The 102,459-nt window shown below is 42.9% G+C and overlaps 1 protein-coding gene across 9 annotated transcripts; it reads left to right on the forward strand.

The window, feature by feature from the left end:
• The first annotated feature begins 22,376 nt into the window (after nucleotides 1-22,376).
• satb1b (SATB homeobox 1b) lies at nucleotides 22,377-88,932 on the forward strand. 9 transcript variants are annotated; one of them, XM_078790708.1, is made up of 14 exons: nucleotides 22,377-22,655; nucleotides 28,626-28,721; nucleotides 36,227-36,465; nucleotides 41,024-41,200; nucleotides 41,482-41,608; nucleotides 45,708-45,831; nucleotides 52,699-52,810; nucleotides 55,168-55,245; nucleotides 59,162-59,661; nucleotides 61,053-61,265; nucleotides 65,173-65,286; nucleotides 66,031-66,189; nucleotides 85,095-85,301; nucleotides 86,831-88,932. In XM_078790708.1, the coding sequence occupies exons 3-14, from the start codon at nucleotides 36,252-36,254 to the stop codon at nucleotides 87,422-87,424; spliced, it is 2,619 nt and encodes an 872-aa protein (XP_078646834.1). In that variant the 5' UTR covers nucleotides 22,377-22,655; nucleotides 28,626-28,721; nucleotides 36,227-36,251; the 3' UTR covers nucleotides 87,425-88,932. The 9 variants fall into 9 exon arrangements, with proteins under 9 accessions (XP_078646834.1, XP_078646831.1, XP_078646833.1 ...); XM_078790705.1 differs by lacking the exon at nucleotides 28,626-28,721; XM_078790707.1 differs by lacking the exons at nucleotides 22,377-22,655; nucleotides 28,626-28,721 and adding an exon at nucleotides 31,824-32,086.
• Nucleotides 88,933-102,459: the final 13,527 nt, after the last annotated feature.

Genomic DNA, 102,459 nt, shown 5'->3' on the forward strand with positions numbered 1-102,459 from the left:
GTCTCAAACACATCTACACAAGACATCACAGAGAGGCGGCACTTCCTGTCTCTGCGAGCGTACGCCAGGAGATGAGAAATGTCAAGGCGTGCACCTGAGACAACGTATGCGTTCTTAACTCGACATCAAACACGCAAACTTTCACTAAAGTCTCTCAGAAGCTCGTACGACACGTCGACTCAGTAATTAACCTCCATCAGTCTGCAACAAGGTGCTGATTCCTTGATTTATTTTTTAACGCACCACAAACATTACGCATGAGAGCGGCGAGGAGTCCCTCTCCCTGGAAATTCTATAAATGTCTGCTCTCCTTTCATGGATTACTGTCACCATTGTGAAGCCTGCCAGGCCCGCTTGCCTTTTCTGGGCCTGTCTCTGCAACCTTGATATATTTGCCAAATGAATATTTGAAGCCGTAATTAAATTTATCCCACCTCTGCACCTTCTGTATGGACGCCACCTTGCACATGTCTCATATGACACCTTCAACACACACACACACACACATACACCCACATATATTTGTCAGTAGCATGAACAGTTCATTTTTGCAAAAGATTTGTTTGGTATCATTTACCATGGTTCTGTATCAACTGAGAAATGATACAATTTGATTCAAGGGCAGTGGATTCATCTGATATTTTTGATACCGAATAAAAACAATAATTATATCAACTATTGCTAACCACTGCAACCAAAACCAAATGTATTATTATTATTATTTAATTCCACTTTTAGTAAAAATTATTTTTATGCCATTATGTAATTTTACTTTTCTATTATTTAATTCTATTTAAACATTGTCATTATGCCATTTGATTTTTTTGTATGATTTTAGTAATAGTAAACATCCCTATGATGCCATTATTTAATGAGTTTTTGCATTATCTAATTATTAAACATCCTTTTTATCCTATTATTTCATTTGAATTTTAGTATGATTTAATTATGATTTTAGTGGTGTCCTTACCAGTGTAACTTTTTACCACGTAACTTTTTGTATGATTTAATTATTATTAAACATCTCTATCATGCCATTATTTAGATTTTTCACTCTTGCTGAGTACACACAAAAATAAAAGGAATAAAAGTGTTACATTGGTGTTAACATTTTTAAATCTTTTTTTTTCAAACCCAAAATGTATTTGCCTCAATTTTGACAGTAGATTTTGACTTTATGGAAATGTGGAAACCACTAGGATTGCAGGAGATGATAAACATGTGGTATCATAGGAGTCTATGGGACCAAAATGGTCTCCAGGGTAAAGACTGTCGGGATATATGAATTTTCCTATTCTGTACATATTGCAATAAAAGTGAATTTTCAAAATAATAATCAGGACGTGGATAAATAAATGTCTTTAACCTGACTGATAAATTGAAAGTCAAAAGAATCAAAGAATAAACACGTTCGGTTCTCCTGGATGAAAAGTCAAAAGCAGACAAGATCGATTAAACCTAATTTCACACTAAGAAATATGCACTTAATGTTTTTGTTTGATGAAAATATCAGTCCGATGTCACACACATCACACGTGTTTGTACGTTATCAGCTATCAATCAGGTTGTCATGTTGACCGTTGCTGCACTCTCACAGACTCCAGATCAGCGTGAAGGCAGCCCGGTAAATTAGCATACACGCGCATTCATCACTTTGTTTGCCTTTTGTCTTCCTCCTTTTTTTTAAGGCCAGCACAGGAATTATTAGCGGCTTAGCGCCGAGAGGCCCCAAAGAAGCTCTCGGGGTGTAAGCCCCTCTCCCCAGTCGCGTCCAACATGATGCTGAGCCCCTGGCCCATTCACCGAGGCCGTGTACGTGTCAGCGGGGACACGCCATGATCCCTTGCCACACCACACTCAATCAGCGCTCCCATTCTTGCACCCGAACAAATCCACTCCCGGAAAAAAGGAGTCCCGGAAAATATTAACACATCGCTGAACAATAGTTCCTGCCGAAGCATGACTCAGCAGATGATTCCAAATTCCATGCACACAACAGGGGATTGTACTCAGTGTGTGTGCTGGGGCGGGAGGGGGTTCTGTCAGCACCAGCTCTTCCGGTCCAACAAAATTCCAAACCCCCAGCATCAGCACCAAGCTTATGATCTGTGGGAAAGCCGTGGCAATTTTTTTTTTTTTTTTTGCAAGAGCGCCGGAGCACCTCGCCCGCATCTCCAGACGGCCCGATTTGGGAACGCCGTGAAATCCATGGCACCTTTCCTGGCTGAACGGCTGCCATATCTTGTGATGGACTGAGGCGGGAGAGAGCGCGGCAGCCGGGGATTGAATACAGCTTAATCTTCACCCGGGCCACATGTGTGTGCATGATAACATGCTCGCTTTCTTCCCGCGCACCGTCGCTCGGCGCCAGCTGCCAGGTTAGCTGCTTCGCACAGCCGTGTTCCCGTGCGATATTTGCCCGCTGCAAAAAGAACTATCGCACCTAAGGTGGGGGCTAATGCATGTTTTTGGAAATGACGGTAATTCCTAACACATTTGGAGAGACAGATAGTGTGTCTTACAGCGAATGACAATATGTGTAAAGACACCTTAGCTTAGCTGCTAATATTTGATTGGTGAGGAGCCTCCCCACGCGGCACATTGACGCTATTTTTGGTTTGTAAACGGCGGCAAAAATACCTGAACTCGCACACACGTGTCGAGCTATTCTTACACTGCATCTTGCAGTTTCTTAGAGACAATGACAACACGGCGGTGCTAAATTGATGCTAATTTCACAGATGTTGATTGTGCTGAAGGATATCCTAATAAATGTGTGTAAATATGCAACATTACTTACTAATTAACTCATAGAGTTATACCTGAATCTTCATTCGACATATGCACAAGACATTTTGTCAGCACTCGAGCAGCTGCATTTTTGGAGGACTCAAAATTAAATATAAAGACTGTATGAATGTGAATGTGAATGGTGGTTTGTCTATATGTGCCCTGTGATTGGCTGGCGACCAGTCCTGGGTGTACCCCGCCTCTCGCCCAAAGACAGCTGGGATAGGCTCCAGCACCCCCTGTGACCCTCGTGAGGAAAAAGCGGTAGAAAATGAATGAATGAATGACTTTGGACTAAGGCTCCAGCATAACCCCACGACTCTACCTAATGAGGATAAGTGGTAGTGGAAAACCGATGGATGGATGGACTTTGGACTAGAGTCCTTAGTTGTTCATGAATCTTCAATCTTTATCTCAGTCAGATGTTTTGGACAAGGTCTAGTCAGCACTTAAGCAACAGCAATCTGGGGCAGCTACTCATCAGTCTAGAGTGGACTAGAGTTCTTAATTTGTATTCATTCTTCATCATAGCCAGACAGGAAAGTACCAGTCAGCACTTGCACTTGAGCAGCAGCATTTAGCTCATCAGTTCGTCGGATACGTTTTTTGCAAAAATGTGCAAAAATATGCAAAAATGTGCAAAAAGTCCTCTCTCTGGTTTCACATCCAACACCCAGATGTTGGACAAGAATTCTTACTTGTTCAAGAGTCTTCATCTGAGTCAGATGTCTTGGACATTCTAGTCAGCACTTGAGCAGCAGCATTCCATAACAGCCGCTCATCAGTTAGTAAGGTGGATTATATTCATTCATTCATTCATTCATTCATTCATTTTCTACCGCTTTTCCTCACGCTGGAGCCTATCCCAGCTGTCTTCGGACGAGAGGCGGGGTACACCCTCTACTGGTCGCCAGCCAATCACAGGGCACATATAGACAAACAACCATTCACACTCACATTCATACCTATGGACAATTTGGAGTCGCCAATTAACCTAGCATGTTTTTGGAATGTGGGAGGAAACCGGAATACCCGGAGAAAACCCACGGAATGCAAGGGGAGAACATGCAAACTCCACACCGAGATGGCCGAGGGTGGAATTGAACCCGGGTCTCCTCGCTGTGAGGTCTGCGCTCTAACCACTAGTCCGCCGTGCTGCCCGGTGGATTATATATATTTTTTAATTAGAATGAAGTTCTGTCCACGAATGCATCCACTAATTTGATCCAGCATGGCAATAGATGGAAGAGCAGAGCCAGCAGGTCCTCTTTCAGGTCCAACATTAGTGACCACTGACCTCACAAAACTTCAAAATGTTGTAGAAAGTCTTCCGAGAAGAAAGGAAGATGTTCTAGATGCAAATGCTTTACGTGTGTCTCGTGTCCAAATAGATAAAGAATGCAATCAGTGCAGAAACTTGTTCTGCATCAACTTTGCGGTGCATCCGTCCTCACAAACAAAGCGTTTATTATGATTACATTAGCATAAATGATTTCATAACATCTGCTTGTCAATAATTACACCCACGGATTCTCGTGCCCTCTGACCCGTGCCGGCGATGAACCCCAGGTGTATGGCGCCATCAGGCTAATCAGCGGCGCGTCATCCCCACATCAGTAAACACCCTCCATCCGTTCCTCGCTTCAATTAGCGCTTAATATTAGCTCTAAAATTCAGCAATTGTGCTTAATTGACGAGATTGCATTCAAGGAGAAATGCTTTGGGATTTGATCTTTGTAACAAAACGGCGAGCAGATTCTCAACAAAGTTTTGGTTTGTTTTGACGCCATATTGAAAAACTCTCTTTGGAGATGGCTGGCAGTTTCTCTTTCAACAACGCTGAGGTGTCAGTGTAGGTCTAATTGAAAAGTTAATTAACTTTTTTTAAGTCATCAGCTTCCCAGGTCCCCTCCAGGGAAAACCTTTGCAGCATTCGTCATAAACATAGACCACCAGCTTGGCTACATGCTAACATTAGGTCACTGAACGCACCATCCTTTCGCAGAGTACAGTGGTCCCTCGAGTTATGTACAAGTTCTGTGATGTAAGTCTAAATTATAGATAGATGAACTCCCAAGTCACTCACGCTGTACACAGAACACATGAAGGGCATAATAATACTAAAAAATAAACCTTTCCATGACAATGAGACCACGACACTCACTTTCAGAGGATTGTTTGGATTGACTGCAATTGGCTGGCAAGTCGTCCAGGGTGTACGCCACCTTACGCCCGAAGTCAGCCAGGATAGGCTCCAGCATACCTCGGTGCCCTTCGTGAGGTTAAACCACATAGAAATGGATGGATGTTCAGATCAGCCCTTAATCGTAATCCATCCACATTCTTTTTGGTTGTGTTGGTCTGATCTGGTTTCATCCAATCCTTGGCTAGGAGCTGGGCCCCTCAGCCAGAAGACAAGAAGGGTAACTCATAATCAAACGTTGTGTGTGTAAGATTATTGATAAAGAACAGGGTGTCTTTTGTTCATATTATGCAATTATAAACCAGCACAAATATGCCGCATTACTTATCCAAAACACAATGGAAAATATTCCATTCCTAACAGTATGTGCAACTTTTAAGTTACGGGTAATGTTCTGTGATTTCTGAGTGTCAGTGAACATGATGTGTGTGGAGAGAAAGTAGTAGTCCATCACGGCCAATACTTTGTAATGTTCTATGTTATTCCTTGCAGTCGGAACAGGGCTTTGATGTGTTGAAACCACTGGTGTGTGTTACCAAAAGGTGGGCATACATAGCACCGCCATTATCTGCCTCATTAGCACTGAGCCGCACCGGTACCGGTCGTCGTTATCGGTCATGATACCATGCTTTTTCACAGAAATTGACTGATGCTGATCGGTGGCGGATCAATTGGAGCACCCCTCGTCAACTGCATTAAGTAACTGTATTTGAGTAACTGACTTCTGGATCAGATAGGTCAGGGGAGTCAAACACCACAGCTTGAAATGTGTGCATAACTGGACTGTTCAGATTGTTTTAGAAGACGTTTTGCCTCTCATTTAAGCAGGCTTCATCAGTTCATACTTACAGACCAAATAAGACAGCTAGAATATGAGGGGATGATGCACGATCCAAGCATTTATTCTCTCAGGTTGAGGCATGCCCATTCCAAGATTTATGTATGTGTGGTGCAAATCACCTCTGACTGTTAGGCTTTCGCAGGCCACAAAAAAACTATGTGAAGGGTCCAAATCAACAATCTATGAGATATGAGGCAAGGTCCGTTTGGAGGATAGCAGATCCAAGCACACAGACAACTGAAAGCAACTGTTGGTACGTGTTTCCTGGGACAGAAAAGCAGAGGTTCTATGGCCACTTCCTATAGGATTGACAAAAGGGAACCTTGACCTGTGTATCGCTTTCATTTATTTACCCATTTCCTAAGCTGACAGGCGACAGATGCGCCCATTTGTTTGTGAGGGTCAACGCAGGTTTAATTGATTCTTCCTTCCAATGCTGATGATGGAGAACACTGCGACTAATTGGTTCTCCCCCATGACCACTCACACAAGCAGGCAGGCGTGTTCTTCGAGTCATTTTTTTTTTTTTTACTTTACCTTTTACTACTAACACTGCTTCACTTCTTTTTACACTTGTATGAGAGTTAGGAGTTTTAATCATGGCCACGGTGTCCTGTAAAGCAGCTATTCAAAGAGTCTCAAGGACAGCACGTCATAGATTGTTGCATCGTCAAAATGAAAAGCAAGAACATTATTTTAGGGGCGGGGGGATTTGTCGCTCGGGTGAGTGAGCACACTCACTGCTGATTCGATAACAACCTATCGGAGGAAATTGTTTTTCTAAAGCACTTACAAGATGTTAAAGTGGGCTTTGGTGATGGCAAGGTGAATGGACGAGTGCTGTGTTGCCATGTTTCATCTCGAAATGAAGAACACAATAGAGCACTGAAGAAGCGTTGACTATCTCAGCCTGACAACCATCAAGAATCATTTAGGAAACTTCCACTTCCTGAATGCAGAGATTCTAACTGCATCTAGAAAAAGGTGGGCCTTGAAGGCCTCTTAAGTATGAACTACATGACAAAACTCCAAGCGAGTGACAGTAAACAAAGATGAAGGCCAAACAAAGCGCTTCTTTATGTTATTTAACTGTGTTGTACAAAACATTTCATAATAAGGATGGAAACAGGACATTTGTTCGTGAGACGTGTGATATTAAACTTCTGCGCTTATGTTTCCTTTTCGGCTTTCGTTAGTAGTAATAGACAGCCTACAGTTCAAACTGAAAAACTCAGGTGGTCATCTCTTATCCTGAAGGTTGCTGGTTCTATCCTCAGTTCCCCTGTGACCATGTTCCTTGGACAAGATAATATGGACCAGTGGTGTTAGAAAGCCCATAATTTACATTGCATTGTATGTTCAGCTTAGAGTGCAGTGTTAGTTCTCAGGCAGTATTCAAGATTACATTCTGTTACTTAGTATACAGAAAACGCATTGATATTAATTCATAAACATTGTGACTGTTAGAAAGCCCATAATTTACTTTGCATTGTATGTTCGGCTTAGAGTGTTGTTTGTCCTACGGTGTTCAGCGGTCAGTAAACGCACCACAGTGCGGGACGTTTTTTCGGTTGAACAATATATAGATCTCTGAGCCTTATTGCGCCTCATACATCATATCACCAGGTTGATGCTCTGCGTGAATGCATAAAGGTGAGTTTTTTGGCTTATTGTGGGAGCTGTGGGGTAATTTGGGCACCCTTTTCACAAAGTTAGGCTCCCTTTTCATTGGTGCTAATATCAGTATTTAAGCTAACTATGACTAACGGTTATTCTAGTGAGTGTCATGTTTGCTTGGTTTCTTTGTTGAATTTCTGTGTGTAGCGTGCCTTTAGCTCATCATTATACTTGTGTAATATGAGTTACATTACGTTACTTATCATTTATTGTGTATTTGTCTTTGTATGTATGTCTCATCAGTACCACATCATAACCTAAATAAAATCACCAAAAGAGGACAACCTTCCGTGTTCTTTGATTTGAACACACCCCCTATACCTTTGACCGCTCCAAACTAGTGCATCCTGGGAGACGATCTCACAACCCGAGAAGCCTCTCCGCTACAAGTGGTCCATTAGCGCTGGTAGCGGGTTTATTGTTCATATTAGAGTTTTTCTCATAGGGCTGAAACCTCCTTACTGTAATAATTCCCTGACACGCTGTGACTCAAAACGCACCATGGCTAAAACCGGTGCCTTTCGCTTTCCTTTTTGAGTCCTATTTTTAATAAATGGCCTTGAATTTACCTGAAGCATCACCACAGTTTCACTTTTCATGCCTCATCAGTGCTGATAGAGCTTATTCTTTTTTGAAGGTAATTTTCTTGTGGTTCGAGCATGAGAGAGAAAGCTGGACGAGGACATAGTATGCAACACATTGAAGACACACACACAAAAAAAAGACATCAAAATATGCGGGTGTGAAACCACAGTGAAGTTACAAGCGAGCAGGAAGTGGCGAATCGAGTGCGCGTCATGCGTGAAGTTTCTCAGCGTGGGTACAGAGAAATCACAGTGAGAGCCTGCGAGTCAGGATTAGCGTTTGAAGGCTAAACGGTGTTATCGCTTCTGATTAAGGAGCGTCTTCGCGGCACTCGCTCCACCTCGGAGGCAGCCACAGATGTCAATAGGGCTAATTGGCTCATTAGAGCAGGTATTTAACGCTGCTGTAATCACTCTGTGTCATCACTTAAGCCCAGGCGGAGCACGTGGCGCACTGGCGATTGAATAGCCTCCTCACCTTGCACCTTGCCCGTAATTGGACATGAAGAGGCTTGTTTGACAGGGAAGACCAGCACTGTAGGTCAGGATAGACTTGCAAAGTCTCGTGTAATGCTCTCGGGTTACAACATACGCTACACAATCTCATGGGATCCAATGCAAAAAGTCTGCTTTTACAACAATAGTAATACTCAGGTGTACAGAGCTGGTTCTAAAATTCTAATTTCACAGTGTCTATCAAAATTGGGCATTATCTTTGTTGGTCCCATGGTTCTTTGTCGTGTTCTACAAACAATGTTTAAACACATCAAATTAATCTTTGCTAGTGTTATGATGATGATATCCAAGGTGGCGGAGGGATCTGTGGTCAATTAAATCTGACCCTCAATTTTCAGTCACATCACTCGCTACGAATGTGGCTGCAGACAGTCTCGTTCATTTTCTCCCGCGCTTGTCCTGAGTAGGGTCACGGGTGAACTGGAGTCTAGTCCAGCTGAAATGTACAAGAGGCGGGTTACACCCTGGACTGGTAACCAGCCAGTCATCCATTCATTCATTTTCTATACCACTTATCCTCACGAGGGTTTGGGGCATGCTGGAGCCTATGGTACACGGTGCAGCAGAATAAAGTCATAATTATAAAAATAACAATAAAGTTGCAATTTTACAAGACTAAACTCGTACTATTATGAGGAAAAATAATGTCATGAAGACAGCTGGGATAGGCACCAGCACCCCCACGACCCTCATGAGGATAAGCGGCAGAAAATGAATGAATGAATGAATGAATGAATCATGTCATTTTAGTAGCATAGCCTTGAAATATTGAAGAAAAAAGATATTTTAGCATTACGAGAAACAAACAAAACAGGGCCCACAGTTTGCCCATCTTTCTGTATTTTTCAATGTCCATCATTTTTATGTTTTTTTAAACCTGTCCAAACTCGGTAAACATCAGCGTATCACACATCTTGCAGCGGGTAAAAAGTTAGGGCACCTGTATAAAGGAACGCCAATAAAATGAGGTTGTACAATGCCACTTTCATTACACCACTGCAGGTGATGATGGTGACGTGGGGGCGGGGCTTGTGACAGGTCTGCCGGGCCGCATCTCTTTCAATGTAAAAGAGACGCTGCAGGGCTCTACATTAAAAACCAAAATGACTTGCCCATAGGGAATCCTTAAGGTGAGAACTACTTGCCCGAACTTGCCCCATGTAAAATGAAAAGACTGCCATAATGATATCATGTCATTTTTTGTGGCATCACATGAGAATCTCAAATAAATAAAATAATAAAATAAATAATACCTTAAACATCGTAGTCGTAGTAAGCAGTGATATTTATAAGTTGTGCACCACAATAAAACATTATTGAATAGACACATTTGTGTACTAGTAAAGTGTTTTTAATCCAGAAAAAAATGCTCAATGGTCAAACAATAATTTGTGAAGCAAAGGTGAGAAAAATCCACAGAGAAATGGAAGCGCTAGATTTTGTAGCTTGTGCAAAATCAGCACTTGGTATTGGATCTAATCGGTGGTGTTTCATTGTGACCACTTCAAATTGTCACAGCAATGTGATTCACTCACCTGTGCCATCATTTGATTTGCTGCCGCTAATAAAATACTTGTTTAGGAGGCACTGGTTCATCACTTTTTGCTGTTTTCCTTCAGAATTAGACGATGTTGGCAGCGACGCCATGATGGATGTTTTCTAGTCAAACGATCGCTGATTGGTTGATCGCGAACAACGGGTGTGGGTAAAACGCGGACTGTGGATTACGGACCGCGGTCTAAATAAACGATTCTGATTGGTCCATTTCAAGATTTGCAAGGATTGCTTTGCAAATTACCACCGGACTTACGCAGTCCGTGTTTTACCAACACCCAACAAGAACCGCTTTAAAAAAAAACTCTTGACAGGATGGCATGCCAAAGTGCACTTGCCCGACGGGAATATCACTGATTAGATTTACTTGCCCCAATTTTGTTTTAACTTGCCCCGGGCCATCGGTACATCGTTATTGTCGAGCCCTGCGCTGCCGTTTCCTTATTGTTTTCCCCCAATTTTCAAATATCTTCTTCTTTCTCTTTCTTTTGCTTTTCCCTTCATGGGTCGCCACAGCAAATCAATCGCCTCCATCTGTCTCTCTCACACCAACTACCCTCATGTCCTCCTTCACTACATCCATAAACCTCCCCTTTGGTCTTCCTCTACGCCTCCTACCTGGCAGCATCCTTCTACCAATACATTCACTGTCTCTCCTCTGGACATGTCCCAACCATCTCAGTCTGGCCTCTCTGACTTTATCTCCAAGGCCTCTAACATGTAATGTCCCTCTGATGTACTTCTTCCTGATCCTATCCATCCTGGTCACTCCCAATGAGAACCTCAGCATCCTCATCTCTTCTACCTCCACTTCTGCTTCCAGTCTTTTCCTCAGTGGTCTGTAGACCAAACAACATGGTTGGTCTCACCACAGTTTTGTATATGAAAGTGGGCCAAACAGTAGTGGGCATTCATTCAGTGGATTTGGGGGAGGGATGTCAGGACATTTATGTTATAAAAAGATGATAAGTGGTGGTGCAAAGCTCTTCTGTTTAATAAGATTGCATATTTGATTGGATCACTTAACTCAAACCTTGTAAGCTCTAAGTACTCCACGATTTCCCACTAGAATGCAGCAAAAATAATGTCTTAATAAATTCTGAAAAGTGTATTTGATAGTACTGACAGAAGACCAAATCATGAATCAGTAAAGTGACAGTGAAATGTTTGTGTTTTTAAATGGAAGGGATAAGGGAAAAAAATGTCTAATGGAGATTCAAGCTCAGTGATGATGATAAATAAAACGTCTGATCTCGACTAAAGAAAAAAGAACTCAAAAGAGCACAAATTAAATTGAAAAGTTCAAACCAAAACAGCTTTTATTTGTTTTCCTGCACATTCACTGGAATCTTACGCCGTGGCTGCCAGCTCTGTGCTCAAAGGAAGGAGGACTGGAAGAGTGGGGATTGGGGATGGCGGGGGTGTCCTGAGGGCTTGTGCAAGCTGGCATGATGCTGACCACGGTGCTGCCGTTTGCTCTGAAAGGAATGTCTAATGTGGCATCAGTCACTGCTGGCATTCTGGAGGTGGTCTGCCAGGCCCTCCACACTATGCCACACAAACACACACACACACACGATGTGCATTGCAGTGATAGGCAGAGGACGGCGAGCGCACATCCTTATCGACGCTTATCCAGATGAACCTAGAGACACGCTTTCCCAGCACACTGCACAGTTGGCCACCATTAGCCTTCTTTTAGCTAAAGGCTAAAGGGACGGGAGGAGAATGTAGAGGATGGGGATGCGGATGGGGGAGGTGTCCTCTACTGCCAAGGTGCCTCCCAAATTCGCTACATGTCTGGAGGCAACGGGACCTCCGGGCTTGCTGGCCTGTGGAGACGTAAGCCTTGGCCTCCCTGGAGGCTCTCGGCCGAGCTTGGGCGCTTGGCACGGACAGGAGCACCCGGCGGGAGCCGTCCAAGAGTGGTGGATGGCTATGATAGCTTCCCACCGAGGGCCATTTTGATCACGCAGAATGTCGACGGATGAATGGAATGTTTCTCTGGGGGTGGACTCGGCTTTAACGGCTGCTTTCATGAGTCTCAGAGCAGATTGAAAGAGGCCAAAGGGAAAAACAATTTTAAGCTGGAAATAAGGTAAAATAATGGAGTCTTTAGCCAAATGGCATAAAACACCCTATCGACTGTTATTCCAGGTATTTCCTGGTGGATTCTACTCTATGTAGTCCTTCGCTAAGGCCTCAACTATGAACAAAAAGCTCAAGGATGACATAAGATGTCACAAATTCTGTAAGTCTGCTTTTTTCCCGTGTTACGACACTAACACAACCACTATGTTTACATGCACACACTTAAGATTCATATTCTCTTTATAACAAGGGCAGTAACTATATTCCAGTTTGTTCACCATCATATTTCTGATATTGTTGGTAACCAAATCATGACGTCAATATTTAGGGCTTAATTTAGTGTGCTGTGAGTGAACAATGGCAATTGAAGAGAGAAAGGGAGGGTTCTAACAGTCACAGTCACTTTCTGTTGGTTCGTCGTAGAATGCCGACATCAAGCTAGCGTTAGGGTTTGGGGTGGGGTGTTAAAAATAGACATTTTTATCATGGGCTTATCAATTACTTACTTTGTAATTCATAATTCTATGTCTGTTTTATGATCAAATAAACCACGTCCACACACATAATACATTTTTTCCACTTTTCTGACCTATAAATGTAGCTAGAATGTTGTATTCTCGTGTTAAACCATGACAAAGTTTCAGATAATGAGGTTTGTGCATTTGGAAGTGAGCCTTAAAAGAAGTTTGGGATGGCTCAAAATGCTTGGTTTCAAAAGGCGGGGTAAAACTGCCCCTTTTGTGATGTCACAGAGGAGCGGACTTCCTTATATGGGCGTGGCTGTAAGCCAAATAAACTCACTGCCCTCCCCCAAGTACTGCTCCTGTTTGCATGGCGAATAATGCCTCGTACGGAAACGTAACCATTCATTCATTCATTCATTTTCTACTGCTTATCCTCAAGAAGGTCGTGGGGGGAGGAGCCTATCCAGCACCCCCGTCAAAAACACGATATTTTGGCTCACCATGGTACAGAAGTCTTTAAGGATATCATTTGTTTTTTCCTCACCCCATGAATGTCAATCTTTACTGGCTCCATTTGACGAGTCCCACAATCCTTTGCAAACTGATAGGAAGCATGTGCAATAATGCCTCAATACTCCTTTGTGTGAGTTAAGAATGGTGATGTAAACTATATACAGTTGTCCCTCGTTTATCACTGAATTGGTTCCACACTCGGCCGTAGTAAGTGAATTTCTGTGAAATAGAATTCAGCATTAATAAATCGAATATTTTCGTAGTTAGTAGGGATGAGCGAGTACACCACTATCTATATCTGTTCACCCATCTAATTTATTAGCATGAACCGGAAGTGGGTGTGGTTTGATTGGAAATGGGCGGGGCTTAAAGCTGTACATTATTTTATTATATTGATTGATTCATAAGTGATCCTTGAGACTTTATTCTTTAATTGTTTATAGATATGTTAATGACACCTTAATGGAAGTTTCCTTTAACAGCGGCTTAACTCCTCCTGTTTGACCCACACTGTAATTTGGTTGAAGCAACTCTGTAGTTAGTCTGTTGCCACAAGCTGGAACAAATATTGATGGGAAATGGAGAAAGAAAAGACTATTTTGATTGGTTAAGTTAGCTTCAAATCCCTGGCAGATGGCTCTTGCAGCAAGACCAAAGTTATTTGTATCTACTGTCGCTGTGTTTGACTTATCACAGATTACATTGTCTGCCAGAGACTGTAGCAGTGCAGGTATTGTTTTTGTCATATACAGTTCGACATATTCAGTGGGTTAGATAGTCCATTCAACTTATGGTGTGTAACTCGCCCAGCGCTTCCTCCCGTGTTCACGTCAATTTAGCCATCAAAGGATGCTAGCAACCTATCAATTCACGTCGCTTGGGTCTCACAGGATAGATAGGAGCAGTGTTGTTGGAACGCCCTGTGTGAAAGAGTGTCACACAGAGTCACGCCATAGTGACTCAAACTGCGAGGATCTTCACAAAAGGTTCATTGGTGCTTCCTAAGCCCAAGTGCCCCCGCTGTTGAGGGACCGATGCTTGTGTATCGTCTGGCTCAACAGCGACAAAAGGTGTGACAAAAGTGAAACTAAATTCCTGTAATCGTATTGTCCACAACCAGACCTTCACAAAATATATCTTGGTTCTCCGTTGGTATATGTGACTTCTTGCTAACATACCAACAAATGGCCATCACAACAATGCTGTGGCGTTAAATGTTAGCAATAAATATCACTTAGAACAGTGATTTTCAACCACTGTGCCACGGCACACTAGTGTACCTTGAGAAACTGTCAGGTGTGCCGTGAGGAATTATCCAATATCACTTTTTATATCATCATTTGCAAATATTATGTCAATAGCCATTATGTCAATAGTATACATGGACCCAAATATTCCAATTGCATTTGGTTTATTTGCTCAAACGGAAAGAATTGAACGGGAATGGAATATTCCTTTAACCAATCCAATTCAGGTATCTTGTACCCGCACAAACGGAAAGTTGTCAGTCTGTGTTCTTCTTCTTTGTGGTGTTTTTCTTCTTCTGTTGTTTATTGGCGGTTGGCAAGGAGCTTTCGTGTGCATTAGCGCCATCTGTGGAACAGAATCTAAATCCTTCTATACGCCATTCACAAGTCCAGTTCTATTAAAAAAGAAAATATATATAAAACATGTCCTGAGTTTAATGATAAAATATTAGCAAGATTGAATTTGATCTTTTCCTGTTTAAATTGATCCCGGGTGCGTTCTTTCAGCGCATGCTCAGATATGACGTAACACGCAGATCCAGACGTTCTTCACTTTTAAAAATGGAGGCCAGCAATCGGCACTGGACTAAGCAAAGTTTGTTTTTGATTCAAACTAAATTTCAAGACTGGACAGACGAAAAACTGGCAATACGGAGTTATTCCAACAAGTGAAAGAAAAACTTTGGGAAGCCGGTATCACGTGATGTTGATGTTTACGTTTTGACTATTCTGTTGGATTTTCACGGCGCATGTCGACAAGAGATTGGAATATTCCTTTCTATGGATACCATTGTTTCCCGAAAGGTCATTCGGAAAGAGAAAAAGTGGTGATGTAAAAACGTGGCTACTGTGGAGTGTCTGTGGTGTAAAGACTGGCAGAGCAATGTAATATTGGTCCGTGTGGCAACACCTACCTTGTTCCTCCCATAGACTTATTGATGCACGTGTGAGGTCGTGGTGACATTTTGAAACATTTTTGGTTAGTGGTGTGCCACAAGATTTTTACCATGTAAAAAACATGCCGTGGCTCAAAAAAGGTTGAAAAACACTGACTTAGAAATCACACCGTCAACAGCAGTGATAGGATCTGACAGACACACACAGTCAGTAGACTGAAGATGAGGGATTGCAGTCATTTTTAATGTAGACATGTTGTTTTCTTAATTGTCTCTGACTGGTATGCCTTCATGTGTTTGATTAATACTTCCAGGATATGTATGTGAGTGAGACATACACTGCCATTCATCTGCAAAATAATCCAATCATTACCCGCTAATGACAGGGGCGGGGGAGAAAAATGATGCGGAGGCTCCCCAAAGTGAATCGGGGGGCCCCCCCTTCGACACTGAGCGTGGCGGGGGCTCCACCTGTCACAGCGCGACAATAATTGCATTGTGGGCCGCCTCCTCCTCGACTTGCGCTTCTCTTCTCTCTCTGTCGCCGTCGCCGTTCAGCTGCGCACACAATACTCGTCTTAATGAAGCCGTCTGACGAGGTGGCAATTACGCTGCTGCCTCCGTCACCGGGGGCAACTGCGGGGAGCCAGTCGAGGACCCCCCCCATCCCCCCCAGGGTTTCTCCACACCCACTGTGTTGCGCTGGAGTGGTTAAGCTGCCGTCAAAAGAAAACTTGAGTGTGTGCGTTGGATTAGATATGAGCTGTGTGAGTGATGACTTTCACCGCAGATGATTGATGAATGAGACACTGATACAAAAAAAGCACTGAATGCATCAGCGCTAAATCTTTTTCAACCCTCGTCATCTGAACTCCACATGTGTCAAGCGAATATGAACAAGGACGCCAGAGCTTGTAATTGTTAGAATGCAATAAGACTGCAACCTCTTGACACCTACATTATCCAATGACATCAGGTCGTTACTGTATGTCACTCTTATTCAAACTCCAGCGTGGAAGTCCTGCATATTCCTTCCGGAATCCCACAGAAGATAAAAACAAAATGAAGTCACAATCAATAAAATCTCTAATAGACAATCAGTGTTCAGGGGCGGGACAATCACTCATCCACTATTTTTGCAGACTGCTAGTTGCTTACTCAAGTTAACAGATGATCTTTGACTATTGTATATGATTCAAGTTTGGCCCGTGTTTTAAGGGGGGTTTAATTGGGTGCAGCAATGGTCAGCAATCACTCCAGGGCGTCGGGTCAGGACAGCAATTCTGTTCAGGTGAGTGCAGTAGCAATGAGGGACGTCCACATCCAGATTGATGGCTGCTTTATTTAATTGTAACACGTCGCATCACAAGTAGGTGGGTGCGCATGGGAACTTGTGAGTGTAGTGTGGGCGTGTGTGTGTGGCATGCGAGGCGCGTGTATGTGTGTGGTTTCTGTGTGGGAACAAGCACACAAAACAATACTAGTTAGCAATGCGTTCACATCTGAATCGCAACACAGTAGCGATGCTAACAAGGCTAACTAACAGGCAGTTAGCAACCAGCCAGGTGGCTGGACATAATGGCACAAAAACACTACAATAGGGAACTAGATCGGCGGCGTCTAACATTAAATGAGTGATAATAAACGTTACTCACGGTTATAGACGCACACAGCTATATATAGCATCCACCACGACGTCCGTGTGGGCACATCAACACCCGGGGCTAAAACAGTTCGAGTGACATCAACTCCCGAAGCTAGCGGCTACCGCGGCGCGTTCAGGTACCCGACCAACGTAGTACTTCCGAGTCACGCTCGCACACATGTCAGCCTAATTAAACCAGAACAGAACAGGGTATAACAAGGAGTCTTTTGTACAGCCCGTGTTCCTTGGATTTCTGAAAATGTGGCCCAATGTACAAGTTGATTGAACAGCCTTAATTGGTGTCTAAAAAACAATATGTAGCAGGTATAAAACCTGCAACCAGAGACAAACAAGTCATCGTTGTAGGATAAGTTTGAGAATCTTGCAGCTTTTCTTTCCAATCATCCTTGTCTTCATATGCCTTCAGTTGTCATGAGGGAGAAAATAGTTGCTAAATTAGTTGTTGATCCAGTCTCCAAACTTAATGAACCGCTATCTGACCTTCTTAAAGCCATTACAAGTCTCAGTCGTTATACTTGGTCTTGACCCAGTAACGTACCTGCAGCGACTCATCAGAGCCCATCAGCTAGCTGAGACATAGACAGTCTGTTGTTTTAAACGACGTTGGTCCTGATTGATTAACAAGCACTCCATTACATTTGGCCTTGTGGAGGAGGCAGACAAAGTTCAGACTTAAACTGAGTTTTTGAGGTTCAGCGGGTTTCTTCTGTTCCCCCCCTTGACAAACAGTACTAGGTTGTTGCTGACACTTGGAAGAATTGAAATGACTCAGTGTTAAAATCCCTTCAACTTCAGCACGCAGAGTTTGGTTTTCCCTCTCATCTCCCATTTGGCTGTCAGTGATTCATCTTGGACAAGTTAGTGAACGTTTCCCCGTGGCGCTCCACCTGGTTGCGACTGACAGCTGTATCGCCGCTAAGTTCCACCCACACAGCTCATGCTAATTAACTTTAATCAACTTCTTATTAGCAAGCATCTCCTTGCTTGTTGACAGTCAGCACTAAGCAGTGTTTGTCAAACTTAGAAGTTGGCCTGAAATGTTGTAGGAGTCCACCAAGGTGCGGAACTATGAACTATTAATGAAGTTGTGCTTGGATCGGTCTAATCATTTTGGTTTGATTACGCAAAGCTCATAAATTCTCCAAGAGACTGCATTGTGATGCACATTCGACAGACCAGATCGCTTCACCGAATGTCCAACACTGGTATTCCCAGGAAAGAGCAGCAGGCTGAATGTCCATGTCCAAGAAGCTTCCCAGTAAGCAAAGTTTCAACACTCCTATTTGAGATCCAGCGATCCAGAGTGAAGAATTTCAGGTAGTCTGTTTGACTTGGTGCAATTCCCAACGTCTCAGGCCATGTGATTGACACCCGATCCGCGTGGTCAGAGCCAGTCGTCCAGGGTGTACTACTTCTGAATCTTGAAGTTGCCACATACACAGTGAGACGCCAAGTCAAACCCTCCTGAGGTTGTTCAACTTGGAATTGAACCAAAATGCCATATGGCCTCTGCTATCATACATGACATCAGCATAATCCACAAGATCCCAGGTCATTGAAATTCAACATATTGGTACTGGACTTTTTTTTCAAAACCTCTTCCAACAGGAGGATGAGTGTCAACCAGGGGTGTGATGAGAAGTAGGTGAACATAGATAAGAATTTTCACAACAAAAGTGAACTCATATTCTTAGGAGTAAGAATCCAGTGTCACCGTATGTGTACTCACTTTTTAGTTAACTGTTTTTATTATTAACATGGCTTCACTATCACTAGTTTCCTCTATGGGGTGGCTGGGCTTGCCCTTAAAGATAAGGTGAGAAGCAATGTCATCCAGGAGAAACTCGAAGAGCCCAGCTGACGTGGCTTGGGTATCTGGTCATGATGCGTCCCGGAGTTTGGTATGAATGTGAGTGTGTTGTCTATATGTGCTCTGTGATTGACTGGTGACCAGTCTAGTACCCAGTACCAGCTGGGATAGACTCCAGCATACCAGCATATAAGTGGAAAATGATTGATTGGACTTTTTATTTTACCTTTATTTACCCAGGCAAGCAATTTAAGAACAAATTCTTATTTACAAATGTAGCCTGAACAAAGAAAAAAAGCACTTTGATGGGAGTGCTGAGAATAAGAACAACGTTATATAAAATTACAAATATCAATAGAGTAAATATGTTATACAAAAGCATCAAACAACAACATTAAAACAATGGGATATGACAATAGGCCTAATCAGCAAGTGCATGAGTCAGATGTAATTAGTTGCAAGTTTTGTTTAACGACAGAGAGAGATGTGAAGGCTAAAAGTTTTAGAGAGTTTTGTAGGTTGTTCCAGTCATTAGCTGCAGCAAACCGGAAAGCGCTGCGTTCAATGACGGTACGAACTTTGGGGATGGAGAGTTTGCTGATTGGCCTCTGTCACACTGTATGTTCCTTCATTTTCTACCGCTTATCCTCACAAGGGTCACGGGGGTGCTGGAGCCGATCCCAGCTGTCTTGGGGCGAGAGGTGGGGTACACCCTGGACTGGTCGCCAGCCAATCACAGGGCACATATAGACAAACAACCATTCACACTCACATTTATACCTATGGACAATTTGGAGTCACCAATTAACCTAGCATGTTTTTGGAATGTGGGAGGAAACCGGAGTAAACGGAGAAAACCCACACATGCACAGGGAGAACATGCTAATTTCATATCAGCATTATTTTTGCAAGGTAATATGAAGTGACTGAGGTTATAGGGAGAAGAGATACAGAAGGCGAAGCATTTTAAGTACTTGGGGCCCACAGTTCAGAACAATGGAGAGATTGTGAAAAGGAGGTGAAGAAGCGTGTGCAGGCAGGATGGAACGGGTGGAGAAAAGTGTCAGGGGTGATGTGTGATAGAGGAGTTTCAACTAAAATGAAAGGAAAGCTATACTGTACAAAACTGTGGTGAGACCAGCCATGTTGTTTGGTCTAGAGACCACTGAGGAAAAGACAGGAAGCAGAACTGGAGGTAGCAGAGATGAGGATGCTGAGGTTCTCATTGGGAGTGACCAGGATGGATAGGATCAGGAACGAGTACATAAGAGGGACATTACATGGTAGAGACCTTGGAGATAAAGTCAGACAGAGATTGGGAGATTGGTTGAGATTGAGATTGGTTGGGACATGTCCAGAGGAGAGACAGTGAATGTATTGGTAGAAGGATGCTGTGTTTAGAGCAGCTATGAATGTAGTGAAGGAGAACATGAGGGTAGTTGGTGTGAGGATGGAGGATGGATGGAGAAAATTTGATTTGCTTTTCCTGAAGGGAAAAGCCCAAAGAGAAAGAAGAAGAAGAATAGGAAGCAAACCCTGAGAGCAGGATGAGACAATACTGGCATCCTTTATCCCCGTCTGGGATCCATGTTCATCTTTAAAAGGCCAGCAATTAAAAGGAGAAGGAAATTCCAGGGAAAGTTAGCTAACCACAAAAACCTGAGCAGAAAAATGTCTGAGCATTCCAGATTGAGTCGAGGCGTCTGTAGTTTGACTCTCAGGCATCTCTCTCCGGGACAAATGACTTAGAGCAGTCAATAGCCTGTTATTAAGATATAAAATACACCCCCTTGATGAAGAGGCCCGTGGTATCTGTGTGTTTAGTTACGGGTTGGAAAGATTAATTCAGGGGTGCGTCACCCTTGTAATTTTCCAAGTGCTTTTTATTGTTATCTCGGAAAAGTGCAGACGACTGGAGTGTCTGCACTCAAGGTTCGCTTTGATTTGTTTGCACGCCTTCACTTTCTCTCCTCTGTGCGTGTGCCCTCTTTATGCATTGCCCACATAAACACACATTAACATATTGCATTAACGTCTTGGAAGTGGTCCACGGCGCTCACATGTTGCTCCAAAATGTGTGTGCGTGCGTGAGTGTGAGCAGGGGTCAGGGTTTGTTGTCGTCCTTCAGTGCAATCGAATTAGCACAAGCAGCTGCAATGCCTCAAAGCGAAAAACCCCAAAGTTTTCAAGCTCCTAATGGAGAGGTCATCATTACGTATACTCCTGCTCACTCACAGCACGCTCGCTAGGGCCCCCTTGTGGACACACAGGAGCGCACAGCTAAGAAGCTCCTCCAACTTGTGTGTGAATTGTTGGGGTTTAAAAAAAAACACACAAAAAAACCCAACAAAAGACACACATTGAAATCACCAGCTGTTGTCCGTAATGATGAAAACACTTCCCAGCATTGCAAGAATTTATAATGATGCGCAAAGCAAATTGGAATCTCTTTCCTATTCTCATTCTGTCTCCCTGGAGGACTGATGGTGGAAAACACGCACTGCCTGTGAGGACTTGTTTCTTCTTCTTTATTTAAATAAATGCAGATCTCACATGTTTCATAATGAAAGTTTTGTCGAGTTCCAAAACACACATGAACTTTTCTGAGATGCATGCAACTGACAATTATTTGCATTTTTTTAAACAAGGAAAAAAATAAAATAAATAAAAAAAAAAGAGTTTTGCTGCATATTGATTTCTTTTCCCGTCTGTGCATGTAAATAAACGCCGATGTTATTCAAGCTCAACCTGGCAGTGGAACCACATTGCTGCTATAACTGCACAATCTGCACGCTATGTACATCTGCAAAGTGTCAATCATTCAGCAACAGAAGATGAACACCAGTAATTAAATAGAAATGCTCTCAATATTTCTGATTTTAAGCCAATTATAGTTACATCACTGCGCAGGTTAGCTTGCAGAGGTATGACAATAACCATAATTACAATATCACATAACCGGTATTGATGTTGCATGAGCATTTTTTTAAATTATTTTTGTTAATTAGTTGCCACATGTATTCACCTTGTTAGATTTTCTTTGCGTTCCTACCAGACCTCCCAGAATGTAGAATTATCATTTGCATTATTAGAGAAAGTGCTTTTTTTTTTACTTCATTCCAATTGAATTGATTATTCCAAACCTGAGCGGGCCCTTTATGTCAAAACAAATCCTTATATGAAGTGGAAAAACGTGTCAGTGAAACAACACACATAAAAGATTTTATTTTATTCTACGAAAAATCAGCCAGTATTATAGAAAAGTGCGTTATTTATCTGAGCAAACTTCTTTCTTAACGAGCTGACGTGCACGCGCATCCTCGAGTCCCCGGGGAGGAAGCGCGCACACACCCAGACACGCGCACACGTATTAAAAAAAAAAAAAAAAAACTCAAAGTGGGGCAAGCTGCGGCACAGCTGGCAAATGATCGATTTGAGCATACGAGCAGCGGGGAGGGGCGGTGCTTGCGTTACCTGCCGCCCTCTCAAAGTGCTCCTCTCACATGCCGCCACTCGACTCTCATCTTCCTCCTCGCCCGCATCCCTCAGCTCCATCCTCCCGCTGCGCGCAGCCCAAACTTCAGCCTCCGAAGCGAGCGACCACGGCCCCCCTCCCCATCCCCGCTCCCCCAACTTCACCCGCAAACAACTGCTCAACCGTAGGGAAGATACATCTTTAAAACCACATTTGAATTTTTTTTGGCTCTATTTTCGGATTGGTCGCGGTGTTTGCAGCAGTGAGTGGAGGTTGTTCAACTTTGATGGAAAACACGCGGTCGAGCCGCTGCTGACTTACTTCACAGGTACGTCCATCATACACTTTTATTTTCTTTTTATCTTCCCCGTCTTGGCATCACTTCAACGAGGTTCCACTCGCATAAAGCTAAAGAGTGCGTCTCGTTGGAATTTCAAGGATGTAATATTTAAAAACAAGCAAAGTGTCGTCTAAATAAATGAAAGGCAATGTGCAGACCTTCCGAATCACTTAAAACCCACACGGACCCAAAGTGGCTGCTGGAGGGATTTAATATTTCATAAAGACAGAGACAAATAGGAATTAAAAACTTAAGAGCAAGCTATGCATGGTATGCTTAATGGTAAATATAAATGATGGCATTCAGAAAATTCATCTCTTTTTAAAATGGCCTCAAACACACACACACACACACACACACACACACACAAAAGCACTTCTGCAAGATGATGTTGTTGCATTCTTGTTCATTTCAATACTTTTCACATACAAACTGACTTTCCAACTCATTTTTAGGACGTAGCAGAACCAGATGTTATATTTCACCACTGTGTGATGTATGAATGTGAAACAATATTAAAGATATGATAGAGCTGTTTATGATTCTAATATTTTGGGACTATTAAGGTTGTCAAAATGTAAAGATGCAGTGCATTTATACAGGTAACTTATCAGGTAAGAAATGCAAAATGAATGAATGGATGTAGAGGCAGCGAGGTTGCAGGTGTACCTAATACTGTGACAAACGTAAAGGCCTATCAGCCTCGACAAGTATGTCGCTGAGCTGGTTGGCCAACTGCGGGAAGCGTCTCACTCATTCATGAAATAAGAACGAGATAATTAAAAGGCATCCTGACAATATGTGTGTGTTTGTGTGTGTGTGTGTGTATTGACGTGCCATCTAAAAGGTCAAGTGCATGGTAGAGAAACAGGTTGCACCGCTTCATCTTAGCAAAAAGTGCATCGCTCGAAGGCGTTGCGGTTTCTCTGGTCAGCGAGTCTCTCGCGCGTCAACATGTCGTGTGCTACTTTTCTTCAACAACAACAATCAGAGCAAGTTCCTTACAAAAAAAAAAACAGGCAGGCAAAACAGTCGTGTAGGAGTGATATTAATCAGTGAGCGTTTGGCGGCAGAATCCAGAGGTTGAGTCCAAACATCTGTCGCTCTTGTCTTACACTACGGTGATTGAACTCTCAGAAAGAAAAATCATTGCTTCTTAGTTTCTCCATTCACCGTAAATGTCATCTACGGTGAATTCCTAAAATAACGGCACTTAATCCCAAACTAATTTGGGCATGTTAGTCAAGGAATCACACTCGACCAGGGCAAGTTGGTTCCGCTGCCCTGAGATGGCCGACGTCTGTCTATTAAGAGTTGCACCTAATGATTATTTTCTTCGATTAATCGCTCATTAGTTAGGCCCGAAACGAACCAAATCAGTAAGTGGAATCAGAAAAGAGGCATCACTGTTTTCTAAAGTCAAAGTTGATGTGCGTGTGGATATCTTGTTTGGCTTAAAACACATAATAGGATAATAAGTCTGCCTATTGACTAAAAAAAATTAAAACATATTCACATTTGTGCGGCTAATAAATCATTACTCAAATCCCAAAATAGGAGCAGCGGTGGCATCAATCAACTTGCCTTTTCTTTTGGCTTGTCTTTATTGCATGCATGAATGTACTGTGGAGTGAGTGAGTTGATGGATTATTTTCAGTCTTTCTATGAAGAAAGCCCCCCCCCCATGAAGAAAGACAGAACAAGACAATGAGGAGTCTACTAAAAATAATCAAAAAGAAATGTGGCAAATGATTGTACAAAAAAAGAGAATCTAAATTCTAGGTGATGTTGCAGCCCTAATTCTTGTTAGCAGACTTTTTAGTGTAGTTTTTCACTTTCACTCAGAGGCTTCAGGAAGTCACAGTTAGTTTTTTTCTTTTTTTTTTTTTTCGAGAAAACCATTGTGCGGTCATTCATTTTTGTGCGACGCCCGCCCACGAGAGCTGCAGCCCGCTCTCCTTCTCCTGCAGTATACTGCGGAGCTTGAAGACGCGAGGAGGGTCTGACCCCCAGAGACCAATTAGTGGCAAGGTGGGGTTTTTTTTTTGTTTTTTTGCGTTGTTGTTTGTTTGTCTTCTCTGATAAAATGATGCTTTCAGTCAAATGAATGAATCAAAATCTTCAAAAAGTATCCTGGGAGAGCTGTTGAACACAGGAGTTAACATACAGTCTCAGCACTGCATTCCATGAAGATTATTAACCCCCTCCCACACACACACACACACACACAAACACACACACACAACTGGCTGCTTTATAGCCCCACTTTGCTGAGAAGGATATCTCGCCTAAAACCATTAATTGCCGTCTTTTACCAGCTTGATAATTATGGCAGTGCGTGGCAAAGAGTGAAATTATACCTGCGGTAGGCAGGGAGGTAAATACCTGTTTAGATGCCTTTATGAGACTGTCGCCAGTAAATAAGAGGCCTGTCTCCCGTCTTCTTCTTCTCTTTTTTTTTTTTTTTTGTCTTTAAAGTTGCAGCTCTTTTGGGGAATCCACCTCTGCTCGGAGTGAATTTTATGATTTGTATTAACGAGGGATGATAACACTGATCGACTGAGTCTTTTTGATGGCGTGTTGCAGCGAGTTTAAGGTGGCGTATTAAGAAGGGATGCTGCATTCCTGCCCCCCCCCCCCCCCCCCCCCCCCCCCCCCCCACACACACCCCGTTTCCATCCATCCTAACACCCTGACATACCACCCTGCTTAGCATGCACTTAAAGCTCATTTCAAGTTTCTTTCAGTGGTCCGTTGAAAGAGTGTATGATTTTCATACTGTTGATCCACATTTCTCAGCTTGGCGATAATAAAAGCGTGGTATTGTTTTGGAGTCCTTTGCTGGGTAGATAAAAAAAACAAAAGCAAAGTCCGTCATGTTGGTTTTGTCACGCTTGTAGAGAATGACATCGTCTTCTATATGCGCTCTTCTTCTCTTGTTATTTAGCGCGCTTCATGCTACCGTGGCGAATACAATTTAATAAGGCAGATCGAAGTTTCACGATTCAAATCACATTAGCTCAAGGCTTGATGGTTTTTTCTAAAAAGTCATTGTCTTTCATTTTGGTACTTGTCTTTATCCGATCTGTGTAGGTTTTTGGGAATCCTTTTGTCGTTGTTTTTTTTTCTTATGGGGGGATGGCGATTTGTAGGAAAGCGCATCCGTCTGAGATCAGGTTGTTAATACCCACCCACATACTGCGTCCTCACACACTCGCCTTATCGTCTGTTTTGTTCCCGGCCAGATGAATGACGCGTCCTTTGACGAGGGATTAAACCTGCAAAGAAAAATATGTGGATAAAAGACACGCATCTTTAAGTCTGCACCCGCTTTCTTTATTTACTGACTTCTTTTTCGCAAAACATTCTCATAATGGTGCCGTCCCATCACCTCCACACTCCCAACTGAGGCAGGAGTGCCCTTCATCACCTTCCCCTCCGCTTCCAGGGACTCCCAGCAGGTCTTAACAACCAAACAGCCCCCCCACCTCCTATCTGTCCTTTCTCAGTGTCCCAGTGTGGTTAACACGCTTTTTCCTCATCTCCTATCATGAATGCCCATCTTTCTCATACAGTGGAAACTCTCCTTTACTGTCATACAAGTGTAAAAAGAAGTCAGCAAACTTTGTTAAAGAACGCACTAAATACAGCAGGGTGTTTACAAAAAGCTGTGGGTTCATTGTCATTGTCACAATTTCATCTTCTATAACTACTGTTACGCGGCCAAAGAAGATGCCATTCTTTAAATCAGGGTTGCATAGAGAAAAAATGACAACTGTCCAGTAAATATGTTCATAGAAATGTAATGTAGAACAAAACAAAACATGGTCATCTTTGTGTTACAAGTGAATGTGGATATCCCGTGCGAGATCTAATCCAGTGTAGTGGACTTTTTTTTGTCCCATGGCGTCCTATTTAGCAGTTGCACAAAAAAAAAAAAGGATGGCGAGTCAGCAAGGTGTGGGAACCAACAATGATACAGTACATGGCAATCGGACTAGTTTGCTACTTGGTATATTGTACAAAAACAGCAATTTTAGCATAAATTGACTATGGAAACTGGGGTGTACAAAAAGCGAGGTAGTAGTCAGTGTAATATCTAATAATACAGTAAATGTTCTGCCCCCAGGGTGTCACTTTGAATGGTGCCGCTGTAAAGAATCGAGACGCAGGTTCTACTGTAGTTTGGTTTATTCGTGGCGACCGACGGTGTAAAAATGGTTAAGTGGCACGCTTGGAGACAGTCAGCACATGTGAAAAAAGTGCGGGGGCGTTTGACAAGGTAGGGGGGTTTTGGGTTAAATATGTCCGACCTTTAGATGACACTAAGAATTCCCACAAGTGATGACTGTGTGGGCTTACACTGATGAAAGTGTGTGTGTGTGTGTGTATTGGGCATGGGTGGGGGTGGGGGTGCCAGTTGACCCCCGGTTTGCTCGTCGTCTATTTCTGTCGACTTCACGCGATTAGAAAACAATTAAAGCACTTAGGAGATGACTCTCTGTTCATTACAACAGCCCCCCCACCCAACCACCCACTGTAAGGCGGTCATATGAGAAAGGTAGAAATCACCTTATTTCAACGCTAATTGAAAGCCACGCTCGCCATACGGGAAGCTCACGGAAAAGGCATCAACTAATTGGATTTGTAGGAGATGTTATGGAATATTTAGTCTATCTGTGCTCAGAACAACTGATTAAATTGCCTTTCGTGCTCGTCAGATGTGGTTGTTAATAAAACGTCCACTACGCACAAAGTGTGTGTGTGTGTGTGTGTGTTTTAATGACTGACATTGTGAAATCCTGAATAGTGAGAGCGAGATGTCAAATGATGTCAATTGTCGTAACTGTCTCAGATTTCCTGTATCTTTGTTTTTCACTTTGTGTGCTGTTGTTACACATTATGAAACCTGTCCACCCACAGACTCATAACAACATTTGTTCATGGAATTGTTGGGATTTTTTTTTACTTTCTTTTAAATTGGGAATTCATTCATACCTCGCCTGGCCGCTTAATCAGGTATACATTACAATATATTGTAGCGCTGCAACAATGAATTGCAGAATAGATGATTAATCGAGATGATTAATTAATTATTTGACAACTATTTTGGTATTTGATTAATTTTTATTAAAAAATGTAATCATCTGATTTCACCCTCTCAAATGTGAATATTTTTTCATTTCATCCATGAAAGCAGACCTATAGCAGGTTTGACTTTGGAAGACGGTGATTGACATGCTGTTTTCCGATATGCAGCGGCCCAAACCACCTTTTGTGTTTGGGTCATATTGATTTGGTCCATGTAGGGCTTAACCCATTACTATTAGTTGCAGCCGGAGTGGATATATTTCAACAGCACTCTTATATCGGTGCGTGCTCGTGTTCTTAATACTGCGGCATGTGATTGTAAATAATACATTTGCATCAACAGATTTACACAATCAATTAAGTACAGGATGGTTTTGTGTTGCCACAAGCACCTACACTGATAGAGCCATGGTTTGACGACACGTTATTAAATCCTTCGCCGCCTCTAATAACACTATTGTGTGTGTGTGTTTTTGTATTGCGGGAGACACTTACAGACAAAGTCGAGCCGAGACGGCGCTGAAACCCCCACCAGCCGCCTAGCTCAGACTAATTTGTATTAGTAATTCCAAATAATGGTATTAATGCCCATTAGAATTGTGGCAAGGGGCGAGCATGAAGACATTAGAACACCTACGCACTAAATAAAGACGCTTCAGCGTGCTGAGCCAACCAGTCTACATTTCCGTAAATATCCCAGTCGCCTTTCCCGTTAGTATTTTTTGAAATAGACATAATATTCTTGTCCTGCTGAGCGGCTTAGGTGTGATAGTGGACATAAATGTCCCGTACCAAGTGTCTTCTGTTGCAATGTGGCCTTTGCTCTCATGTTATTTTCCTGTTTTCCTTATAAATGTGGCCAACCAGCACCAAATCCCACCTGAACAATCCCGCCTGTGTGTGCGGTGTGTATCCGGCCAAGGCGGAGCCACAATGGCGCTGAGAAACGCACCTTGAGCCGAGGTAATTCTGCATTCAGCGTGCGATTAGAACACCGCACAGCTAGTATTTTTGTTTTCTGTCTCCAAAGCCATTTTCCTTCTTTTCTGCCCCACACAAAACGCTATATGTTAATTGATAATCAGCAGTGTTGATTCAGTGGTGCATTCAGTGCAAATCTGCGCCCTTCTGGATGTCAGAGGGTTTTCGCAGCCACGCCGCTGCCAAGCTTGCTGGCAGCGCCGGCACCTGTTGGCGGTGCCAAGGCCTGGCAGGGGTTATCGATGCTCTCTGATGGCGCCCGACAATCGCGGTGGAAATGACTGCGGCTGCTTGCGTCAAGCCAAATAGAAAAAAAGCATTGGCCCACAATGGCTCCACGCAAACGCTGCCGACTGCGGGCGAGGCAGCGGGAAGAAAAAAAAAAGAGAAAGAGAAAACACGGTGTCGAGCATGTTGACACACACTGTGTTTTTGCGGTGGCGCTGTGCTGGTCTGCATGATGTCGAGCCGATTTGTATACGTGTGCTTGTGCATATATTACACATACTAAGCATCCTGTCTTTTCGTACCTCAAATAAATTGATTATGGCTGCATATATTTGTTACATAGTTATCAGGGTTACACAAAAAGTATTTCCACTATTTCTTACGGTTGTGGCTTAGGTCCAACTGTTGTTTTGAAACATGCACGTCAATTCAAGCGGTCTCATACGTGCTCCCATATGTTCATTACTTTTGGCCTGTAAACACGAGATTCGCTTGAAAACTAGAATACAGTATCTTTATTGATAAAGATGGTAATTTAACGAGTGCTCCAACAATTAATCGATGATTAATCAATCACCCAATTAATCGACAACGCTTCTGGTATGTGATTAATTTTTTTTCCATTTAGAAATGTAAATATCCTCTGATGTCAGTTTCTTAAATGTAAATACTTTTAAATTTCCTCAGTCATCCATGAAAGCCGACTTGTTATCTTTGTGTTTTATGCAAAAGAAAATATTGACACACATAAGCTTTGACTTTGGATAACAGCGACGGACATGTTTGCCTCTTTTCTGGTATGGTGCAGACCAAACCGCTAACTGTCTACCTTGGTGTCATCTAGGGCCTATCCCAGTACTCCATTAATCCAAACAACAAACTTCAGATTAATCGACTAAGAGGATAATTGTTTTTAGTTGCATTTACACACAAGAGCAATATTTTCAGCGATCTTTTTCTGACAGTTTGTGGATCTGATCGCAAAGCATCATGGAAACATGTGATTGCTCAGCACAGCAACACAACTGGAGCAACAAACTCTGCTTTTCCTGTTAAAGTGATAACAAAACAAAAACAGCGTCACAGTCGTGGGAGACTTTCACACTGTGGCTGTCCTCTAGACTTTGTGATACTTGGTGTCGATATCGCCAGGCGTCGTTCTGTCACTAGTGAGAAAATGTCAAAGTCGTATTTTCCCGCTTTCGTTTTCATTTTTTGTGGGGAATTCATGCAGTCGGACCAAAATTCTGACCTCTCCTAGAGACACGGCGTCTCCTGACTTTTCTTCATCTGTGCTAGTTTTACGGTTGACTAATTTGTCTTATGCAAAGTTCTTTGACTTTAGCCCAAAGCTGAGGTCTGTAGTGATCAACTGTGTTGATGAAACAACAGCTTTGTGAGATGAGTTGATTACAGTATTTATGCCTGCACTTCCGCAGGCTTTATGAACCCTGGAAATATTTACGAGTCAATGACTGTATGTCCAATTTGACATACACCTGCCCTCCAACGATGGCTCAGTTCACGCACACCCTTCCTGCTGCATGTTGGTTTCCTCTTTGACTTATTTTACAGAGGTCCAACATTGCATGCGGCAGTTTGTCGGTTTCTCTTTGAATAGTACAAGAGTCTTCAAGACTGAAGTTCATTCGAGAACTCTGAAGGTAATGGTTTCAATTAACAATTGAGAATTTCACCACCATTTTATATAAAAACATGGCTACACAAAACCTCACTTCCGCAAGCTACAAAGGATTAACTGTAAATATCTGTAAAAATGTTTTGCTTTTTATTTGCCTTTTTCCATATTGTTTACGATACTTATTCCAAGTTTCTTCTTGTATATTTGCTTTTTACTATGTCTGTAGCCTCATAATATTTTGACTTTATTATCGTAATGCCAGAACCTTTACCCACAACCAAATGTCCTAAACTTGCTATTTTATTCTTTTTCATATTAAGGCATATTTACATTTGAATATTTAAACTTTTATGTATTTTTTCCTCATAATATTATGACTTTAATTTCCTAATATTTTGTATTAATCCTGGTTAAATTACTACTCTTTTTTCCACTTTCAATGTTTTTTATTTTAACTTTTCTTCTGTTTTTAAAATGTGCCAAGGGCCAATAAAATAACTGCCATGGACTGTAAATGGCTCCTGGACCACACTTTGGACACGCCTGGCTTATTTGAATGATAGACTGAAGATTGAGAAGATTGAGATTGGGGCTGGCAAATCTTTAATCAGATTAATCACAGTTGAATTAATTAATCACAATACATCACTGTTTTCAACTACTAGATACAAGGGATCATAGATAGTGATACTAGACATAATTGAAATGACACAATTATGTATATTTGTGTGTATTTGCAGCTCTAAATTAACTGGAAATGAAAATAAAGATAAAGATAGCACACATCTAAAAATTATAAGTTTAACGCGTGTTATTATGCTCAATGCGGAGTTGCTTTCAAATACATCACAGTTCAATTCACATACTTTGATTGTATTTTCTGTTTCCACAATTCCCTAGAGGAAAAACTGTTCCTAATCTGAGGGAGCCGGAGGTTGAAAAGATGGTTTTGTGTTTGACCTTAGGAAATTGTTTTACACAATTTCAGAGAAGAGAAGCCTTCGTGTATAGTTGTATTTAAGTAGTTTGTATAGTTTATATTAGCTGATGCATCGGATCGTGCCATAGTATGGTAGTAAACCTCGCTCTCTGATGCCTTAAGCTCTGCTCTCGACACAGCTTGGACTCTTAACTCACTGGTCAACGTTACTCTTATTTAGCAAGGATTTGTGGACGCAGGTTAGAGCCCCGGCCAGTGTGACAATTCAGGCTGCCAGTAGGAAAAGATTAAATTCTATCAGCTAACAAAGAGTTTTCCAGATGCACAAACTCTGAACACTTTTGTGTTTTTTATGCATTCACTTCTTCCCCTTTGACAGTTCAAGGTTTTGTTGAGCCTATCAACACCAGGGAGCCCGTCTTAATATTTTGGCACAAGCCGATGTGAGACTCAAAACGAACAGTGACCTGCTACACAGGTTTACTTGGCATCGCAATGACAACATGATAACAGTGCAGCAGACACGGAATGCGCGAGGTGAGTCAGGCGTCTTTACAATTGTTTATTGACAGCAGCATTGTTGTGGGTTGACAACATTATGAAGTAAAGCATATTTGTTAGCTAAGAAACTTTCCTCACATCAGATTGAATGTGTGAGATGTTGGAAATGACATTTTGCTGTGATTTTGCACCTGTATATTGGTCGTATTGTTGTCCAGTATTGTTTGGGCAATATAGGATCGTTACCAGGACACTGCTGCTTGTTCTTATGTCCAGGTGTACATATACGCATAGATTTTTTAAAATGCTGCCACTGTTGAGAAACTTAAACTTGTATAAATTTTAGTCCTCATCTGGCTCTTGAGCTGAACAACTTTGACAAACTTGTCATCCTGTCTGCATGTGTTGTAAAATATAAACTGGACTGAGTGGGCATGGAAAATATGAATTATTGATTATGGTGATTTATAGTTTTTCAGTGTGTGTGTGTGTGACTGGCTAATAAATGCTCTCACTCCAATCAAGCTGATTAGAAATTACAGAAACAGCCCCCCTGTCTCGATGAATGAACACACACTTTCTCCACTTTATATGCCCCCCATGGAGGCTTATAAGGCCTGGGTGCAAGAGGGAATCATCCCCTGCTCTCTGGGGACTACTTTACTTCCACACACATTCACGGTGGTGGTGCACCCCGCCCCCCGAAAATACTTCAGCCCCTCGGCCATGTGCATGGAGAGGAGAGGCAGAGCAGCCGAGAGAGAGAGGGGGAGACTGGGAGAGAGAGAGGGAGCGAGAAAGAGAGGAGAGGCGGGGGGCGATGAGTCAATACAACTAATAATTTAATGGGGACACGGAGGGAGAGCCGGAGCGAGAGGGGGAGAGACCGAGAGGCGGATCGCGAGGCACTGGAGCTCCGAGCCCGAGCAGCAGGACACTACCTCCGCCTCCTCTTCCTCCTCCAGGCGGCGGCGGCGGCGGCAGCAGCGCGGCCAGTCCGCCTATGTGCACCCGGCGGCGGAGCGTCGTTTATCCTCGACATCGGAAAGTAAAAATTCACTTTTTGACCTCCTCCTCTTTCTGCTTCTTGTCCAATGTGGCCAACCTGCTCCAGCCTCCTGCCTCGGCTCCTCATCTGACACGCCGCCGACAACAGAAGGGACGCTTGCTCGCTATTTGTGCTCGCCGAGGTGTAGCCAGTTTCCAAGCCGGGTTTGAAGCGCCGTGTCGCCGGTGGTTACGATGTTACATTCTGTTCTCTGCCCTCTCCCCAGCGGTGGCTAGCGGTTGGCTGGCTGCCTCTCCCCGGCCATGTTTGTGTTTTTTAACTATAGTCGCCCTCCCACGGACGCCGCCAGCCGCTCACTCGGACCGCTTCTGGTTGTTTTTGTTCGGTTTGTTTGTTAGCTAAATGTCGCCGTGTTCCTCTCCCAGCCGGACGGTGTAAGCTAGCGGAGAGCAGACACTCACCAACACGCACACACACACACACCGGAGAGACGTTCACCGATGACCGCAGGTCCGATACTCCGTGGTCCCACTTCACGCCCGCCGGCCGGAGCAGTGTTGCAAACTCCACATTCAGGAAAGTAGCTATTGGCTGTTCGAAAAGTCGCTAAATGACGCCATAAATATAATTTGCATAGTTTCCAGTTTCAACACATTCTCCTCTGATTTCGGATTAACATTTGCAATAAAAGTAACTGTTAGTTGTTGATTAGTTAAAGATGAAGTTACACTCTTCAGTTGCCATTGTTGGCTAGCTCTAAAGGCTGCTAACAAGATAATGCTCTAAAAGAGTTGAGTTGACCTGAACAACACTGCCCCTAGTGTTTCGGCAGATAATTACACATTATGCATGCACACTAAAACCCGAAAAGTGCTAATATTTGATCAAGACAGTGAAGGGGATGGTATCGCAACTACGCAGAAGCATAATCCAGACTTAACGATATGTGCCTTTACATCAGACCCTAATAGTCCCTGGTAACCCCCGGAAAAGTCATTATATTTGTCCTTGTAGCTTTTTTTTTTTTTTTTTGGAAAAAGTTGCATGGGCCTGCATTGGCAACACTGCGCCTGAGCCTCCTCGGAGCAGCCAAAAGCAACCTGGAAGTTGTATTTATTTTATTTTTTCCTGGCCAACTTGAAGAAGACAGGATTCCAAGCTGCTGTGGTACAGGTTGGTTTCTTTTACTTGTTAAGTAAACACCTTCCATTGCAGCTACTGTTGGTGCTGTTTATTTGATTTTTCTAAAGGGTCATTTTCCAAATCCTGACCTGGATCTGATGTTTATCTGGGTCTGTATTCCTTTTTCACAAACCCACCCCCACTTCTCTCCTAATTGCAGGGAATTACTTGGCTCATTGCATGTTATGAATGGGGGAGTTGATGATCTTTCAACGCGGGGGTGGTCGAGTTTGTCCTCTTTGACAGCAGCAGTGTATTAACATGATGCACTGACATGCACCATGACTCTCACAGCTTAATGGCCACGTCCACACCGACGTAGGTTCATTTCAAAACATGTATTTTACTGGACATGAATTCAGTTCAAATGAACAATTCTGCTTTTCTCCATTTACTTTGTCTCAGTCTCAATTTACCGATTTGTTATTGTGCCTTTTCCAGAATGACTTTCTTCAAGGTACTCATTGGCTAAAATGGCCTTACAGTTAGAGGGCTAAAGCAGGTGGATCGAAAGTCTGGCCCGGGGACCACAATTAAAAACCATTAGCTTTAGCAGCAGCAACAAAAGGCCAAGTTCAATATATTTCACTACATAGCATATTCTGACCTGCTTTGCATTGTTTTTTGTGTGTAATATTGAAGAGAGGACAATACGGGTGCAGGGTCTCCCTTGATTCACTGTAGTAATATATTTATACAGGGACTGACTGAAACAAATGGTATAAATGCAATGTCAAGGAGGCAAACAATGTCGTCTCTAACCAACAGATAGAGGTCTGGTCATGCTCGGACTGGTGGAGGAGATTCCTTTGACCTCGTATTTTCCACTTGTAAAAAATGGTTCCTATATTGATCTGGCTCCACAACTCTTACATAGAATGTTTTGCTTTGATGGTCTATTATGTGAGCTCTATTGCCTCATCGACTCTATACGACCGATTGGTGAACTCTTTCTTTGGCAAACAAGCAACTAAATTATTGTGTATCCCACATGTGTACAATATAATAGTTCAATCAAAAAAAAATCAATCCATCCATCCATGTTCTGTTTATCCGAGAAGCCCAGACTTCCTTCTTCTACTCCGTCCAGCTCCTCACAGCGGATCCTTAGGCATTCTCCGGACACGTTGGCGAGACTATGTCTCTCAACTGGCCTGGGAACTGGCCTGGTCTTCCCCGAGGCCTTGTAGCGGTGGCACGTGCCCACCTCCCTAGTGAGGCGCCTAGGAGGCATCCTGACCAGATGCCCAAGCCTGTCAATGTGGAAGAGCCGTGGTTCTACTCTTGATTTTCTACCAGACGACAGACGACTACACAATCTTGTCCAATTTCGGTCACTACCCGAAGCTCATTACCATCAGTCCCATGTTAATGCAATCAAATGCAAGCATTTGGTAGGCTTCAAATGCGACACGCATGCTAGCATGCACACGAGCCAAACGTGCCAGACAGGTTTTAAGTGGGCTCGGGCATGGTACGAGTTGCCTAGCGTGAGGACGCCCAAAGTCTTGTTAGGCTAAGCCTCATGAATCAGCAGCAGCCTGTTTTTAAGTGGCGTTCTGTCTTCTCAGAAGTTGCACAATCTAAAAATAAAAGTCCCCACCTGTAAAGTCGGGCCACCGTGCAATATCCCGCCCCCCTCGCCAGTTGCGTCACAAGTGTAAAGCCAGATGAAGTGACTCATAAATTGATGGTTCCCCACAACCCCTCCTCCGCAAACCCTCAGCTCTGCGTGCTCCGCTGCAGAATCTTGTTCCTTGAACGGCACTGTATGCATTCAAGTGGAATCTCCCTGCAAATTAATGTATTCGCGCTAAAAACCGAGGCTTGTTTGGCTCACCTCGCGTGGGAATGTCTAGTGGGACATCCATACATAATACATGCGCTAAAAAACGGGAACACTACAGCGGCACAGAAATGTCACCAACTGAAGCGGACGGACAGCCAGGGCGCTAATACTATCCGCTGTTTTCTTTTCTCTGCAGGTGATAGTGAGTCGAGGTGCTGAGAATGATGGACCATCTCAGCGAGACGTGTCTGGGCAAGGAGAACTCGGAGCTGGTCAACAGCATCGCGGAGGCCAAGGCCCCGCCGGCCAAGCTCCCCCGCATGGAGCAGAATGGCAGCCCCCTGGGCCGGGCGAGACTAGGCAGCACTGGCGCCAAGCTAGCCGGACTTCCCTACAAGCCCGCCAATCACTTGCTGAAGACCTGCCACAAACGAGGTACGAGGGTGGACGTCGTTGGGATCATTGATTGGTGTACCGCATTCACATTTGGTTCAGGTTCAGTTAGCTTTCACCATGGGGTCTGTGACACTGGGCCACAAGTTGTCAAGTTAAAGCCATATGGAGTTCAAACTCAACAAAAACAAAACCCTGATGAGATTTGTATTAACACGGTGGAATATCTACCAGCTAAGAAGTGTGTAATTAAATATAAATATTAAACCAAAGCACCAGGAGCCACTTCACTACACCAACAGATGGAGGTACACCGCAATGAGAAGACGCTGCCAGACTTGACTCTTACAAATTAATGATTTGTCGTTTTAGGACAAGTCGTTTGTGTACTGTTCACACTTACGCTGAACTGACTTTAAAGTGCACCAAAAGTTCATTTGCAACTAAGAACCACCTCTTAAAGGTGTCCTAGCCTTCATTGCAACCTTTCATATTTATGTTTATCATCAAAAATTGTGTCCTATATGAGGTGGATGTGCCATGTCATGAAGGTATGAGAAAGTCACGAGATTTCCACGAGATCTCGTGAATTTCTCACATTACAACTTTAGGAAGCCCACGTCCGTCTGACTATTTTATAAAAAACTGCTCCAGTGGGAACAAATGTCATTTCAGTGAGTGAAACATCCAGTTCAACTCAGCAGTCACAGGGAAGTGCAGTGTTTCCAGTTCCGCCCTCAGGTACCCTACCAATGTGGCTGGCACACTTTGAATCAGTTAGTTTGCTACCCTTCAGAATCCTTCGAAAAAATATGTACTGTACTGAAGTGAACTAAGTGCTTAGTGTAAACACAGAAAAGCAGTGTTTGTAAAAGTGTATGATATTAGCAATCATAGCATCCGTTTTGAACTCCTTTTGTTCTTGAAGATCTCTTTGCTTCTCAAAAGCAACTCCAATATTTCCTCTAGTTTTATTTCTCGCTTTGTCCAGCCCTTTTTTGGTGTACAGTTTTTCTTGGCCTCCCAGTGTGGACAGGCAGAATAAGGTGTTGGCTGCATCTACCGATTATTCAAGTCAGGCTTGTCCAAACTGTTTAACCCATATAGTGAAAAATGAAATGATGCAAAGGCCACATTGACATTTTGTAAAGCAACACATGTAGATATGCTAAGAACTTATATAGATTTCCAGAATAAACTGAATCTCAGCTTTGAGATATATATGTAGGTGGAAAATTTTAGATTTTTTTCCCATTTTTGCTATTGTTAAATTGTTAATCTTCCCAAACATTTAAATTTAAAAACACTTGGTATATTTTATTCCCATAATATTATAACTTTATTCCCATAATATTTTGACTTTATCCGATAATGTTATTACTTTTTTCCAATTTTCCAAAAATTACAGCTTTATTGTATTTCGTTTGTTTTGCATAATTACAAGACTTTTTTTCAACCATATCCTACTAAATTAACGTTTTTTGTCTCAATATTTTGACTTTATTCATGGCAAATTACAGCTGTTTTTTTGCATTTTGCTGTTGTTTTTTTGGAATTTTATTCCCATAGAATATTGTTGCTCTTTATGACATCGCAAACATTGTACCAGGTGTAGTCAGTCTTTTTGAGTTTGAAGCGAACCCAAACTTTTGACAGCTTCTGTCGTTTTCTCTTGATCTTTCCATCTCGGTCCATCGCCACTCTGCGCTGTTCTCCGCCACATATCTGTAACATTGCTCTCATGCTTGCTCTATGCAGCAGCGTTGCGGAAACAATTTCTCCGTATAGTTGTGGGCACTCTTTGCCCTTCGGATGTGATACATTTTTATTTGTTAGAATCAAAATCAGAGCTTTTTTTCTAATCAAATTAATCGTTTCAATCGATAAATCACAGCAGCTCTAATAGGGTGCAAGCCTCTTAGCCTTTGTTGGTGGCTTCATAATCTATTAAATTTGTCATTGTGAAAAAAGACATCTACTAGTTGATATTTTTCTTTTAAACCACAACTGGCTCTTATATGTTTTGATTGAAAAATATGTACTTTTGAGCCAGCAACATACAAAAACTGTAAAGCAGCTACTTTGGTGCGTGAAACACCACACTGGCGAGTTTAACAAGCACCCCTCCTGCACACATCCACCTTCCGCCCACCACCATCCTCCCCCTGCATGCTCTCCAAAACTCTTAAAACATTTCCACAATGCTCCTTTAGTCATCGCAGCATGCAAACACACACACACAGCACACACTCTCACTTATTGTGGCAGACAATGGCTAACAGAGGGGCACTGTGAGAATCATCCCTGTGTCGTGCTGCATAGCGCTGTGTCACCGCTCCTCTGTCCAACTGTCGCCCTCCTGCTCCGACTTTTGTTTACTCGCCAGAACTTTCCGTCCTCTAAGAGCAACTTTGAGAGTATGACATAGTTTTTTAATTCCGGCAAACGCGGAGCTGTCCAAAAGGTGGCACTTTTTAATAGTTATGTTTAGGTTTTGTTTTTGGGGGGAGGAAATGACTTTGGAAATCCTGCAGGTTTCAGAGTAATAATTGCAATTGGCTTGAAAACAGTTGCTTTGTTTGGCCGCTGTGTGTGGGAACGCCGCCGCCCGAGAGTCCTCAGATGGGCTGTTTCTTGTATTTGCTCCTTTAATTTGCGAGTGTCGCGCTCCAGCTGAGAGAGTCTAATTCCTCACTTCCATCATCTGCGCCGGCGCTCGGCCTCTTTTCCTACTGAGGCTGCAAGCGGAAGGCTGCAGTGCACCCCTTCCGAAGGCTTCGCGGAAGGCCCACAGTGGGCATTGTGTCCAAGCCCGGAACAATATTTACCACAGCCGTCAGTGGGCTCCCTGGAAACAAAGCCAGTATTGATCCCCCAAATGAACCTACACAGCAGTCTTTATTGTTAGATCTTTATCTATTAAAATCAGGGCAGGAGAAAAGCGACTCTTTCAGCACATTCCCTGGCATCTGTCGGCTTATTGATTGTTTTGCCAGGGCTTTGTGCGCATCTTCTGGAATGCCTGGGATTGGAAAATATTAGACTGTAATGTCAGTTTAATGAGCATGGACTAATGGATGATCGAATATAGTATGAATGGACAGAGAGAATGGTAGCTCCCATACACTTCTTGCTCCTCCTAATAACTTTTCTTTTTTTGGTTTTGGGAATGTTATTTCTATAAATTTGCACCTGGAGTGAGATTTGCTCCGTGTTTGGAAAGGATCTCCAACTAAGCACTGCTGACAGTTGAGTAAAGCGTGATTATATAGTCACTACGTCACATGATGTTAGATAATGATGACTATTCTGTTATTAATTATGAAGGAGACGTTTCCTTCCTCAGAATGCAAATGCCACTTCCATCAGTCTATTCCACATGTCTTATATTACTCTCCGTAAACAGGAAGTAGTTAAATAACTTAACTAAATAAATATGTGCGCTTAATGATTTGTCCGCTCTGTTGTGGTTGGTCACACTCCCGCGTGCATAGAAACACTTCCACTTTGTGCCGCTAACTTTATCGGATTTTATAAATGGTATAGGAGTTGATGATAAACGGTGATTTATCTTTTTAAAATCTTGGCTTTTAACATACAGCCACATGTGTTGGATCCTGAATCTGATCCGTAAGTAGAGACTGGACAGTCTGAAGTTTATCAAGAAAAGAGGTTACTTCAATACGTCTCTCAATGGTAACTAGCTTTAGCATTTTAGCGTTTTCTACAGCATTGGTAACCGAATATGGCCACTATTTGTGGTGGGAAACAGCGATTACCACCCCAACTCCCTGTTTGCAAGAACTGAAATTGTTACTTACTGCTTGCTCAGTCCACACGGCCAAGTAACTTTAGAAGGTGTCGGCTAGTCCAGCTGCATACTGGCCCATGTTCACAAAACAGTCCAGGGTGAAATGATGTTGACAGATTAAAATACATTTTTTTTGCTGGTAGGGAATCAGGAACTCCAACCACTTGTGCCTGATGGTGGCGTCTTTAGGAATTGTAAACAAATGTGGCTTTGCTAGCAAGTGAACAGAGGAGCAGAGCTTGGGGAAGGTAGAGCTCTTATAAGGAAGTCCGCCTCTCTGTGACATCAGAAAGGGGCAGTTTTACCACGCCTTTTGAAACCGAGCATTTTGAGCCATCCCAAACTTGTTTCAGGACTCACTTCCAAATGCGCAAACCTCATTATCGGAAACTTTGGCTTCGTTTAACAGGAGAATACAACATTTTAACTACATTTATAGGTCAGAAAAGTGGAAAAAGCATAACCCCCTTTAACATTTAAAAAACCTCCAAGGGAGTCAGTGTCTCACCATAATAATGACTTTATTAAGTCATCAAATGAATAAGAATCAGGATTTGACTTTGATTTGTGGGTTTAATCCTATCAAAAAGAAACACATCTTAATGAATGAACTTAATGTGCCGGTTATTGTGGTCCCAGAGTGTATTTGGTTCCTTAAGTTGCTGTCGCAGTTTGGCGGCGGGACAAAATAGTGGACAGGTCAGGTCAAAATTGGCCCATAAAATAAGAAAAATGCCTTTTTTACGATCGTGATCGGCTCACTAAGAACATTTTCCATGTGTCTCGCAGGCAACATGCTGCCGGTCTTCTGTGTGGTGGAGCACTATGAGAATCCTATGGATTTTGACAGCAAGGAGGAGCACGCCGAGTTTGTGCTGGTGCGCAAGGACATGCTCTTCAATCAGCTCATTGAGATGGCACTGCTGTCGCTGGGCTACTCCCACAGCTCGGCCGCCCAGGCCAAAGGTAAGCACCGTTGTCGACGCTTTGTGTCATAATGCTCATTAATGTCCACTCTGCAGGGTTTCCTCGACGTGCTCGCTCACACCTTCTGTGGATAACACACCAAACAGCTGATGTGAAGCAAGGCTAACACATTGTTGCACTGACACCAAAAACCCACACATAGTTTTTATTAAACCTTCATATGTATACTCTCATACTGTGCATTTGGCATTGGCATTTAGGTGGAAATCATAAACGATTCAGTCGTGTCTGTGTACTTAGTGTTGGTCGATTTCCACCAGGAATGATTCAGGTGGGCAAGTGGAACCCCATCCCCTTGTCATACGTGACGGACGCGCCGGATGCCACGGTGGCCGACATGCTGCAGGACGTCTACCACGTCGTCACGCTCAAGATCCAGCTGCACAGGTTCGGAAGACACACACACAGATGATAAATATTCATACTTATGTCCTGATCTCAATTGTGTTCCTACTCTTACATTAATGCACAGCGGTGTAGCACCATAAATTTATTTGACTCTATGTACAGTAAATTACAGTAAATAGTTACGTATTTCGTTCATTTATGGATCTTAGAAACCATCCCAGCAAATGAGAGTATTGTCTGAATGAAATACACAAGAGAGGACTACTTTGTGTGTTTTCATGGAGACTGCTTGTCTAAAATAGAGCTGGTAGAGTGGCTGGAGTGGCTTTGGCTATTTTAAGGAAAATGTATTCCCTAAATCCTCACACAACGTCCACCGCCATCAACAAGATAAAATACTGCTGGCTGCTTTTGTGTCATCCGTCCACATAGTGCATATGTTCAATGCAGGTGTGAGGCAGCATGGCCAGGACACACACACACACACACACACAAAGAAAATCAGCCAAGTGGTGCTGCTGTTGAGCCCGTGCCAACTGCACGCTAACCCAGTGTTCTGCAGGCTCTCTGGAGATCTGGTCTTAGTTTTTTTTTAATCTACTGTGCTACTCCTTTCTTTCCTTTCTCCCCCACACACCTTCATCAACAAAGACACACATACACACACACACACGCAAACAGGCCGATGCACATGAACATGTCCACCAGTCAGAATACAGAAGGCTGTGGTTATTTCCAGCATGCTGGCCTTGAATGCATGGATAGCCATCCTCCCCTTCCTCCTCCTCGTGTTCACTTCCGTCTCCCTCGAGGCTTTCGAGCTGCTGCTGCTGCAGTGTTCTGGAAACCCCACTCCGTGTGTGTGTGTGTGTGTGTCTGTGTAAGGTGTCTTCTCCAGGCAGATGTTGGCCTTGACCATTAAACACTCTCCGGTTACCTTCTAGCTTGTAATGCTTCCAACTCACCAACTGGCAGGTTTATGGACACACACAAACACACACACGCACACACATGTCCCATGCACTCATCAACCCATGTTCAGTCTCAGATCTGGTGCTACTGTACATCTTTAATGGCAATTAATTCAGTCATTGGTGCCAACATGCTGTGTGTGTACCAAACACAGGATACTAAAAGGGCCTGGGCAAGACTCAGTGCCGTGTGTTGATAAGTGGAATAAGTGGAAAAAAAATAAGAAGAAAGACGATACCCTGCGGCCTTCCTTCTTCATTGATGCTTTCCACTGCCGCCATGTTACGGTGTCATTCTTTAGCACCTTAGAAAATTCTATATCCTGTGTGGCAAAAGAGAGCACAGGAGATCCCTGCTATTGGACGGGGTTTACGTCCAAGATCACCCGCAAATAGTGAATAAGTATAAATAAGTAATAAGTAATTGATGCTGACGTTGAGTCGTTCACTTATCCAATTCATACAATCCAAGATAAAGCCCGAAATACGTATGCCTCACACTCATATTAATTGAAAGTATACCATGTATACTGAAGGAACACATGAATGATAGTGTAAGATGATCTATGAAACAGAACCAGAGTCACAGTGTAGCCCAGAGGTAGGGAACCTATGGCTCGGGAGCCAGGTAGGGCTCTTTTGATGACTGTATCTGGCTCTCAAGCATTTCTTACCACAATAAAAATGTATTTTTGCTAACATTTTAAAGTAAACCATCACAGAAATGACATTCAATATCAACAACTTTCTTGTGCATTTTAATTCGTCCATCTATATTCTGCTGCAATACGGCCAACCATATCTATCTTTCCTGATGATATTTTCCAGGTCAAACACCAAAACTTGATTATTACTGGGTAATGCTGTAGTCTACCTCGGTCATTGAGATGTCAAAAAAACATGTAAATGTAAACTTTCCTCCTTTAGTCAAATAGCTAAAGCTGCAGAACCAAGCCTTCTGACGAAGATGGCCAAAAGAATGAAATACGTCTACGGAGTACGGTGCAAAACTATGCAGCAGCAGAAGTTGTATTAATGGCAACAAGTATTTGATTTATTATTAGACACTGTGCTGCTCACGAAAGTGTGCTGGCCACACCCCATTGGCGTTGGGTAGTGTGCCTGGTCTACGTAATTAGAGCCCATTATCTAAAACTGTTGGTCTTACATAAAAATGCACACATTTTATTGTATTCAATGTTTAAAAAAATGTATATGGCTCTCACAGATACACATTTTAAAATATCTGGCCTTCATGGCTCTCTTAGCCAAAAAGGTTCCCGACCCCTGGTGTAGCCTTTAGCCTGGTCGTCAGGCTAGTCTAGAGGCTGGCAGGCAAGAGAAGGCTTTCCAAGCTGTGTCTACATAATACATGCTCTTTACACTCTATAATGCTACACAGACAAGCGCTTTTGCTCCATGACTTACAGAAAATAAACACAATTAGGGCACTGATAAATAGTTACTTACTGCTTGCTCTTCTGACTCTTCCACACGACCGAATAACCTTGGAAAGGTGTCAGGCTCCAGCAGTTTTGTCGGCTAGTCCAGCTCCATAGCGGCCCATGTTCACAAAACAGTCCAGTGTGAAATGCCGTTCACAGATTCAAATGATTTAATTTGCTGGTAGGGAATCAGGAACTCCAACCACTTGTGCCTAATGTTTTCCTCGCTACGAAATGTAAACAAATGTAGCTTCCACTTAGACCCAAAGAAACACTTCCTGGGAGACGTTGCTAACAGCGTAAACAGAGAAGCAGAGCTTGGGGGAGGGGAGAGAGCGTGTCTGGCTCACAGTGCACGCCCATCTAAGGAAGCTCGCCAATCTATGACATCATCAATCGTCAGTGTTTGAACGCCCTCTGAAACCAAGCATTTTGAGCCATCCCAAAATTCTTTCACTTCCAAATACGCAAACCTCATTATCGGAAACTTTGGCAGGGTTTAACACGAGAATACAACATTGTAACTACATTTATAGGTCAGAAAAGTGGAAAAAAGCATAACAGGTCCTGTTTTATTAAATAAATCTAATTAATAAGTAAAATTCTAAATAAATATTCTTTGACGGAACATTATCACCATACTGCTACACAGTCCACTGCGATGAACTCTATTTGCTTGTAAATATTATTTATTTTATTTGCTATCCCCGTATTATCCCTTTTTTCTCAATCTCACCTACAACCTCCCCCATCGCCGCCAACCTGCTGCAGATACATATCTCGCCAGCAGCACCTCTTCACTGTTTTGGTAGTGCCTGGTGAGGCCTGCTAGAAGGTAGAAATAAGACAAAATAATGGCGACCACATGCAGCTGATGTATAATTCATGCATCAATCCAGCAGATGTGTTGTATAAAGTAATTAACTAATCAGAACAATCAGGAGAGGGAGAGAGAGAGAATATGAAAGAGGGGGAGGCAGAGTGAGAGAGTGAGGGAGTAATCTCCAGATGCATCTGCTTGATGCGCCAAATGAAATCTGTCTGTCTTGGAGGGGCGCTTGCAGCAGGAAAGGGGGAGGGGGGGGGGCACGAGTGCTGCCTTCTCTTTCTTTACAACTCAGTCTGCTGCTTCACTCCCACTGATGCTGCATCCAGCTTGGAGAGTGCACATTATTGGCTCCTTTACGGACTGGGAACGAGACTGGCCGATGGAGTGTGACTTTAAAGGGACAGTTCAGATTTTTTAGACATGAAGTTGACATCAGTGGTGACTTACCCCACACTTCGCCCCCTTCGGGAAGTTATCTGTTAACCCGCCCCACTATTTGAGAAGCACTGTGTTAGATGAAGTTCAAGTTATGCTTAGTGGCAGTATACATTTGTATAGTTTTCTGTTGCAGTCAAAGCCTGAAAGCTGATGGGATGTGCACACAAACACACACACATACACACACACACACATACACGCCGTGTCATTAGTAATCCTGTTCAATGTTATTTAGCAGATTTAAAGATTGGTGCTATTATGCCAGATATCTGGGAATTGTCCTAACATTTAAATGAAGATGAAATCATTTGGGACATTGAATTGTTGCTGCTGTAATTTCATTTCAGATAGCATCAGTGCTATCCCTCCTATCTCTCTGCTCTCCATCTGAATTGTTTCTCATTACTCCTACCCTACCCTACCCTACCCCACCCCACCCCACCCTCTTTCCACAGTTGTCCTAAGCTGGAGGACCTTCCACCTGAGCAGTGGAGCCACTCTACAGTAAGAAACGCCCTCAAGGAGTTACTCAAAGACATGAATCAGAGCTCTCTGGCTAAAGAATGTCCCTTATCACAGGTGCTGAAGCCCAGTCTGCTTGTTACTCCCCCTTACTAAACAATAAGAACGAAAAATAGCCCAACTTTGCTACCATGCTACCAACCTGCACCACTATCTCTTTCATCTTTTATTCTTTACTTGTTATTATTATTATTATTGTTATTATTATTATCAAATGCCCTGAGTTGGATCTGGTTGATAATGCACACAGTCTTCATCAGCTATCCGTTTAACCTACAGTAATGCCTTTCAAAAGATGCTCAATCTATCAATTTACTGTTGTGTTGTCTAATATTCCAATACATTGCTTATCAATATTAAAGGGACTGTATGCAACTGATAAAAATACAAGAACACCAACACTGGCAAGCATACGTTACGAATGATGTTTCAAATTTCTATTTTTTCACAATTAGGAGCGAACTTCGCATAAAATTGTCGAACATAATAATAATTGAATAAATACAGGTAAGCCCCACCATCTCTACACAAAATATAAAATAAAATAAAATGTGTAAGATAGATATGTTTTAAATAATTTTTGCCAGACTGCATTCATTGTGCTCTATATTGTTATTGTTTGTTTATTTTGCGGTTTGGGGTTACTCTTTCTTGTATTAGGTGAAACATGCAATGTTAAATGATGTGCAATTTTAGTAAATTACCTAAAGTGATCATAACATAACATAGGTTGGCGACCAGTCCAGGGTGTACCCCGCATCTCGCCCAAGAGTGCTGGGATGGGCTCCAGTGACCCGCGACCCTAGTGAGGACAAGCGGTACAGAAAATGGATGAAACTTGAGTGTGTCACCCGGCGCATACTTTACATATTCAAAGCAGGAAAAGGATGGAGTGAAAGCAGGAAGAGGCGGGACATTTGAAATAGGCATCCGGGAACCGCGTTGCGTATAGTCCCTTTAATGTTAAAATAGTGCAGTCATATTGTATTGCAAGGTAAATCCCACGCCTTGTGTGTACATATTTTGTAGTTTGTGCCTGTGTGTGTTAGTTGTCGCAGTGGATGTGTTTGTGTCAGCTGGGAGCATATATTGTCTTAACAGGCACTGTAGTCACTATATCATGGTGGCAGCTCAGGACTGAATGGAATGAAATGGCTGTATATCTCTCACAGGGACCAGTAGAGTATGTGTCTGTGTGTGTGTGTGTATTACAATGCAAAGTTTGTGCAATGCATATAAATGTGCGCAAGGTGAGTCCAAACTGTATTTCATTGTGTTGTCAGTGTGTGTGCTGCCAGATCTGCTCTCAGGCTAGCGTATGGTCACCCGGAGACCCTCTCACGCCTTGTGCACGCGCATGTGTGTGTGTGTGTGTGTTTATGTACATGTATGCACTTTAGCATTGCGGTTGTGTATTTATGTGTTTAGCCAGGCGTGAGTTGTGCACTGATGATGTAAAGAGTCCCTGGGTGGCGTTCAGGCGGAGCCCAGCCCAGTCTGGTAATCACCCTGTTTACGGTCCATATGTGAAGAAGGCTCAGAAGAGAGCGTGCAAACACACACGCATGCCTCAAAACACACAAACACACTCACACATGATCACATACACACCGATTTTAAATTAAATTGAAGATTGCTTCAGTTCTCCAGTGAGGCTGAAAGATGATCTGGAAAATATCTTCAACTGTCCTTTTTCATTAACTTAACAATATGGTGCTTCCTGCGCCTCTGCGCTCTTTGTATTTATTTGGACACTTTCTAATATTTCTGCTTATTTAACTGGCTAATAAGATCCATGAGAGTGTCAGTTGCACAGTAACACACACATTGTTAAATGACTATGGTCATTTAACTGACAGTGTCAGTCAAACGTCAGCGTAGGCGGTACCTCCATTTTCGTTATTACGTAACGTAACCTAAATTCTTGCGCTTCATTGGTTCCAGACCCGACCGTCATACCTGAATTTTTGCAAAGTAGGATACATTATAGACAGTTAGACATGTAACGGTCATCTTTACACTCCTATTGCCAAATATAATAGACATAATAGGAGGAAATAAGACATAAATAAGACTTGTGAGGTTGTGTGTCGATGTAAATGTCCCTCGGTGGTAGGGGTGCCGAATGGGGTGCGGACAGGAAGTGATATCACTGGTTCAGTGGTGAGTCTTAGCCTGACATGACTTAGCCTCAACAGTAGCGCGTGTTAGAGATTATTGTGCCTGTTGTAAAATCATTCAAACGTGCAATAAAAGCATGTTGTTTTGGCAATCTAGCCTGGTGCTCGTGTGTCATTACATAGTACTGGCACCTAGTGGCCTGTGTAGAATACTGCATACCATCACAACGTCTTTTAATGCGTCTTCTGAATGCCGTATATTTGTATTTTACTTCATTTTATGCTTGAAAGTGCTTAATTTAGGCAATGCGTAAAAGTAACTAAATATGCATATTTTTCACCAGTAAGAGGATGTATTCAGCCAGGAATCAGCATGATCTATTAATTGATAATCTATTAATTAATAATCTATTAACATGTGGATACTTTGTTCCACACACTGTCTGGCCCTAAGATAACCCAGACAGTGTACATATTTTTGGCAATAATATTTGTCAAAATGAATCCAAAGCAACAGGGGCGTAGGAAAAGGTTCCACTGTTTTATATTTGGAAATGCAGAATTTTTTAGGAAGTTTATAGATTTTACATGTCTAGTTCATATTTAACTTTAAGGTGGAAAAAACAATATAAACTCCATATTTCTTAATTATTCAGAGAGAACAGCTGGTTTGTATCTCGTGTCAAACCAATCCGAGGTCATGCTTTGTCTTACCTTCACACCTCTATCGCCTACCCATGCTTCTACCATCGCGACGTTTGACATCTGTCATCTCTGTAGGGTTCTCTGTGGTCTGCTTTGCCTTGACTTAACACATTTTAGAGACATCTCATGTTATCGTGACCCATACTGTTAATCTATTTTGGTGCAGCGAGGAACAGTGGCACATTCTGTGTGTAGGATATGACTTTACGTGATATCGTCAATGGCAAAATTAAAAGTTAGGAGGAATCGCAGTGATTCATATTATTTAGGCAAGTCAATCATTTTGCAGGTGTGTTAGAATGAAGACTGTATTGACAAGTGCATGTCAGGCCAATAGTTGGCGATGTCCAAGAGTTTTCAGGCTCCAAAGCCTCACTGTTATCATTTTGTTTTGTGTAAATAGCCTCTTCAACAGATACAACATTACCTTGATTTTTGACAGGCAATTCATTATTCATTAACAGGTGAATTTTGTCAAAAATGTTTGTCGAAAGCCCAATCACAAAAACGTGGGCTTTCAAAAAGCACGGTTGTTAATGCAATGTACATGTTTAGCTATGGCCGCCATCAGGGGCTTAAAAGATGCTAATCCTGCTTCTTCATTGAGCCAATCAAACGTGGCACTGTGGTTGATACCAAGCTTGGCAGACCCCCTTGCCCACTGTCACTGAAACTATGGCAACAAACAAGCCAACAACCCCCGCCCAACACACACTCACACGTCACTCCACCCTCTCTTCCATTGTCGCCACCCCAGCTTACCACTCACTGCGAGGCCCCTGATGCACCAGCTGCAAACAGTCATCAAAATGCCATCTTCCCATGCCAGTGTGTGAATGCATATGTGGAGGGCGAGGGGGCGGGTCACCTCAGTTGAGGTGAATGGTGTAATTGAGCTATGTGTGTATGTGTGTGGATGCGCACTTTTCCTCCCTGTTGTCTCCAGGCCAGGTGGAGAAGGAAGGCGTGTGTCCAATTGATCACGTGTGGCGATCTGTGCTTCTGTGCAGACTTTGATAGGTGACAGTACAAGCCTGCTGCACACATGCACAAAGATGTACGTGCACGTACAGTGTACATACACACACTTCCTGTTTCCCTTGATGGGAGTGGAGTAGATGCTTGGGTCTGATAATCCCCCAGTGCCACTTCCTGGTCCTGCTGATAAGCTCTGTGAGCTGCAGATAGTTATCACCGAGACAATACACATACGACTGACACAGGTGCAGAGCCATGTTACCTGTTGACATGCCATAGCTGAACCCCCTACTCCCTTCTCTTGATGGCACCACAGGGGCACACCGAGTCCTGCTAAGTGCCTGCTTTTTTTATGTGGGTGTGTATTGTTTGGTGTGCACAAACATGCAGGGGCCCCGTAAGAGAATGATATATTGAGGGAGAGAGCTGATTAATGAGCAGCGTTTATTAGAACATCTGTGTCAAAGATGGCGGACAAGGCAAGGGAGCTGGAGAAAGAATGGAGAGAGAGAGAGAGAGAGAGAGAAAGAGAGAGCCTGCTTCTTGTTTGTTGCCAAGAGCTTCCTTAGCCCATATATACTGTAAATAAAACATTGCAGGCTGCAGGAGAGTTCATTGCAAGATATGTGTCTCTTCCAGAGTAGACCAACAATACCCATGCTTGAATGTACACAGGGAGTGAGGACAAGCTCTAAACAGTCGACATTTCACATTACTTCAAAAGCTGAGGTTTACTCTCCTAATACCGATATGACATGAATACAGAATAAAAAAAACTCTTCATGCATAAATGTATAACCCATTATAAGGAATATTTTGCCTTCCAAACCATCAGTTGGAAGGATTTTCAATACAACCATAAAAGCCTGCTTTGTAATATGATGTGTCATCCTGCTTCCAATATTAAAGAAGCAAATTTTCTCCTTTTGCTAACACTATGCCCAAACCACTAGCAGCATCTTAGCAGACCCTGACTCAGAACAGGATAAGTGGTATACAGTTGACATGGACGCCTGCCGGTGCAGTTGTGCAAAAGTTCATAGGTATAACTCACTCCCCAACTCCTTCAGAGTCGTGCTGGACACCATGTTGATAACTTCCGAGCCAGGGCAGAACGCGGGGCCAATTTCCTTAAATATTTTAAAGAGCAAGAGAAACCTTCTCCGTTGTTCAGGGCGCCAATGTAGTTAGGCTGGTACAGGAGAAATGATCTGTTCTTCTAATTCTAGTCAGCACTCGAGCGGCAGCATTCAAGACCAGTTGCTCGTCAGTTAGGATTTACTTTGACAGGATATTTTTCTGTCAAAGTAAAACACCCAGAGGTTGCATTTCAGTTATTTGTTGTTGGGGAATCACCTTGAAGACGGCCCATTTCTTCACATTTGGAGAAGTTTGATGTTGAAGAACAATTCCCAACCCAAACACATTTGGGATGAACTCGGACAAATTCTTTCCAGAACTCAAAAATCCATCCATCCATTTCTTCTACTTGGTGGATCATGACGTGCATGAACATGTTGGATCTCGAATCAAACTCGAAAATGCTTTTCAAATTTCTTTTGAGTGTAGAAATTAAGTGTGGGCCACCGGATCATTTGCTATGTTGACTTCGACCAGTTGATCAATGAGCGTGAGATTGACAGACAGATCGGTGAAGAGAGAGCTGTGCTGCAAGGCCCGTCTACGTTCCTACACTCCCTTATGGTCATCGGCTTTGGGTAGTGACTGAAAGGACAAGGTTGCAGTTAAAAGTAGTTGAAATTAGTTTCCTTTGTAGGGAGGCTGTGCTCTCTCTTAGAGATAGGTCGAGAAGCACTATCATCTGGAAAAAAAAACTCTGAATTGGGAGGGGCCAGATGGCTCAGGCATCGAGTTAGGATGCTAACTGGACACACTGGGGAGGTGTTCAGAGCATGTATGACTGGCAAAAGTGCCTCGGGGAAGACCCAGGACATGTTGGAGAGACTATGTCTCTCAGCTGGCCTGGGACCGGCTCAGGATCTGCCGAGAAGAGATAGCCAAAGCAGCCGGGGAGAGAGAAGCCTGGGGTTCTCATTTTAAACTTGACCTTGGATACCTTGGTTTCTGGCCAATAGATCAGCACCGACCCTCCGGTTTGCTGGTGCTGTGAAATGAAGAAGTAGTAGTACATAGTAGTAGTAGTAGTATTTGGCAAGCATTGAAGCTACAGATAACAGGCCATGGTTGTCTGGAGCATAATGGTAGTTCCAATTAAAAGAATAGCTTCTCTTAGGTCATGGGGTAAGGAGTTCAGGGGTCAGGGACTTCCTCCAGTACAGAGGAGCATCATTGCGTCGGGGCTCACTGAACTTGCGAGGAACCGCCCCCGGCGTTTACATTATGGAAAATGATAAAGACGGCATACCTGTAATTTGAAAACAGATGGCTGGGCTCTCGTGAATATGTATGACGATCGAAAACTGTTTTTCTCCCGCGCCAACCTTGATATTCACCCGCAGGCCAGCAAGGTGTTAAAACATTCATTTTAATAATGAAATCGGTACGGCGGAGAAGGATCTCGCCTCTTTGTTTATCTCCAAGGAGGAGGAGGGTGATGAGGAGGGCTGATGTCAAAGGGATGAGATGGGAGCGCACGCGCAACATGCTCGCTGCAAACTGCCAACTTCTTGAAGTGGAAGTTCCTAACAGATTGTTTAAATAAAGAGAGTGCCTTTGCATGGGCCAGATGCTGCCGCTATGACTATATGAGATGAATAAGACACTGGCCTTTTGAAGGTAAATATCTCTAATGTTGACTCCCGACAGATGCGGAGCTGCACACTCAATTAAGAAGAAAAAGACGCTTCAGATGAACTCAGTGGCATTTGATAAGAGCAGATAAAGCCTTGTTTGATTTTTTTATTTGTTTTACGAGACCCCAACTGCTTGCACGTCTGATATGTCTCGCTCGCCTTTCCCTTTCTATCTTGTTTCTTTTCCAAAGCACAGAGTTGCTCTTTGCCTGGCCTGGTCTTTTTATTTGTTGTGACAAGCCGCTGTGTCGCCGCATGTTTCACAAGCATTAACGTTTTGTCCGCCTTTTGCACGGCGGGATTCTAACGTCTCCCTCTCCCGCTCTCTCAATCAATCTCTCTTTCAGAGTATGATTTCCTCCATTGTCAACAGCACTTACTATGCAAATGTGTCGGCGGCAAAGTGTCAGGAATTTGGGCGCTGGTATAAACATTTCAAGAAGACAAAGGATATGATGGGTAAGCAAAACCGACCGGGGAGGGGGGTTTCAAAGTATGACACACACACTTTTGTCTCTTGCATGCACACACACACACACACACACACACACAAACTAATGCAATATGTTCTCTGACTGTCTCTTTGTAACACATTTAGTATCTTGTTATCTAATAATTTGAGATTACGCCACACTGTTTAGCAGCTGAGCTGACTTTGCTTTTGATTCATCAAATAGCTCAGCAGCCAAATTGAGGCCTTGAACTGTTTTTATGTGTCTCTCTTTTTGTGTGCAAGCTTAAATAAATACACTACTGTACTATAGTCTCAGATCAACGTGTAATGGCCTTATAGGCCTAGGTCACAATATATAGTCCTATAGGCTCCTATAGCCGGTCTATGTGTAAAGTAACGCAAGAAACCCATGGAAGGCTTACAGGATGTGCGACATGCCAAGTTTCAGACCTTAGACTGGCTGCAGAGGTTCTTTCTCACGTCAAACAAACTCTACAGGTTAAGTTGTTTTCAGGTTGTAAGACAAATATTTGCACTTCTTTGTGCGTCGTCCGTACAGCCAACGTGTGTCGTTTGTATGTTTAGCTGGTGTCACATCTGGGCAAAATGTCCGTTTTTTTCTTACGACGCACTTGCGGACTCCTATGTGTGTTGTACGCCACGCATGCATCCCAGTTCCTAATTAGTGCATCCAACATACGTTCAGATATTTCATATGTCCTTCATGCGTGTTGAGATCTTACTCCTTCATGGTCACCATAACTATATTCTCCATGAACAACAGCAACAAAAAAACAGCAATTTGAGTAATGCTAAAAAACGCACGACCCAAAATAAATCGGACGTCGGGTTATTACCTCGGCTTTATGGAAGGTGCATGTTGGCCTCTTAAAGGTTTCATTTTTTTTAGAACCTTGTGCCATTACAGTTATACATGTGGATAATCATTCTAAATTCATAGAAATAACAAATCGAAAGGTACGTGATTGTTGCTAACGATACTATGTGGCAGGGAGATCAAGACGGACACCACCTTCTTGTTTTGTCTTGAGTTATTTCATGAATTCAATAGTGTTTCTCACCTTCTTTATCAAAAGGCGGGCAACTTTCTTTGGCTCCTGTGTGGGCTATTTTGCATGATCAAACATTTTGTAGAGTACAATGTACATTTTGTGATAAAAATACATAAAGGACACAGTTGGACTCGTCCAGTGTATTATTAACACGTCACGACACATGCCCTATTGAATGGTAATCGGAAAATGCATGTGATTTGAGGTAAAATTTTGGCTAATTGGGTCGTACCCAAACTGAGGTTGTTCACTGTAGTTTCAAAAATCTGACATTTACTGTCTGACAAAAACCTATAGGAAATCATGTAAATCCAAATAGTCCTTCCCTAAAAGCCAGAAAATGTTAACACAAAACATGTTTTTATAGTTTTATATAGTTTTGCAGACTTCGCTAACATCCTGAAATTGGCCACGCAGACGCCATCATCGCACATCACAATGAATCAGTTCATTCTTTTCTAAATTCAATAGAGTTTCTTCACCTTCTTTATCAAATCGCAGACACTCACAACTTTCTTGGCCCCCCATGGCAGGTTATTTAGTAGTCACAGTAACAGTGAGTCATTTCGGCGTAGGGTGCTTTGTTTGTACGCTTGATTCCTATTCAGTGTATTACACGCGGTATTGTAGGCTAACATTTTCAGACTAATATCACACAAGTGTAAAATGAATGAAGGGGATTTGCGTCCCGCTCATAAAACACATGACTTCAGCCCAGCACTGTATGTTTTTGAGAACACAGCGGTGTTGTATTCAACTGACAACCGCCTGGTCCGAAATTCAATTAGTTGTTTTTATTTTTAAATCAGATCCATTTTAAAGGCATGCTTTATATTATCGAGAAAAAAATATCCTCTCCGACCCAGCAGCGTCAAACTGAAGATCTTATTGGGGGGTGTTTTTATGTGTGCTGAGATATTAGCCTAAACAATCTGTTGCGTAATCTTTTTATCCTTCTTCTTCGGCCGCGTGCATGTCACCTGTGATAAAACGCCAGATAGAATCAAAATATCTTTGCAGCTCCATGCGAGCCAGCCAGCCAGCATGTTGTGATGCTATCTCTTTACGTAGCACAACATACAACATACTTTCATACACCTGCTTGTGTGTGTTTAAAGATATATAAAAAAGCATTTCTTTTGCCGTCTGTCATTGATGTAGTGCACAAACATTTGTATCGTTAAAACAACTTCTTTCTTTCTTCACCATGCTCCACCGTATGCTGTGTGTGTGTGTGTGTGCGTGGATGTGCATGCGTGTGTGTGTGTGTGCCTTGCCATTCTGTGCAGGCATGCGCCAAACATCCCAGCTGGAGGGCTACCTGGGGTCGTGCGTCCTCCGTGAGAGTCCGCGTGCTAATGCACTAGGTATGTTGTATCATGGGCACACACACACATATACGTGCACACAGATGCCAAAATACTGACACAGAAACTAATACAAGGGGTCCTCGGTCTCCGTATGAGTTCCGTTCCTAGTATAGTAACAAAAAGATAAAATACAAGAATGAAATGAAACCGTATTTAAAAAAAAAAGAAAAAAAATCCTTACTAATATCCCTGTGGTTGTCCTGCTCCTGCACACTTAATCAAATCATCATCCATAAGAACACAATCAAAACATCTTACAATGAATTATTTCTCACCTTATTTCCCACTCATCAATCGCACTGCGCAACTCTCCGCTTTAGGTTTTCAGTAGACACACTGTTTTTTCATTTTTATTCACCATTTTTATTCTCCTAGCATGCGATCAGTCTTGATATGCTTTTTTTTCACTTTCTTTCTGTCTGATTTCACTTTCCTTTTCACTTTCCTTTTTCTTGCATTGACACACTGCAATCAGAAGAGTCTTCATCACGCTTGGGAAATAGGATAAAAGATAACTAAAAAGAAAGGGTAGTGTAACAATGTAGTGACAAATGAAGGCGAAATGAACTATGAGCAACACACAAGCGCCGTACTTGATCGACAGAACAACAGGCTCTTATTGCAGGTTTGAATTCTCTAAATACAATAATTACAAAGAAAAACATGGGCTAGTTTTGCAGGCATTACCCACACAAACCTGAAACTCAACTCTGAACCCCCGACTTCATTTCCTGCCCACTTCCCTTTCAGGTCTCCTCGGGAACACACACGAACATGAGCCTTATTTTTGTAGTGTTTACACTTAGTTAGTCTACTACATTGGGTAATACAGTAGGGATGCTATTTCATGTCAAGAGGGCTAATGTTAAAAAGCAGATTTGGGTGGTAGTAAACAGGTTTTCTATACTCTACGAAACTACGAAAACATTCCATTTGTAAATAAGGAATACAACTTTATTTACCTGTTAAGATTATGTTGTAAAAGTAGTCAGTTCATCTTTGTGTCATACTGGATCATCTTTTGACTTACGCTTATAAGATCGAAAAAACAAACATCCATACAATCTCAAGCCTAGCCTCATCCACTGACAGGGGGAAAAATACAAAATTAAAACATGAAAAAATGTACGACATAAAATCTAAATACAATATTCTAAATCATGCAGATAGACAGGAAGTCACACAGTATCCGTATCAGCGTCTTACAAAGATCCTTATAAAAGCAGAATAAATCATGATGAAATGACAGCTTAGTCATGCAGTATGAGTGAACTGTATGATTGTTTTACTAGAACAGCTTTGCTTTATGATTGGTATACTCCTCCTGTTCAAGTTGCTATGTATTTTTAAAACCAGAATATGGATAATGGACAAAGAAGAAAGAGTGCAGAGAGAGAGAGGAGACAGCATTAGGTCACATCACAGACTGTGATTGGAGTCTGAGTGTGTGTTGTGTGCTGGGGGGAAGGGTTAGGGCACGAGAAGGGACCAGCATGCAGCCACAGATGGTGAGAGCATCCACTTCATTGGGCTGTTTCTGGTAGTGCTGGATAGGCCAGATAGTCATCGGGTGCAGGAATAGCAAGGGTCTAGTTGTGAGAACTAACTGGGGAACCTCCAGTTAGAGCATGGAACCTAGTTGGGAGAACCTAGGGGTGGACAGGGAGCGAAAACACCAGGCAAGGCAGACAATAGTAATAATGGTGGTATAGATCATATTAAGTATCAAAGGTAAGATACTGTAAACAGACAGTGATTTAAAAAAGATTTACTATGCGAAAAAAACTAAAGCTAAAGCTAAATTCTCATCATTAATCCACCATTGCACTTTGCTTTTGGTTGTCTACAATCAAATATAATTGTATTTTATGTGTTTTATTCAGTTTATTTAGGTTTGTTGTAATATATATAACTATATATAACTACTATATATAACGTTTACATCTGTGCTACATGCATTGTGTAACTTTTTACATAGCTCCGTCTTGGTGGAGGTCATAAGACAATAGAAACATCTGCATGTTAACGAATTATTTTAATAAATATCACCCCCAATAAATTACATATTTTAAGTACGATTATTGACCATTTATGTTGATACATTTAAAAAATAATAACTACCACACCATGTGACGCTGTCAATCACGAGAAGGGCTGGTGGTGACCTAATCACGTTTCCGGGATGGATTGCGCCCATGACACCCTGGAGGAATTCCTGGTCGCAAGGCTAACTTCCTGCTTTCTTGGCTGAACGTCCCGGTAGCACGGCTAACTTCCTGGTATTTTTGGCATTTGCAGTATTTTTCTTTTGATCCTGCATCATTTATGTGATTGAAGCCTCGTCCATTTGCAACATTTTCCTGTTGCTTGTGTATTTTGATGTTTTTGGATCATTTCTGTTTTTGCCCTAAACGCCATTGTATAAACAAAAGGCCAACATGACAGGAAAAGTGCGTGCTGGGCTGCTGGCTTTGTGCGTTCGGCATTCAACATTCCCTCCAGCACCACTTTTTTGGCAAGCGCCAGCGGAGAGACACGAGTGGCGTGCTCACAGGTTCACCTGTGCCAGCCGAGGCCACTGTAGGTGAAGCCAGTCACTTTGCAAGGCTCTTATTCCCCATTTCTCACGTAACCCCACAACCATCCCTCTCTGCCTCACCCTCGCGGCCCCCAACCCATTCCCATTGTGCGTTTAATCCAGGGCTCTTTTGTGGCAGGATTCCACGCGAGGACTTCTGTGGAACCCTCCTCTTCCTCCTCCTCCTCATCCCAGGGCCTGCCATGCTCCTCTGTCAGCCCTCTTCTCTTTTCAATTTGCATGGAAATGCCTCCATGTGTGCCCCCCAGCGCTAACACACACAAACACACATTCACATGCGAGTCAATAGGCATGCCATGCCATCAGAGAGTGGGAATGCCAGGGATTATGGAGAAGAGATGTGATTATTACCAAGATTTTTTTTGTTTTGTTCCTCCCACCAACCACACACACCCCCGTCACCCCCCCCTTTCCCACATCATTTGTTTTTGACAAACACTCAATAGACTCGTTTTGGCTGGGCGCTTTGTGCTCGCTGACAGTTAAGAAACACGCGATTATTGCGGATATTTTTGGAAAATGTCCATGCACTTAATCTTTCATCTGCTAAAAACCATACATCTTCTTTAAGTCCCCCCCCCTCCCGCCCCCATTCCTCTTCAGCATAACAGCCGCTCACAATCCCATACTATGTATTTTTTTTCTTCCTTCTATGGTGTGCGGAGGCCACTCTTTGGAGGTGTTAATGTATGAATCTGTCAACGCTGCCCCCTCACTGGCGCGCGTGCAAAGGCTCGCCATATGCACGTTCACATTTAAAGACAAAAGCGCAAACATTTATCAGCTCTAAAATGTTCATTCACCGGGCGAGCCACCTTCAATCACTGCTCTGCTTTTTTTCTTAAAGCCTAAAAGTTGATATTTGGCACATTTAGCGCTTTAAAGCACCCCAGAACCAACAATGCTCTAAAAAGTTTTGCACATGACATTCAAATTTATTTGCCACTTAAGTACTCCATGTGCTGCCATTGGCTGAAGACCGGTCCAGGGTGTACCCCGCCTCTCGCCCAAAGACAGCTGGGATCGTCTCCAGCATACCTGCGACCCTAGTGAGGATAAGCGCCATAGAAAATATATAGATGGAAAAAAACTGTCCAGGGTGGGGATAAGGGAGTAGCTATACTATATATACCGATACTGAACCACCAGGGACTGATGGTGCAGTGTCTCGTCTCAATTTTTTGCGCTCTTTCCTCAAGTTGGCAATGCACACCCTTGGCCTACACACTCAACCGTTTTGTACTTTTGGTCCACATTTCACAGTTCCACATCCTGGTTTATTTTCTGAGACACTCTCCCATCTCTGTCCTCTAGCTGAAATGGATGGTCTGGCTGACCTCTCCCCACCCAGCTCCAACCACAACCACCTAGGCTTCTCCCAGCAGCAGCAGCCCATCCCAGGCAGCACAGCAGAGCAGACACCTTCTTCGCCAGTGCCCCCGTTGTCTCACGCGCCGCCGCCACCACCCCATGGGGGCCAGGCAGGCGGGCGGCAGCCCCAGCTCCCCAGCCTTCACCACCCGGGTTTGGTGTCCACTCCCATCAGCCCCCAACTGGTCAACCAGCAGCTGGTGATGGCGCAGATCCTCAATCAGCAGTACGCTGTCAACCGCCTGCTGGCGCAGCAGTCACTGTCGCAGCAGTACCTCAACCATCCGCCCGTCAACCGCGCCTCGCACGGCAAGCCCCTGGAGCCTCAGGTGGGCTCCAACACAGAGGTGTCCTCCGAGATCTACCAGTGGGTTCGAGACGAGCTCAAGCGTGCCGGCATCTCGCAGGCCGTGTTTGCACGGGTTGCCTTTAACAGAACCCAGGTTAGTGCAGAACCCAATGCTGCTCCTAATTCATGCATTTTTCTATTAAGCATTCATCACACATTGAGACACATAACATTTTGGACTGAAAGAAAAAAAAATTGCTTTTTCATTGTTTGATGCTGCCAAGTGGAAGCATTGTGATCTCTTCCGGTGGTTTGTCAAAATAGTTTACAAGTTTATTATCACAGCCCTCAACTTTGTGGCTGAGTGTGGGGAAAAAAGGAAAGAAAAAAAGAGATAAGAATGTATTAGTTGCTGTGCTAAACCCCCCACCGCCCCAGGAAACAGCTTCCCACGCAAACAGCAGCAAGTCATATCTGTGCTCATAGACCAGTGTGCCATCAGAGAGCTCACCTTTGGAGGATTATTTATTAGCCCCTTTGTTTTTTTTTCATTCCAGTGTGCTAATAAAAACGGCAGGGCTGGAGGTGATGTAGGGGGGTCTGAAAGAAGCTGCTGTCAGTGCAGGAGGTGCACCTGAGGGGGGGGGGACTGTGGACTAGTGCTATTAGGGAAAGTGATTGACTAAGTGGAAGAAGAAAAGGACAAACTTGTATGACGTTATGGTCTAATTGGCATAAATTGCATGTGCGTGTCATTTATGGGCGCTGTGGGGGACAATCAGTGAGCAAAAACATAAAACTGAGGGGTTCGATTCCTGCTAAATATAGCGACAAAGTCACTACATTGGCAACACTGATCCCTCTTGCTTCGTATTCTTATTCTCTGGCAGACCAGGTGCGTACAAGCTGTGCTAAGAAGTGGAGTTACAATACCAACTACTGTATGGAGTTGGAAGGCCAAAGTACATTTACAGACAGTCCCATTATAATGTGTTTATGAGGTAACAGATAACGTCAAATCTATTTGTGGCTGCTGTTGTAGTCCACTGCTTCATCTTTTTTGGACATGAAGTAATGACACAATTAGGTAGCGGTGACTTTTTAGAGATCCACTCCCTATTCCAGTTTGACAAAGACACAAAAATGACTTAACATATTTTTCTCTATCACCTTGTTTTAATAGCAAATCACACCTATTGACGGCGAGAGAATCGGCGCAGTGTGTGGCCAAGACACGAGTAAAAAGGCCTAATCACGCGCTCGTAGCAAGTGAATCGAGCGCTATTGAGAAGTAAACAAGAGAGTACGCTGATTGCCAGCTGTGTCGCGCCAGTTCTCACCGAGAATATGTCCAAGATTGCCCAGAACACTTTAAAGCGAGTTTCCTATATGGGTGCGCATGCAAAAGGTTTTTTGGGATTTGTTTTCTTGGAGTTTCTCACCCATTAAGCAAAAAGCAACATTTTATAGTTTGATTTACGGTGTGTATTTGAGATGTGAGAAATAAATATCATTCCATGTGACCTCCTCTCCTCCATCATGCAGGGCTTGTTGTCAGAGATTCTCCGCAAAGAAGAAGACCCTAAAACGGCGTCGCAGTCGCTGCTGGTCAACTTGCGGGCCATGCAGAATTTTCTGCAGCTGCCCGAGGCCGAGCGTGATCGCATCTACCAGGAAGAGAGGGAGCGCAGCCTTACGGCAGCTTCTGCCATGGGTGCCGCCCCGCTGATCAGCACTCCGCCCAGCCGGCCTGTACAGGTATGTCCTCCTCCGCCATCAATCTTCCATATTTTCCATGTACATTCCCACAAAGACCTCAAATTAGGGGCTAATGTTGACATTGCATTCGGGTGTCACAGCAGGCGTTCTGCTAAAGTTCACCAGATGCTGAGTCAGTGCCCCTTGTTTAAAGGTACAGTCCATGCATGAAAAGCACATTTCAAGTGCAGTCAGCTCCATCACACCGCTGAGAAGAGCCAACAGTGCATCCAGTGTCCTGTTTACTTTTTTGTTACACGTACAAAATGCACCACCCAAGGCGCATTAAACGCCTATATGCATCATCACCGAAAGCAGAAAGTGTCATTGTGAGGCAGCAGAGCTGGACTTGAGTGGGTCCGCTTAACAGCTCATCTTTTTACACTCAGACACCGTGTTAGAGTTCCAGCATTCACCAACACAGAACATTCAATTCAAAGAAAGGCTGTTGAATCAACTTCATGCACGCAATGAAACCTTTGCTGTGGTACAGTTTGGAGATACAAACATGGTAATCAAGATTTTCTGACTTTATTGCTTTCTTCTTGATCACAAATCTCTGCGTTGATTTTTTTTCCACAAACACAACCAGGGCCATGGTCCTTATATTTTTAAAGTGGATACTGAGCAGTTCGCTGGAAATGAAGCATAGGTAAGGCGTGTCAGACCTGGGGTGTCACTTTGATATTTTTTCAGTTTTATATCCCAACATCAGCTGGGATAGGCTCCAGCATACCTCCATGTTAATGAGCTAATGAGGATTAAGCAGCACAGAAAATGAATTAATTTATATTTTTCTCATCCGTGTGTTGACCGGGTGGTTACCATGTTGGCCACACAAGGAAATCTGAGTTTGAATCTCTGTGTGGAGTTTGCATGTTCTCCCTGTGCATGCGTGGACTTTTCTCCACGTACTCCGATTTCTTCCCACATTCCAAAAACATGCTAGGTTAATTGGCGACTCCAAATTGTCCATAGGTATGAATGTGAGTGTGAATAGTTGTTTGTCTATATGTGCCCTGTGATTGGCTGGCCACCAGTCCAGGGTGTACCCCGCCTCTCGCCCGAAGTCAGCTGGGATAGGCTCCAGCATACGCCTGTGACCCTAATGAGGATAAGCGGCATAGAAAATGGATGGATGGATAGTTTTTTTTCTCATAATATTACATTATATATATAATATTATTGTATAATTATATAATATAATATCTATTCTTGCTAAACTTTTTTCTTGTTAGAATATTACTTTTTTTCTTGTAATATTTTGACTCTATCCTTGTAAAATTACAAGGATTAGTTTAATTAGTTTTTGTCCATTTCTGATGTTTTTTTTGTAAATCTTCAAGCAATTTTAACTTCCGTCATGTACATTTTTTCCTCATGATCATGGTTTTATTCCCTTAATATTTTGACTTTATTCTGGTAACATGAGAACATTTTCCACAAGCTAGTTTTCAGTCATTTGTGATTTGTCATGAATCATTGTTCAGTTTGTTTCTTAAGTTATAACTTACTTTTAATTTTATAACTAAACATTTTTCTTGTAAAGTTAAAACTTTTTCTCAGTCAATTACAGCTTTTTTGTCTCAATAATTTGACTTTAATCTTGTACAATTACTGCAGATTTAAATTTTTTGCTGTTTTTTTTTTCTTTATGAATTACATTTTTAGAATGTGCCTTGGGCCAATAAAAAAAACAAACAAACTGTGCCCTCAGTCGCACTTTGAACATACATTTGATTAGCGCTTGGTTGCAGATATGAGCTATAGACATATGTGTTGTATGAAAGTTGCAGGGACAGACAGTCTGCAATGCAAGCAATGCAGCTATGGTATAGTTTGGGCATAATCATATGAAACCAACCCTGGCAGCGACATTGCCTATAAATCGAAACTTGATTTAAATCAAGAAATAGTATAGAGAGAGCTTGCAAGCAAGCGGAATGACGACAGGAAAAATCATCTGCCTTTTAATTGGCGCTCTTAGTCTCAAGTCAACAACATCAATAGAATATCTCCAGGCTGATATCATTTAGCCGTGTGATTTAAAGCCCGATGACATCTATCATGGAGACCTACATGAGGCAATTCTTACCAAGCCACCAACAAGCGCTAACACACACATATACATGTGCACGCGCACACATGCACTCAAGCTCTTGGCCATCTGCCATCCTGTATGGCGCGATGCAGCATGAATATGCTCACATAAATCACGCATGGTGGCAATTGAGCCCAAGACAGAGGCAGGTTTTTATAGGCCTCGTAAACACACATGCGGCGGTATGTCTACCTCATTCAGCATACCCGGCCCGTGCACGCCTCGGCCTTAACATTTATCTCCACATGTCAACTAGCGGCGGGCCAGGGCCTTTCACCAAGGCCTCACCTTCAACTTCCGGTGGAACCTTTGGATAATAATAATAATAATAATAGAGCTGCATCACACATTTAAACAGTTTTTCTCTTATATATTAGCGGTGTTGCAAACGTGAGAATTTTTGCTCACATTTTGCCTCTGTTTTCATACAACAAGTCCGTTTGTCCTGTACTGTACCATTCCGCGACTGCCCCAAACCAAGCACCCTAAGCGTTACCGACTCACCATACATACTTTTTTTATATTGAGCAACTGCTAAATAACCTCACATGGGGCCAGTGACAGCAGTTTGATACAGAAGGTAGAAACATGATTTCACAATTCTATCATGCCAGGATAGTTCTAGCCATTCCCCATTTATAATTATAAAAATGTATTTTTTGCAGAGGTAGGACAAAGTGTTTTGCGAGTAAAGCTGTGCAAGTCCAAGTCAAGACAAGACAGATCGCGCCATGTCTGAAGTCACAAGCCAATTTTTGAGTCCTTACAAGTCATAAGCGCTATTCAGTCATTAAAAGGGACCTATTTTGCTTTTTACACTTTTCTGACCTATAAATGTTGTTACAATGTTGTATTCTCATCTTCAACGATGCCGACGCATCCGATGATGAGCTTTGTGAATTTGGAAGTGAACCCCTGAAAGAAGTTAAGAATGGCTCTGCACACCGAGTTCTACTGATGTCAATACCACCCAGACTTTCTCAAAAAAGCGGACCTACTTATCCAGAAGTCCTCGGGCGCACCTAGAGTGTGACCAATCACAGCAGAGTGGCATAAGTTAAACAAACCGTTTGGGTGGGAAGCAGGAAATCCATGGAAACGCGGCAGAAAGAGGTGCAGAATCTGGAAAATCGATAAAGCTTTCTGCTGGTTATTGTGTGTGGCTCCTCTATGGGAGTCCACAACTCAATACAAAGCACCAAAAATGACCATACAGCAACAGATCTCCTTTAAAACTGCAACTCGTGTCCATACCTCTGATATTGTCGTTCATATTTTTGGGTGTCTGCAACATTGGATTTACATTATTTCTTAGCAATTTTCGAATTTCTGTGAACCTTTTGGTATAAATGCATGCGCTTCCATTGCAGTATATGACATATTAGGTGTACATTATGCTTGAAAACATAGAGTGCAGCTAGGAAAAGTTGAAATACATGAGATACTGCCGTCACATTCCTAAAACACTGTCAGTGCAGTTTTCACTGCATTTACGGGGAGGACGAAGGTAAATATCCATGGACACGTCCTAAGAACTCAAACCGACGCTGTTCTGCTGTGATTCGTAAGCGATGATTCATATGCTAATGGATCCTTGCTTTTTATTAGGATACTTGTTGCCTCATCAAAGGATTCTTGTCAAGAAGCAACAAGCATGTGAATGAAGATGATTTGATTTTGTTTTTAATTACCGCCTCGACGTGAGAATAAAATCACAGAGTACGACATATCAAAGTGCTTTTGAATTGCTGTGTGCGTGTGTGTGTTTGAAATAAAATTGTTCTGTATTGTGTGTTGACTGTGCAGCCGCGGAGAGAAGACTGCAACAGCGTGCGGCCCGAAGACTGGAACCCGCGCATCCCCGTGGGCATTTCCCCTGTGAGCAAACACCCCCATCTCTACCCCGAAATCTCTTACACGGTACCACCCATTGGAAAACACACACACACATGGCCACGTTGATCATTTTATGTATTTTAAAATGTTGTAAAAAAAGTTATAAAATATATTTATTATTTTAAATTTAACTTTATAATATTATTACTAGTGGCACGGTGGATTGGTTAGCGCGCAGACCTCACAGCTAGGAGACCAGGGTTCAATTCCACCCTCGGCCATCTCTGTGTGGAGTTTGCATGTTCTCCCCGTGCATGCGTGGGTTTTCTCCGTGTACTCCAGTTTCCTCCCACATTCCAAAAACATGCTAGGTTAATTGGTGACTCCAAATTGTCCATAGGTGAATGAATGAATGTGAGTGTGAATGGTTGTTTGTCTATATGTGCCCTGTGATTGGCTGGCGACCAGTCCAGGGTGTACCCCGCCTCTCGCCCAAAGACAGTTGGGATAGGCTCCAGCACCCCCGCGACGCTCGTGAGGAAAAAGCGGTAGAAAATGAATGAATGAATATTATTACTAATTGTTATTAGATATTTAATACTATTAATATTATTTTATATTTTATTCTATTAGACCAACCTTTATGTTATCGTCAGTGTGTCAATATCCTGTTTTGCCAAAAACACACAAAAAAGGTCTGCTTTCATGGATGACTAAAAAAACATTTATTTTTTATTATTTTTAGTATCACAATTTCACAGACTTAATTTGCACAAACTGCACTAAGTTCAAACGCGACTTAGAAGTTGTTGTGTGGTGATGTTGGAGCAGGTGAAGCCATCTCCCCTGCCCAGCGAGTGGAACGGCAAGACGGAGAGCTGCATCCTCAACATCAACTCCAACATCTACGACGAGATCCAACAGGAGATGAAGAGAGCCAAAGTTTCCCAGGCACTCTTCGCCAAGGTGGCCGCCTCCAAGAGCCAGGTAGACAGACACACACACACACACAAAACGACCACATGGGAGTCTGTAATTGAAGGTTTGGAGGTAAAGCCGTCCACGTAGACATCCCTCCCACCGTGTGTGTGTTAAGACGTTCAGCCGCACCCCCCAGTTTAACTGTCAAACAAAGCCATTTAAAGACGCAGCAATAATGAGCTATTATTAAAGGTTTTCTGGAGGCAGACTCAGGAAGATTTCCACAATTGCACTTGATGAAAAAGATGGGGGGGGGGGGGGTGGAATAGATCACCGGGGGCGGGAATCATCCCAAAATATCTGCAAAGACTTTATTTTTTTCCTGCTGATTAGCACGATTACACAGATAGCTTTGTTTAACCAAATTGCAGTTTGATGCACAAACCACTGTTTTTTTGTACAAGAGTTCAAAGACTCTAAGGTTGGAGACTGGAGAAAAGGAAAAAAAAGGCCGGGGTGTGCGAGCGCGGGTGTACGAGGCATTTTTGTGTGGGAACGTGGTTGTGTCTGGCCGCCGATTCCCGCCTGCTTCATTGATGGCAGGCGGCTGTGAATGTGAATTGAGGAGCAGATAAGAAGTGTGCTAATTATGCCTGCAAAAGGGGGCCTGGGAGAGCACTTATCGCTGCCTCCATCTCGTAATGGGCGCTCCCCGGGCAGCTGGTACACCCCCCAACCCTCCCACCAATCCACCAACCCAGCCGGCATTGTTACATCCACGCCAAACGCCGCTCTTCCTGCTCCCTGTCAGGACCTCACAACCCCGAGTTAAACTCCGGATCAAGGAAGAGGCTCCAAACCGGGATGTCCGATAATTACCATAGAAATTTTATATTGGATTTTATTGGTATTGGGTTTTCTTCTGATAATGATATTGACGTCCGGCTTGCTTGTGAAGCCCTTTGGGACTCTTTTGTGATAAAGGGCTATATACTATAAATAGACTTGACTTGACTTGAGGTGTGAGACTATTGGACTGGGACTATTTCCAAGTTTCACTTTCAGCTTATAAATATTTCATTTTCAATGAGCAATCTTTGCACGTAATGGGAGTCCTAAATATTAGCTATGAAACAGGTACCGCATAGTACAGTAGTACCTTAGTTTTTGTTATTTAAAAAAGAAAAAATAATTCTAAAAGGTCAGACAAAAACAAAACAGGTGAAAAACAAGTCTTTTTTTCCTCATAGGAAATCATGTATATACAATTGATGTGTAGAGTGTGTAAATCCGTATTAATATATAGTCAAAGGGTTTTAAACGTACCTTTTGCTGATGATACGGACATAAATCACGGAATCTACGAACGTTTTGTTTACCGCAAGGGTAAACACATCTTCCATTACGCATTGGCTATTGAAAAAATTGTTGTTTCCTGTGGAAGTGAGCACTGACTTAAAAGATCATGTACATGATGTTGCACATCTCATCTCACTACAGTCGTACCTCAATATGTATTACTGATATGTTCCAAAAGGTCTGATAACCAAAACATACGAAAACTAAGGCTTTTTTCTCCTAAAGGAAATCATGTAAATTCAATGAACCTGTATGTAAATCCGTATTAATATTCAAAGGATTTCAAACATACCTTTTGCTGATGATTCGGACATGAATCACGGAATGTACAAGCGTTTTTTTAACGCAGTCGTAGACATGGCTTCCAACATGCCAGGCTATTGAAGAAAATATATATTTAGATGTCGTTTCCCACGTAAGTGAGCACTGATTTTAAAGCTAATGTACATCTAAGGTCTCACTACAGCAGTACCTGGATTTGCATTATTAATTCATTCAAAAGGGCAGACGAAAACCAAAAGGTATGAAAAACAAGGCTTTTTCTTCCTGTAGGAAATCATATGAATCAAATTAATCTGTATGCAAATTCACATGAATATATATTCAAAAGATTTTGAACGCACCTTTTGCCGATGATGCAGACATACACAAACACAGGCTATTGAAAAATCAAAACATTGAAAACTGAACCATATGAAACCCAAGGAGGTTTCTCCCGTAGGAAGTCCAATTAATCTGCTCCAGACACCCAAAAATACTACATTTTGTAGAGAACAATTATATTTTACATGCAAAAATAATCAATGAGAAATAGACGGAATTTGCAGATGCATACTTGTACCAGGTGGACCTCAATAGTTGTTTCTCATCTTTATCACGCAAAACTTTCTTTGGCCCCATGGTGGGTTATTTAGCAGTCACACTAATGGAGTAAAAAATGTACAGACGGTGTGCGAGCGGTGCATAGAGGTGCTTTGTTTGGCCGCTTGATTTCACTGATTGATACAGCATGGGCAAGCTTGGCATGTCCAATATTGTTTGGACACAGTGGCAAATCGGTGGTGAAAGTTTTAGACGGAAAACGCATCATATGAAAACTGAGGTTTGACTGTGTACTCTACAGTAGTATAGTATGGCGCTTGTACAATAAATATGCTAAACATTCCCCTTTTAATTCTGTCTTTATTGACAGTAAAATGTACTGTAGCTGTGGACAGACATTTGTTCTTTTATCCACTTTCACTACCAAGAACTCTCAGTGTCTGTGGAAATGTGAGGATCACTCCTTAAGCTTGACGATTTGTCCAGTGTCTGTTTAGGGTTTAATGGCAGCTGCATTCTTGGTATTTGCTTGTCTTCAAAAACAGCTTGACACATTTTAATAACGGCATATTGAGAGGAATCCCACTGGCTCAGTGTTCTAATAGTACTCCAATCTGACTTTATTTGTGAAGCACTTTCAAACAACCACAGTTGACCAAAGCGCTGTATAATAATGATACAATCAGTCCAAACACATGTTAGGTTCATTGGCAACTCCAAATTGTCCATAGGTATGAATGTGAGTGTGAATGGTTGTTTGTCTATATGTGCCCTGTGATTGGCTGGCGACCAGTCCAGGGTGTACCCCGCCTCCTGCTCGAATTCAGCTGGGATAGGCTCCAGCACGCCCGCGACCCTCATGAGGATAAGCAGAAATAGAGGATGAGACGCCTTCTTTAAGGGGTGTGAGAGTACATACTAGAGTCTGATGGAGCTCGAGCAGGACCAGGGCTCTACATTAAAAACCAAAATGACTTGCCCATAGGGAATCCTTAAGGTGAGAACTACTTGCCCGAACTTGCCCCATGTAAAATGAAAAGACTGCCATAATGATATCATGTCATTTTTTGTGGCATCACATGAATCTCAAATAAATAAAATAATAAAATAAATAATACCTTACACATCGTAGTCGTAGTAAGCAGTGATATTTATAAGTTGTGCACCACAATGAAACATTATTGAATAGACACATTTGTGTACTAGTAAAGTGTTTTTACTCCAGAAAAAAAATGCTCAATGGTCAAAACAATAATTTGTGAAGCAAAGGTGAGAAAAATCCACAGAGAAATGGAAGCGCTAGATTTTGTAGGTTGTGCAAAATCAGCACTTGGTATTGGATCTAATGGGTGGTGTTTCATTGTGACCACTTCAAATTGTCACAGCAATGTGATTCACTCACCTGTGCCATCATTTGATTTGCTGCCGCTAATAAAATACTTGTTTTGGAGGCACTGGTTCATCACTTTTTGCTGTTTCCTTCAGAATTAGACGATGTTGGCAGCGACGCCATGATGGATGTTTTCGTAGTCAAACGATCGCTGATTGGTTGATCGCGAACAACGGGTGTGGGTAAAACGCGGACTGTGGATTACAGACCGCGGTCTAAATAAACGATTCTGATTGGTCCATTTCAAGATTTGCAAGGATTGCTTTGCAAATTACCACCGGACTTACGCAGTCCGTGTTTTACCAACACCCAACAAGAACCGCTTTAAAAAAAAACTCTTGGCAGTATGGCATGCCAAAGTGCACTTGCCCGACGGGAATATCACTGATTAGATTTACTTGCCCCAATTTTGTTTTAACTTGCCCCGGGCCATCGGTACATCGTTATTGTCGAGCCCTGAGGACTTCCAGGTAGCACACAGCAGGGCTCCAAATGAGAGATAAGTTGGGTGAGAGAGTCTGGTCATAGACTATTAGACTTGTGACTTTGCACATACGGGCATGTGTTGTCCAGTGTTGGCTACTTAAGCTGTCTGTTGATCACATTGTGAGCCTTGAAAACTCACTATACTCGGATTAGCGTTTGTTCTTCCAATGCTGTATTAAATTAAAGCTTTTTAATGTACTACCTCTGCAAGATATTGTTCATGGCATGTTTTGCAGGGTAGAAAATCCACATCACTGTCACAAACGGCATGTAAATTCCACATGGTACGGGGTTTGGCACGCCTGTGCAGTGTGAAGGAAAGTGGGAGGGGGATGGTACAGATTGCTACTGGCTGTACAATGGCCCCAGCCAGAGGTGATCGGCTTTTGTGATTGGCATTTATCGGCATATGCCTATCACATGCTTTTTCAGAAATCCACTGATCGATTAAAGCATCCCTCAAACAACTGATCCGTGCCGTGCCACCTTATAGTTGATGTACCAAAGGGGATGGAGCTAGACACAGTGTGTTCAGTGGACACTGTGTTGTACTGGTGCCTTATGGCTGCAATGACTCACACGAAAAAAGTACCCCATACCTAAACCTCAGAACCCAGTAAGGTGTCATTGGAATGTGAAGACTGGTCTTCAGTGCAGTTACTGATCAGCATGTGAGGCAGTTGAAGCGCGGTTGAAATGCCACATTGAATACATGAGGTGGGGGTGGAAGGTGCAGTTAAAGGCTGGCAGAGGCCTGCTATGGTTACGAGCCCTGAGAGGGATCAGCATGGCAGAATTCCAGAGCCCCCCCGCCCCTTCCGAAACACACTAACAATCAGAGGGGCCTACACATCAACATATATTTGATATACACACACACCTTGCATCAGTAAACTAGTGTTAACTGCTATTCTAGGGAGGGAGCTCTATGCTGCTTCTCTCTAGATAACACATCCACACTCTACACTAGAGTCAGAACCACACAGATCCATGTCAGCCATGTCTAAGCCACTAGAACTGAACCACAGAACCACAAATGTCAGGACAATGCCAAGCTCATTGGCGAGAACCTACCCCTATCCCCCCAGCACCATTATTTACCCAGACCCTGCCTGGGCATCCTGCCAGTCCAGCCCATCCTCCATCCTCATCATACACCACATACACATTTCCAAGATGTCACTGTTATATGGAATATGGTATGGACACACAATAACAACAATATATAATCATATGACTAATAGATACATAACAAGGAGAAATATTGTAAATAAGTCATCCTGCAAAACTGAATATAATTACCAGACATGAACACAAAAAAAGAGGAGGGTATCTACACTTTTGGTCCCGCCACTATTGGTAACCCAAGGACAAGTATTTCGATCCCCCACATTTTTCAAGACTATCCGGTCCACCAGATATCATACACATACTGTAATGTAAAGCTTGACCAGATAAATGCTTATGTTTGACCCTTGTAATATAATTCAGAACCCCGATCGAGTATATAACATATGTTGTTAATCTAAGAATTGTGTTTATTATGTTTTGTCGCACAGCTGGGCTGCTGATGATCATAGCAGTATGTAGCAGTATGCAGGATTAAAACATAAAAATATTGCAGCGTCTTGTCCTGCTTCATTACTCAAGGTTTGTTTTTAAATCACAACAGTCGTCCATAACCTGCTTCAACAACTCTGTGTTGTCTGCATGCACGCTTCACTTCCTGGTTGTCCACTGATCATGAGTCACTCGCTCACACAGACAATCATGTGTCAATTAGCTCCAGAATGTAGGAAAACATAATGTAGTGACCGAAAGGCCAAGATTGTGGGTACAATTGGCCGTAATATGTTTCTTCTGTAGGGTGGCTGGGCTCTCCCTTAGAGAAATGGTGAGAAACGCAAAGTAGAACCGTTGCCCAGCTGAGGTGGCTCGGTTCTACTGGTCAGGATGCCTCCCAGACGCATCCGTGGGGAGGTGTTGACAACACATCCGACCGGTAAGAGGCCTCGGGGATGACCCATGACACTTTGGAGAGACTATGTCTCTCAACTGTGTCTAGGAACACCTCTGGATTCGCCGGGAGGGGCGGGACAAAGCAGAAGAGGAGAGGGATGTCGAGGCTTCCCTGCCTGGACTGCTGCCCTGCGACCTGACCCGGATAAGTGGCAGATGATGGATGAACAACGCTATAAAGTGACTCATAACCACTCACTTTTCTGCTGCTGCTTGGTGGTGGTCGCTAGTTCAAATCCCAACATGACACAGCTTAGCTTCTCTTATTCCGCTTATGACCCTCCCCCCCTCTCCTCCTGTGTTTCATTGTCATAAACTGGATAGGCTTGCTAGCTTGGCAGGCTAACCCAGAGATGAGCGATGGGAGGTTCAGGGGTGTGTGTGTGGGGGGAAGGGGGTGTTTCATTCCTTTGACACAACTTTTATGTTGAAACATCCCTGACACTTCCTAGGAGGAATTTCACAACAGATGGAATCAGAGTCCCTGCTGTCATAAAACAAGCACCCTGGGAACCCTGCACGCCGCTGGGCTCAAAGCCCTCCGACTCGTCAGTGACCAGTCGAGAATGCCCTAACACCCACCTCACCCCCGCCCCCCGGCAAGCCCTCCCTCCCTCACTCATTCTCCCTGGAAGAGGCTACGCTAATTAGCCAGCCTCTAATGAGACAGAATGGCACTGATCTCGTCCGCCACTGTGCCACCAAGGGAGGGGAGGAGGTATGGGATGGAGGGGTGGGGGGGGGTGCTCTAGTGCAGTGGTACGTGGGGGTGGGTGGGGAGGAGGGGGGGTTGTATGCCATCTGTCACCCTGCACTCGCCTGGCACGGCAGTCCCATGAGTGGAAGGGTGCGGGCGGGGTGGGGGTAGGGGGCGTCCATTGGTCTGTGGAGGTGGGGGGAGTGGCCGAGCTATGGGGAGTTGGGGGGGGGGGTAAGATAACTGGAACAGTTTCCATCTTGTTTTGAAAAGCACTAATTGCTTGGAATCACTTTAGTGGAGCGACGTGTGTGTGTGATCTTGTCTTGCTATGCTTGTGGGAAAAGGTAAAGGTTGTGTTTTTCTGTGTGGACACATCCCTTCAACAAGAGTGTGTGAGTGTGTTCTACTGAACACGGCCATGATTAGAAAGATATTATTAGAATATTATTCCAAAATATTAGGCACATACCATCTAGTGTGTCACAGCCCCGAGGGGTTAGAAAAAAAGGCATCAGCTGTTTATTAATTCATTTATTTATTTATCTTCTGCCTGCCTATTAGGTTGCCATGGAAACCAAATGGTATTTTAATTGAAGTGCAGAGGCAGCTGTCTGATTCATTCATTTATTCAGTGTATTATCCGGCAAAGTTCCTTGCTTCCCTCAGAAATGAGGCTGTCTTTAAATGGTTTAATGGACAGTGGAATTCCCAGAAGCGTGTTTTTTTTTTTCGTTCCTCGTCCTTCTCCTCACTGAGCATGCTCAGATCACTTTGTCTCATCTCACTTCCACACAACACCTCTCACCCCATCTGTCCCCTCTTGCACGTCACTCCTCCTCCTCCTCCTCCTCCCTGTGACTCTGTGATGCTCTACGACGCCGGCTGAGTGGACCACAAGCTTGTTCTGGTCCTTTCACCTCTTTCGGTCTCCTCCAAATGTTCGCAAGCCTCTCCTCCCGACAGACCACACAGGGCTTGTTCTGAAGCCCATTCTTGCTAATCTGATCAGGCAGGCAAATACGCCGGGAAAAGCGCTTTAATGATCCCCCTAATTACCTCAAGTCAATACCAACTGTATTATTAGACTCGGGGAAAATATTCCATTAGGGTGCCCCCCGTGGGAGCCCCCGCCCCATCGCCCCGCCCGCTCCGATGTCACGCACGGCGCGCCCCCCCTGCGCTTGTAATTAATTTTATTTACACATGCAGGAATGCACAAGGTCGCACCTGCAGCCCGGAGCCGCCTGACTCGGCCTGCCTAATCAGATCTGTCATAATTACCATCCTGCATGCTTGTGACACACGCCGGCAAATATTTCAATTTAACTACACTGTGTGTGTGTGTGTGTGCTTGGGGAGATATTAGGGCCGATAAAAGTGCTCATGATGGTGCTTGTGTCCACTTGGTTTTTTCCTCTGTTTTGTTTCAGTCCTTTTTCTCTCTTAATGCTCCATTATCATCATCCAGCCATTATTTTGGTCTACATCTAACAGTGTTTTCTCTGTAAACACAGTCAAGTGAGGAGGATCTTTATGTGGCTACTTGACTTACTTACAGTGACAGGTCTTATTCACTTACCGGTCTGGTATACCTCCAGCTTGGATTTCAAAATGATTGTTCCCATTGGAAATCATGGAAATAATCAATTCCAGGGTGGAACTGTTGCCATCTTTAAAGCGTCGTTATACTCGTAAGTGTAAAAAAAGTTAACCGCAGTAAAATGTAAAAACAATAAAACACATGTTTAAACAGAATATTTTAGCGCAATATTGTTAATCGTGCACAACCGTGCCTTTTTTACTCACGTTGTACTTTGTGCAATAACAATAACGGTATTCTATTCAATTCTATTATAACTTTGACAATGAGAACGTGTCCTTCCAAGGAGATGTGTTTGTGAATTGAAGACAAATACTGTATATGGTGTCGGAATTGCACTGCTATTAATGTGTTCAGGTCAGAATAAAGTTCTAAAAGAGTGTTAGACTCTGTGGGGACGCTACTGTGCCTCTGTGTGCCGTTATATCAGAGAAGGGTGGCTTGAAATGATGCGCATGCATTAATGACACAGTTTTTTAAAACGGAATTAATTAAATAAATTAGTTGCTGTCGTTAACACACTATTTTTGACAGCCCTAATAAAAATGGGATATATTGTAGTGTGGCTGGGAGTGCTATTGGCTTCCCAGCATGCCTTGCGGCACATGTTTTTTAAAAAGTATGCTTAAGTTACGCGTTTGGAATTAATATGGTAGTTGTCTCCGTTGTAGTAGTCGTGGTAGTTTTCCTAGGTGTGTTTACTTACCTGTTACATGTTGAGCTGTATTTTTTGTAGTTGGTGTTCTGTCTAGTGATACCCCATCCATTTGTTAGATTGTTTGCTTGTCCAAAATTGGCCACAAGTTTGGCAGTGGTTGAGTTTCTACTGAATGTTTTGCTCTAAAGTAACACAATGTTCTCACTGGGTACACAACACAACCGTCGTTCTCTAAAAATTAGCAGCAGTATTCTTTTTTTTATTTTTGTGGGTGAAAATGTGTTTGATCAGTGCTGGAAGCAAACTTGTCAGCCAATTACAAACACTTATTTAGCTGACAGTCAATTTGCTGTGTCTCTGCCGCCTTTCTAATTCAATAAGATCAGTCACAATTTATCATCTTAATTACGCTTTGATATTAGCAATTAAAGCCCGTATTTGGATTCAATCACGACCGCACCCTAATTGACGGAATCCGACTTCACGCCGGTGCTTTTCAGTTTGAAATGCAGCTGTTGTTGTTGTTGTTTTTCACCGCAGTTCATCTCTGCCGTGTTTACGCATTTATCCTCCATCTGCCTGAGCAGCACAAGCAAGCTACGCAAAAGATGATACAGAAAACTTTTTATGCTGCAACAGCAAATATCAACCATACCAGTAAGCCAAAACAACATTACGGTGCAATTTGAACTTTTCATACATGACTTTAAGACACTGAGATTGACTGACAAACTCCCGTAAATGATATATTCTACGAATACATAAAGAGAATTAATTACGGAAGAATGCGTAGTAACACTTCGCTACACTCAGGAAGGCGAACGTCACATTCATTCTTTTTAGTCAACTTTTTTCCCCTTCGTTATGTCTTCCAAGTGGGAAGCGGACTCTTCTTATGTCAGCATGTCAAAGAAAAGGAAAGTGAAAAATGAATGCTTGGTCACAGCCATTCATCATGAAGGATAAATATGGTCTCCTTGAACATGTGAAAGGATCTGCTCCTTTACTTTAGACCTATATCGCTGTCGAAGTGACAGAACTGTATGTCAACCAAGGAGCTCCAGTAATGGAGGATTCATCAACATTTATTTTGAAAGCCAAGCAACATATGCAATTAAATGTTGATTTTATGAAAAGACAATAAGGACGCAACAATATGGTGAAAAGCTTCCAACCCGTTAGCTTCCCTGACTGAAATAAAAGACCAGAATGAGAGATCCAAGATAACGACACAGCTGGGTTGAACATAAGGGTGCGAAAAGAGCTGATTGGCTGATACAGAAGGACAAGGGAAGAAGCTGGGGAGATATTAGAAATTTACTGTATATTGATATAATAAAGATGAAGGTATTAAAAATGGCTATTACAACTACTTTTACTAAAGTCATAATTCTGTATCACCTACACATTTTAGCAACTTTTCAAAGAATCTGAAAAATGTCCATATCCACATGAACACGGATATTTAAAGAAAAAAAAATCTACAACCACCAGTAAAAAACATCTGTCCACATGAAAACACACTGACCAGCTAGAATATGTTTTTTCTTCAATCAGGAGTCTGACAAAACAACCACAGCTGGCATGGCCATGCATTAGAATAGAGACAGACATAGACTTTCTTTATTGTCATTGCACAATAACACAGCAGTGAAATTGCCAACGAAATGTCGTTGCCTGGCTCCCGTGTAATAATAAATAATAATATGGACAATAAATAGATGACATCAAATATGAACAATGCCACTGTTCATAACTATACACTCAAATCTGTACATTTGTTCCTATTTTTGAGTCTGTAGCAGACTCGTTGGATTTATACGGCGAATTAAACATTTTAATAGATTAAGTTTTAAATTAATTAATTAGGATTAATCACCATGAGCAACTATGTCTGAAATATGCCCTTTTTTACTGTATTTAATAAACAAAGATAAATGACAGGGGCTGCGTGGTGATTGAGTGGTTAGTATGTTGGCCGTCGAATCTCTGCTTGGAGTTTGCATGTTCTCGTGTTCCTGTGTGTGTATGGCTTTTCTCCGGGTACTCCGGTTTTCCTCCCACATTCCAAAAACATGCATGTTGGGTTAATTTTTTGTCTATATGTGCCCTGGCTGGCGACCAGTCCAGGGTGTACCCCGCCTCTCGATTAAAGACAGCTGTAATAGGCCCCAGCATATCCGTGACCCTAGTGGGGATAAGCGGCATAGAAAATGGGTGCATGGATAAATGACAGGACAGCATTATCTATTTGTACAGTATGTACGTATACTATGAGTATGTCAAAGTAAAAGATAACAAGTCTAAAAAGCAAACACTCGTCTCTTTAAGAGTAGCAGGACATTTGAATTACACTTTCTCTGTGGTATTATGTGAAATGAGGGGTTGCGTTCAAAGACATCACATACTGTAGTTTTCGGTAAATGTACTTGTTTTCGGTGTATTTTCCAGCATACTTAAATGTTGCAATTTGTAGATTTGAATTGAAAGTAAGTTATGAGAATATCCACTTCATGTATTTTCTTCATCTTCCTGTTTATTCACACACATACATTAAACCGTAAAGCCAGTTTTGTGATACTTAGTGTCCCTGAATGCATCTTGTGTTCTTGTTATGAGAATGAACGTATTTGGAGATACATACACTATTTGGTGTCTGCGTCACTCTGTGTGACTGACGCTCCATGTGATTAAATCTGCCGTCATAACAGAGTGGCATGCTCTCACGAAAAACAATGTAACATAATTAATGGAAAAAATTATTTAGTGTCATTAACGCATTATTTTTGACAGCCCTGTTGGATTTATAATATTTCTTTCTTTTGGTACAGATTAATAATAGAGAGAGATGTACAATGTGTACAATGTACACACAAGATAAATGTTGTTTTTTATTCTACTATAAACTTTTCGTGTTGGAAGTTGCGTCCACCACTGCAATCAAATACACTCTGGTTGATGCCCGTATTATCAGTAAAAGGTGCATTTGAATTCAATTGAATACTTATTCCACAGTACACACCCATACAATGTGTCCTCTGCACCACAGAGAGAAGCTACTGGTATTAACGTGATTGTCTTAATAACATTTGTGTGTGCTGAAAAGGAATAAAAAGATGTGCTTAAAAAGAAGTGGAGCCACACAGATGTTTAATGTGCTCCATTTAAGATGAACTGGTCATTTGCCTTTGGTTATTCTTTATGCTCCATCTGCCTCTGTTTGGTTGCCTAAACCTCACCCCCCCACACACACACCCTGCACACACACTGACACACGTTATTGGTTGAGCGGCTGTGACGTAATTGCGCTACACTGAACCACCACGCCATTGTTTGTGGGGGCGAGTGCTGACATGTAGAGGTTGGGTTTCTGCACAGTCATGCCGCTCCTCCACAATGTGCATCAAGTCGACCATTGTGTCCTCGTAGGTCATGACCCCTCGTCCAGTTGACACGTAACGTTGAGACCTGCACACGTCCCCACAACGGACGGCTAACATCCACTTGTCAAATTTTATAGCAGCAGGACAACCTTGATATTTAAATATGTTAGACATACACTTTCAAATCATTCAGATGAGTCAGTTTTTAATCCCATTTCCTTATAAGAGATCATGATTCACGATTTAAATACACAGTTTCATCATCCTTTTTGCGCTTGTCCTCAGGGCCTGTTATTCCAAAAAATATGTTATAGTCTCGACATTTTGATGTTTTCACTTGAATTAGGGTATCAATCAGAGGGCATCTGCAAGAGGTTCCTCACTTTTTTCTTATACCGCTTATATTACTGTTGGGTTGCACCATTGGAATCCATCCATCCATTTTCTGTGTGACTTATCCTCAGCAGCTGGAGCCTATCCCAGCTGACTTCAGGCTGGTTGCCAGCCAATCGCAGGGCACATATACACAATCATTGACACACACATTAATGCCTATGGACAATTTACTGTGGGTATTAACATTTACATTATTGGAATGTGGGAGGAAACCGGAGTACCCGGGAAAACACATGCATGGGTAGAACATGCAAACCCCACACAGATGCCAAACGGAGAGTCAAACCCAGATCTTTCGGGTCTCCAGCTGTGTGGCCAACATGCTAACCACTAGGTCACCGTGCAGCCCGTCATTTAAATATGTAGAAAGTATATGTTGTTTTTCTTGAATATGTTGTGACTAGTGGTTAGCGCGCAGACCTCACAGCTAGGAGACCCGGGTTCAATTCCACCCTCGGCCATCTCTGTGTGGAGTTTGCATGTTCTCCCCGTGCATGCGTGGGTTTTCTCCGGGTACTCCGGTTTCCTCCAACATTCCAAAAACATGCTAGGTTAATTGGTGACTCCAAATTGTCCATAGGTATGAATGTGAGTGTGAATGGTTGTTTGTCTATATGTGCTCTGTGATTGGCTGGCGACCAGTCCAGGGTGTATCCCGCCTCTCGCCCGAAGACAGCTGGGATAGGCTCCAGCACCCCCCGTGACCCTTGTGAGGAAAAGCGGTAGAAAATTAATGAATGTTGTGATTAGCTTCCTTCTATAATTCACAAAGAATGACACATTGAGAAATTGTAGCAAACAATTGCCTACATTGGAGGATTTGATGATTTGCAGACTTACGAGCAATTGTGGTATTTTTGGCACATCAATTGTGCGCCTGTTGTAGTTCATTTAAGGCCACTATTCTGTTTCCTTTGGCCCCTCCCTTCGGCCAGCAGGACATTTGTGCTCTAACTTCTCGCTTCGCTGTTTGTATACCAAGACAAGAACTATAACCCTCCCCTCACTCCCCACAATCGGGCTGCAATTATTGCTTATTGTTGCGGGAGATTCGCATATGGCGCTGCACGGAGGACGTTTTTCCGAGGCTCCGTCGTCCTCAGCAGATGGGCGTCCAGTGTGGCGTAATCTATTTACAATGTGGTGCACGTTAGCTTGCATGTATGGACGCCGCTTGCTCGGGCAGGACAAACCGGTTCCGGCGTTCCGCGTTATCGGCTGCTTTTATCTGACTGAGCTTTAGTTGGACCGAGGCCAGTTCCATGGAGACACAAATGCTTTGTCATCTCGTTTGCTTTGTTTTTTTTTGTTCACACTGAGGATAAGTCGGGCCAGGCTTCTATTTATCTTTATCTGGGACTTCAACATGTGTGTAGCGCATGAAAGCTCAAGCAAACGGAACATATGTAAGGCCGGGGCAGGACTCTGTTGTTATTTTTAGGACTCGCTTAAGCAGGGGAGAGGGGGGGAAAAAGCAAAAGGCAAACTGATGGACATCTGTTGGCTTATTTCATTTATCCGGTGGCCGAGGTCAGTCTGATGGCCCTGATAACGAGAAAATGAGATTAGAAGGAAGGTGTTGGTGTGTGTGTGTGTGTGTGTGACTCATTGGCAGCTTGTGACTTGAGCTCTCACACACACATTTTCAATGCTACATGAACTGAACTATTGTGTATGGTTTCATCACTAAACATGCTTGCTATTTTTAAACAAGGGTTCGGGGACACACAAAGACCGGACGATGACTTTATTACCCCAATAACACCCTTTGACCACACAGCACAAGCGATGCGATTCCCCAGCTTCTTGATTGCGACACCCTCATTGGGGAGTGATTATTAATTAAGCGGCAGTGACCCAGAGGCGGAGGATTATGGTGCAATATTGTCGCAGGTGTGTGCCAACACTGCGGGATAATCCTGAGCCAGTCACTGCTTATTGCTTGGATGAACCTGTTTACAGCATCTGCGAGTTCCGAGAGGCACAAAATAAAGCATGTGGACGTCTATAGGAGGGGATTTACTCCACTAGGTCACCTGGAATTTTACAACTACAGTCAAATGCTCCAGTTTTTGTCCGAGTTGGTTCTGGTCGAACATGTTAGCGTCCAAATGGAGTGTCCAAACAAAGCAACCTACCCGTTGCTGATTTATCATCCGGGCACAGTGTGATTGCTATATACTAAATATATAAGAAAATTTGTAGTGCCAGGAATTTGATCTCACATCATCAATAGGTTCCATACATTCCTTATTTATAATTCTATTCCATCATTTTTTTGCATGTAAAACAAATTATTTTCTATAAAATGTATCTTTTTTATGTTTTTGTTTGTCTGGGATTTACATGTGAGTGTGATGTGAATGGTTGTTTGTCTATATGTGCCCTGTGATTGGCTGGCGATCAGTCCAGAGTGTACTCCGTCCCTCTGCCGAAGACGGCTGGGATAGGCTCCAGCACACCCGCGACCCTCGTTGGGATAAGTGGTAGAAAATGAATGAATGAATGAATGGGATTTACGTACATTATTTCCTATGCTATCAATAAATTGCCTCCGTTTTCTTACGTTTTGGTTTTCCTCTGACCTTCTGGAACAAATGGACCAAAACAGGGGTGCCAGTTTACAAAGCATGTGCAGAATGATCACACAAGTCCAATAGGACTGCAATCTATTTGTGGTGATGATGAATTGCATAATTGACCATAAGGCATGTACAGTCATCCTTCGCCACTTCTCACTCTGACTTTCACAGCTTCACAAGATCATGTTTTTTTCAAAATATTTGACTTTGACCTACTATTAATTTTAAGAAGGCTTGCATTTTTGGCCTAAATTAAGCATTTTTTTATTTTAAAAACAGGTAAATGTACTCACACATTCAAAGACAAAGGCCTGAGTATACATGTATCTAACGTGGCATCAAAATCCTCATCATCACTGAACAAGTTGCAGTATTTTCACAGGTTAGTGGTTTGGTCTAAAAACTGTTTGTGTGTAATTATTATATATAAGTACGTTAAGTATTATTACGATTTAAGCATATCGTAAGCATAGGAATATGTGTGTCAGCATTGCCTGGTCTCGTGAGAGAAACAAATTACTCCCTTTCTGAAAACAAGCCCAAAACAGGAAATTGTAAATTTAACAAAAATAGTCAATTAATAGTCAAAAGTCAATTAAAATCAGCATGTATTATGTATTATTGTGTACTTACTGTATGTACTTATTATTGTCTTTTTTCTCTTATTATGTGAACTATATTTGAGTGTAAATGTGACTATAGGGGTGTTATTTCATGTCTAGAGGGCTCTAATAATGTTACAAATTGTATTTAGAAGGTCATAAACTGATTTTCTATGGTCTAATTACAAAATATTCCATTTATAAATAAGGAATCCTACTTCACTTATCACTGTTGGGTCTGGAATTAATCCACCGCAATGACAACTGTGATTGTATTGGACCCCCTAACATGGGAGACAAATGGATAAAAATACAACAAATATGTTTAGAACTACAAATGATCTTTCTTCTGTTGCTTCTTTTTTGTTGTTTTTTTTTTTATACGTCACAAACAAGACGGAGTTGCCTGTTAGCTCTTTGAGATGGGAGAGGGGCCATGGCTGCAGTGTTGTTTTTGTCAGAGGTTCTGTGGGAAAGCCCACAAGTTTTACATGCGTACGTCATTGTTTTATTAATCATGTTACACTCCAACATGACGTGTGTTCCGACTAGAGTGGCATGTGAATGTCATGTTAAGAATTTATCCTACCTAAACCGGTTCCTGTCCGGAACGTGAAAAGACGCTGTTGTGTTGTTCCACACTCTGAACTACCTGTTGTGTTTATTAATAGAAAGCTCTTCATGATCCGAGTGTTCCAGGCTCAAGAGCTCTGGACTTTCGTGTTCTGGACGGCTTTTAAGTGCTTTTTAGAGGCCGGGGGCAGTAAAGTTCTAATCCGGTGGAGAGCGCTCGGTGCTTGTCGGCGGTGTTGGAGAGGCTCGACAAAATAACACGAGACAATAGAAGCTAAACAGCAACTCCACAACAATAACACGGAGTGTGTGTGTGTTTCATGTCAGAACTTTTCTGAGTTGAGCGAGCCAACGAGGCCTGCCCGGCCTGTGGAAGAAATGCAATTAAACAAACACAAATGCTCCTGTTCACGCTGCCGTGGAAAAACGCTGACTGTCCGCTGTTCGCAGTGCTGCATGGAAGAGAGCTCTGACTCGTGTTCCGGCTTTTCCCCCCCACAGCCTGGAGCGACACGGCAAGCTCGGAAGAGCTGCGAGTATTCTGAGCGGCGAGCTAATAAACGGCGTGTCCTTGATGTCATCAAATGGACTTCCTGGCATGGAAGGGGAGTTCCCGTCGTGTCGGCTTTGATTGGCTCTGCTACTTTGGGTTTAATCCTGCTGCTTTGCAGAGTGTTTGAGTTGGATTACGCCGTCGCCGGGTAGCGTTGGACAAGACCGGTGTGTGTGTGTTTGTGTGTGTGTGTGCGTGTGTGTCCTCCCTCACTGCCGAATCAGCTGAAACCACAGACGGCCCAACTGGAGCATTGTCCAAATCCCTCTGCATGCAAATTAAAAACGCAACAATAAATGTGGCAAAGGAACAAGGTGGGCACGCAGGCTTTATGCCCCCCCCCCTTCCTCCCACATCTCGGCTCCTCCAACCCCCCCCCCGCCCCCTCCCAATGGCTTGATGAGGCTTACAGGAGTAGCTGGAAAGGGCCGAGCAAACTGCTGAGTTATCTCTCGCATGCAGCGTGGCGACATGGCTCTGTTGCCACCGCGAGCACGCACGTGAGCGCGGGCGGCCCCGCCGTAATCCTGTGCAAATGAAAGGTGACGCGCATCGGCCCTCCAGATTGCGACGACGCTTGGTAATGCAACTATGAAGTTGGACACCATTTAGCGTTTTTAACTCATACGTGAAAGTTACATTTAAGAAGTGGTATTAAGGCCAGGCTCATGTCTTAGCCCCCCCGAGGGACAGAAATCTTTTAAGGCTCCCCCGATTTGAAATACTAGAGAAACTGATATCTATTCTTATCACATACTACAGTATTAATTGTCCCTGTACCCTAGAAAGCGCCCATGAATGATACGGGAAAAGGCCGAAATGATACTGTGTCAAAGCCCAGGGCAGTGATACTGATAAAATATATAGTTTAACCATGTCCAGTATCAGCCCCCGTAGCTGTCCACTCAGAGCGCGCTGCTCTGGTATCGTGCCCGTGAAGCAACCAATCAGAGAACAGCGCACGAGTGCTTAGTGCCTAGTGCTTCTCCAGTCACCAAAAAACCCAAACTTGATTAATGGAACTTTAATTGTCAGACATTGATAAGATAAGACTATTGATAAAATATTATTGTTGAAATATTTTTGCAATTGTTGTGTTTACACTGTTTAGATATAATACATGTAATAAACTGAAAATCAAAATGGTATTTTGATTAAATAGTACATGATAATAAGCTCATGATTAAATAGTATGTGATAATAAGATCATCACATGGTTTGTCTGGTATCAGGCCCAGTATCATGCCCCCGTGTGCCAGTATCAGCCCGAGACCGAAGGTCTGATACTGACACTTGGGGGCATGATACCTGGCCTGATACCAGACAAACCATGTGATAACCTATAAATATATCTGTACAGTATCAGCAAAATGCAACAAAATGGAGAGCATACAAGCGTATTCAAGAGTCATATTAGTACTATACAATAAGCAATATAGATTTGGACATGTTGGCAGGTCTGCACTACACCCCCGACAGTTCATTGCGACCCCCCCAGGGGAGTCCCGCCCCACTCTTTGAGAGGCACTGTGTCAGCTATTGTGCCTGCGCAGAAACTACATTGGTAAACCTCCACTCCCTGACACCTTAAAAGTCACGCTGGAGGACGATTTGACAAGTCAGGCTTTTAGCTTGATGGGTGAAGAATTAGAACAAGTGTAACGGGTACCAGCATGTGCAGAACATCACTCCCTGACAAGATGACAGCTGGGGTTTTTAGTTTCGATTCTAATTCTGCAGAGCAAGACACAATCCAAAACCTTGTATAAAGTCTTAAAGTCTCAGAGGAGTGGAATCTACTCTTGTTGTCCCAATACTTGATCAGGAACCACCTCTGTGGTCTTTCAGGGTTGGCTGTGCGAGCTGCTCCGCTGGAAGGAGGACCCGTCCCCGGAGAACCGGACGCTGTGGGAGAACCTCTCGATGATCCGCCGCTTCCTGAGCCTTTCCCAGGCCGAGCGGGACGCCATCTACGAGCAGGAGAGCAGCACTGGGCAGCAGCACCACGGCGAGCGGCCATCACACTTCTCACATGTCTCGGCCGACCATCTGCAGGTGAGACCCCGGATCCCGGTAGTCTTCATCTAACTGCGTGTTTGTTACACTGCTTGTACGACTGTGTCCTCAACTATTACAGTAGTTGAGGATGAAAGTGTTTTGCAAACATTCTGTCATGAAATGTCTCTTCTCCTAGCTTTCTGACTCATAGAAGATAAAAGCGCGCCCCGTTCTGCCGGGTCAACAGGGTCCGCTGGTCGCCCACTAGCTTCCTCCTCAAACGCACAATGAGAATATTTGAGCAGTAACGTGTCTTGTGTTTACACTAACGGTGGCGTCGTGAAGGCCGTCCGCTGCGTTCTCACGCTGCTACAAATCACAATGAAGGCTGATAACGGAATTTCAAATAGTTCCTTAAAGTCCTGCTGGCACACATTCCTGACAACACGGCTTCGCTGTGGACACAGAGGAACTACTTTTTCCCAGAATTAACACAGTTTGTTCTGTGGCTGGTCAAACTCTGGTTTGTTTGGATTTGGATTTTTCCCAAAGGAAATAATGACATAGATAGACCTGTGGACTACTATGTCCACAACAGTGGTCAACAACTGTCATACAAGTGTAAAAAGAAGCAAAGCAGGCTTGTTCTGCAGTACATTCATTCATTCATTCATTTTCTATCGCTTTTCCTCACGAGGGCCGTGGGAGGTCCTGGAGCCTATCGCACTATCCCAGCTGTCTTTGGGCGAGAGGCGGGGTACACCCTGGACTGTTGGCCAACCAATCACAGGGCACATATAGACAAACAACCATTCACACTCACATTCATACCTATGGACAATTTGGAGTCACCAATTAACCTAGCATGTTTTTGGAATGTGGGAGGAAACCGGAGTACCCGGAGAAAACCCACGCATGCACATGAGATGGCAGAGGGTGGAATTGAACCCTGGTCTCCCAGCTGTGAGGTCTGCGCACTAACCACTAGACTGCCGTGCCGCCTTAATAGTACAAAATAGTACAATTTTAACTTTGATGACAGGAGAGGGCATGTTATGGTGATTTAGTGCATACTCACATTCGACCATTCGTACTGTGACAGACAGACATACCTTGTTTGATTCCCACTTCCTCTGTTGGCTCCACCCAATCACAGGGCACATATAGACAAACAACCATTCACACTCACATTCATACCTATGGACAATTTGGAGTCACTAATTAAAACCCACGCATGCACGAGGAGAACATGCAAACTCCACACAGAGATGGCCGAGGGTGGGATTGAACTCAGGTCTCCTAGCTGCGAGGTATGCGCGCTAACCACTCGACCGCTGGGCAGCAGTTTTATCATTCATTTGAAATTTGGATCTGGTGCGACCTGAAAAAAAACTCAAAAAGAAGCGACAGAACAAGTTGGTTTCGCTTTCATGTTTTTGACTCACTTTGTGCTAATGCGCCAATTATGTGGCAATTATGCAAATTAGGTTAGTATGATGAGGTGTTGTGCAACATACTTTTTTGCCAGAGATGTTAAATTCTGAATTGTACAACTCGAGTGATGCGTCTTTCTGTAACTTCCTCAGTCTCAGCAGCACCACCAGCCCGCCCTGTCCCTGCAGCACCCCTCCCAGCCGCTTCTGTCCCAGCAGCCCTTGCAGCAGCAGCAGCAGCAGCCCACCACCGGCCCCCGCCTGCCGCCACGCCAGCCCTCCACCGCCTCCCCGGCGGAGACTGAGGACGAGGTCGGCCGCGGAGTCGGCATCAAGTCCCGTACGGGCGGGGGGAAGATATCCCTGGAGGCCCTGGGCATCCTGCAGAGCTTCATCCAGGACGTGGGCCTGTACCCGGACGAGGAGGCCATCCACACGCTCTCGGCCCAGCTGGACCTCCCCAAGCTCACCATTATCAAGTTCTTCCAGAACCAGCGCTTCTACGTCAACCACCCGGCCAAGGCGCCCAAGGAGCCGACTAATAACAACAACAGCAGCGGCAGCACGAGGAGTAGCAGCAGCAGCCCCGCCTTCGACGAGGAGCTGACGGACCTGAAGGAGGGCGGCGAGCTGCTCAAGGAGCTGGACGAGAGCACGCAGACCAACAACACTGCCTTCTGCATCAAGATGGAGGAGCATCTGGGCCAAGGCGGGCAAGTGGAGCTGGAACCGGAGGCCAAGGAGTAAAGAACCGACAGGACTGCATCAGCAGCGTCTGGGACGACTTTTTGCATTTTGTAAAAGTACTCGTATTCTTCACTGTAAAGCATCATCGACATAACCTGCACAAAGATGAAAAAAGACGTGGATGTTTGCTGACTGCACTTGATGTTTTACACTGACCGTCTTTCTCGATTCCACGCGGGGAGAAAAAGTCTATGCGGCGTTCTCGGGAAGATGTTTTTGTGTTTACGTGTGTGATGTTAAACTGTCTACTTTTCTTAATGAGCAAACAAAATCAAGGACCAAGTTGTTTGACACGGCCTTAAAGACCAGGCGTCAACGTCTGCAGCCTGCTGGCACATCACTTCTTATTATTGTTAATTCACCATGTTATCTTTTGAAAAAGCGCATCATGTGATGACGAATCAACTGTGGAATGCCAGCGCTCGGCCCGGCCCGGCCCGGCCCGATGGCTCTCAGCCGTGAGGTGTTATTTGTTCGGGGTGAAATAGAATATAAAGAAATCTCTCTCTATAATAAAGACATATATATATAACGATACTATACCACCAATGCCTTGTACAATACGGCACTGCCGGTGTTCCATTGTTTTGCTCAACCTTTCTCACTGTATCACGGTTACAAATGTGAATGATGCCATCTTTGTGTTGTCTTGACTATTTATTTTGCGGTCCCTGCCGTGTTTCTGATGTTTCTAAGCACGCTTGTTTCTCCACGCCTCAATCCCAACGACATTTCCTTCTATTTGTCGATGTGATCTCGACGGGCAGTTATAACAAAAAGTGTCTTAAACGTTTGAAATGGAGCAATGTGCTTTACAGGTTGCCTATCATTAAAAAAAAGTGAAAAATAAAGTGCTGTGTGGGTTGAGCGGATCATGCTACAAGCTTCTCGATTTAATGTCGTATGCAATTTTTCCTATCATGCAAATAAGCTTAGGTGAAACGACTAACCCTGTAGAGAGAAAAAATATGCAATCTGTGTGGAAATGATCGATGTCTGCGATGTGTCTTCCTTTGATCAGCTAATCGTGTACAAACAAGCTGTATAAAAGTCTTTCTTTGCTTATTTTCAAGGAGTTATTTTACTATGACTGACTGTTTTATAAGTGTCCCCGGTTCCTTTGTGCAGAAACTACGTCTGGATTGTCGGTTCTTTGTATTTCTTGGCATTAACACGAGCCGAGGCCGTTTTGGCGCCCCCACCTGGAGCGGAACTGACCCCTCGCTGACCGCACGCTCTTTGTAATAAGTGTAAATAAATAGCACACGCTGTCAGAGTGTAAATAGACAAAATGGAAACTCTGTTGTGCCTCTTTTAATCACCTGGGCTCTTCTCCTGCATCTTGTGCTGAGTGTGTGTCAAACACCTGTGAAACATGTCAACACCTGCTGGGTGGAGGGGGGGTGTCTACAGGTGTCCCGGCCTGTTCGATACCCCGCTGTGTGTACCAGTCGGGTCGGTCTGCGCTGGCCTCCTATTGATGTTCTGCTGTTTTTTATTCATGAATAAAAAAAATATTTAAAAAAAGAGTGTTGAATTTGTTGGTGTTTGTTGGTGGAAGACATCAATCAGCGTGTCCACGCAGTCCGAGGTCGTGAAGTGCAGAAACGAGCTCCATTAAGTCTTTAAAAAGAACCTGGCATGCTTTTAAGAACACTTCACTACTGCACCTGTTTCATCTCCTTTAGCCCCGCCCAGCAGAGCCTGATTGGATGGATCACTGCACACACAAAGCGGCATCTATGTAAATTTCCCAAATTTAATATCTGCTGTGATCCTTTCTCGAGGTGACGCCCTTAAACGATGGAGTTGCATGGAAAATGTGTGCACCTGTGTCCATTTGCCGCATCGCTGCTCAGTTTTTTGGGGGGGGCTTGAGGAACGAAACATTTTAACGCCTCGCAAACTCATTTTTGGATATGCATCAGTTTGGTTGACCATGTGACATCAACATGCCGAGCGACATTCATCCTTAAAGTCAACCACAGAAATTCTCCATGGAGAAAAAAACAAAAACTTCCTGCTCTCTAATATAAAACACGGGACACAAAGTAGGACAGTAGAGACATAAGTTCCTTACTTACATACATACATACGTATTTTACTGTATATAGCTTGGCCAGTCAACAGAACATACAGTAGCAGAGTTAACAAAGCCCTTCTGTGATAAAAGATTAAAGACGCACCTTTTTAATCAGGCTTTTAACTAATATTTTTAAACTTTTCTTATGTTTTTATCTTTTTAGTCCTATTTTATGCTCTTAGTCTTCAGCTTTTAACTCCAGTGTTTCCTCAGGGGGGGTCCTCCACACTGGGGGCTGTGTCGGGTCTGCTGAGGGGGTGCCATCCTTGGGTCCCTTCAACCCAACCGGCTGGGGGTTCCTCCCTTTAATGTGGGGGTCCGCCCGTCTGTCGGAGTCGGGGGGCCCGGGTGCTGGTCCTCCGATGGCACGGCCTGCAGCTCCTCCCAGTGTGGACGGCCCCAAAGGTGGCGTTTCCTTGATCCTCAGTGCCATGCCATGTCTCCCTACTGTGTGTGATTGTGTGATTGTGTGTGTGTGTGTGTGTGGGTCTAGTATGGAAGGTGGGAAGGAGGGGCTTTCTTTTGTTTCTTTGTTTTTTCCTTTTAATTGTGGTAATTGTTTTAATTCTGTAAAGCACTTTGTGTTGCATGTCTTTGCAAAGTGCTATACAAATAAAGTTGATTTGATTTGATTTGATATATCTAACCATGTAGTGGTAGGTATGGCCTCAAGACGTAGGGATGATTTAAGCCTAGATCATGCAGGCTCCTACGGCTCCTACGGTCTATAATGTATAGACCAGCCACAGAAGTGCTTTGTCATGTCAAACAAACTATACAGGTGTTTACATTTTTTCAGGGTGCAAGACTTGGTACATCTTAGTGTTAGTGTTTCTTTTTGCTGGTGTCAGGTGGGACATTTATTTTGTATACGGCACTTGCAGACTCCTATGTGTCACATTCGTAATTAGATCAGATATTTTTATTTGATTTCACGTCACCACAGCTACATTCTGCACGAAAAAACAAAAAAGGGATTTAGGGAACACCAAAAATTGCACATTGTTGTGACCGAGGCATTATTTATGTCATAACTATATAGTTACAGTATGCACAAATTCATAATAGCCTACCACATATGGAGGACCAAAACTGCCAAAATAATAAATAAATAAAAGTGGAAATAAAAACAAAAATGAAAAAAAAAGAAAAAATTAAATACAAAAAAATAAATATAAATGGAAATAAAAACAAAAATAAAAAAAAAAATATTTTTGAATCTTGTTTTTTATTTTTGTATTTATTTTTGCTTTTATTTATTTATTTATGTATATATTTTTTATTTTTGTTTTATTTCCATTTATATGTATTTTTTTGTATTTAGTTTTTTGATTTATTTTATCATTTTTGTTTTTATTTTCACTTTTATGTATTTATTTATTTATTATTTTGGCAGTTTTGGTCCTCAGAAATGCAGAAGGAAAAACTATTCAAATGAGGGGGCGGTCCTAAGTGTGTCTTGGGTTGAACTGTTCGCCAATTGGTTGATCGACATGTGAGTGCGAAAATCGACTAGGTATGCCTGCAAACAGCCACAGCAAGAGGAAGTCACCACACCACTCTCGTCCTATTCGTCCGAAGTTGAAGCTTGTGAAAGCAGAAAGTAAAGAAAGAGTCAACACACCTGAACTGGAATTAAGTAAAAGCGTAACACATCAGCTGTTTCATACTTACCACGTTCCAAATCATCCAAACGATTGGCAGCGTCCCTGAGAAGCTCGGACACCGACTTCCTGGTGGACCCCGCCATTATTGTCCCGGTAAATGTATACTTTTCTCCCTGTATACTTCCTCTTGCTGTGGCTGTTTGCAGGCATACCTAGTCGATTTTCGCACTCACATGTCGATCAACCAATAGGTGAACAGTTCAACCCAAGACACACTTAGGACCGCCCCCTCATTTGAATAGTTTTTACTTCTGCATTTCTATGAGGACCAAAACTGCCAAAATAATAAATAAATAAATAAATAAAAGTGAAAATAAAAACAAAAATGAAAAAAAATTAAAAAAATTAAAAACAAAAAATAAATATAAATGGAAATAAAAACAAAAATAAAAAAATGTATACATAAATAAATAAATAAATAAAAGCAAAAATAAATAAAGAAATAAAAAACAAGATTCAAAAATTAAAAAAAAAATATTTTTGTTTTTATTTCCATTCATATTTATTTTTTTGTATTTAATTTTTTGATTTTTTTTTCATTTTTGTTTTTATTTCCACTTTTATTTATTTATTATTTTGGCAGTTTTGGTCCTCCATAACCACACACATACTACAAATAATTTGAAACAGGCAGCAAAGAGTGCCATAACCACAAAAACCACTGCTTGTGGTTGAACGTTCCTCAGTATGCGGGGCGGGGCAGACCCTCTGTCTAGTCTAGTCGCCAGCCAATCACAGGGCACATATAGACAAACAACCATTCACACTCACATTCATACCTATGGACAATTTGGAGTCACCAATTAACCTAGCATGTTTTTGGAATGTGGGAGGAAACCGGAGTACCCGGAGAAAACCCACACATGCACGGGGAGAACATGCAAACTCCACGCAGAGATGCCCGACGGAGATTCAAACCCAGGTTTTCCAGATCTGGTGTTGACGGTGGCCAACATGTTAACCACTAGGCCACCGTATGGCCTTTATAAGTATCTTTTAATAGTATAGCAAATAAAATAATGATACATTCATTCATGTTCTACCGCTTATTCTCACGAGGGTCACATGATGTGCTGGAGCCTATCCCAGCTGTCTTCGGGCGAGAGGCGGGGTACACCATGGACTGGTGGCCAGCCAATCACAGGGCACGTATAGACAAACAACCATTCACACTCACATTCATACCTATGGACAATTTGGAGTCACCAATTAACCTAGCATGTTTTTGGAATGTGGGAGGAAACCAGAGTACCCGGAGAAAACCCACGCATGCACGGGGAGAACATGCAAACTCCATACAGAGATGGCTGAGAGTGGAATTTAACTCAGCTTTCCTTGCTGTGAGGCCTGTGTGCTAACCACACGACCACCGTGCAGCCCTAATGATACTTTATCAAGACAAATTGACATAGTACAAATACAGCAAAGAGATATGGCCCATGCTCGTCTCCCAGTGGAAAGGTTGCTGGTTCGATCAAAGTATCCTTAGCCAAGATATTAAACCTCAAGCTGTGGAATGTGGTCGGTGTCAAAACGCTTACCTAGAACTTAGAAAAGTGTTGTTACAAGTAAAAGTAAATTTACCTTTAACATTTTTGACACCTTTTGACATATTACAATTTTTATTATGGTAAAAGTGTCCATGCAGAGACTTTAGATTGACAGGAAGTAAGTTCCCAGCAGTCTCTGTCACAGGGTGTGCTTCGAGCAAAGGAAGTTTTGCGGAGAAGGAACCTTCCAGTCACCACTTGTGTTTCTGCATCCCTGAAGTTTATTTCACTTCAGGAGACGAGGACAAGCACAAAAGTCAAGCACAAAGACGTACAGGACACATCTGACCGGCACACTAACATCGAGAGCAAGTGGATAAAACCTCTGGCGTCCTCATTTTCAATTAGTGAGCGAGTCAACTGTCTGAGCGACAAACAAGAGGTGAAGACGGCAACAAACAAGAGGAACTGTGCCTGGCTCTCCTGCTCATTATGTCTGTTTTGAGAGGGATCAAGCCGTGTTTGCTTCGGCGTCGGCAAGGGTTTAATCCACACAGATGGCTCGCCGAGCGTCTAAAGCGGTCGTCAAAGTCTGCAGGGGAGTTGACAAACATCTCTATTTTATTATTTTTTATGGGAACCAAGGCGGGACGAGAGTCAAAAGTGTCAGAGTCACGGAAAAGATGGAGTCATTTATGACAGGAGGTGGTCCACACCTTGGACTGATCACCTGTCAATCACAGCTTTGCAGTTTTTAGGTTTCATTTTCATTTCATTTTGTTCCTTTACTGTATCCAACATCAACCAAACTGTGAGTACAAAACCAAAGTACCGTCATTGTAGCGTACACCCCAACTCGAACCCACTGTGCATGTTTTTAGGTGGCTGCACGGCGGTTGAGTGGTTAACGTGCCGACCTCACAGCTAGGAGACCCGAGTTCATGTTAACGTACGGTGAGGTTCCCCTGCTGCTGCCTAAAGATGCCACCCATTCCCCCACAGAGGCTCCAGGTTCTGATGCTGCAGGGCAGCTTCAAGTCAATCAAGACCAATCGAGTCGTATCCCGTTTTTTGAGCTGTAGATGCAGCTGACCCCTTCTTCTGTGTTCTGCGTGTTCATTGGACAGTTGAACTCGGGAGGTGCCGAGTCAGCACTGATTGCTAACCAACCTAAACACAATAATATTTATTATTGTTTATTTATTTATTATCATCCATCCATTTTCTGTACCGCTTATCCTCACGAGGTTCGCGGGGGTGCTGGAGCCTATCCCAGCTGTCTTTGGGAGAGGCAGGGTACACCCTGGACTGGTCGCCAGCCAATCACAGGGCACATATAGACAAACAACCATTCACACTCACATTCATACCTATGGACAATTTGGAGTGGCCAATTAACCTAGCATGTTTTTGGAATGTGGGAGGAAACCGGAGTACCCGGAGAAAACCCACGCATGCACGGGGAGAACATGAAAACTCCATTTATTGTCATTGATTCCAAATATTTTAAAGCTATTTTGAAATGATGAAATACTTTAAGCATACTGAGTAGCCGTTGAGACGATGTCAATTTGTGTCTTTGGTTATAAATAATATTTTGTAATACTAATCATTTTCTATCTATATCTACTTAAGGCAGGGTGTCCAAGGGCCATGTGTGGCCCATGGTTATTTTTTTAATGGTCTGCAGAACATTCTAAAACTATAATATTAAAAAAACAGGAAAAAAATCAGCAGTCATTTTAATAGAATAAAGTCAAAACTTTGACAAAAAGTTGTAATTTTATAACAATAATTAAAGGATAAAACAACGTCATTTTATTAGCAAAAGTAAATAAAAGCATAAATAAAGACATTATTTTAAAGACATTCATTCATTATTTTCTACCGCTTTTTCCTCACGAGGGTTGTCGGGGTGCTGGAGCCTATCCCAGCTGTCTTCGGGGCGAGAGGCGGGGTACACCCTGGACTGGTCGCCAGCCAATCACAGGATTTTAAAGATGTAATATGACAAACTAAACAACAAATTAAATTGTAATTGTTGGAAATAAGGTTGCAGAATTATGGGACAGAAAATATTAATAAATATATATATAAAAAAAAGAAAAGAAAAAGAAAAGAAAACAGCAGAAATTGAAACAAAATGTCAAAAATATTAAACTATCAAATATCTTACTTTTTTCAGTATGTGCCCTTCACTAGAAAAAGTTTGGACACCCCTATTATAAGGCATTTTGGACTCAACTTTGTGTACCGTTTCAGTATCTGATGACCTCACCGCTAGGAGACCAGGGTTCAATTCCACCCTCGGCCTTCTCTGTGTGGAGTTTGCATGTTCTCCCCGTATGTGCCTTGTGATTGGCTGGCCACCAGTCCAGGGTGTACCCCGCCTCTTGCCCGAAGACAGCTGGGATAGGCTCCAGCACCCCCGCGACCCTCGTGAGGAAAAAGCGGAAGAAAATGAATGAATGAATGAATGAATGAATGACCTCAGTCATCAAAGTATGGTCACCCTACCCAAACTACTACTAATACTACTACTACTACTACTAAAACTGGCTTAAAGTACTTTGCCTCCCTTCATGAAGATGATGTGTTGACAATAAGAACTTTGCAAGCCGCATGGAGAAGCTTTCTATTTCTTTCAAGTGTTGTTGACTAAAAAAAGGACAAGTTGCCAGGGCAGAATGGTGTGCGTCCATCATGTGCCGTCTGCCATGTGATCTTTTAATGGTCAACATTGCAGAAAGGAAGAATCCCAAAATTTGCACAGAATCATGAGGATATATAATTTCATTTCCGACAACATGCTGGGATTTTTTTTTATTTTTTTTTTGCGTCCAGATGAAGAAGAGGAAGAAATGGAGAATAAACAAAGTCTTTAAAGGAGTCCTATCTTGGCTTTTAAACTAAAGTGAGTTTCTTTTCATAAAATATTTGGTAAATCATTTTTTTTCTCCTCTTGGCTGACATGCTCGGATTCCTTTTCTAAAGCAATACAATCATTTTACAAAATAAAAAATCATTCATTATACTAATCATTCAAAAATCAAGGCCAAAAATGTCTATTTTGTTTTCTCCCAATCTTACCATGTATCAGGGATAGTGGGGCCTACGGCTGCGTACACGATTCCCTACATGTGATGGAAAGCAAGTGTACATTTTCCGTTCCTAAAAGCTGGAGTCATCAGCGACTCCGTTATTGATGGCTTGGCATTAGTGGAGATCTTTGACTTGCTGATCCTGCCTTTGTGTTGGCCCACAATGAAAAATTGGAGTCCAGACCACAACCATGATACTCTGCAGGCCCCCCGCCAGAACCTGAACCAGACGCATTTGGCTGGTCCGTCCTGATGTTTTATCTCCAGATGAATAAAAGATAATCAGGTCTCATGTCATGTCGACGTCGGCAGGTCTGCTCTCCGCCAGCCCTCGGGACAGTGCCGTAAATCAAAGAGGAAGTGCAGCCGAAAGCTTCAGACTCATCTCTGCTTGCAAAAAGGAGGAAGTGTAAGGAGTGACGTGTGCCTACGCTAGAAGTCGCCAGATGATGTCAACTGGAATTTGCATATTTTTTGCATACGATGTTGTAACAACTGTTATAGGACAAAACTATAACTGCATTGGAGAGACAGAAGAACTACAAATAAAGATGATTCTTTGTTTGTTCATCAAAATAAGATAATCATAACATTTTAACTTTTGCTAACAACTGTCAAAGTTAAGCATCTAGACCAGGGGTGTCAAACTCAATTTACCTAGGGCCACTGGAGCTAGGGTCTGGGCGAGGCTGGGCCACATCAGGTTTTCAAAAAACAAAACAAAAAATGCATTTATTAAAAACAGAAAAATGAATAAACTTTGCTTTGGTTCCAATTTTCTACAAGAAAAGCTCTGATAAAACATTCCACTGTTCTCAAATATCTTACTTTTTATTTTTCTACACAAAATAAGATGAAAAATAAATAAACAAATCAAGAATAAAGAAAATCAATCAATCAGTAATGAATAAATAAATATAATAATAATAATAAAAGGGCAAATAATAAAAACTTAAGAAACCACATATAGTTGGTGGGTAGACAAATTATTTTTTTCAGATTAAAATGAACAAAGCATTATTAGAGCCCTGTAGACATGACAAAACACGACTATAGTCACATTTATACTCTTTTTATTTACAACATATTGCGCAACTGCAGGGTCTTGAGACACATGCTAACTCGCAAACTACAGATATAGCAACCTAAACAGTAGCCTCCAAGTTATTTCCTTTAAACTTAAAAAGCCAAAAACTTACCACTTCCACACAGATAGGGAGGATAACTATGAACAGTGATTTAACCTTTAACATGAACATTAATCAAACGTAATAATTTTTTCTGGGTACATGATACCATACAGCATCCATATCAAACTTGCGTGGACCGCACTAACATTAAACTTTCATATCAAGGCGGGGGCCTCAAACTAGTGTCCTGCGGGCCACATTTGGCCCGCGGGCTGCGTGTTTGAGACCCCTGATCTAGACTAACCTCCAGCCTCCAGCTTTTATCTAGTTCAGACTACTTGTTTAACTTATCACACAACCTTCTTGCATCACACCCTCTGAAACGCTGACAGATAAGCGGCCGAGTCCAAATGAGGCTTGAGTGAAATGAGTAGTGATTTGATGAAGATGAACTTCTTTAGGGGGGGGGCAGACCCCTCAACAGCACCCACTGCTGGTCAGTGAGAACAGACACTGTAGAGCAGTACATGCTTTAACTGTTAAGTCCCTCAAATACCAGAAAACTCTCCAAGAATGCCTCTCCATGTCTCCCTCTCGTCACTTTGTTGCCAAGAGGGTTTGGAAGGTTGCCAGATTTAGCAACAAAGTTGCTATTCAAGCTGTACAATGACCACTCAAGTCACAATTTTGATGACTTTGGATTTGACTTGACAATATCGTCAAAGAATGGAACTCGATTTGGACTTTGAAATCAATCCCTACATTTACATGCAGTCAATATTCCGTTTAAGGTCAATATTTTGCTTTCTGAAACATTTGGAATAACCTGTTTACCTTCCTGAGCAAACAGGGTTATTCCTATATGCGTGGTAATTATAATAACCAGGATACCCCCATTGTTGACACACAGAACACGCCATCCGCTTCTTCTTCCTGTATACGAAAACAAAAGCAACACCAGCAAGGCTTATAATGAGCTGTAGTACTTAAGTAGTACTTGTCTATAAAGAACATAATCATAATGGATATTCCTATTTTGATGGGGATATCCTGATAGTCGTATACATGACCCAATATTCACGTTAGAAAAAAAGTAACCCGGGGTAATATTCTGGTTTTTAAAAACCGGTAAATGAGCATATTGGGGTTTTTCAAAAGGGCTATTGGTGTTTACATGACCGTGCACAACCGGGTTATTGCTAATGGCTATGTAGCCACTGACTATGTTTACATGCAGTCAAATAACCCTATCATAACTGGAACATGTAAATACCACATTGCCACATTGGGTTGTAAGGACTCGAAAATGTCAAGCTTATGATTTGGGACTTGACTCGACCTGTCTTGTCAAGACTTGGAATGACTTAACCTTCGTTCATCAGTCATCGTGAACAAGTTCCTATTTATTTGTCATCATTGTAAATATTCTCAGAAAAGTGTTGCAGTAAAAATAAACACAATTCATGAAATCCTTTTGATTATTAAAAGTTGTAATGACAGTAATAAAAGTCATGTGATGAATCCCTCATGACTCTCCAGCATGACTTTGTGGATGTTCGGTTTTTCACCGTGTCTGCCCTTATTTTCTGGTCTGTGCTTTTTGTTACATCTGCTTCCTGTTTGGAGTGAATGTTTCACCTTAACTCAGGTTGTTTAAATTACGGTTGAAAGTTCATTAGGGGCGCAGAGCTCACAGCTAAGAGACCAGGGTTCAATTCCACCCTCGGTCATCTCTGTGTGGAGTTTGCATGTTCTTTCCGTGCATGCGTGGGTTTTCTCCGGGTACTCCGGTTTCCTCCCACATTCCAAAAACATGCTAGGTTAATTGGCGACTCCAAATTGTCCATAGGTATGAATGTGAGTGTGAATGGTTGTTTGTCTGTATGTGCCCTGTGATTGGCTGGCGACCAGTCCAGGGTGTACCCCGCCTCACCCCGGAGACAGCTGGGATAGGCTCCAGCACCCCCGCGACCCTGGTGAGGAAAAGCGGTAAAAAATGAATGAATGAATGAATGAAGTTCATTAGTTTTCCTTGGACTTTTTACCCGTGTGTTGGATATCTGTTAGCTGTTTTCCTATAACATTCATATTTCCACCTCCCACGGTGAGTTCAATGTTCATCTTTTTGTGTGTTGTTGTGCGCCGTGTGTTTGTAAAAAAGACATTATTGAAACCATCTTGCCACCATGTACTTGCATTCTGGTGTGTCGGTCCACCAAATATTAGCTAAAGATGCTAACACTTTTTATGGCGTCTGTTGTTTTGCTGTTGTGTCGATGAGGCCTCTTGTTGTTTGAAGCGCTCGTTGAACCTGCGCTCCTCTTCCCAAACCCGCCTCGCCACTTCCATTCCAAAGCAATCACTCGTGGATGAGCGGTGCTGCTCGCCACTCGTCACCACGGCTCCACCGGTGCTTTGACCAAAACAGACTCAGCTAGCGTCACGTACACTCAGGCGCCACTCGACAGGCTGCGCAATCATGTTTTTATATGGACAAAAAACTACATACCGGGAAAACTGTTCTCTTTTACCGTGCAGAGTACTGTAAACATATTATGCTGCTTATGTAAAGTGCAAATATGCATACGAGTCTTTATTTTGCAGTAGTTTTATAGAAATTTTGCTGTTTTTTGTCTGCCTGACCAATCTCCTGCCGGCTTTCCGAGCTGTGTGGGACAGTGGAGTATTCTGCCCTAAGTTGCCAGGTAAACAACACATTTTAAAATTTATTTTTACACCAAAAATGCCCCTACAAATTCTGCTTGGTAGCAAGTGAGCAAGAAAAAGAATGCAACACAATAGTTCCTCTGATTTGTGTCAAAAGTTATGTACCAAAACTGAGGCCATTTTTCCTAAAGGACATCATGTAAATCCAAGAAACCCAAAACAACAAATACATTTTACAGAGTATAATTATACAGTAGGGGCGGCACGGCGGTTGAGTGGTTAGCGTGCAGACCTCACAGCTAGGAGACCAGGGTTCAATTCCACTCTCGGCCATCTCTGTGTGGAGTTTGCATGTTCTCCCCGTGCATGCGTGGGTTTTCTCCGGGTACTCCGGTTTCCTCCCACATTCCAAAAACATGCTAGGTTAATTAGCGACTCCAAATTGTCCATAGGTATGAATGTGAGTGTGAATGGTTGTTTGTCTATATGTGCCCTGTGATTGGCTGGCGACCAGTCCAGGGTGTACCCCGCCTCTCGTCCGAAGACAGCTGGGATAGGCTCCAGCACCCCCGCGACCCTCGTGAGGATAAGCGGTAGAAAATGAATGAATGAATAAATTATACAGTAGTATGAAAAAGTATCAAACTTCAGCACTAATTATTGGAACATAAAATGTGTTTGGTAAGCTCACTGACCCTTGACCTGCATACACAAGTGAAGCCAATCATGAGAAAGGGTATTTAAGGTGCATCTTCTTTGAAGAGCAGCACCATGGTAACCTGAAAGCAAAGATTGTTCAACATCATGGTTTAGGGGAAGGATAAATAAAGCTAGCTCGGAGATTCAGCTTCAGCGTGAGCTAATTATTTAAACAAAGGTAGGCAGGAGCATAAATTTGGACACCCCAACAAATAAATGACAATGTCAATATTTAGTAGATCCTCCTTTCAGAGAAATAAATGCTTGCTATAGCTTCTAATGAGGGTCGGGATTCTGGTTGAAGGTACCAAGGACCATTCCTCTTTCCAAAACATCTCCAGTTGAGTCAGGTTTGATGGTTTGCGAGCATGGACAGATCACTTTAAATCAAACCACAGATTTTCAATAATATTTAGGTGTGGGGACTGAGATGGCCATTCTAGAACGTGGTACTTGTTCCCCCGCATGAATGCCTTAGAAGAATTACAGCAGTGTTTAGGATCATTGTCTTGTTGGAAGTCTCCAGCCCCCTGAACAATTTCAACTTTGTCACTGATTCTTGAACACTGCTGGCAAGAATCTGCTGATACTGACTGGAATCCACGCAGCCTTCAACTTGAATAATATTTCCAGTACCTGCACTGGCCACACGGCCCACAGCATGATGGAACCACCACCAAATGTTACTGTGGGTAGTGGGGTGTCCAAATTTATGCTTCTGCCTACCCTTGTTTAAATAATTAGCTGACGCTGAAGCTGAATCTCCGAGCTAGCTTTATCTATCCTTCCCCTAAACCATGATGTTGAACAATCTTTGTTTCCAGTGGTTAGCGCAAAGGCCACACATCTAGGAGACCTGAGTTCAATTCCACCCTCGGCCATCTCTCTGTGGGATTTGCATGTTCTCCCCATGCATACGTGGGTTTTCTCCGGGTACTCCGGTTTCCTCCCACATTCCAAAAACATGCTAGGTTAATTGGTGACTCCAAATTGTCCATAGGTATGAATGTGAGTGTGAATGGTTGTTTGTCTATATGTGCCCTGTGATTGGCTGGCGACCAGTCCAGGGTGTACCCCGCCTCTCCTCCAAAGACAGCTGGGATAGGCTCCAGCACCTATGCAACCCTCGTGAGGATAAGCAGTAGAAAATGAATGAATGAATGAATGCTGATGCAGACTTCCCATCCATCATGGCGAGATGGATTTTGAGATTGGATGTTTTTCTGACCTACTTTATCAAATTGCTGCCGCTTGTAACTTTCTTTGGCCCCAAGACGGGTCACCCATCAGCCACCCTCAATAAAATACATATATGAATCAGTAACAATGGCCACTCCATTTTGTGGAACAATACAGTCCAAAAACTTTGCCAATAACTGCAGTCGGAGTGTACTGTGTGCAGTTCCACAACATCGCGTCTTGTTAAAGCATCTTCCTGCTGGAAAGTGCTGAGTGAATTGACTAGTGAGACGGCGCCCTCTGCTGAATTCATAGCTACAGCACTATTTTCCACTTGTTAAATCATTTTCTATTTACGATACAACAGTAAACCTTGGATATATCGGATTCAATTGTTCCCACTGGTTTTGTCCGATATAAGCGAAATCCATTGTATGCGTATACCAAAAAATGTCCGTTTTACGCATATATCGGATTTATATCCGTTATAAAAAAGGCACTTCCTTGACTATGTTGCCAATGTACCTGGACTGGGCAATGAAAAGAGACGTACGGTAATGAGAATTTCACTTTATTGGACTCTGAGCATAACAAATTGTTAATTAAGCTAGGCCCTGTTACGCCCGTCAGGCCTACGTTATTTCCAATAGTGAGGTTAAGATCTCATTCACTGCTGTGCTAGTATTATTGACGTCACTCACTTTTATATATGTCCTAAATCTGGAGCCAGGAGAAAGACACAATGCGGCCACCCGATATATGCGAGGGAAATTGGAACGGGACTGGAGATTTTGTCCGAAATAGGCTAAATCCGTTATAAAAAATCCGATATATGCAATGAATTTTTATTGGAAAAGCATTACAGAAAAATTGGTTCTTTTTTATCTGTCCGTTGTGAGCGAATTTCCGATATATCCGAGTCCGATATATCCGAGGTTTACTGTATACGTTTTGTTCCCGCACCATAGAACCATCTGCCGCATGTGGAGTTGGATGCATGGCGGCAAGTAAAGCGGAGG

This window comes from Doryrhamphus excisus, linkage group LG5 (genome assembly GCF_037039965.1).
Source record: "Doryrhamphus excisus strain RoL-2023G ecotype Guam linkage group LG5, RoL_Dexc_Guam_v1.1, whole genome shotgun sequence".
NCBI lineage: Eukaryota > Metazoa > Chordata > Actinopteri > Syngnathiformes > Syngnathidae > Doryrhamphus > Doryrhamphus excisus.

What these genes read in the sequence shown, in the direction of transcription:
- satb1b (XM_078790708.1), top strand. Translation starts at nt 36,252, where the DNA reads ATGATGGACCATCTCAGCGAGACGTGTCTGGGCAAGGAGAACTCGGAG. An exon ending in AAGAATGTCCCTTATCACAG is followed by an intron (nt 45,832 to 52,698) that starts GTGCTGAAGCCC and finishes TCTCTCTTTCAG; the next exon opens with AGTATGATTTCCTCCATTGT. An exon ending in CGCCCAGCCGGCCTGTACAG is followed by an intron (nt 61,266 to 65,172) that starts GTATGTCCTCCT and finishes TTGACTGTGCAG; the next exon opens with CCGCGGAGAGAAGACTGCAA.